This window comes from Ixodes scapularis, unplaced genomic scaffold, assembly GCF_016920785.2.
Source record: "Ixodes scapularis isolate PalLabHiFi unplaced genomic scaffold, ASM1692078v2 PGA_scaffold12__126_contigs__length_90152505, whole genome shotgun sequence".
In the NCBI taxonomy this organism is placed as follows: domain Eukaryota; kingdom Metazoa; phylum Arthropoda; class Arachnida; order Ixodida; family Ixodidae; genus Ixodes; species Ixodes scapularis.
The window spans coordinates 70,623,189-70,766,041 of record NW_024609838.1 but is presented as its reverse complement, the minus strand read 5'-3'; the positions used below and the strand labels follow the sequence as shown (position 1 = coordinate 70,766,041).

At 47.0% G+C, this 142,853-nt stretch overlaps 6 protein-coding genes across 6 annotated transcripts; 4 read left to right on the top strand and 2 right to left on the bottom strand.

The window, feature by feature from the left end:
• Nucleotides 1-13,185: 13,185 nt before the first annotated feature.
• Nucleotides 13,186-19,577, top strand: LOC120840380. Its single transcript, XM_040210877.1, has 4 exons — nt 13,186-13,298; nt 13,331-13,608; nt 16,180-16,373; nt 19,378-19,577. Exons 2-4 carry the CDS (start codon nt 13,400-13,402, stop codon nt 19,575-19,577), a joined length of 603 nt encoding a protein of 200 aa, XP_040066811.1. The 5' UTR covers nt 13,186-13,298; nt 13,331-13,399.
• A 2,431-nt stretch (nt 19,578-22,008) lies between these two features.
• Nucleotides 22,009-47,226, top strand: LOC115312693. The gene is made up of 7 exons (XM_040210876.2): nt 22,009-22,067; nt 25,762-25,803; nt 28,325-28,381; nt 40,037-40,099; nt 41,602-41,792; nt 43,884-44,049; nt 47,029-47,226. Exons 3-7 carry the CDS (start codon nt 28,348-28,350, stop codon nt 47,160-47,162), a joined length of 588 nt encoding a protein of 195 aa, XP_040066810.1. The 5' UTR covers nt 22,009-22,067; nt 25,762-25,803; nt 28,325-28,347; the 3' UTR covers nt 47,163-47,226.
• Nucleotides 47,227-53,579: 6,353 nt separating this feature from the next.
• LOC8041824 (cell cycle checkpoint protein RAD17) lies at nt 53,580-88,863 on the bottom strand. Its single transcript, XM_029971581.3, has 17 exons — nt 88,653-88,863; nt 88,429-88,584; nt 85,684-85,761; nt 84,313-84,430; nt 81,217-81,341; nt 77,591-77,643; nt 74,202-74,321; nt 71,234-71,297; nt 71,053-71,173; nt 69,860-70,021; nt 67,843-67,928; nt 62,587-62,733; nt 60,110-60,241; nt 59,140-59,179; nt 55,617-55,697; nt 54,702-54,756; nt 53,580-53,947 (listed from the first exon to the last, which is right to left on the bottom strand). Exons 1-17 carry the CDS (start codon nt 88,656-88,658, stop codon nt 53,800-53,802), a joined length of 1,692 nt encoding a protein of 563 aa, XP_029827441.2. The 5' UTR covers nt 88,659-88,863; the 3' UTR covers nt 53,580-53,799.
• A 315-nt stretch (nt 88,864-89,178) lies between these two features.
• Nucleotides 89,179-94,271, top strand: LOC8041823 (protein SMIM7 homolog). The gene is made up of 5 exons (XM_002414995.5): nt 89,179-89,364; nt 92,052-92,093; nt 92,797-92,846; nt 92,907-92,997; nt 94,115-94,271. Exons 1-5 carry the CDS (start codon nt 89,339-89,341, stop codon nt 94,128-94,130), a joined length of 225 nt encoding a protein of 74 aa, XP_002415040.3. The 5' UTR covers nt 89,179-89,338; the 3' UTR covers nt 94,131-94,271.
• Nucleotides 94,272-96,083: 1,812 nt separating this feature from the next.
• LOC8041820 (uncharacterized oxidoreductase ZK1290.5) lies at nt 96,084-125,484 on the bottom strand. The gene is made up of 8 exons (XM_040210884.2): nt 125,161-125,484; nt 119,624-119,748; nt 112,905-113,028; nt 111,267-111,368; nt 107,698-107,861; nt 105,522-105,632; nt 102,040-102,099; nt 96,084-99,659 (listed from the first exon to the last, which is right to left on the bottom strand). The coding sequence occupies exons 1-8, from the start codon at nt 125,279-125,281 to the stop codon at nt 99,480-99,482; spliced, it is 987 nt and encodes a 328-aa protein (XP_040066818.1). The 5' UTR covers nt 125,282-125,484; the 3' UTR covers nt 96,084-99,479.
• Nucleotides 125,485-125,592: 108 nt separating this feature from the next.
• Nucleotides 125,593-137,073, top strand: LOC8041818 (protein adenylyltransferase Fic). Its single transcript, XM_029971573.3, has 4 exons — nt 125,593-126,590; nt 130,942-131,162; nt 134,562-134,972; nt 135,905-137,073. The coding sequence occupies exons 1-4, from the start codon at nt 126,170-126,172 to the stop codon at nt 136,343-136,345; spliced, it is 1,494 nt and encodes a 497-aa protein (XP_029827433.1). The 5' UTR covers nt 125,593-126,169; the 3' UTR covers nt 136,346-137,073.
• The last annotated feature ends 5,780 nt before the right edge of the window (nt 137,074-142,853 follow it).

Below are 142,853 nucleotides of genomic sequence, written 5' to 3'. Positions count from 1 at the left end.
AGATGGCCGACCGGCGGCCTCAATCGCGCAATGGGCTCGAAGCGGGGAAGCGCGATCCAGCAATTGTCATAGAGATCAGTGATCACGCTCAGAGCCGTATATGTAAGAGTTTGGTCAATGGGAGGTCCGGGCAGAGCCAGGGCGTGCGTCTGACTCTGAAAGAGGGCTGGGCATGCTCGCTTGACCAACCAGAAGCCGAAAAGAATCCCCTAGCGGTGGTATCGAGAGACAGTTCTGATCAAAGGTCTATGTTCATAAATGGTTTTAATAAGCGTGTAAGAGTGAAATGGAGTAACTCTTTGTGGTTGAAAATAAGGTTCACGTGTTGTTTTGATCATGATCATGCAGAATGATGTAAGAAACGAATGCGCCGCTCAACTCTGTTTTGCTCGGACAGAGTGTGACCCGCTCGGACGGCAGATTCCCGGCCCTCGGCGCTTGGCGTACGGATTATGTCGATCGTTCCGCTAGCTACACTCCTCCGCCATCATTTTGGATGAGCGTGATTGAAACATCACGTGTACCATATTTTCAGTCATCGAGAGTTACTCCAATGCAGTTATCAGGTTTGTTTCTCGCGACCACCGACAGGGTAATATTTCCGGCTTCTGGTGACCCACCAGAAGCCGGACATTCGAATTTCTGAAGACGCCCTGGAACACGCCCAGCCCGCTTTCAGCCAATGGCGCCTCCTCATTTGTCTCCTATACTTTCCAACGAATGGCCAAACTCTCTACATATACGGCTCTGATCACGCTCATCCAAAATGATGGTGGAAGAGTGCGACTTGCGTCTCTGTACGGCTCTGTGTCAGAGAAGTGGTAGTAACAGAAGTAAGAACAGTACTATTGTTGTTTATTAATGGCTACAATAGTATTCAGTATTCAGCTGCTGACAACGTTACTGAAACACTCAGTTGGGAAACTCCCATAAAGACAGCTTTGAAAAAGTGGCCCCAATCTGTCTCCGAGCACCGAGCTAATGACAAACACAACGCCACCATTTCTCCCGCAGCGGCCAATCGAGGAACTGTACGTGACTTCTATTTTGGCTTTAAAGGAAGTGTGCAACGATTTTAACGTTGAAAGAATTGGCATTTTCTGCTTTTGATATTGTTCACTGTGTCACAAATAGCAGAAAACACACCTCCTTTCATCAAAATGTTGCGATTCCGCCGCGTAATAGCGAGGCAAATCTTAGAATATTTCCCGACCTGCAGCCACGAGCGGCGGCCATGAGAAACAAGTGGCGTGACGTCACTTGGGTAGTTGCAAAAAAGATAGCAAGTTGTGCGAATACCTGCTCGATAAAAGGTAACTTTTCTATAAATCCTTGTCGTTCCAACATATACATATAAATGCGTCAAAACCCTGGTATCATCGACAAAACTTTTAATATACGGAGTTTTAGTGGCGCCATCTATCCTAGGTCCACAAAACCGCGAATAGCGGCCAGAAGCCGGAGGGGGAGGGGGACAGCGCCGGACGGGCAAGGACGGGTATGGCCGGACCCGGATGAGACTTTCCTCCTTTCATCGTATATTTCGCGGAGCGCCCGCCAGCACGTGGTCACGCGGTCGCGAGCGGATGAGTTCTCGCTACTCGCTGATGGCTCTAAAGAGAGAACTTTTCCGGAACCCCGCGCCTACTCAAGTGACGTCACTGCGCACGTGACCCGGAAGACGATGTACGAGTTGAGACGCGGCAAAAACCTGGATCTTTTTCATTTTTTTTAAATAAAAACTAGGGTATCCAGGCGAAATCTGTTTTTTGTAGCTCACTGCAGAAGTGTCAGGCATCAACTTCCACAATTATTTAAGCAAAGCCCTGAAATTGTTGCACAGCTCCTTTAAAGGGATACTACAACGAAATTTCGGCGCTCATGTTTTGGTCTATATGTGTTCAAAAAAGCAGCATCACATCGAACATACCGATATCTTGTTAAAAAAATCACGAAAAGGAATTTTAAAACGAATTAAACGATCAACAAAGAGCACCTGGTGGATGTCGCTAACGCCTCGCTTGTAATGCCCGTCTAGGAACATTGACAGCTGGTGACGGAGGTTGTCTCGTCTCCGGCCACGACGAGAGAAGAGGGGCAGGAGGAACTCCCCTCTTCCCGAGAATGTCTTTTGTGTGTCGCAGAAGTCGCTATTGTCCCACTACAAGATTACAAAGGATTAACCCGTCACTCAAAATTCGTACAAAAGCAGCCGCTTCGGTGGCTGGAACGACTAGGCCATCCTCTCGACGTCAGCCTCGCCGTAGCTTTGCTCGTCTTGAGACGGCCTACGTCACGATTGCATTGGATGTCACGTGGTCTCCGCTGGGCCTTCTCCGAGCGCTTGCCACAGTACACCAACTCATGTTTACAAACAAACCGGAGCGCCCCTAGCGGACGCCACCGGCGCCGCGCATGCGCGATGGGGGTGTGGGCAAGAAGCTCGCCGTCGCCCATAAACAAACCATTGAAATGCGATGTTGGCGGCGTCGGTGTGAGTCCCCCTGCTCTTTTTTGCGTTCGAATTGTTGATTCTACGTCTTCCTGGCGATGTCTGACTACTTGAGCGGCGTCAGCGAAATTACCGAGGCTCGTTACACCGCGAAACTTCACGTGAATAATGTGACATGCCGCGATTCATTCCGCGTGGATGCCGCAGAATGTACGCTAAAGCCTGATTCGCATGATGAGATTTCGCTCGCAATTTTCAGTCGCGACGCCGCTCGGGCTGCAAAAGCGTGAACCGTAGCTGAGTTGGTTGACGTCGATACTGAAAATCGCAAGCAGAATCGGACCAAGTCAATTAGGCATAGCAAGTCAGTGATGGTAACAATGATCAACATTTCCTTGTATCTACTGTTTACATCGAGCCTGCTTACCAACCTTCAAACTTTAATCTTTTGGGGCCTGCACTTACTTCTTATAGCAAGTACCGGGCCAAGATTCGGTCTACGGGCCGGCGTCGTCTAGAGCAGACGACAGTTCGAACGATCAGGCGGCCGTTTGAACTTGAAGACGCACTGAACGTAGTCCGCAGGTGGTCCGCACAACTTGATGGTTTTTTGCGTTCGTGTTGGAATAAAACAAATAAATCCGATGACCACAAGTATCCGTGAATTCAACCCAAAGTGCTTCCCACCCAAGCAATCGTTGTCCGACGGCGTCTGGCTTTCCCTTTTCACGGCACATATCCAGATTCTCGGACGAACCGAGCACGTGAAAACTGACCTTCTAACCTTTCTCGACTCTCTTGGTACGGCCCAAGTCCCGGCGTTTTGACGAGAAGGCTGGTTTTTGTCTGGTTCCTTTCAAAACAACGCAGGAATACACGTCTGGCATGGGGACTTCTGCCCACAGCCCCAGACCGGAAGTGCGACCGATGCGCCACCACCGCGCCGTGACGTCACAGAGTTCAGTTGGTGTATAACGAAAAATACAGCCACCAGGCTCAAAACACAAACGAGCGATTGTCATTTACGGATATTGTGGATCATATTCAACCTATTTTCGAACACGACGGGAATATTTCATATTTCGTTGAAGTATCCCTTTAATACAGATACAGGGTTTAAAGAAAAGTTTATTGACACTGTAAACTGCAAGACGTAAATCACACCGGTATACAATAGGAACATGTACGCTACAAAGATCCAGGGACGGAGGTAACGAAAAAACATAACTTAGCGAACCAAATATGGCCGCTGTTTACATCTCATCAGCACACACGAGGAGGGTTCTCTCCTTTACCTAAGAAATGTCAGTGTAAAGGGCCATACGCACATTCGCGTTTGAACGCGTTTGAGTGCGTTGCGGAGTCCTTGCGGCCAGGCGCGGTCGCTTGCAGAGCGACGCGCGCCTTCCCGCAACGCTCGGTAGCGCGACGCAAGCGAGTAGAGACTCGCTCAACTTTCCGAAGCGTTGCGGTGCGTTCGGGTGCGTTCGACCAATCAGAAGTCGAAAGAGGAGAGGGGATGACGTGTTCGCTCGCCCCACCCGGCCGACTCGGCGAGACGTATCCGGTTCGCCGTTCGCAGTGCTTGCTTTTTCGTTTTGGGGAGCGGTGGGGACTATTTTCCAAGGCTGCGATGGTTCAAGCCTGACAAAACGTCGGGGAAGCCGGCGAGATTGTCCCAAGATCGAACACGGACGCCGTCGCCGTGCGCCGCCATGTTGCCTTGGATTTCGCTTACTATTGGTGAGCCACTAGCGACGATAGCGCGTTCTTATTGGCTCTTGACTGCGGTTGACTGCGTGTCAACGCAACTGTGCGTACAAGCTTGGCGCAAGCGGTCTTCGCAACGCAACGCGTCCGCTTGCCGCTACGGAACGCACCGCGCTCAAACGCGAATGTGCGTATGGGCCTTGAGCCAGGCGTAGCGTTCGGCTGGCTAACGTTATGTCCCCCCCCCCACCCCACCCCCCCCCTTTCACCCCACCCCACGCCTCTCACACCTGTGCGAGAGGCGCGAAAAGCAAGTGGATGTGACCACCGACCAGCCGGACGTAGAGGCAAGACCATCGCCTGAGGAACTCTTCCTCGCCCAACCAAAAGAGCTCGGAGTCTAGGTGGCGGAGCAAGGTACCCCGCAGTCGAGAGAGGACTGGCCACATTGCACGAGATCGTCGTTGCTGGCCAACCGCCGCACAACGATTCTGCCAGAGGACCAGTTGGCCGACTGCCAACAGGAGCAGGGCGAAGCCCCCGCGGGGGCACCTACCGCCTGACACAAAGTTCCAGATGCCGATACCCCGGAAGCCATGGTGCACCAAACGCCAAAATGAGCGCGCAACGGGACAATCAAAGAAAACATGGGTGTTTGTTTCTACCTGTCCACAGTTGGGGCACTTAGGGTCGGGAACAATGCCCCAGCGGTGGAGTCGTTGTCTTGTTGGAAGGACACCCCAGCCCCGACGCCACTCAAAATCCTCCACAGGTCCGGGAAGGCGGCGAGAAACCAATCAGGTCCACGGAAAGGCGTTCGCCCGATCCCTCTGCTCACGAGTGATCCGGGTCAGGGCCGTACCCAGAAAAAAATTTCGGGGGGGGGGGGGGGGGGGGGGGGGTTTTGGGGACAACGGCGGCCATTTTGAAAGTGTCTATTGTCCTATTTTCGCCTATGAATCATGTGCATCGGTGGCATATAATGGAGAGTTACAGCAAACCGGAGAACCGGTCCCGGTTTAGTACCCGGTAGCCGACCGGCGCCACTGCGCGTGCGCGGAAGTGGAGATTAAAATCGGCTGGCTGCCAGTGCACCGACCAGGGCCGTACCCAGAAAAAAATTTCGGGGGGGGTCAGAACCCCCTAACCCCCCCCCCCCCCCCCCCCCCCTGGTTACGGCCCTGATCCGGGTCACGCAGAGCTCTTCGACGACGCGAGCCGGTGGCACTTCGCGCACTTCGAGGTCTGGTAACGCCCGCCTCAACTCTTCTTGGCAAGCCACCACCGCTTGGTAAAACGGTGGCGTTGCTCCTGCGCTCGGGTAAAGGTTGCCCAACGCGCGAGGAACAAGCACTCGGCGCGAGGGCCCTAGAAAATAAAGAGCCAGGGACCGTGCCGGGTGATCCGTGTCATCTAACACCCCTAGAACAGTGCGGAGGGAGAGCAGGCGGCACACCGTGCTGACGCAGGGCATGCCCCTTCCGCCCAGTGACGTGGGAAGGCGGAGCACCGACCTTGTCACTAGCTCAGTGCCCTTGTTCCAGTAAAACCGGAAGAGACATGAGGTGATGCGGCTAGCGAATTGAGAAGGGGGAAGTGCAATGTGGGCAACATAGAAAAGTCGCCCACAAAAAACAGCTCTTACTAGGTAAGCTCTGTCGCGGAGGGAGAGCGTAAAGCGCGAAACACATGTACGACGAAACCGTCCGATCCGACGTCCGACCGCGCAATACGACGGTCGGAGGCGAGGGTTTTCAACGCTCTCCGATGCTACGAAAACCCTCGCCTCCGACCGTCGTATGGCGCGGTCGGACGTCGGATCGGACGGTTTCGTCGTACATGTGTTTCGCGCTTAAAGGTCCCTGCAACAGCCACCTGACGTTCAACGGCGGATGCTACAACCTCCCACGTGCGGGGTGCCACTCCACGAGAGTCAAAAAACACGCCGAGAACTCGGAGCTCGTTCACAATCTGGATATCCGCAGGTAGAGCGGGAGGGGAGCCTCCAAACTCCAAAGCCTGGCTCTTGGTAGTGTTTAAACAAAGCCCCAGAGAGTGCGCCATACTCCAAGAACAGCTGTCCAGCAGCCTCAAAACTGTCAGAGTTGCGGACAAACAAACTGACGTCGTCTGCGTAGGCGCTAACCACGACTGAGTCCCGGCCGGGCAGCGGAAAGCCACAAATCCGGGAGCAGGATGCAAGACGTCGGAGAAGCGGATCAAGACTAAGAACGTAGAGTACAGAGGCCGGATTCCCAAAGCGAACTTACGACGAAAAAAATGCGTACGACAAATTTGAGAGAAAATCCGTACTCTCGAAACGAAATTGTCGTAACTTTTGCGCAGGTTACGACAGAATCCTACGACAGCTCCGAAGCTGTCTTACGCACTTTCTACGATCAAATTAACATGGCCGACTACGTCGCTCAGTTGCTCGGTCGCGACGACCAACGAACATTTATTTTTCTACCTGCTCTTCTTGCGCGTCCCGACCTCAAGCAGCAAGAAAAAAATGAAGGAGTACTAGAAACCGACCACGACGAACATGAATCCTGGATCCACAGACACCCGGAAGAGGCAACAAAGGCGACGATCCCACCGACCAAGCGAGCTCGGCAGAATATATAGGCCTAGCAGGCACTCCGACCCGTTCCGGCGCAGCATTGCTCAGACGGTCCTTGGCCAAGACCGTCTGCCCACGACCGGCTGGCTTGCTGAATGGAATATGCCCGCGCGACCCTTGTGGACCCTCCCCGTATGAATAGTTTGATAGCTGAACTAAATTTCAGAGGTCAACCTATTCCCCTTATCATCTCGATCACCTTGTTTTCCGAGGCAGCGGTGACGAACGCTGTCGTCGAGAAGGGACTCCTCGATTCTATCTCCTTGTTTTTGTGTGATATAGAGCTCAAATAAACGCCGTATGGATTACCTTCGCAACACAGTATGTACACTTTGTTATTAGTATGCCATTTTTAACTGTCGAGCTATATCAGTTTGTGATAGCTACGCGATGCCGGTCCAACCTTTCTTTGCCGAGTGTCACGTCAGTATCGAGTTGCAATCGTAGAAGATCGGTCCCGAAGCGCTTACCGAAACGCAGTCTGAATCTAGCACTTCGATCAAACGCACGCGTCCGCTCCGAGTGTGAATAGGTGCGTATTTGCGTGACTCTTGCTGACACTCTCGTAGTTCAAACGTATCTTTTTTAACGTCGGCTCACTCCTGCATTTCCGAGGCCGCGAGAAACGCCGCGGCCGTTTGTTTCCTTCTACGTCGCTTTGCAAACGACTGGCACGGGGCTTTTACCAACGATGACAGTTGTGTTGACTTCGTAGCGATCGAGTTTGTAGCAGTCAACGAAGCGTTTAAATCGTTTTAGCGTCGATATACCACTGCACGGACACGAACCCCAGACAAGCGGCGGTGGAAAGGTTGCCCGTGTTTATGAGAATCAGCTTGAACACTAAACATTTACACACAGACAGGACTGGACATACACAGAGCTGTCCATCAACGAGTGGCTAGCCTGTGTTTGTTATTAAAAATTCACGTGCTCCGAACTATGCCTAGCTCTCTAATTGGTTGTTCATTTTGCCTAAGACGCCGTTGCCATAGCAACAGCACCGGAAGTCATCGTTTCTCCGTAAGAGGTCGTAACTTTCCTCCACTCACTTAAGAATGCGTTTGTGAATACCGTTCTCACCTCATCTTACGATGATCGTGACTTTACGAACTTCGTAGCTAAGTTGTCGTAGGTAAGAGGTTTTTTTACGAATCTGGCCTCAGGATGCCACCTCCACGTCCACGGCGGACGCGCCGCGTTCAACTGCCGAAGTTAAAATGCACCTAGGTCGGGACGCGCTACCTGAAAGGCCCGCTGAGGCATGGTTGTATGAAAACAATATTAATTGTTCCGCAAAACCTTGCGAACTAAAGATTTTAAAAACATAACGCGCCCCTCTTTTTGTACTAAACTCCAATAAATTTCATACAAAAAGAGTCTTTTCCGTTTGTTTTTTACGCAAAAACAGGCTTCCAAAAAGCTCAAGGTGAGCACAGTACAGACAAACGATAAAGAGTGGCGCTGTTGTCGCATTTAGCTCGGTCTCGGTGGACGCCAGCGGCCCAGGTTTGGACGGCGAGTTTCCCAACTGAGTGTTTTATACCCTAGTTACACGGGCGCTCTCAACTGCCATTGAGTTCAATCACAGTTATACCCCTGTTACACGGGCACACTTAACCGCGGTTAACTCAGCTTTAACTGCGGTTACGTGGCAGCACAGATGCCGCACTATACGCTCGGACAGCTATTTCAAAAGAAGTGAAGAGAGCGCGTGCACTGCTTTGATGGGTGCTCAAGATGCTCAAGCGCACGTTCGCCCATAGCTCTGACTGCATCGCCGCAGAATGTTGTCGGCAAGTATTGTGCGCTAATTGTGGTTTAGCGTAACTGCAGTTAAGTGTGCCCGTGTAACAGGCGTATTATCGGCCCCAACTGTGATTGAACTGAACTGAACTGGTGCTACACGGCTCTCTAGAACCCAGTTGAAGCTAAAACTAAGTACAGGGGGAACAGCGCACTCGCAGAACAGTCATTCAAATCAACATACACACAAAAGAAAGAAACACTTACTCAGCGCTGTTTTTGTTCTTTTGTGTGTATGTTGATTTGAATGACAGTTCTGCGGGTGCGCTGTTCCCCCTGTACATCATGAGCAACCAACTCGCCCGAACCTCTGTGTTAACAAGCTAAAACGAAACTAGTTATTGTGCCTCGTCATCAGTCTAATTGTTAAAGTAATCTATTCGGAGAAACATATTTTATTTACTATAAGTATATTGTACATCATGTTCAATACCTTGTTGCTTTTTAGCGGCGTTTACATCAGTACCAAAGCAAATGCAAGGCTAAGTTGCGCATATTTTAGGCTAGGTAGAGCCAGCTACAACCCGCTACGATGGGTGCGCTCATTACTATCTGTCCATTCACACAGCTGGCCCCGCCGCCATCTTCGCTCGTTTGGTGGCTTGCCGGATAGCCGGGATCGTTTTAACGACGAAAGTAATCCCTGGAGAAGGGAAACAAGAGGGACAAAGGACAAACATAAATCTCCAAACACAGCTAGGTGACTGGTGAGCGACCGAAAAAAAATCTGCCTGGTCCGGGTATCGAACCCGGGACCTCTCCATTACAGGTGGAGCGCTCTACCAACTGAGCTAACCAGGGGTGCTATGTTGCGCTTTTTGGACTCCCAGGAGACTAGGGAGAGGGAAGTGACGTCAACGACACAGCAAGCGCAGATTGGGTGTTGATTTCGTTTTCTTCTGTCAACATCCAATATGTGTTTGCTCTAGTCGTTGACGTCACTTCCCTCTTCCAAGTCTCCTGGGAGTCCAAAAAGCGCAACATAGCACCCCAGGGGCAACGTTACTAAAACACTCAGTTGGGAAACTCGCCGTCGAAACCTGGGCCGCTGTCGTCCATCGAGACCGAGCTAAATGCGACAACAGCTCCACTCTTTTTCGTTTGTCTGTACTATGGTCACCTCGAGCTTTTTGAAAGCCTGTTTTTGCGTAAAAACAAACGGAAAATACTTTTTTTGTATGAAATTTATTGGAGTTTAGTACCAAACGATGGGCGCGTGATGTTTTTATCATCTTTAGTTCGCAAGGTTTTGCGGAACAATTAGTATTGTTTTCATACAACCATGCCTCACCGGGCCTTTCAGGTAGCGCGTCCCGCCCTAGGTGCATTTTACCTTCGGTAGTTAAAGGGGTAGTGAAACGAAATTTTAGCGCCGATCTTGTTGCATAAATATGGGCTAGGGACAGGCACCACCTCGGAAATATAAATATTGCGCTGTAAAACACAGGAGAACTAATTTTAAACATAATTAAACGATTTCAAATTCTCATCTGGTGGATGGGGGGAAGTTCTCGTGACATCACTTGTGCCAAAATAGCAGCGCCGTTCTGCGGCAATACGGCGTGCCGGCAGAATTCGCCTAGGCCTGAACGCGTTCGCAAAGCCTTGGCGGAGAAAGCCAAAGCGTAGTTGGCCACAGTGAGCTCGTTCTCGTTGCGGCTCTTTGCACGACACGGCCCGAGCATGCTTCTGGCACGGCCGGTATTAGTTGCTGCGAGTCGCGAGCTGCAAGCCGACGTTAAAAAGGATATGTTTGAACTACGAGGGTGTCCGGAAGAGCCACGCAAATGCCAAATACCTGTTCACACTCGGAGCGGACACGCGCGTTTGATCGAAGTGCTGGATTCGCTCTGTTAGACCGCGTTTCGGTAAGCGCTTCTGGACCGATCTTTTACGATTGCAACTCGATACTGACATGACACTCGGCAAAGAAAGGTTAGACCGACATCGCGTAGCTCCCACGAACTGCTATAGCTCGACACTGACGTAGCGTCGAGTCAGAATAAAAATGGCATACTAATAACAGAGTGTACATACCGAGTTGCCAAGGTAATCCGTATGGCGTTTATTTGAGCTCTATATCACACAAAACAAGGAGATAGAATCAATGAGAGTCCCTTTTCGACGACAGCGTTCGTCACCGCTGTCTCGGAAAACAAGGAGATCGAGATGACAAGGGGAAAATATTGACCTCTGAAATTTAGTTCAGGGATCAAACTACTCATCCGGTAAGGGTCCACAAGGGTCGCGCGGGCATATTCCATTCAGCAGGCCAGCCGGTCATGGACAGACGGTCTTGGCCAAGAACCGCCGGAGCAACGGTGCGCCGAGTCGATGTTGCTGCTAGGCCTACTATATTCTGCCGAGCTCGCTCGGTCGGCAGAATCGTGGCTGTTGTAGCTCTTCTCGTGTGTTTGTGGATCCTGCGTTCTTGATCGTGGTCTGTTTTAAGTACTCCTTCCTTTTTTCTTGCTGGTTGAAGTCGGGACGCACGAGAAGAGCACGAAGAAAAATAAATGTCCGTTGGTGGCCGATACCAGGTAACTGAGCGACGCTGTCGGCCTTGTTGATTTGATCGTAAAAAGTGCGTAAGACAGCTTCGGAGCTGTCGTAGGATTCTGTCGTAACCTGCGCAAAGGTTACGACAATTTCGTTTCGAGAGCACGGGTTTTGTCTCAAATTTGTCGTACGCACTTTTTTCGTCGTGAATTCGCTTTGAGAATCCGGCCTCAGAGCTGGTTTTGTCAGTGCTGCCGTGGTTGCCGACTTGCCGTGGTTCCGTTGGTTCCGTGGTGCAGCGTGCGTGCAGCCCTTGCACATCTCAAACGGCCACGTTGTCACAGGTCGTAAATCGTCGACGCGCCACCAAGTGGCAACGCTCGTAACCACAACATTCACGCCGTAGCCTTTCCCGACCGGCACAAGTGACGTCACGAATGCGCCCAATATCCCAAGACGCATCGCGCTCTCCGATGGCCGATTTTTGAGCGCGCGCCCAATCGGGCCCATCAGGGTGAAAAATATAGCCATCCGTTCAAAATACAAACGCGCGATTATGATTTATGAATATCATTGATCATATTGAACCTATTTCTGACCATAATAGGTGTATTTCAAGTTTCGCTTCAGTATCCCTTTAAAGGGGCGGTGCAATGATATTCAATGGGAATGGTCTTCACTTTACACAAGCTTACTGGCACTAGTGGGACTCAAGGATGTTCGCACGCAACGCCACTGACCAAGAAACTCCTTTGTTGCGCTGTAAGTTCGAGGACAAAACCGAGTGTTTTCATTCATCTCTCCTTCGAAAAACCTGATGACGTAGCTGGGCGGTAGCAGTACCGCCCAGTGACGATATTTGAATACGGCTCATAGATTGGACCCGAGCATGGCGTGGACACTCGATTTGGATTCGTGATAATCGATAGCTCGAGAAACATTCGGGTAGTGTCCTGTGTCCAATCGCTGCAATGACGACAACAGCCGAACCATAACAATGTCTTGAACTCAGCGCGTGTCCTGTGCCTTGCCAACTGCAGCGCATGGCTGTGATCAACATTGGCGGCATATAATCGGCTCCAGATCACGGGGCCGCTTGTTATGGCTTCGAGTTGAGGGGTGAACTCTGCTCGTTTTTCTTTATTTTTTCTGCGACTTCAATTGCGTGTGGTGAAAACGAACGGGTATTTCACAGATCATTAACGTCAGGGATTCGTTCTAAGCGGTATTTGCGCAAAATAAAAATATCAGTGCATCGCCCCTTTAAACGCGGCGCGTCCGCCGGGTGGCACCTACCGCTGCACATGTACGACGAAACCGTCCGATCCGACGTCCGACCGCGCAATACGACGGTCGGAGGCGAGGGTTCTCAACGCTCTCCGATGGTACGAAAACCCTCTCCCCCCAAGGTCATTCCGGCAGTCCGCACGTCGGATCGGACGGTTTCGTCGTACATGTGTTTCGCACTTTAAGCCAAAATACAAGTCACGTGCAGTTCTTCGAGTGGCCGCTGCGGGAGAAATGGTGGCGTTGTGTTCGTCATTAGCTCGCTGTTCGGAGACAGATTGGGGCCACTTTTTCAAAGCTGTCTCTATGGGAGTTTCCCAACTGAGTGGTTTAGTAACGTTGCCCAGGGGTTAGACGTCAGTAGAGCAAACGGGTTTTATCAGCTGCCACCAGTCTAACACCAACAAGGGTGAAGCTTGCAATTTAAGGTTATAATTATAATGCAATTAAATGCAAAGGTGCAAGCGAGCTGGACAAGAATGACGAAAGTAATATCTGGAGAAGGGGAACAAGACGGACAAAGGACAAACATAAATCTCCAAACACAGCTAGGTGACTGGTGAGCGACCGAAAAAATCTGCCTGGTCCTGTCATTAGCTCAACTGTCATTAGCGGCTCGATGACAGTTGGCGCCGCCGTGTAACTCAAAGGCAGTTGAAAGCGCCCGTGTAACTAGGGTATTAGTCACGTTGGCTGCTGAGAACCCTTTTGGATCAGGGTAATCGATCCCGAGGAGGCGTCGCAGCATAACCGGCACACGACCAACTCTATAATGGGTTGGTCGTGAACCGGCATAACCTCCGAGATCCCGAAGCGCGCGCGGACGCAGGCGCTCCTTCGGGAGCGCGTTGGCCAGGTGGCGCAACCTACCCACTTTTCGCGAACGAGAGATTTGTTTATCTATCCTTCCGTGCTTCCTATCTTCGCTATCTTCGCCACCATATCTTCGCTATCTTCCCTGTCTTTCCCGCTTCCTTTCTCTCTTCCTCCCGGATATCCCGGGTGCCCCCGGCAGGCCCGGTATGGCCAGTATCTGGCACCGGGCTTTCCCGTTTTCAGCGTGGTTCCGTGTGGTAGGCTGCTTCTGGGTTCTCGCATATTTCGGCATTCAACCGAAACGTCTTCGACATCCAGTTCGGATTGCCGCCTTCCAGACAACGCAGCGCATCGTCGTACTTGCCATTTCGATGGCCCATCCGTTGCCCCATCAGATACCCAATGATGCCAAGCCGTAAGGAACCACCTGTTTGTTCGTTTTTACGAAGAGAGAAGAACCGCGTTGTTCTGTTAACTCCGATAACCATACCCGATAATTCGCCAGCGCCTGTGCGCGAGCATCGTCTTGTTATCGGGTATCGTTATCGGAATGCGAAGTGAAGTGGATATTTTGCCGACAACCGGCATCAGTGCTTGGAAATTCAACTCCGCTAAAACTTTCTAGGCACTCACTGAGGTTTCCAAAGAGAGGGAAAATGTGTGTCCACATATTTAATCGACGGTAAGCGCACGCGCTGGCCATCGAGCAATAGTATCGCCAAAGCTTTCCTCGTCCGGTTTGCTGGGCAAAAGAAAGCAGGAGTCTGGGGTGCACCAGTGCACGACCAACTCTGTTCACCAGTGTTGAACGTTTGAGTTCTGAGATTTGCTTTTGCTAGTGGAGTTGTCGTCTTCCGTGGTAACACCCGCTTAGTTTTTACAGCGCGCCCAGTGAGCGTCACACACACCACTTTTAGGGCCCGCGTATTTGTTACCTCTTTCACTAGCATTTCAGACGGACATTAATTTAATCATCTAATAATATCAGCAAATCAGCGCAACTCTGGCGTATTCTACGGCCCGCCGGTGGCCCCAGTCCCGCTGTCCCCCATTGCAACCACGGAAAGGGAGTCCCATACCATTTAGTTCAGCGACATTTCGTCCACAACATTTGTTGGTTGTTTTTTTCAGTGATAATTGTAAAAAAGAAATGTGTAAATATCGCCAAATGCAATTTATGCAAAGGTGCAAGCGAGCTGGGTGAGAATGGCAATAATGATCCCTGGAGAAGGGGAACAAAGATACAAAGAACTAACACAAATCTCCAAACACAGCTAGGTGCTCTACTGACATGTAATTCCTGGTTAGCTCAGTTGGTAGAGTGCTGCATTGGAAATGGAGTGGTCCCTGGATCGATACCAGGACCAGGCAGATTTTTTCACTCGCGCACCTGTCACCAAGCTGTGTTTGGAGATTTGTGTTTGTCCTTTGTTCCCCTTCTCCAGGGATTATTATCGTCAGATATTGTTGATCATCTTCAAGACTTTAACCCATTCCTTTCCGTATCACTTTAAAGACCCAACCACATGGACGTGTTTTTTCCGTTCTTTATCGGGGTCCGCGTCTATCCGCATCAACACACTCCTGACAAGAGATAACAGTGAAGTAAAAGTGCTAGCATGCCTCTTGAGGAGTGCACCTACTTGTACCCTGGTTACACACACCCAAAAGCAGTTGTAACATTGGGGCATTTTGGAATAACATACACAATTTTAGTGCACGTTAAGGGGAAGCCTCTTGTCCCAGTGCCAGCATTCTGCTCGAGGCATGCCGTATTCGAGGGAGTGAAGTCAAAAACTGTTTTTGACTCTCACACTTGTTTTTCTTCAGGCCGATTTGGGAAACCGGCAAAATGCTCTGGAGAGGAACATGCAAACACTTTGAGCTGCAAATGCTATCTACAAAGGCCATACTATATCCACTCCCACACCGTGCCAAGGAGGTGCCACCTCCTTGGCACATGCACGTGTTCCAAAGCTAGATAGCGATGGACTGTAGACACCAATGGTCAAAGCATGCAGGTTCAGTTTGACAGAGTTAACTCTATGACCTGGTCATGCCAACCGGAGCGATGAAGCGATGCACGTGACAGCTCTTTGCAGAGAAAGGGCACGGCGACAAAATGTTGTCATTTCTCTCACTCCAACATTCTGATTGGCTTGCCAGGGTACCTTGCCAGGTTAATTTGGCAAGTGTGAGTTCTGTATCTTGACATAGTTTAGGTGCAGCCTCATTTTTGCCTAGTATTATATAATTTCTTTTAAACAAGGTTTCCACTCAAATGTGGGAATGTAGCATGACCGTTGGCTAAACATGTTAGCGTACCATACCACAGACCATGTCAAACAGAAGCTTGTATTGTAGAGCCGAGTGTTCTGGGACTCAATTTCTGGCATTGCCCGTTTCGACCTTTATGAATGTGCATTATACCGGTGTGCAGTCGCATATTATTTTGTGATGCATGCTAAAGAATGAGCAGGCATACTCCACTGGCCACATATGTCATATACAGCATGAACCGCTATCGCCTTATAAGTACAAACCAATGTAATGCAGTCTAAAGGCCCTAACCACGCACTTGCGCTTGACTCCGACCAACTGAGGCCGGTTTTTAAGCATTTTGTGACTGCTTACGACTGGCTGCATTGCTGTGCGTCTGGTCATAAGCCGTCCTAAGACGCTTAAAAGGCAATCTTGTCTCAGTCGGTCAGAGTCAAGCGCAAGTGTGTGAATGGGCCTTAAGCACTCGTGTCTAAATTTTTTTGGGGGGGGAACAAAACAAACAGTTTAATTGTTAAGCACAGGTTCCAAAGGGAGGCAGGGTCAGTGGACATAGACCATAATGAAAGACACTTAGAAGGAAACAATTTATAGTATAAATTTTTTTTTAAATGATAAAAAAGATGGCAGAACAGATTGGCTATGTTTGGTTCCACCTTACTATTTTTATAGACGGCCGACTAACTGTTGCATTGTTGTCCCTTAGGTACCACATCGTCCACTTTTCAGATGACAGTACATTTGTCGTACCGGAATGGTGGCTTGACAGATCTGGACCAAATTTAGTAGCCTTTTGGCCACCCTACAGCACGAAGGAACAACTAGTGCAAGTGGTGCAGCGTAGGGACAAAATCACTCAAGACTGGTCTGTACATCCTGCACGCATTTTGCATTCATGTGGTAAGTTATATTTTTAAAACAACAAGCCGGGTACAAACTGATAATGGTTAAACAAAAAAAGTTGGAGTGCTGCCAAGCTAGTGTAAGTTGAACATGATGTTAAACCTGAGACTGGGGGTCAGAAAACGTGAAGGAAGACAGAAAAAGAACAGCCAGCGTCAATAACGATTGAATGCAGGAGCAGCTGCATGCAACACTAAAGTGCCACTTTTTCCTTCCTTATTCAAGGTTAAGTGATTCACTATAATTGATCCAATGAATATATATTTGCCTTCTTATGCTGAAGGAAAAGTTACAAATCTGAAGATGGCAAACCTGAAGACATTGATAAGTTGTGTGTACTTTTGTGCAGAAAAGCAAAGGCGGGAGGGACCTTTCACCTGCCACTTAGAAGTAGTTAAGATTGTCAGGCGTCAACTAAAAGTGGCCAGATACTATGACTAGTGTAAAATGTAAGCCGTAACTTTTTTGGAGCAGGGAGGACAGGAAGCATGCTTTTAATGTAGTACAGTGCTTCCGAAATATATATACCCAGCGACCCACCAAAATATTGTGTTGTGACCCCCCCCTTCCTCTTTCCCTCCCTCCCTCCCTCTCCTTCCAGCTTTTTGCATTGCCAAGGATTTTCGGTTTCAGGTCATGAAATACACGGAATTGGCGCTGCATGATAGAATGAATTGAATGGGTCAGAAACATTCTAAAAAATTCAGGCCAGCAGGAATGATTGGTGCTATAATTACTAAAGTGAGCCTTTTTTTGTTTGACCACTGTGTCTCGGAACGAATGTGGCATTTAGACATAGCATCTCTCAGTTCCGGCTCGAGGTTGAGCTGTGCCCTGTACTTCATTTTAATTGACGACATTAAGAAAAGACAAGTTTGCATATTTTTTTTTTAAGTTCTTCAGCTTTTTGCAGCTCCTTGCTGAATCTGTTGCGACCCAGAGTTTGAGAAACACTGATGTTGTATATACTTACATTTTTGGAAAAGTAGGTACACACCAAAACACCTGTGTGTACAAAACAAAAGGCTAATCATTTTCTTTTTCAAAACAAACCGTGTGTCTTGTGGCCATATTTGTTGTTTATTATTTGTGAATTTCACCTTGATTTGTTATTTGGACGACTCGCATGATGCTAGATTTTTAGAGAACAAAGGCGTCCATACTAACGAGATATCACTGTGCTGCTATATGAAGAAATATAGTAGCCCCAGGCTGTTATGTTTTTTTTTTTCAAGTTTCTACTTAGCAATAAGAATAACTTCTCACGGCACTCCTGAAATATGCCAGTAGAGTTTTTTTTTCTCTAGTATTTCCAGTCTACTTCCTTTCGGCAAGCGGAATAGAAAGGGCTCGAGGTACACCTAGGCACTTCTTATTAGTTATGAACGCGAAAGCATGCATGTCATTCTTCCGCTCCTTTATTTCGTCTGTAGCGTATTTGCATCGATGGTAGAGCGCGTGCTTACCTCGCCACTCTGACCTTGGACGGTTCGTGTTACCGGCGCGCTGACGGCACGGACACGCAGTGCCATGGGGTGGCAGTTGTTGAAACTGACGTGCAGCAGCCAATGTGAGCCTCGTTCCTTGAAACTATGACGCGTGCCAGTCAATGGGACCGAAACCGAAATCCATCAGCTTCACTTTGCTACTTTGGGATCGGGGAAACTAGGTACCGTTTGGCTAGGCTTTTCGCGTGGTTTCAAAGCTGGGAGCCGGCTTCACTTGGAAAAAGGAGTTAAGGTGCCGTTTGGCGCGGCTTCAAAGCTGATGACATCGGCTCGCTCAATGGGACAGTTAATGCTTTCGCATTAAAAGTTGTGATCGGGCCAATGGGCGAGAACAGTCAACCGCATCTCAATGCTGTACTAGGCTCACATCGCAACTGGGCAAGGGTTAGATCATGGATGTTGTGAAACAACTTCCTCAGACTCTAATATTGCCTGCGACCCATATCCTTCATTGTTTTGAACACAATGCATTAGTCAACTAGCAATCGTTTTCACGTTTGACATTTTCTTTTACCTTTTTAACACAGTTTTCAATATTTGAGGGTGTATTTTGCTGAATCAATCACAGATGAGAATAGTCAAATACTGATTATTCCTAATTCATGTTATAACCACAAGGAAATATATGTGGCTTTGTCCGGTGGTGTGGCCGATACCGCCTCTAATCCTATTGACCGAATTCTCTCTATACATGGCTCTCAAAATATAGGGTGTTTGTGAGAAATCCGAACCCGGCTTTTCGCACCGCAAAAATAAACTAGATATTGCGAAGAGCTCAAACTCCGTCACAATGCAGCCCCAGCTGTCCGACCAAGATGCTAAAGTTTCAGCACCCGTTACCTTATTCAAAAGTTATAAGTGATTTTTTGAAATATTCAATAGGAAAATGGGGCCCATTTTCACTCGAAAAGTTCATGGCGCCATGGAGCTCCATGTATTCGAGAGCTCCGTCGGCCGCCATTTTCCCATTGAAATTTTCAGAAGATTGCTTATAACTTTTGAATAAGATAGTGGTTGGTGCTGAAGCTTTGGCATCTTGCTCGAATGGCTCGGGCTACGTTTTGACGGAGTTGGAGCCCCCGCAATGTTGTTTATTCTTGCGGTGTGAAAAGCCGGGCTCGGATTTTTGCAAACACCCGGCAGTATCATGGCTGAGTCACTTCAAATGAAATGAGTTGGATCCTTTTTAAACAGTCTAGGGGCTGGTTTTTTTGGTGTGGTGTGCTCAATAGCAGCAAAGCACAAAACTGAACGCACATCGCTGCATCCAGTTATGGGCTCTATATATATATCGGCAGCTCCATAGCGCGGCGGCCGTTGGAACTTTCACACCTTGCAAACTATGTCTGGCAAGGCGCGCAGACACATAAGCCGCCACGGCTGCTAGCTAGCAAATGATCAAACAATTTTAGGTAAGAAAACTGGCTGAAGGAGACACAGACTTACATATTAGTTTGTACCGCATAAAAGTGTTATGTTTTTCTTTCTAACAGCTACTTTGCAGCAAGCTCTGGACGGAATAGATGAGGAAGAGGACACATCTAGCTTGGAGTCAGATAGCCCTCAGCAGCCTGTGCGAAAGCGCTCCAAGCCCAGGAGACTGTTCGATCATGGGGAGAACAGGAGACTGTTCGATCACGGGGAGGACAGGCCTCCTGCTGAGCCACAACAGAGTGCCTGCTTCCGTAGGTAGATTGTTGTCATGAACTTTAGTTCTTGATAGATAGGTCATGAACTTTTGTTCTTTTATTTGAGTGATAGTGGTTTATTACAGTGATAGATTGCCATCATGCCACAGTTCTGTTTTGTCCACAGATGGTTCCTTGCCTGAGTGATGCTAGAAATATACTAACTGCAGCAAAATAATATAGAACTTGATGAAGTAAAACATATGAATTCCGAAGTATGAAACAAAAGAAGGCCATCAAGGTGCAACCAGGTTTTCTCAAAAAAAATTGCAGTTAACCTTATGGTACAAGTAAAATAACTGGCAAAGCATTATTGGGTACCCAACATCCACATCTTGTGCGTAATAAAATGTTACACACAATAAAAATTACACACATCTCGTTTGTAATAAAAAGCGGGAACATGTGGCCCTGAACAGTGCTTGGACTGCACGAGCGTGCGTGCCTGACAGGGACGCTGAAAGCCTGGAGCTCTCTCTTGTAGCTTCCGCTACGCTCACGCTTAAAGTGAAACGGGGTATAGAATATATTTTCAAGAATCAACAGTGCAGATAAGCATTTTTTATATTTGTCATTTTCAAGTGCAACTCTTGGCAGATTGAATGGCTGTGTGGGGAACATGTTATACAGTCGCCGACTGATTTTTCGGTCTTCAAAGAAACCGAAAAAACATCCAAGTAATAGAGTAGCCCAAAAAATTAGCAGATTACAAAACTCCCCTTTATTACGTCTAAGCGGCTTAAAAAAGTCGTAAATAGTGCCTTGCCTCAGGTTACACCTCCGTTTGCATTCGGCAACTTTCTATTAGCTTGAGAATCACTGCCTTCTTTTTTAGCGTTACGGTCGAGTACCTTCTGCGCTTCTTAGTGACGCATCGCGGCGGTGGAAGAACAGATGGGGCAATGACGTCCAAGCCAGTGTAGTCCGAAAACATGATTCGACGAGACTGAGATGAGAGGTGCAAGTCCACGACTGCAATGGTAAATGAACTTCTTAAAAGGGATGCTTGGGCGAGTTGGGTATTCATCACGTAGGAAACACCCGAGGGTAACATGTGTGATAGACATAGCCATTTGGTAGGTACAGAGGACAACAAAATGAGCTATAATCAATTTTAATACTGGTAAAAGAAAAAGGAAGAAGACGAAAATGCAAACTGAGTTGTAAGTTAGCGCGACGCGAGTGATCTTTTTTCCGGTGTGCATATACTTTCAGTGTGAGTGAATTTAATTTTGCGCCATTTCCTACATGGCAAATGAACGAAGCAAGATGGTAACAGTGATGGTGATGATGACGCACAGCTAGAGGGAGAAAAATAAGCTGTACAGCCTCACCTAGCAGTAGTACTTAGCAGTACTCAAGTAGCACTGTCAAACCAAGCCAATCCACGTGCAGCCAACGTAGTGTCCAAAATGGCCGCCTCTCGGTTTTGTTTCCCGCTGATCGCTCGCAACGATTTTGTTGGAAAAGTCGACTTTTCTGACTGCAAGCTGTCTGGAAACATTGGTCGTGAATATGCACAATGTCTATCAGTTATGTCACGGTTCCTGCTTTAGGTTCGAAATATCAAACAAGTCCGAAGTATCGGCATCCAAAATGTCTGTCGGCGACTGTAAACTGACTCCCAGAAGCAAAATAAACATTATTCATAGTGTACACTATATCACACAAAATAGTCACAAACCTTCCCTCATGAAAATGCATGTTGACTACTGACAGTTATTAACCCATAAATGGACAGAAGACATTTGGTATAATGCTAGTGTGACCTTCAGTAGCTCAGATCATGTTTTGTTGGATGAAAGAAATATTGTAGAGATTGGCCATGTGTGCTGATGGCAGATCTCTAAAATATTCTTTTCGCAAAGTGGGAACTTACATGAAAAGCAAACTTGTCTGTTTTTTTCTGGGAACTGGCATGCATGGTGCTACTAGGTTGATCTCTGACTCTATGATGGCTCCTAAACTTTGTTTTAGCATTTCTTGGCGGAGGTCTAATACTGTGACCACCGTGATCCAATTTAATGTGTGGAGCAAAGCATGTGCTCCGACAGTACATGATCATGTGCCTTTCTCCAACATTCTGATTGGCTTGCTGGCGCCATATCCATTGCCATTTTGCTAAGTTATGCTGAAATGGGCTATATAGTTGTCTGTCACTTGCGAATCAACTCCATTTCTGAGATAAATTTCCTGTAACATTCTTGTGTGCTTAACCTCAGGTTCTAGTTCTGCCAGCCTTCCCTACATCAAGTCATTTCTCATTTAGATTGTTATTTTTAACTCTGAAGGTAAACTGTGCAGCTTGCTAACATGATCCTTTTTCCTTCAACAAGCAATCAGGAAGGAAGCAAATTATCTGAAAAATGGACTTCTCATTCTGGTGCTCAACTTGATACAGTCTGCTGAAACTGACATTTTTTTACTAGAGCAAGACTCGCCTCATGATGAGGAACCTGCTGTGTTTCACAACCTCGAAGTCGCAAGTCGTAGAGGTGAGGAAAAACTTTAGACATGCAATCATGTTAGGTGCCTATACTACACTTTTCTTTTGTTACATTACTTGATTCTAGAAGTTTCTGTTAGAAGGTCTTTAAAGGGCATTACAGTTTCTCAGTTATGGATGCCCTCGTTTAAACATCTTGACACCATCATCTAATGTTTTATTTTACAAACATTAATTCTGGGGGAATTCAGTGTTCATTTAAGACAAGGGTTCTCAAACTTTTAAATCTTGCAGCAGACGTGTGAGACGCCAAAAGAGCCAAGTCTGCGAGTGCATGCAAGGGGACGGTTGAGTTGCATTGGCTTCAGGGCTTGTAATGTCACCAGCCCCTCGAATGCGGCGGGCTTCCCAAATGGGGTGGATCCGAGGGTCCTGCGAATAAATCAGTGTATTCGCGTAAATAATGCGTCATTTATGAAGCAAATTTACTACATATTTAGTAACATTTAGTGGGTACTAGAAGTATAATTATCTCATATTTTATTTTTGGGGTGTCCTAACCCCTTTAAATAGAGCATAGACTTGCTTAACTCGCTCACTTACAAAAGCCCACTCCGAATGATGTCACATCGCTGATTTCATGACTCGTAGGCGGCTGCAGGTCGAGAGATAATGTGTTTCTTGCTTTGCGATTACGCAGCAGAATACAAGTATTTGGTAAGGTGGCACGTTTTCTCTCACTTATACTGAGGTCAACAATAAAAAACATACAAGCTGCGAATTCTTTCAGCATAAAAATTGTTGCACTGCCCCTTTAATTTTTGCTTGCCTCGGGGCTTATGTTGAAGAAAACAAGGCTCAGATATGTGATTCTGCAACCTAACTAGGGCAATGCATGTGAACCAGATACTTGTAAAACATCTGGCTACTACTGTCAGGACCGGTTATCACGAAGTCGGTTATAACGAAATAGCGGCTACAGCAAAGCGATCATGGTTTCCCATTCCCCTTTGCACTTTGTTGACGGAAGTCGGTTATAATGAAATAGCGGATATAGCGAAGTGATTTCCGATTTCCGTTGACTTCGTTATAATTGGTTTTAAGAGTAATAAAAAAAACAGATAAAAGATGTGACTGCAAAAGAAAAAAAGCAGCCTTGCAAACAGTCTAACAGGTGATGTGTTCCAGGTTAATACAAAATACGGCTGCAGATTAAGATCTCCTGTGAAGCTTGTGTTTTTCTTATTCATGGAAGCTTCGATTCAGGGTTTTTCAGTTATCCCTTATATCGATAAAACCATTGCAGGGGTTGTTTTTCGCTGTTTTTCAGCATATACTAGAAACACTAAACCTCAGTTACCATGAAAGCAGATTTCCTAATGTGCATGATGAGGGTGAACAGCTTAGAGAATGTGGACGAAGAAGATGCCCAAACATAACAGAACACTGCTGTACTTACAACTGAAATTTAAGTATCCAACGAAATTTGAAATATTCCCGTCGTGTTCAAAAATAGGTTGAATATGATCCACAATATCCGTAAATGACAATCGCACGTTTGTATTTTGAGCGCTGTAGTTTTCGTTATAAACGGCCCCCTCTGGCAAGCGCTCAGAGAAGGCCCAGCGGAGACCACGTGACATCCAATGCAATCGTGACGTAGGTCGTCTTGGGACGAGCAAAGCTACGGCGAGGCTGACGTCGAGAGGATGGCCTAGTCGTTCCAGCCACCGAAGCGGCTGCTTTTGTACGAATTTTGAGTGACGGGTTAATCTTCTGTAATCTTGTAGGGGGACAATAGCGACTTCTGCGACACACAAAAGGCATTCTCAAGAAGAGGGGAGTCCCTCCTTCCCCTCTTCTCTTGTCGTGGCCGGAGGCGAGACAACCTCCGTCACTAGCCCTCAGGGTTCCTAGACAGGCATTACGAGCGAGGCGTTAGCGACATCCACCAGGTGCTCTTTGCTAATCGTTTAATTCGTTTTAAAATTCCTTTTCATAACTTTTTAACAAGATATGGGTGTGTTCGATCTGATACTGCTCCTTTGAACACATATAGACCAAAAAATGAGCGCCGAAATTTCGTTGTAGTATCCCTTTAAGAGCTCAGAAGGCACAAAGAAAACAGATGTGTTAGTTTATCATATTAAAAAAAACAAAAACATACAAGCTCGCACCGAGATAAATGCACTAAACTCTGTTTCAACTTACGTTGAACTGTGATGGACCCTACGAGCCGCCGGAGCGAATCCTTAGCTACGAGAGTATCACGGGACATACATGCGGAGAGGGAAGTCTCATGCAAAGGAAAAAGCACACCAACTGCGGCCCCCAGTTAATAGGAATGCTCCCTTAATCTGTCATTTAGACGCCCCCCTGTCTGGCCTGCATAACAGTTGCATGATAAGGGGATTTTGCAAACAGCACACAACACACTCGTCTCAAAGGTATTTCTTCGTGCCTTGGTACACTTTGCATACAAATGCTTTTCAGCACCGCAGAAGCTTTTAGTGTATGCCTGATTTTGGCTAGGTCACTATTCTCGAAGCACAGACGGAAAAGCTACAAGAGAAATTATTGAGGTAATCTTTGCTGCAAGCCTGGAGGAGGTGTGTGTCAGTGAACCCTTTTTAGCGCAATCAGAGAAGGAAGTTGCGTTCCTGTGGTCAGGAATGAATGGTGTCGTGTAATGTGTTTATCTCGGTGATCACACGGTTCCTGGTTGGTGAGTTTGTATGTTTTTTATCTGATCAACTAACATGTTTGCTTTCTTCGTGCCTTTTTGGCTTTTAAAGGAACACTGACGGGGTATTTATGCTCGCCAAAGTTTTTATTTGAGCATGACCTATAAGAGCGCAACTACCCAAAGCACAAATTGCGGCTCGAAAATTTTTTTTTTTTTTTTCCCAATACAGTTGGTTAAGAATTGGCCAGTTTCAATCACACTCACTCTCGTTTCCATGGTCATGTGGCGTTCAAATTCATAGGTCATCTAAGGCAGACATTCAATATTACAAATAGAAAGGAAAAGGAACCCCATTTTTGTAGCATTCAAAAAGCTTCAAATATGTTGATTGAATAAAAAAATAAAGCTCGCAAATCACAGGAAGTACGTCATTCTCAGTATGGTGACGTACCATGGGCTGGACGACGTGATAATGGTGCACGACGAACCAACGTTGCTACGGACGTGGGGCTGCTACTTCGGAACTGTAGTTCATGGTACCGGCCAATCAATGTTTAAGTGCAAAACAATTGCAGGAACAACGTTTCACGCAAGTTTGACCTCATCGTTGTCTGCTTCAGAAGCTGGAGAAGAAGAGGAAAGAAATGTGACTGGGTGTAGCCACGTGACTTCCGGCCATGAGCTTCCATGCTCGTGTTTCAGTATCGGTTTCAAGCAGTTGAGGTTTCTGGCTCAATTAGATATATATTTGGCAACCAAAGTTTGGTTGGGTAGTGTCCTGACACCATATTAAATTGCCTGGCAAAAAACAAAACATTATTTTGGGGGGTGTCAGTGTCCCTTTAACCTCCCGTTGAAAGTACAGCAGTGTCCTGTCGTGTTTGTGTCTCTTTTTCGTATGCATTCTCTAAGCTGTTCATCGCCATCATGTGCCACATTTACCAGCTCGTCCAATTCGCTATCTCAGTACATTCTGTAGTATATTTTTGTCAGGCCCGTGAGTGACTTTTAGTTGCGATAATTGCCGTCTTTGTACTAATGTTCCATTTATTTTTAGTGGTGCCAGTGGAAGCGGTTGGTGCAGCTGCTCTGCCAAATGGTTAGTTCAACTGTTTCAGATATTCTAAAGTTCCGAAAGAACGCCCACCCAAAATGAAGAGATAAATGGTGAAAAATATGGGGTGGGCTATCTTTGAGGACGCCACAGCAAAGCCTTATCAAAAATTAATAATAAACACCCTGGCACCGGCTACAAACCACGTGACGCGGGAACTGATCGCGGAGACCACAGATTCGCGTTTCACGATGCGGTAAACACGTGGGAATTCGCTAAAAACCCCTATGTCACGGGAAAGGATACCGCAGGTTGCTAACGCAGCAGATTCGCATTTCACGGTGCAACATACACGCGGGAACAACTCTCGTGTTACGGAAGTCGATATCGCGCGCGCACATCGCGGACAAAAGCGCGGGAACCCGCTATGAACTCGCTTGTCAGACGGGAGTTCATTTGCGCTGCTGATGCGATTCCCGTCAAACATCGCGTGACGTCCGACGGGATTCGGGGCTGGGCGATGTTTTGGAACTTTACGGTAGATTGATCAGTTTTACTGACATAGCCCCTTCACTTTCCACTTGTGCTTGTCAAAATTTGTCAAAACAAGATCTATGGCTATTTGTGGAGAACTTTTCATTTACGTGTTTTATGTACACTCATTCTGTTCACAGTGACGTTTCATGGCGACTCATTTAGTGCACTGGAGATCATCTACGCAATCATCGGTTGACCTATTTTTTAAGTTTTGAAAATCTTAAGTGTTTGGAGGGGGGGAGGGGTCAACTTATAATTGGAATTAAGGCATCCTATCGCCGACGAAGACTAGATAGTCGTGATATTGGGGACACCTTTGTCTGCTACGGGTTTTGCCAGCTACTGCAAAACCCTTAATGTTAGGGAGCCCTTACAGGGCAACTCCGTTTCATTTTCCATTTTGTGAAAGCAATGCAGTCCTCTTCAGTATCGCCTAGGAAGACCACATGTCAAATATTACGACGCAGTTCTGTCTAAATGTTTCTTAAACGGACCGGCAAACTTTGCAACTCACCAGGTTGCCAAAATCGGCTGACTCGAGCGGGCGAAACCAACAGCGCAAGTCAAGGCTACGACGTGGGTGCAGTCAACATTGAGCTAAACGTCATTGCCCCCTTTTGCTTGTTTTTACTTCTCTGGGCAAGCGTAGCGGATGACGTCAGCAACGTTTCCTCTGGCCGCCTTGCTGTGGTCTCATCACTGTTTCGTCCATACTACGGACACCACGTGCGCAGACTTATGCCACAGTTGTGCTGACATCGTCGAATTTCGTAGACTCCAAAACGTGGCGAAGAGTGCGGTGCAGACCTATCCAGTGACTTTAGTGCAGACGACACTTGCGCCTGGCACACGCCCGCCCCAATCCCTCCCGTCGTTGCGTAGCATCTCGTACCACGTGGTGGCCATGTTCTTGGCGGTCCGCGGCCAATGTTGCCGGACAAAGCCGAAGTTTCGGTTTCGATTTTTGCTTGTGCTTAAAATTAAATTTAAAAATATGTATCCCATTTTTCGTGAAGCAAACGACGTAGTGTCTTTTACTACGGCTTTTTGATGTGAAATCACTCATAATCCCGAAATTTTCGTAATTGGGCGGAGTTGCCCTTTAATTTTCGTGAATTAAAAAATTCGCAAAATTTAAGGGCACACGAAAATTTTGGTTTTTAACAGTTTTAATGCAGGTGTCTGGAATTTGCGAAATTTAGTGGCTGCAATTAGGTATGTCCTCTTTGACTGATTCGCAGTAAATGGGGGCCGCGAAAATGAAGGGTTTACACTATATGTCTGTGCCATTCTGCCACCTGTTTACAAGTTCTTTTTCTTTTTAAATCTGCAAATGGATATCGCAATTTGCACATGGGCACGGAACGCACAGATGCATAGTTACAAATGGCATGTTATGGCCGCACGGAGAGGATGTGGTAACTATTGATGCAAGAGTCACGCTGGAACGGCTGGAAGAGCCTCTCACTGTTGTTCCTTGCATAGCTCTGCTCCACTGAGGAACCGTCATCAGGATGCCAGCGGCCAAGGCATTGTGCATGGAAACAACTTGTCGACGAAACGTCGATGGATGTGTCGATGAAACCAACTGTAGATGAAACGTCACAAAGTCAACGTAACTACCTGTCAATGAAACATTGTTTGATGAACTGATTGCCACTGACCAAAACTACATGTGTTCCTGTGAGAGAAAGAATGCTTCAAAGTTGTTTTTAGGGACATTTTCAAGAAAATTACATTTAAGGGGCATTGCCATCTGGTCGATAGTACTATAAATGTATGTACCTTAGTCAGAATCTGAATGCATATGAAAATATTCTAGTGATGGCACAATCAAGTTCTTTGTTCTATGAGTGGTCAGTATGGCCTCTGTTACCTTTGTGCTCTAAATCCTGCCAATGTTTTTGGTGTCTACACCAAAATTCAATGTTGTAGACCTCATTGAACCCAGAATAGTGAAATGAGGACTCTATAGTCAGTTTTACGTAATGCATTTGTTTTTTATCTCATGGCAATTTCTAATCAACAGGTGCAGCACCACATCTCAGTGCCATGGAGCAGGACGTCTGTGCTTGTGGTGCATCAGGTAGGTCAATAGACGTGCTTTAAAATTGTAATGTGTAAGAATGGTGCCTCTAATTAAAAGTAATTGTGTCATCTTTTCAGGAGACTCTGGCAAATTCTGAATATTAGTACTGCTTCATTGTTGAGTCTCAACCCAATTTCATATATTGATCTTAATTTCTTTTTGGAACACCTTGTGCAGACTAATTGTTTCTTTGCCGCAGATTGCTTGTGTCATCAAAAAATAAAATCTAGAATAAATAATGGCTTGTGAAAGATTTAAACAATGTTGATGGCAGTTTGGGTATCATTAAACAAAAGAAATGAAAGGAAAATTTCTCGCGTCATTCCTTATTTGTGTTATTTGTTAAGCCATCAGTGTTTTTGGAACAATTATTTTTCTGCTCAGTCATCGACTTTAGAAGTTGAGAATACCTATTTCTGCTGCCGTAGTTTTCCGACTGCCGTTGCCATTTGCTTGGCAAAAGCTACAGTGGAACCTCGATTGTGTGCCCTGGGCTTATGCGACATCCCGCATCGTATGACGCTGTGGCGCAGTCCCCGGCAAAATCCCCATAGAAACAATGCGTCGGAAGTTTGGATTTCAAGACGCGCGTAACGCGGATTCCGCGTTGTAATTGTGCTTGTGGCTGTATTTCTGCTCTTTCCTCCCTTCCCGGGGATTTCGCATTTCCTCTCTTCGTTTAATCTCCTTCGTCGGCGGTTTTGCTTTTGGTTGTTTTCTCCCTTTTGCCACCTTTCAATCGCTCCTTCATCGCTGTTTTATTTTTCTCTTCTTTCTTTTTTTTTTGGACATTGTGCTCCCATGCTGCGAGAAAAAGGCAGCAGGTTTCTGTTTGTGGTTTCAATGATGGAAGTCATGTGCCATTTGTGCTTAACTGCGCCACAAACGAAAGTCTGCTTAACAGGGATGGAAACGCTGTGCCATTTGTGCCGAATTGCACCATGAACGAAAGTCTGCTACATCTGGCTCCAAAGTTTAATTTTTGCTAAGAATTGCGCCACACCTGCACCGATATGGGCAAAGCAAAAATAAAAATTATTATTGGTCGACTCTAATATTCAGAAAAGTAGGAGGAAAGGGAAATGGTACAAATATGTATACAATTATGTATAATTTGTTTATCTTAGGTCAGAGTACAGTCAAAGGCAAGAAAACATACTAAAAGCGCAAGTCACGGGATACTTGCTGCACTTGATTTGTTTAGTCTATGAAAGACCACGCACAGGAAGATGGACGAATGCCATGATGTCACGCTTTGACGCTGGTTGGTCCCATTAACTCGTAGCAGCGGTTGCACTTCAAGTTAAGGTAAAACAAAGTATTGAAATTGGTCGTCAACAGCACTGGTTGGTTGATGCGTTGGCAGATGGATCACTGACATCGTCTAAATTTCCAGACGATGTCAGTGATGTGAGGAGCTAAAAGTGGCGAGAAAGCATTGCCAAATTCTAAGATGGCGGCTATTGTTGTAAGACAGAACCAGGGTCTTGTATTCCTGATGAGATCACTTAATTATTGTGTCTGTCCCATGCCTCTGTACCATCTTTCACCAGCGAGTGCGTGTCGAGCTTCACCGCTTTGCACCGGAGTGCTAAATGCAGCGGCGGAAATCGGTGGGCGCCTGGGTTAGCACGATAGCGTGAGTAATTAAGCTCAGTATTGCCGCGCGCGCAGCTGGCCAAGTAGGCAGTGCGCGCGTGGCCTAACGGTTATCGCGCTTGCTTTCCAAGCTGAAAGCCAGGGTTCGATTCCTGGCCGCGGAGGCACATTTCTTGTTGACTCTGTAAAGTAATGTTCTGGTAAATTCAAGAACCGTGTTGCTTGTTCGAGGTCGGAATGTTCTACACGCCGAACCTTCCACGCCGATTATTCCAGAAGCCCACACGTGTACATAAGGGGCTCCGCATGGCGATCTGCAGTCGGTCTCGCCCAAGCGCTCGATCCTGCGGTTTCGCCGACTTCGACGCCCGCGACGCTTTGTTATTATCTTTTGTACTCTTTTATTTTTGGCACAAGTTCGCCACATTAAACGTTTATTTCTTCCTGTTCATCTATTGTTTTTGGTCACCACCCGTGACATATTGGTGGAGGTGCTGGGTAACGCATGCCCGTGCAGCGTTCCCCTCCGAGGGTTCGCAGTGCAAGTCCGACGCCAAGCCCACGAAGAACCGACGAAGGCACTACCGAGATCCGGTTCAGTCGTCGCACCCAAGGCCTACACCCGGAATTTGGACTTCTGCCGCCCAGGACCAAGCAGCCAACGAAGCCGACGATGGCCAACCAGTCGCCGACCCCCGCCGCTCCCCGTACGCCGACTCCCTTCCACGGCGAGATCCATGAGGGTGTCGAAGACTGGATCAACCACTACGAGCGTGTGGCGCGGCACAACGGATGGACTGCGGAGCAGTGCCTCCAGAACCTCTACTTTTCGCTGGAGGGTACTGCGAGGCATTGGTTCGAGAATCACGAGGCTTCGCTTACGTCGTGGGACATCTGTGTGGCCGAGTTGCAGCGGACGTTCGCCACCCTACACCGACGGGAGAAGGCAGAAGATCTCCTCCGAATTCGGACGCAGGGCTCCGACGAAAGCGTCACAAGCTTCGTAGAAGATGTCCTCCACCTGAGCGCCCGTGCCGACCCACGAGCCACAGACGACAAGAAGCTGCGGGTCCTCATGCGCGGGGTGAGAGACGACATCTTTGGAGGCCTCGTGCGCAACCCGCCGGGCACCGTCGAAGCCTTCGTCACCGAGGCGACAAATATCGAGCGCGCCCTCCAAGCGCGCGCTTCCCACTACCAGAGACATCCAAGTGTTGCTGCAACCGCGCTGCTTGGCGGCGAGAACGCTCCTGGTACGGACATCCGCGAAATTATCCGGGAGGTCGTCCGGGAGGAACTCCGCCAGTTGCTGCCAGCCGCAAGTCGTCCAGCGACACTCTCCATTGCCGAGGCTGTGCGCGAGGAAGTACAACGGGCGCTCCAACCAGAGGTTCCCGTCACCACGGTGGCACCGGAGGAACCGACGTTGAGCTACGCTGCCATAGCCCGACGACCGCCGCAAGCTCCCCGCCAAGCCGCGGCGCCACCCCGAAGAGACGCCCCAACGCCGCAGTATCCCCGACGACAAGAAGATCAGGCGCACGTTCACCCAGACCGACCTGCGCCGAGGAAGACAGACGTCTGGAGGACGGCCGACCGACGCCCGCTGTGTTACCACTGCGGGGAAGCTGACCATGTGTACCGCCGATGCCCATACCGACGACTCGGGCTGCGCGGATTTCACCCAAGCGACCCGCGCCCCAGGTATGGTGAACGCCCTAGGGAGATCGACGAGTACTTGCGACGACCCCAGTCCCCCGAGCCTGCGTCCCGCCGAGAGTTCCGATCGCCTTCACCACGACGTCCAGCTTCGCCGATGCACCGACCCCGACGTGAAAGCCTGTCGCCCCTCGCTCCACGCCGGGGAAACTAGGCGCGGCAACCCCTGGAGGTGGAGTTGCCGAAGACGACCGACGCCAAGATCCTCCACGAACGTCGGAGGGCCCCCACTCGAACGCTACCGGAGACCGAAACGACGCTCCTGAAACGGTGTCCAACAACCTAAACGTCATCATCGACGGCCACGACGCATCGGCACTCGTGGACACCGGAGCAGACTACTCAGTCTTGAGTGGGAGGCTTTCCCGCCGCCTTCGAAAAGTCACGACGCCGTGGGATGGACCTCAAATACGAACCGCCGGAGGGCACCTCATCACACCAGTCGGGAGGTGCACTGCTCGCGTCGAGATCCACGGTGAGACGTGCCCTGTGAAGTTCGTCGTTCTGCAAGACTGTTCGAGGGACATTATCCTCGGAATGGACTTTCTCTGCGAGTATGGCGCCGTCATCGACCTCGCTGCAAACCAGTTGACGCTTCGAAAGCCCGTCGTGCCGCCGGTGGAGATCAACATGACGTCAACCGCGATCCGTGTTATCACCGACCATGTGAACCTACCGCCGCGGTCGAGTGTTTTCGTCACCGTTATAACCGACGCAGCCATGCACGGTGAAGCTCTTCTGGAAGGCAGCGTCCAACTGCTCCTCGAAAAAGGAATTGGTGTCGCAAGAGGCGTGACGGCTCTCCAAGAAAGACGTACAACTGTTCTTGTGACGAACTTTCGAGAGGAGCCGCAGCACCTAACGAAGGGTACCACCGTGGGCCACATCGAGGAGCTTCAGGCGCCAGCCGTGGTCACTGCAATATCCGAGGAAACCTCGTCGCCCCAGCAGAAGAGTATGACGCCGCCGCCGCTAGACGTCGACCCCGAGCTCCCAGCTCCGAAGCGCCGGCAACTGGTTGACCTCCTCGCCGAATACAATGACTGTTTAGCCACGACATCGAAAGTTCGCCAAACACCAATGGCAAAACATTGCATTATTACTGACGACGACGCACTCCCTGTCCACCAGTCGCCGTATCGAGTCTCCTTAAAGGAAAGGAAAGTGATTCAAGATCAAGTCCAGGAGATGCTCGACGACGACATCATTCAACCCTCAAGAAGTCCATGGGCGTCCCCAGTCGTCCTTGTAAAGAAGAAGGATGGGACCCTGCGGTTCTGCGTGGACTATCGTCGACTGAACGCTGTGACAAAGAAGGACGTCTATCCGCTCCCCCGCATCGACGATACGTTAGACCGACTGCGCCACTCCCAATATTTTTCGTCGATGAACCTGAAGAGTGGTTACTGGCAGATTGAAGTCGACGAACGTGACCGGGAGAAAACTGCCTTCGTCACTCCCGACGGACTGTACGAATTCAAAGTGATGCCGTTCGGACTTTGTACAGCACCAGCCACCTTTCAGCGCGTCATGGACACTGTGCTGGCAGGTCTGAAATGGCAGACCTGCCTCGTCTACCTGGACGATGTCGTGGTATTCTCACGAGATTTCGACGAACACCTCAGACGACTTCGAGCCGTGCTTCAAGCCATCAAGACCGCCGGCCTGTCACTCAAGCCAACAAAGCGTCGGTTCGCCTATGGGGAACTAAAGTTCCTCGGCCACGTCGTGAACAACAAAGGTGTTCTACCTGACCCCGAGAAAACCCGCGCCGTAGCTGCATTTGCGCCGCCGTCTGACAAAAAGGCAGTAAGAAGATTTCTCGGACTCTGTGCCTATTACAGGCGCTTTGTTCGAGACTTCCTCAAACTATCCGCACCGCTGACACACCTTACAAAGGACGCCGTAAAGTTCGAGTGGACAGAAGAACACCAAAGGTCATTCGACGAGCTCAAACGAAGACTCCAGACGCCCCCGATTCTTGGCCATTTCGACCAGTTTGCTGAAACCGAGATCCACACCGACGCCAGTAACACCGGACTGGGTGCGGTACTAGTCCAAGTGCAGGGCGGTGCAGAGCGAGTTATCGCATACGCAAGTCGGACGCTGTCTAACGCGGAGACGAACTATTCAACGACTGAAAAGGAGTGCCTTGCTGTCGTCTGGGCAATAACAAAGTTTCGCCCATATTTGTATGGAAGTCCTTTTCGCGTGGTCACAGACCACCACTCGCTCTGCTGGCTGGCGAATCTGAAAGACCCCTCCGGACGCCTCGCTCGGTGGAGCCTACGACTGCAGGAGTTCGACATGACCGTGGTGTACAAGTCCGGCCGGAAGCACAATGATGCCGACTGCCTGTCGAGGGCCCCAGTCGAGGCCGGTCCTTCCTGCACCAAAGAGGACGACGATGAGTGTTTCCTCGGCGCTCTGGATGTCAACGACATGGCAGCACTCCAGCGAGACGACCCTGAGCTGCGAGCACTCATCGAGCACCTAGAGGGACAAGGAAGCGCCGTTCCGCGCGGTTTTGTACGAACACTGCCAACCTTCTCCATCCGACAAGGTGTGCTCTACAAGGAGAACTTTAGCGACAACAGCACGGCGTGGCTGTTGGTGGTCCCTTCCAGTCTTCAAGAAGAAATTTTTCAAGCCTGCCACGATGACCCGACGGCGGGACACCTTGGTTACAGCAGGACTCTTGCCAGGATACGCGAAAAGTACTACTGGCCCAAGCTTGCGAAGACTGTGCACCACTACACCCGATCTTGCCACGAGTGTCAACGACGGAAGAAGCCACCGACGAGACCGGCAGGACTTCTTCAGCCTATTGCGCCGCCATCCAGCAAATCGGTATGGATTTACTCGGACCTTTCCCACCGTCGACGCAAGGCAACCGATGGATCATCGTCGCAACGGATTATCTCGCGCGGTACGCCGAGACCAAAGCCCTTCCATCAGGAACGGCTGTTGAAGTCGCGAAGTTTTTCATCGAGTCCATCGTCCTCCGGCACGGCGCTCCCGAAGTACTGATCTCAGACCGTGGATCATCATTCATGGCCCAGCTGACGCAGGAAGTCCTTCGTCTCAGCCACACCAGCCATCGTCGCACCACGGCATACCACCCGCAGACCAACGGGCTAACGGAGAGACTCAACAAGACCATCGCCGACATGATCTCCATGTACGTCGACGTGGAGCACAAGACATGGGACGAGGTGTTGCCGTACGTCACATTTGCCTATAACACGGCCGTACAACAGACCACCGGAGTGACACCCTTTCAACTGGTGCATGGGCGCAAGGTAACGACGATGCTGGACGCTATGTTACCCCACGAACCGGCTGTCGACGGAAGCGACGACGCCCAGGTGGTTGCCCAACGGGCAGAAGAAGTCCGCCAGCTCGCCAGACACCGTATTCAAGCCCAACAACGTGTCGACACTGGCCGCTACAACCTTCGTCGTCGGGACGTCCACTTCCAGCCCGGAGACAGGGTGTGGGTGTGGACACCGATCCGCCGCCGTGGTCTCAGCGAGAAACTCCTGAAGCGCTACTTTGGACCCTACAAAGTGCTTCGTCGACTCGGGGATCTGAACTACGAGGTGATGCCCGACGGAACACGGACTTCCTCACGCTGCCCTCCACGACCGGAAGTCGTCCACGTCGTGCGACTGAAGCCGTACTACGCTCGATAGGACTGTGGACCCTAGGTGTTCCAAATGACTCTTTAGTTTACCGTCCTTTTTTGCTTTGTTTTGTTTTTGGGTTGCATCGGGACGATGCACTTTTTTAAAGGAGGGAGTAATGCCGCGCGCGCAGCTGGCCAAGTAGGCAGCACGTGCGTGGCCTAACGGTTATCGCGCTTGCTTTCCAAGCTGAAAGCCAGGGTTCGATTCCTGGATGCGGAGGCACATTTTTTGTTGACTCTGTAAAGTAATGTTCTGGTAAATTCAAGAACCGTGTTGCTTGTTCGAGGTCGGAATGTTCTACACGCCGAACCTTCCACGCCGATTATTCCAGAAGCCCACACGTGTACATAAGGGGCTCCGCGTGGCGATCTGCAGTCAGTCTCGCCCAAGCGCTCGATCCTGCGGTTTCGCCGACTTCGACGCCCGCGACGCTTTGTTATTATCTTTTGTACTCTTTTATTTTTGGCACAAGTTCGCCACATTAAACGTTGATTTCTTCCTGTTCATCTATTGTTTTTGGTCACCACCCGTGACAGTATTATTCCAGGTTTTTTTTGTTTTTTTTTTGCGTTGCTGATAGGTTGATCTCAAATTAGAAACATTCCGCCAAGAAAAAAAAAGAAATGCAAATCAATAATTGAATAAATGGTAGTCAAGGTTGTTCCCATGCAGCTGTCGATCGAAAGAACAGCAAACTTTCGCTTCAGTCTGGTTTCGACGCTGCTAAGGAGCGGCGTTACTTGCACAAGTGTAGGTTTTCATGATATTTGGGGTGGTTCTTTTGGCAGTTCATAATATTAAAGTCTTGAGCTTGGTAGGCTCATAAAACTTGGGGAGACATTTTTCTCGATAGATGAGCTGGTTTTTGCAGGCGTTTTACAGGACTTATATACGTATACAGGCTAAAAAAACTACCGGCTGTAAAAGTGCGAGGGGAGAACAGCCTTCTCCCAACTGAAATGTTCCGCAACCATTAATTTTTTATCTATTTTTTAGTACTCATTGTAAATGAAACCTTTTCTGAACTAGATTGTTTCTAAAAAGAATGCTTTGTTTCTTTCGTGCCCTATCTATTCGTATCACAAAAAATGTAATGTACCGGTTTAAAAAAAAAAATTTTTGTTCATACCTTTTTTAATGCATCTATCTTCCTTAGTGTAATACATTGACATTTGAGAAGCTTGCAGATTTGAGAAGAATCAAATCTGGGTACTATTGTTAGTACGTCGAGATCGTTGGGAAACTGATGATTAGTCGTCATAATTCGTTCCTTCTTGCTTCAAGGGAAGGATCCAAGTTTTTGAAACTGTACTCTTGGCAATGACATGATGGCTCGTTGTCCCTGGTAGATTCGGTGCGGATGAGGCGTAGATGAATTCATACATTCCAGACCTTGTGCCGAATGGCTTTCATTTTTTAACGCCTGAAAAAAATATTTTAAAGGGCAGAACCTTCGGAGAGCGTTCTGGACATCAAGCCGATCGGCGTCCATTGCTTGTTTGGGGGGTCATCAATGATTTTTCAGTGTCATTACTGATCTCTTTAATACTTTCAGCCACAGTGTTTGTCGAAAAGCTTATTTTCTCAAAGGACTTCTTCATGGTTGGACATACAGCGTCAAAAACTTCTAGGAGGCACTTTTTGATGAACAAGCCTTCGCTGAACGGTTTTGAGTATGTGGCAATAAGCTCGGAGACAATGAAGCTCGCTCTTACTGTTTTTGTCGCTTGTCAGGCCGGCTTTCTGAAACAGGTCTTGCTGCTTTCCCAGCAACGTCTTAAGTTGAAAAATCGTGTCCTCACGGATTTTTCCAGCAAGCGTATCATACTTCTTGCCATGGCATGAACCGAAATGTCCTCGGACGTTATGCTCCTTAGCCACAGAAATGGCCTGCTGGCAAATCAAACACGACACTTTGTCCCGCGATTCTGTAAAGAAGTAGGCGAGTTCCCACCGCTCTTGAATGAGTCGCTTCTCGTCTTAAATTTTGCACTTCGTAGATGGCTTCACCAACAACATAGCAACATCCACCAGAGAGCTTCGTTGTTTACATCAGAGCTGTTGTAGCAAAACTATAGCAATACTGAAAGACATCGCAACAGGACATGACACCAGCGCCAATATGTGGAAATGTCGGGCAGACCGAAGAAGATCCGGAAGTATCTCCAAACTAGTGTTTCGAGAGTATCTGAATTATAACTCTTTGGTTGCAGTGACGTCGCTATGTCCTGTTTGCACATTGTGTGACTGTGACTTCCATAGAGTTTCCCTCAGACCAGAAAAGGGGAACAAAGCCTCAAACATGACTTTTGTTCCCCCCTGTGACCTTGTCTTATCTCTTTTTCTAAATTTGATACAAGGATTCGAAGATTGATACACTTGAGGAAAGAGAAAAGGGGATGCGGAAGGGGGGGGGGGGGGGGGCACAGACTGGAACTTAAGGAGTGGGCCGCTGACAAGAGCTATGTGGGCCGCATGCAGTCACGTGTTTGAGACCTCTGCTGTAGACCTTTGCAAAAATTTCCTTCTGTGTGCTGCCATCTTTATCTGCCGGGCTGCAGAACGCCTTCTGAGCATGTGCCGTTGCTCTGTTGCGCGGTATATCAACTGCTATTCATATGTCCACAGCTCAGTGATTCAGCATTTTTTGCCCGAGTGATCAGTGATGGAAAGATCTATACGCAGCCAACACACACATGCTACACTGCAAAAGGTAACACATATGGTCCAGTATCAAAGATGAACTCATTTAGCGATGCGATGTGCTAACAGATGATGGCATCTGCTCCGAAAGTATCAGTGACTGCTCCAAACCAATGTTTTGCCTGCTATGACGCCTGCTACAAAATGTCAACTGCCGCTTCTATCACTGGCTTCATCTTGCGCCAAAATGTTTTTTTTGCTAAGAATTGTGCCACACATGTGCCAAAATGGGTTTAGGTTCTTGGAGCCAAAGAATTCCTAAAACTTAATTCTTTTGAAAATGGCGATGTTGATCTCTACAGCTATTGTTCTTCTGAATCTGCCAGGTTTCTAATTCTGTGGATGGATATCTGAGTTATAAATCAATTTATAGTGTCTATGCGGGCTGAATGCGCATTGAAGTTGACTCTAAAATGCCGTTTTCATAAAACACAATTTTTGGACTAGTTGAAAGTTTGCTGGAGGGATATCTCAGCATCTACAGCAGTCAGAAATATAACCTTTCTTGAAATGTGTAGCTAAATGTGTGAAGCATACAATGTTGGGAGCCGATTTTTTAATATGGGTCTATCCAATTTTTCAATTGATATTTTGTTTTATTATTTGTTAGCCGCACATTGTGTACCGAGCCTCAATCTGTGGTAGAATCACTAATAATGGGTTAATCTTAAGAGTACTCACAACATTGTATTCTCTGATATTCAAAATCAAAAGTCAAATTTGGGGGTTTGACGTGTCAAACCAATGACGGGCATGGGGCATGCCCCTAGTGGAGGGCTGAGGATTAATTTGGACCACCTGAGATCCCCAGGTGGTCCAACCAGGGGGTCCAGGTGGTTTTGACTTGCAATCGAAAGCTCAATTACACGGCGCCTTCTTTGCAATAAGCCTCTGTCAGATTGCGGGTACCTCGGACGGGATTGGAACCCGCCACATGGGTCTCTAAACTTCGTAGTATCCATATGTTGAAAGAGGATATTTTGTTGAGCAGTCTTTTTCCCCTATTGTTCCTCCAAACAAAGGCAGACAAGTTTTAATTATCTTGAGGACAATTCTACTGACTGAAAAAATGACCAAGTATTTGAAATCAGCACAAAAAGTTGAACAAGCTTGTGCAGTTTCATTTGGTCATAAAAAAGGAAAGAAAAAACTCCAAGACCGGCGTTTTCCCTTAATCAAAGCGACAAAAACAAAATAGCTTATTCGTCAATTCTAACATTTAAAGTAGAAGAAAAGCAAAATGATACAAATATGTACTTCACACCGCCAGCGTATAGTTGTATTCGTGACAAAGCGCAGCCGACGCAGAGATAAGAGGCATCATCACGATCGCAACAGTGCCGACAGTGAAAACCACCTCAGACGCCAACTGCTGCATTGCCATTCACGACGCAGTGTCACTCGATGAGATGAAGTCGCCAAAAAAAGAACTATGCAATGTCGTGACAGTTCGGACGAAGGGGGAGGTGTCACAAGTGCCAAGCTGCGTGTGCCGATATTCACAAAATGTCACATTTCAAAAACATTTGACGGTCTGCATAAGCCCTTGATGGCGTTGCTCACTAACTTCTAGAGGTTGCAGCCCTCAAAAGGAAATTACTGGTCACTTTTCTAAAAGTTAGGTAAGCTGAAAATAAAGCGTTATCACCTCGTTTACCGCACCACGCTTCAAGTTTTATTTATTTGAGGGCTTTATTCTTCTAGCCCGCCGACTATTAGCTTCGGTGTAATCTAAGAAGTTCCACATGTTTTTATCCTGCATGGCCAAGCTTTGAAGTCATAATAATAGTTTTTTCAGGAAAGTCAAATTATGGGATTCATGGACTTTATGATGCTTTTGCGCAGTCCCCTGAAAGTCATATAATTGGGGTTTTACTGTATTATGGATCTATTCATGTTATCAGAGGGATTTATCCTATATAACTCCAAAATAATTTTGCAGGTGCTTCAAGTATGAAGTCACTCATGAAGGAGATGTGGCAAGATTTGACTGATCGCCAAGATGGTGAGAAAACCTATACCCTATAAACACTTCAACACAGTTCTGATCCCCAAAGTGAAAGCTGTTGCATCTTTTTATTGGTCATAGAACATCTAAATGGAAACAGCAAGAATTTACCAAAGATTTTCTGCTAACATTGTCCGATCATGTTTCACTTCACTCGTTTGCTCTGTATGATACTGTCGAGACCGGTTATAACGAAGTTGGTTATAACAAGATAGCGGATGTAGCAAAGGGATCATAATTTCCCATTCCCCTTTTGCACTTTGTTATAACCGAAGTCGGTTATAATAAAATAGCGGATATAGCGAAGTGATTTCCGATTCCCGTTGACTACGTTATAACCGGTTTTGATTTTATAAGCTACAGTAAAACCTCGTTATAACAAAGTTGAAGGAGCGGTCATAATTATTTCGTTATAACCATTAGTTTGTTATAGCCAATGTCCATTTCTTCCCACTATTAGCAAGCAAGGGGAATTATGATTGCTTTGTTATATCCCTTAGTTTGTTATATCCCGTTTTGTTATAACGAGGTTTTACTGTATATGAGGTGCAATATCCTTTTACAGCTCTATTCTTGCACTAATCAGGGAGTGCATTGCATGTGTGCAAATTGGGGTGCTGGGAGGTTTTCATAACTGAGGCGAAAAGGTGTTCCGTAAAAAACTGAGCATGCACCCATGCTGCAGTAAGCATGCACCACCTACTTTTGAAACACTTGAAATACATGCAGGTGAAGGACATAGCAGCCACCCTAGCAAACTTCTGAGCCCATTAAGCTAACCGATGTGCTCTTCCACGTCAGTTGGTTCTCTGAGAAGACTACAATGCAGTAAAATTTTATCTGTGTCGTTGCAAAATGGTAAAGCTTCGTGCGAGGGTGGCAGCACGAAGCAGGCTTAATGAGAGCGGCACTGCTGCTTTAACAATTAAGGGTTCTGCCAGACCCCTGTGCTCCTCCTCTACCATTTCGTCACATCAAAGTGCTGCCCTACCAGATGCCCCGTGCCCCTTCTGCTTTTGTGCTCTCGGACCTAACGTGTGCCTGTCCTCACTTTTTCGTGGTTATCTCATATGCTTGTTTCTGAGGTGCTTGCTTGGGATTCTATGGTAGTGTTACTGTGCCTCCTGAGATTGTTCAAAAATACAAGTGTTCTAACACAATTTCTTTTTCTTCCGGTGATATAATTTCAGAAGCAACCAAAGCAAGATTTTATTTTCTGATTCAGTTAGAAGCTCTTTCTAAAGTAGTGCCCAAGCTGATATAAAATTTTAATTGTTCTCACAAACTGTGCTTTATGTTACAATATTTCACATTAATAGATAGGTGATACATTGGGTGACAGATGATACATAGATGCAGTGGTGCCGCGAGGGTCAGCGGCACCCAGGGCGGTGGCCCGCCGCTACCCCCCCCCCCCTCTTGTGACGCCACTGCGTAGATGATGCATTCTTGTGATTTTTGTTGCTCTCCAGGTGGGTAAAAAGAAATGTGTGTTTCAGCTTTCTTTGAGCGGGTCCTCAGCAACCAGGCGAACCTGCTGGCGCGAGTGAATGCACTCAGGGATCAAGCGGCTCAAGGTGTTCTCGTTCCTGTGCTGCCGGACGATTGCCCTACCCTGCCTGCCAGCAGTCCCGCAGAGATGAAAGCGCTCAACACATACCTTAAGAAGAAAGAGAAGCTCGATCAAATGGTATTTGTAATCAAATAGTTAAATCTGTACGTCTAGCAATTTAGCAACACATTCATCGGGGTTCTGCTGCACAGGGTGCATTTTTAAAGGATCTGTCTTTGCCAATGCATCACCGACTGATTTTTCGAACTCGGAGGGACCCCGAAATGGTCCGAATATTCGAGCGGTCCAAAAATTTGATTTCAGCCAAAATATCAAAGTTCCACGCATATTCCGCTGCATATTGGCCACTTTCCACTTGCTCGATGTCGATTTTAAGTTCTCGTGCAACTTCCGCTTTATATTGTTCACTTTTTACTCAATTGTTGATCTGTTTGATCACGTGCTGCGCTTTGTTGGCACCTTCGTTGGCACACACAGTGACGTTGAAGTTGGCACCATATGGCACCATTTGTAGACAAGGTTTAGTCCACCAAGCTTGCTTCAATACTAAGCCTATCGGCAAAAAACCTTAGCGCTCAAAGACCTCAAGAACGGCAGCTGGCCGCTCTTCTCGCAGTCACACTCGAAAAACACGGAGCACGAGAAGAACTGGAAGAGCCATAAGAATGGGCAGACGACCCTACTATAGCCTCAACCCAGCTTGTTTATTGCGTAGGACGTGGTATCGAGGCTACGGGGCAAAATCAAAACCAAAATGGCGATGACTAAGCTCGCGGCGGCTTTTTTGTGGCTGTAAACTGAGGAAATCATGCAAATTATGTTCAAAATATTGAACAATAAGCTTAATGACGTCTGAAATTTCAGTCAATGTTATACATTAACTTTGTGGGGTGAGTGACGGTTTGGCGAAAATGTCCAAATAATCGGACGTGTCTGAAAAATCGGTCGGCGACCGTATTTCTAAACATTGGTGTATCTCGATAATTTGCCTAGTGCAAGCAGTACAGCCAGCTATCCTAGATATATTAGAACATTGTTGAAAGGAAAGAGGTAACAACAACACAGAGCGCTCTGTGTTGTCGTTACCTCTTTCACTTTGTCCCTGTCCTTCGGCACTTCTATCCAGTCATGAACCAACTAGCCGAACTGAACATTTTGTTAGAACATTGTCTCATGACTAAGTCACATTTCTGTGAAATTAAACAACTATTATGCAATTCAACTGTGTTGGACATAATAAAATGAGGAATCGATTTTGGCACTGGGAAAGAACAGCGGAATATGCAGTTGAACACTATTTCTACACCTGTCTGAATTTTCTTGAGTGCTACTCAAGCAGCTTGCAACTTTCACACCACCCTGATAGAGGAGCCTTGTTCAAATAGTAAGGGTTAACTCAATGATGTCTGACAATCAGAACTATCTATTACTTTGTACTTTGGCATTTCCTTTGATATTTGTGTCTGAACAAACCGAAATCTGCCTTTGCAAAGCATGTGTGACTTGGGGTAAAGAAAATGGTTTCTGCTGGGCCATAGTTCTTGAATTTTTCAACACATACAGTGGAACACTGATTATACGACTTTTAGGGGACTGTGCAAAAGCGTTGTATGATTCATATAATCCAGGAAACAATATTTACGACTTTGGGGCTCGGCCCCGTGTGACAAAATTATGTGTAACTTCTATAATTACTTCGAGGCTAATAACCTGCTAGGTCAAGAGGGAAAAAAGCCTATAAAGAGATAAAAAGAAAAAAAAGTGGTGCAGTAAAGGCACTGATAAAATTGTATTTTCGCTTTACATCTTTTAGAAGATTAATTGGCAATTCCCTTTCGTGGGCCGCAACATTCAGAAGCAAGTCAGCAATGCCGTCTGGGGCATATGCAAACCCCCGAATGCCATGAAACATGACATTTCCGCGTATGTTGGCACACGCAGCGTAGCGCCTGCAACATTGCCGTCTTCGTCCGAAGTATGGGCATGGGGCAGTTCCCCTTTTGACGACTTCGACGACAACCCTTGGTGGAGTGCTCTATAGAGCCTCAGAGATATTCAGCAACTTGTACTTGATGATTTTATAGAAATTGTTAATTTGATTAGAGAGCAAGTGTGCTCTGTTTCATGGCAGAAAGTCTAGCCCAACTATACCTAATAATGTTGCAATGAACATGTAATCATACTTGCAAATCGTTTTTACTTCACCAGGCGACCTATTTCCGCCAAAATGGTGGCAAGGACCACAAGGCTGCAGCCAGGGCCGTTCTTGGCCTGCTCATCAGCAATTCTGTGGCAAAGTGCTGTAGCTGGGCAGGGTCCCACGGTGCCAAGGAGGCCTTACTTGATTATAGGAACATCCTGGAACTTGTGCTTGGTAAGTTCCACCAATATTTTGAATATGGAAAGCTTATTTTCCTTGCAGCTTCTCAAAGGGCATATCAAATGTCCACTTCCCTTATTTAAAAAAGTTAAAAAATATGTGAAAGACACCTTGGTCATGGTGGGCGGCCGCTATCTCTGTGGCCAGTGGACAACATGGGCTTAGCACAAGTGAAGTGGCAACGCAGGAACTATGGTGGAAACTGATAGCAAAGATGAATTTCCAGATCTGCTCTTTTTGCTCCAACTCAGAGGTCATTGCAACTTGTCCATTTTTTGCATTTTTCTTCCCTTGCATAATAACATACTTTAAATTTGGCTCAGCGAGCCTAGATTAAGCTGCCAAGCAACCAGGCCTGGCCAGGCCAAGCCAAACCCCACGCGAATTGCAGCTGCAAGTGCAGTGATGTGATTGCTGCGCCAATTGTGCCAAACTGCGCCAAGGGGCGAACCCTGCTACATCCTGCTACATTTTGCCAAAATATGGGTGAACTGCGCCAAGCCTGCGCCAAAAGATCAATTTTGGTCGTCTTTCAAAACCGAAACTAAACTGAGTACCGTAACTTAGCATGCATGAGCTAGGTAGCGCAAGCGGCCGGCCAACAATAAGCACCCTGTATCAATCGTCCATCCGGTCTTGCATAGTTTTTCCCGCCACCTCTCGTTTCACGCGCTCGTCGTTCATGTGTCTCTCCTACACCGTGGTCTCGTCTTGCGTCTTTATAAAAACAATTTCAACGATAGACGTGGGCGTGTGTTGACGCTTCAGTGCTTCAGTCGTTGTACAAAGCGCTCCAAGTACATTTTTGACCCTGACTTGCGATGTATTGTTTTGACCTGACTCGCTCAGGTTCTTTTTCTCTATGTGTTTAGCTTGTACCTCGCCTGCCGGCCTGGCAAGCACTTGCCGCTGGACTTTTTTTTGTCGTATGCTGGACAATTACATTTTGCATACAATTTTGGGAACCAGTTGGCGACGGAGCGGAGTGGCATGGTGTCTGTTTCGATCGAACAGCCATCTCCGCTCACGCGACGAAGCACGTGCAAATGCAAGCCTGCCGAAGTTGCCCTCATGTGCATGCGAACATGACTGCACGACAGAGGCACCAGCCGGGACACTTGCAACCCATTGCTTTACGTTTGCTTACTTTTGACGAAGGTCTGGCACGTCGGGAACCAGTTAAACGGTGGCAAGCGGTTTTTCGGAATCGCTCGGCAACGGCCACAGCACTGTTCACTTGTGAGATGTCTCAATGTCTCATTGGAGACATTGAAAGTGGGAATTCATTACTAGTCAAAGGCAAAGCGAGGCTTGCAGCAGCCTTGTACTAAAAAGTTTCGAAAAGAAAAAAGAAAAGCACCTTCGTCTTGTGTACAATTTCGCATTGGACTACAGTAGTTACGTGTTTCATCAGTCGGAGACTGCTTCCATTTATTATATTATATAACTACGGTAGTCAACCTACTAGCTTATTTCCTAATAGACCAGCTTATTTACTAATAACGTGGTCATTTTCAATTAAATTTTAATATGTGCAGATTGGTTCTTATTTATCAATAACGGTACATATATATGTATAATTTAACTGAAGCATTGCAAAATGTGTCATGTCATTGGCATTTCAGTTACATGTTGAGACACCCAGGTGGTTGAACTTGACCATAATTTGTTTATTGCGGCGAGTGAAGTGCCCTTTCTTCGTCCAGCACTTAAAACAAATATTTTTATTTTTCTAAGAATATCTGCTCCAAAAACCACTTTTGCTGCTCCGAAACACTGTTCTGGCTGCTCCAAAAGCCACTTTTGCTGCTCCAAAACATCGTTTTGGCTGCTCCAAAAGGTGCTCCAAAATGGCTTAGGCCAATCACATCACTGCAAGTGGGAAGTTGCGGAAGCGATCAAAAGTGCAGCCGCATGGCACGCACAGCCAACGCGCACAGCCAGCGTGCGGTTTGGCACAAGGCTGCCAAATTGCACGCTGTCCTTTATTCTGAAATCCTTTCCATTTTCCTGGGGAAACGCAGAAAGGGGTGAGGGGGGAGGTCTCTTTACAAGGGATCCGCGAGCCGCACCGTGACCAGCAAAGAGCCGCATGCGGCCCGCGAGCCGCGGTTTGGCCACCCCTGATCTAGAGGAAAAGGTCCCATGCATTGTGGCTGCTTAGGAAAGGCGGGGCATAAATGCAGACATTGATAGTTCCAGTTGGCCCAGATCGCCTGTGACGCCGTAATAAATGCAAAAAAGCAGTAGAACATAACTTGCAAGGTATGCACCTAGTGCCTTGCCAGCTTTGCCTTGTAAGAAAACAAGTACCAGTGTCATGCATTGTATAAAAACATCAAAGCTGACATGCGATTAGTCAACTCTAACTTGTTGCAGCGAAATGAACATGCCTGACCTATCGTCTGCTATCTTTCTCATTCTTTCCTTCTGGACCACCGATGACAGCGCCTACTGTTTGTAGCACAGTGGTGAGTTGGGCTAGCTGGTTTTGCATTTTAAAAGGGTAAAACAGTGCAAAAAGACGCGGACAGGGAAGATGTACACACACGGTCTGCTTCCGCCTTTACCCCTGAGGCTAGCTTGGCAAAGCTTGGCCGCAGAACCTGATGCTTGCTAGATGGCACTACAGTATTCAGAATGGCGCTACCCACGATAAAACAGTCTATAGAGTAGGTCGTAAGCTTGACATGAGAAACCTGAGAAGTATGAGACATTATTTATAGCTTTCCAACATTCGAGCGACTGTCATACTTCAAACAGCAAATGTGACCTGCAAAACAAATAGCAAAAGCTATTTGCTAATTATTCTAAGTAGGGAAATATTGCACACCTCTATTTATTCCTAGATGCTATATCGCCATTTGTGTCCTTAATATCCTTCAACCCTGAGACTGCTTATAAATAAAGTATTTATTTGATAGTATGTTTCCATATCTGGGTCATGCAGTCATGTTATGTTTCTCTTTTCAGCTGCACTGAAGCCCAAGTTCAACATGGCTGACCGCTCAACTGTTGCTGCTGTCGCCAAGAGGTGGCTTTCTTCATCAGGCGACCGTGACGGAGGACGCACAAACCGTCGACGCCCTAGCAAGTCAAGAGACTAGGGATAAGGAATGACTGGAAGAATAAAGGTTGCAAATTATCATTGAAGTCCTCGCTGCACCAAAATAACTGTCAGTGGCTATGATTCACGGCTGTCCTTATTGACCTCACTCTGACCTCATTAGAGCAGCCCTACTCTGGCCAGAAATTAGTGGCTTGACAGCAGCCGAAAGTGAATGGCCTGACTCTGGCCACATTTGAATGGCTTGACTGCGGCCAACCTGAACGGCTTGGCTCTGACCACATTTGAATGGCCTCATTCTGGCCACAATAAAAAGGCCCGTCACTGACCGCAATTGAACGGCCTGAATACGGCCGAAGCTGAATGGCCTGGCTCTGGCTAAAATTGAATGGCCTGATGCGCTTTCTCGCAACTGAAGTTTTTATTGAAAATAGACACAGAAGTAAACAACAGCCTTCCACACCATCATGGCCGATTCAGCATGTATCCAGATAACAGATCTCTTTGCTATGTAGAAGGACCGACGTGTGGCTTACACATTGCCCAGTCCCTTCTTTTTGATCATGTAGGCCTCTAAAATTTCCCTAGTCATCTGGTCTACCTCCTTCCAGCAATCATGACGTGATGGAAGTCGGTCTGGCACCCACAATCTGCACAATGAGGCGGAAAGTGCCCCCCAGCTGTCGATCGCCAAGACCGAGCATGCTCGCACAAGCTTTAATTTATACATCGGCCCGATGATCGGTTACCGAAGATGGCCTCGCCAAGGTCCAAGTTAAGCAGCCCTATTTCCGCAAAAGTTTAGCCAAATGCATTTATTTGGCCATACAAAACAATGAAATGGACGTCCTGCAATCGACTTTCCACCAGCCCGAGTAAGGCTGGTCAACGGACACTACACGGCCATCCATAAGCTGAATGCAAGTTCACTGAACGGCTGTAGTCGTACAAGGACAGATTTAGAGCATTGCCCATTCGGTTACCGAAGACTGGCCATACAAAACTGACTGCCAATCGATCAGTGGTCAAAGATTGGCCATCCACCTATGCGTTGCTTGGGAACCTTTGTCGTGAAGACGTTCACTTCCAGCCCGGAGATAGGGTGTGGGTGTGGACACCCATCCGTCGCCGCGGCCTCGGCGACAAACTATTAAAACTGTAGTTTGCAGCACCTCGGGTCGTGGTCAGCGTTGTGATGATGCTTGCATTCCGTGGGTCAGCACTTCGTAGTTGAGCTCCTCGAGGCGACAAAGTACCACTTCATCGCCTTGGCGAACTTGTGCCAGAATTCGCCAAGGTACTTTGTCACCTCGGAGAGCTCAACTACGAAGTGGTGCCCAACAGAATGTAAGTGTCATCATGACGCCGACCACGACCTGAGGTGGTTCACATCATTTGACTCAAGCCATTCTACACTCAATAGGACGGAGGTCTATTTATGATTCAGATGACCCTGCAGTTTACTGATTGCTGGTTTAACTTTGTGTTAATTTACTTAAGGTTGCATCGAGGCGTTGCACTTTTAAAGGGGGAAATAATGCCGCGTGAATGACGGAGAAGAAATGCTCTTCCGTGCATCAGATGTTTCGTGCTTATTCTTACCCTGAGTTCAAAAGGAGGCCTGAATGAGCTTGCCTAGTCAGTCTCGCCCTAGCTAACTCCCAAACATTCTAGGTTGAATCTTCGAGATGAGTTTAGAAAATAAGGAGCCGAGCGCAATATATCAAATTTATTCACCGATTAATTCCCGTGACAGCCAGCTGTCACGCCGACACATTATGGGACGTTTCGGCGTAACTGCACGGTTCATTATGGGAAACGTCCCATAATGCAACGCGCGGGTCTCACTCGCGACCCGTGCGTTGCACTATGGGACGTTTCCCGTAATGACGTCTCATAATGCCAAGCGTGGGTCACTCGTGACCCGCGCATGACAGCAAGCGCGTCACACGCGTGTCATGTCACTTGCATGCGCATAACGTCACACGTGACATCACGTGTGATGTCACAAGTGACGTCATGAAGGTCACCAGTGACCCGCGCATTGCATTATGGGACATTCCCCATAATAATGTCACACGCGACACCACGAAAGACACGACCTTCGCGAGTGACATCACAAAGGTCACGAGGGACGTGCACTCGCTGTCCTGATGTGTCATCTCGGGGTAGCACGCTCAAGACTAATGTCGAGGAAATCAAAAACGCCGAGCAGTCTTCGACAGAGCCTACAGCAAGTAGAATGACATCAAGAGTATTACGTGCTTCTTCAAAGTATTGACTCTAATGCTGTCTCGTTCTACCGCCTTGCTCCTACTTTCCTGCTTCCTGGCACCAGCAGAACTTAGACAGAGTGGAGCTTCCAGATGTGAGAACTATATTTTCTTTCTCTGGGCAAGCGGTGAGCAAGAATACCATAATATATGTATATACCTATAAATATATATTTCTCAGGTTGTTTAGCATGGTATATCGCAAAATCGAAAAACCTCAAGGAGGAGGAGGAAGAGGAAAGGAGGGGGGGGCAGGGGAGGAGAGGGTATGCATGAGGAAGAAAGGCATACCCTCCCCCCTCCTCCTCAAAAGCTGCGCTCTAATTCTGCGTTATAGGAAATTGTAAACGTTTCTTTTTTTTTTTTTTTTCCGGCCCTCAGAGGCAACATTGGATCCCCAATTCAGCCTCTTAGCCGTAAAGTTTAGAGGCCCCTGGCAAAAACAAATATGACATTGACCCTTTTTTTTTTTTGTGCTGTGTTACACAAACTTTTGGCGATAGCAATTTTGCCCGTGTTTCGTAAAATAACCTGTAAATTCTTTTTTGGTATGTGGCTACATATGACCCACCATGTGGTAAACAGTTAAAGAATAACTCCGGTCAAAAGTTAAACCAAAATAAATGACTGCTATCGCTTTACCGAGACTAACTACGTGCACTGTTTAAACTATTACACCAGTGGGAAACCGCGATCCACTCTAGAACAGTTATTAAAAACACGACCACTAGCTTCTCGGCGGCCATTCAAAGGGATGGCTGTTTGTCAAGCAACCTTGTGCCCCAATGTCATGTTCGTACTCGAGGAGGTTACCTTGAGGCGCCAAAGGTGGTATTCACTGGCGACCATAGTTTAGTCCGTACCTGCTCAGCACGAGCGTACGATTAGCTTCTCCAAGGCGTCTGCAACGTACATTGCATGCCACCACGATTGTTGTTCTTTTCAGAAGATAAGTGGGGGCTCGTTCTGAACCTGCGCTCGTGGCAAACCCGCTTTTCAACCGTCAACTTTATGAATGAGTATTAATATATGCTACAGATGTTTGATATAGGAAGCGAAGCAGTAAAACAGCCGTAGCATCTTGCCTGACTGGTCGGGACGGCTCCTGAGACTAGGCCAGTCGCACGTTTTGCGGTACCTCTGTACGTACAAACTTTGCGTCACACGATGGCCGCGCCGCTGATTACAAGCTTTGCCATCATGCTCGTGCTGGTAGTTTCGGTTTCGACGTAAACCCCCGAAACAAAACTTCAAGATCAAGATGTCTACAAAACTACACAATGAATAGAAAAAAAATATTAAAGAATTACACCTTCACTAAAACAGTTGTAACCCTAAAATTGAGAAAATGTACCGGAGTTACCCAACTACTGAGTTCCTCTCTAACCCACGTAACTAGGGGTGTCGCAAACTTTTGTCGAACCAGATTTTTTGGTTGAACTTTCGAGGTTCGATCGGGTCGAACCGGTTCGACGAACCTTCGAACTTTTCACCAGATTCGACCGGTTCGACTTTGTGGACAGTGTGGCCAGACCTTGATGCAAGCATGTCTAGGTTTGGAGAATTTGTTTTTATGCAAAGGTTTATTTTATTTTGTGAACAGCTGCAATTAAAAGAAACTTAATTCTAATCACTGAAGAAGTTAATAACTTAATTTTTAGTACTGTATTGACTGAAATCGCCAATCAGCGCTGCACTTCATTCATCTCTTAGCCATTACCATCCAATCCGAAGCCAACTGGCCAGCCTGTCGCGCATGCGCACACGAGTCGAACCTCAATACAAGGTTCGACGAACTTTCCACTAAAAGTTCGAAAAAGTCGAACCTGGTCGAACTCGAACCGCGGTCGGTTCGCGACACCCCTACATGTAACTAACTTGCAGCATGTTGATGTGTTGATTGTATTTTATTGCAAAAGCGCTAACTGTCCCATGGAGCAAGCCGACGTCATCAGCTTTGAAGCCGCGCCAAATGGCACCTTAAATCCTTCTCCAAGTGAAGCCAGCTCCCAGCTATGAAACCAAAACCATGTGAAAAGCCTAGACAATGGCACCTAGTTTCCCCGATCCCAAAGGAGCCGTGTAAAGCTGATGGATTTCGGCTTTGGTCCAATTGGCTGGAACGTGTCGACGAACCTCCCATTGGCCGCTGCGCATCAGTTTCAACGACTGCCACCCCACGGAGCTGTGTGTCCGTCATCGCACCCGTAACACGAAATGTCCAATGTCAGAGTGGCAAGGAAAGGGCGCACTCTGATGTCGACGCAAATACGGTGCAGACGAAATAAGGGAGCAGAAGAATGATGTGTATACTTTCGCATTTTCAACTCGTAACAAGTGCTTTGGTGTACCTCGAGCCTTCCTTGTGGCGTATGCATATACAACAAAAAATAAATTATTATTACGATTAGGTCCTCCCTTCCTGAAAATAAGCCCAGACACCCAAGGTGTTCTATGCGTGGACGGTTCCAGGGTGGCTGTCTGAGCCTCCCAGCCTCCAGGATGTGCAGAAGACACACCAAGTTGGCTGGAGCACAGTTCCGATGTTCCGAAATAAATGTGACAAGCTGAAAGCTTGCACCTGTGTGTCTTCGTTTCTGTTTCTGCATATTCCACACTTTCATTCCTTCAACACCACCAGTAGTTGCTCGAACGTTTGGACACATGTGTAACCAGCAGGGTTCACTACTTTTTGTACCACAGGAGAGGAGCGTCCCTCCAAATAGCCCTTTTGCCTCCCTCCCAATTTTTCCCACAGACTTGAATGCAAACCGGACATGAATCCTTTGCAAGAGTGGGCCTAAAATAAAAAAAATTACTTTGTTTTTTTTAGCCCAACAACTGCGATACATATATAGCAAGTAAAGTAAAAAGCTGGGTTTACTACCCTACTAGTAATACTTTATCTCAGCTTTATATCTACCGTATTTCCATCCTTTCACAGACTTTTAATCTTTCAATCTGTTTTTCTGCCTGTATTTCAAATGTAACATTTATTTATTGTGCTGCATGTATATATATATATACATTGTAAGCATTATCTTTGTTGATTTTCTTTCCCCGTCTTAAGCATCGTTGGGACTTTTTTTTTATTTTTGTGCTTGAGCTTCTGTTTATATCTCGAATTGTTTTATATTTTTGTCCCCCTTTCATGAATGCTCTGCATGAGCCTATGAGTGATTATGAATACATAAATACATATATAAATAAATTAATGAACAATAGATGCAATGTTTCTTTTCTGCCTTCATACTTGTGCGCTGTTTTTCTCATTGCGGGATACATAGGCCAGAGTGAGTTTAAACAAAACGTAACTACCGTAAAATCCCCTAAGGGTGTCAACCCAGAACGAAGAGATATATTGCCACGCGCGTCGGCGAGCAAGTGCGCGCGCGCGTGGCCGAGTGGTTACCGCGCTTGACTTTTGCGCGGTAGGTGTAGGTTCGATTCCAGTCAGCGGACTGTCCTTTTATTTATTCTTTCAATTTGGCTTTCCCGTAAGTTCGAGAGCATTCTCGTCTGATCTAGTTCCGAATATTCTATGCACCGAAAGTTCTACGCCGAACGATCCAGAAACCCACGAGGGTACATAAGAGGCTCCGCAAGGCGAGCAGAGTCAGTCTCGCCCCAGCGTTCGACTCTGCTGTTACGCCAACTACGACGCCCGCGACGCTCTGTTATTATTTTTTGTACCCTTTCATTTTTGGCACAAGTTCGCCACATTAAACGTTTATTTCTTCCTGTTTATTTATTGTTCTTTTGGTCACCACCCGTGAATATGGTGAAAAACATGAAGTGGGTAGTGGCCGATGCTTGGGGATGAGACAGCAAAACTATAAAAAATTAATGATGAACAGAAGGGCACCCGCTACAAACCACGTGACACATTAACTGATACCGTAGGTCGCGGACACGGCTAATTCGCATTTCACAATGCGATAAACATGCGGGAATACGCCACAGACTCCTGTGTCACAGGAAAGGATACCGCACACTGCTTATGCAACAGATTCGTGTTTCACGGTGTGATGAACACACGGAAACCGGCTACAAACTTGCATGCCACTGGAACCGATATCGCGCGCGCAGATCGTGGACAAAAACACGGGATCCTGCTGCAAACTCACTTGTCACACGTACCGGCACCGCAGATCGTGCGGTTGATGCGATCCCTGTTGGACATTCGCGTGGTATGTCACAGGAACCGGGGGTGGGCGATGTTTCAGAATTTTTATGTTACTGATATTTAGCCAGGAAAACAAGATGAGCGATTTTTTGGGGGAGGGCACCCTCACGGGATTTCATGGTAAGCATTTATTTTTGCATTACCCAGTTTATCAGTGGAAACGACTAGTCCAGTTCATTGGCGGTTCGTCCACGCTTGTATTTTACGACAACAAAAATTCAATCGTCAAACTCTTCGATGACCATTTCATCGTCTTTGTCGTCTGGGAATTCGGGGAGCTCTTCCATGCTGCTTCCGCTGAAATCTACAGAGTTTTCGGCTCGCTCGTCTATCCAGTCCCGTTCTGCGAGCATTTCGTTCTTTTTCCTGTAAGAAACGTCATAAAACAGACGTGCTATTATTAGAAAAAGATGCGAGAATTGTGGTTCGAATAGAATATTGCGACATAATTCATAGCCTTCATAGTGCAATGAATAGCAAAGGCAACCGGTTCTCATAACAGCACTGAAAATAGAGACGACTCTGCGCTATTCAATTTGAATCACTACTTGCATGCCCCTAATTTTTAGCATGCGTCGCCAAACAGCTTCGAGTTACACGGAGATGACATGGCATAAATGCAGACAACTGATAACAAAGTTCAGTTGTGAGAAATGGGTGCTTTTGCAGGAGATGCACTTTAATTTGGGGCCGGTAAGTTGCATTAATGCAAGACACTCGGTGGCCACAAACAATGAATGTTGTCCAGTGCAATGACACTCCTGAAGTCCCAGACTTCTATAGCCAAGTCCCGATTATTCTTCCAAACTAATTTGGAGAAAGTAGGTCCAGAAGCTTGATAATTGTAATGACAGTGTGTCACTGTAGATGCTGACTGCCTGCAAATCCCAAAAGAATGAGACTAACTTGGAGTCCTCATGGTGCTTCGCTATTTGTTGGAACTACCTGCACACCAAAAGGTTCTGTCCGGGTACTCAAGGCATGTGTGCTCGACAGAACTTGCAATAAGGTAATCTGTAACTCGCAACGTTTTCTCACTATCATGATGCTTTTCCCAAATTTCCTGACAATTTCTCAGTTTCTAAAGGTTGATCAAAACTAGAAAGGTAGCCCAACTTACCGATTTGTGGCCCCAACGTCCAGAATCCCAATTTCGTCTACCATGGCCCTCATACCTGCAGATAACATGGTGCTTGTTCGTGGAGCTTGGTCAAAACTAGCAGTGGAAGAGGTCTCCTAGCATTTGAGATCGAGTCGATCTGAAAGCTGTTTCATGTCACTCAAACTTTCTAACCTGCTGAGTCAACTGGTACAACCAATCAGGAGTGTTTATTTATTTATATGTTTGTTCACCTTCAAGGTCATTAACATTAAAGAGGGAAATAGAATATACAATAAAGAAAACATAGAGACGAAACAAGCACATAATTATGGTTCCCAGAAAACATAAAGTAAGAAAGAGCATTTCTCAAAGTAGCTATAGGTCATGAATGGTAGCAATTTGTTGGTGGGGTCTGATTGACTTAGCTTCGGGCTTCCCAATCTACCGCATCTACCACAGGTTCAAGAAACCTCGACACTTGTCTGGAAACTGGAAGGCTCAAATATAGTTTTAAATGCGTGATGTACAAACAAAGGCATTATCTGAGATGAAGCTTTCATGTCCGAACACAATGCAAAACCTATAGGAATGTTCATTGTGCGACACAGTTAGCACAAACCCCGCATCGACACTTTCCTACATTTTACTCAGACAGAGATGCCACCAATTGTTAGTACTGCTTAAGCTACTGTTTTGAATGAGGACTTGTTGCCAAATCAGTAGGTTTTATGGCAGTTGTTTATTTGTAAGAGAAAAACAGGAGATACCGGCAGTCTCTACCTTTTGCGTTTTTATGTACAAAGTTCCAATTTGTTGAACTCGGACCTTGAAGAGTTTGCAATGTTCACGCCGGTAGCATTGGAACCAATCAAACCTGGAACCTTCGAAAAGCGTGCGACTTTCCGATTGCCCAAACGCAAAGCTCAGACTCACTTGGGCTCAGGTCTCCCGCACGAAGCAGAGCGAGGAAAGGAATCAGATCCAGCTGCAACTCCGAGCCCGTGCTATGGCAGCCTGCGCAAATCACGATAATGATAATGATGGTGATTAAGATTAATGGTAAAAAAAGCGAGACTGATCATGCTGCGCCCAAGCCTATGTCAAAAGCACGGTGTCAGTTTGCAAATTCGGGCCGCATGAATTTATGCGCAGTCTGGGCCAGGTGGATCGAACCCACTCGAGGTATTGGTTGGTTACACCGGCAAGTTGGCACCTCGTTAATTCGACATCGGCTTCTTTCAAATCCCGCACAATATCGCAAACTTGCGCGGCCTTGTAATTCCTCGTGGAAGCATGACCAAATACAAGCGGTCGCTGCACTCCAACCAGCCTATTTCACCAATTTGGTCATTTCGATTGAGCTTGGCATCCAAATTCGGCACTAACAAAATCAAACACAAAAAACCTCCATTTCTCCATATCCAGAAATCCACTGGTGTCCATAGTTTGCATGTACAGTAAACTCTCACTTGAGCAAACGTCGGTTTAACGAATATTTCAGAATACCAAACTTTTAAAAAATCCCCGGCAGTTTTCCCATACATTCTATGGAAAAATGTTTCAGTTAAACAAATTAATAAATTTCGGAATAGCGAAGATTTCAGCTCAACGAACTTGATTGGTGGACCCAGGATTATTTTTGCAATCAGTTCAACAAAGTTTTGTGCTCTGCAATCAGTTCAACAAAGTTTTGTGCTCTGCAGTGATGGCGTAGCCAATTCCCGCTGCCCCGCCGCCACCGCCTCTGCAGCGGCGGCGTATCATCGCTGGCGTTTACAGCACCGCCGAGGCAAAGCGGTGGTGCGGTAGACGAAAACGAACCACGTGGTGCGTCTGTTTTTTCTTTGTCATCGGTTACGTTCGGCCACCTTAGTCTTGAGTAACAACGGCATGACGGCAGTTCGGCGCCCACTTTCGTAATGAGTACGACGAAACAGAAACGTCTCTATCAAACAAGCTTAAAATCCTTCGGCATCTGGACAACGGTCAAAGGCAAGTTGACGTTGTGGAGGACTATGGGATTCCATCAAAAATGTTGTCAACGATAGTGAAGCAAAAGTCAAAGCTTGAAGAATCTGCGTTCAATCCCAACAGGAAACAACTCTGCACGGGATAGTTCGAGCCAGTGGAGGATGACATTGCGGTATGGCTTCGTCCCAGCAACAAGCTGTGCCAGAGGAAGTGCAAAAAGACAGAGACTCTCTGGACAGCTTTGTTACTTCATGCGCTTTAAAAGCAACAATGCAAATGAAAATTACGGATTTTTTTCAAAATGAGAAAGGCAGCAACAAAACTGTTATGCACTTCATATACATGACTCCATAAATTGCATTTCACACTTTTGACTCGATGTATGTCGTGCCCTATGCTGCACTATTTTCTAGTGAATATATTCAGTTCAGTGAAGTTTCAGGGGAACTATTTCCATGGGTCCCTTGAAGTTCGCTCAACTAAGGTTTACTGTAGTTTGTAGTGACTGTTAACTTGAGCTTCCTGTTTTTATTATTTACTACTTATTTATTCGTTCCATACTGCAGATCATGAAGGTTCAGGCAGGACGGCCAGTCAAGATTGCTCGCAGATCAGGCACGGCAATGCGATAGCGTGACAGCAAAGACATTTCTCAAAGTCAAATATTCTAAATGCATAGCATTTACAGGGCCTTTCGCATTCCTCCTTTTGCGGGCACACCAAGGAGCCCACTGAAAGGCACAATGTGAGGGTTTGTTACTATAAGCTGTCGCAGCATCACATAATACTGTGAGGTCACGTGGCCTCGCAGTATTATGAGCGGTCGCCTGACATCAGTGTCACATGACGTGATGTCACAATGTCGTGCCATGGCGTTGCACAATGTCACGTAACCATGTGACGTGACGTCAGGTCTTGTCTCGTAACACTGACATCGTGGTGTCACATGATCTCATATCAAATGATGTGTCAGTGCCGTGCCATGGTGTCACTGATCTGACCATGTGACATCATGTGACATTACAGTATCGCATGACGTCACTGTGTCTTCCCAAAACAAATGTTAGAAGACATTTCTTCAAAATTTCAACGAGAAACTGGTTTGTTATTAGCGGGAGATTTGTTTACCTATGTATTTCCTAACTGAGAATTTCCAGAAATCACTCGTAACCTTTGAGCCAGCTACTGTTAAGTTCTTAAGCTCTGGCATCTTATTCCAACTGCTGCTGCTACATTCATTAGCAGTTTATGTATTTTCTGCGTACATAAAAATAAAGTTGCTGCAAAATACCGAGCATCCGCCCATTCCACATTAAAGGAGCTGTGAAACGATTTTAAAGTTAAAAGAATTTGCATCTTCTACTTTTGACATTGTTCATCTTGTCACAAAAGACAGAAAACACACCTCCTTTCTTCGAAATGTTGCAATTCTGCCGCGTAATCGCGAGGCAAAACTTAGAATATTCCCTGACCTGCAGCCGTGAGTGGCGGCCATGAGAAACACGCGGCATGATGTCAATCGGGGTCTTGTAGAAAGATAGCAAGTTGTGCGAATACCATCTCGACAAAAGGTAACTTATCTATAAATCTTGTCGTTCCAACATAAATATAAATGCGTCAAAACTCTGGTATCATCGACAAAGCTTTTATTACACGGAGTTTTAGTGGCGCCATCTATCCAAGGTCAACAAAACCGTCAGCCCTATCTGCTACCGCGAACAGCCGCCAGAAGCTGGAGGGGGAGGGGGACAGAGCCGAACGGGGATGGCCGGACCTGGATGAGACTTTCCTCCTTTCACCATATTTTTCGCGCTGCGCCCGCCAGCACGTGGTCACGCGGTCGCGAGCGGATGAGTTCTCGCTGCTCACTGATAGCTTTAAAGAAAGCTTCACCGGAACCCCGCGCGACCCCCATTGACGTCACAGCGCACGTGACTCGGAAGATGGTGAAGGAGTTGAGAGGTGCCGAATACCTCATTTTCTGTACATTTTTGAAATAAAAACTAGGACGTGCAGGCAAAAGCGTTTTTTTGTTTTTTGCTTCAGAAAGGTCGAGACACAAGCTCCCAAATTATTTAAGCACAGCACTGAAACTGTTGCACAGCTCCTTTAAACGACCACTCCTGAATTTTGTAACATTCCCAAAATACACAGAGGACATATCTTTACATATTGTTGACCCATTCTCCAGTTTTACATGATTATATCTTAATTTTGAGCGGGTGCTTGCTATGGATTTTACGATAGTATTTTGGACAGATTCCTTGCAGTGTGCAAATGCGGCATGCAAGCATCTTGGGCCACACAATCAAGCACTCAAAAGTATAGAGCGTCACATGACAAATGTTTTCCCGACGATCGTGGGACAAGGAGATAGCAGGTTTGAAGACAGTGCGGTATTTTCCAAAGGATAAAAGAAAACAGACACAAGGACACAAGGCAAAAGGGCATCTAGCAGAAAAGCTGCCCTTAGAAAGAGCCTTACCTCTGAAGGCATTCTTCACTTCAAAGAGTTTCTTCCTCACCTGTGCAAAGAGTGTAAACAAACATCATCCACAAGTTTCCAATCGATATTCAAATCAAAAAGCGCCATTCAAATCAAAAAGCGCCCTCCAAAAACACCACAGTGCAATCCACTTACAAAGATACCGGATATAAAGATGTACTGCTCATATCAGTTTCTAGAGTTTCAAAACTAGAAACAATCAGTTTCTAGCCCATATGCAACAATAATTGGCTATAACAATTGAATTTTAGGGTTTTTCTCATTATTGTTAGAAGTAGATTGCACTGTATTCCCTTTGCACTAGCTTCAAACAAAAGATCTACCATATTCGCGAAAGCCTACTAGACACCGAAACTTGGTGTGGCGAAATTTCAATGCAACAAAACGGGGGGAACTTTACCGACATTGCCACATCAACAAGTAAAAAAAGCCTAAACAAAACTTTTACACAAAAGAAAGATGTTAGTTTTCAGTTACGAGACTCATTTTGAGTTAGGAATGACTCCGTAACATGCTTATATATTTCGAGATGCCGATCTCAAAATAGAAGCATGAATAGAAGCATATGAACTTCGTTCTAAATGAGCTCCAGAAGCAGCCAATGCTATGAGCTAATGGGACCAACCAAACAGCATCCAAAACACAAAAACATTGTGTTTGTCACACTTCTGTATGTGCTCTTTTATTGCTGAACCAATCACGTGCATGAAAGGCCCAGTGACTTGCACAATTTTGATGCTGTTTAACTGACCCCCCATCAGCTCATACCATCCAAACTTAAAACAAAATGTAACTTTTTTCTTTTTTGAAGGGGGGAGTTATTTGTTTCACATAAATGTCGTATTCAGGCACATAAGGAATTTTTGGGACTTGAGTGCCCTCTGTTGGACACTTCAACAACTCGAGCGCCGGCTCTCGCGATGCATTGGATTGAGGGGGTGTTTCTGACCTGCGCGGCGGTGAGCCCCCACTGGGGCTTCTCGAGGGGCAGCCAGCCCCGGCCAGAGGGGGGCCTCCTCAGGTCCCACATGAGGCCCCGCGTGCACAGGGACACCGCAAACGGGACCATCCTGCCCTCCGCCTGCACCAGGGGGCAGCACAGGGGCCAGCTCAGCTCAGTGTGCCTATAAACTGCAGAGTGCTTCCAACAGCTCAAGTGGATAACAGACCACGTTTGCAATACGAGATGCGAGGCGGAGTCAAAAGCGTCGATCGTCTGCAATCGTCTCCGCATCCTTTTCCGCTTTCCTCCTCACCCCACGACAATGCAACACATGCGCGCAATCTGCGCGAGGGGCGTCTGCCGTTGAATTGCAAATGCTGGCTGTGGTTTGAGTTGCTCTTCTTATCTAGGCTCTCCAGTTCAGCTCAGTGTCGCTCATGAAGAGGGTTAAGAGCAACAAAGAAGAATATACAGTAAACTTTCGTTAATTCGACCTCGACGGGATCTTTAAATCTGGTGAAATTTATCCGAATGATTGAATTAAAAAAAGGACAGGAAAACATTTAAAATTAAAGTTCCTTTTATTGTCCAAAGTACTTTACGGATGGTCTGCTTTCGTCTGTGCTTAAAACTCGTGTCCAAAAGCATGCTCCGGACAGCAACATAACTAAACGTTACGTCGCCAAAAAATCGCCACTACAAAAAAAAAAATATATATATATAAATAAAAAAAAGAAAGCCTGACGAACCAATTTTGGCGTCGGGCAGCCAGACCGTTGGCAACAAAGAAAAATAACAAAAGAAAAAGGGAAAAGAGAACCCGCGCTTTAGGCATGCAAGATGGACCGCACACAAGCTACAGAAAAGCGCTTTGAAAGCGCGCGCTGAGATAGTTTTACGAGCCAACTTTGGCGCCAAGCAAGCAACACTTTGGCGCCAAGCAAGCAACCAGCAACAAAAAAAAAAAAAGAAAAAAGAAAAAGAATTTGCGTTTTTTGGCGTGCAAGATGGACCGTAGACGATGCCAAAGAAAAGCGCTTTGAAAGCGCGTGTTGTCTCCGCGCCCGCACGTGCTATGTTCTCCTTGCTACTCCACGCCAGATTGGTTTGGCTGGTTCGTGTCATTCGCTACGGTCCATCTCAACGGCGTAAAGGAGCAGGCGCATATCTGCACACGTTCGGCAGATCACCAACGTACATTCGCCGTACATTGGTGGTTTTTATGCCGTGGTGCCGTGCAACAAGAGCCTGCGCGCATTCGCCCGGGACGAATTATCTGATGCGGAGTCTTCCCAAGTTCGAACTATCAAACCTTTCCTCCTATTGAAAAGTATGGGCACTTGCCGGGACTTTTCAACACTATCGAACTAAACGAAAAGTCGAATTAGCCAAGGTCAAACTAACGAAAGTTTACTGTACTTGGAATGCCCAAACGGTGCCTGGAATAAGTCTCTAAGTGGCATGTTTTGCATCCTATACTGCCTGTGCATCAAAAGTTGCCTCGAAGTAACATCGAAAAATGCCACGGGAGCCAGCCTGGTGAAAATGACGAGCAAATTCCAGTGTCGCCGTTGTTGCGGCTTCCCAACTCGTCTCTGCAGAAGCTCCCATTAACTGCAGAGCAGACAAGGAGCCACAGCAGAACAGACGCCCGATACGTTCGCTCCCGCTGCTGCTCCGCCACCAGAACCGCGACGCTCGATGGTCCGACACTTGTGTGATGTCATCGGGCGGAAATCGAGAAACCCAAATTGAGAAGGTCGCAAACACGCCAGTCAGAGACGAGGCTCCAGGTACCGCAATGCGGGTACGCAGACTCAATCTGCCTCCAAACCCACGGACCGTTTGAGACACACATTTGTAGAGAAAGTGCCTACGACAGTTCTAGGGGGAGCTCTCTGTTGATGGAGGCTAGAGTAACTAAATGGCAGAGCCAGAGTATCGCCTTCCTTTTCCTTTTGCCGCCAACTCCTCGTTGGAAGAGAAGGGGTCACATACACCATATCTGACAACGGCACTCGCGGGGAAGCTGCCTTCCGGAGCGTCGGGGTTTAGGACGGGTAGTATGTTTCTCTTTGCGCTCGTGAAATGTAGATGTTGCCCTGAAGTCTGACAAACAGCAAGCTTCTTGAACCTTTGGACATTGTGCGTGCCACTTAGGTTTGCGTAACTGCATTATTTTCATAACGCGAGCACATTTTCGAGGCAGACACAAGCAAGTGGACGGCACGAAAACCACGACGGCCATTCCATGCATTCGTGCTTCCAGGAGATTAGGGAGATGCAGGACGGTGCATGCATTGTAAATTCATCGTGCCTGTCGCTCTGCCCGTCGCATCTCCCGCAAAAGCGAAGTTTGCTTCTCCCCCAAAACTTGAAGTAAAAAATTTTAGACCATTGCGATACCCTGCTTCGCGAGCGGAGCACATACAGTTGCTCTATTTGAGGCCAGCATCAGCATCCAACACAAATAGAAAACTCACGCTCCACTCAGAGAGAAAGAAGTCTGCCTGGCTGAACCAGTCCGTGCAGAGGGCAGCCGTGTGCACGTCCGCGTAGAAGCGTGCAGCATTGTGGTGCAGGAACAGGCTGAACATGTCCGCCGACACCTGCGTGCGCCCAAACACCTCCTGGTGCCGGGGAGGGGAAATGCTCGGCACTGATATGACAAACCCAACCGGAAGAAAAAATAAAAAAATATGTACCATATTTGATGGTACACAAGTTGTGGATCTTTTAGAAAATTTTCGTTTGCACGTCTGATACAACAGTGCCGCTTATATGTTTTTTTTTTCTAAGTATGGACCTTAACCATGCAAATCTGCCATGGGGGTCATATTTCTTTTTGATTCATTGACGAGAATGATGAAACTTGCACTTGCTTGCACATATATTTTGATCATACTACACACGTGCGGACTTTTCACTGCAGTTTCAGTGCGTCATCCGGAAAAATATATAGGTGCAACTTATATATCCACTTTTTCTGAAAACAGCCATTTTTTGGGGGTGTGACCTATAAGCCACGTTTACATTAATGCAAAATCAGCGCTTTGACTCGAATCGTCCTTTCAATTAAGCTGACGCCTAAACGTTTACATGGATGCGCATCAAGTCTTATGCATCAAGTCTTCTAGTTGAAGCTTCCTTCCCGCATCAGCCACAGCACGCGACCACGTTTTCCGGTGCTTCACACGCAGAGGCCCTTTAGACGCTTTCGATGAGCAAAAAGATTGTGCCCGCTGCCTTCGATGCTGCGCAAGAAGTTATGAGACAAAAGAAACATAAAAACCTAAGCGCTTTGGGCTCCGGGCAGGGCCACCGGTCCCTTCGGGAACAGAGGCGACGTGCATGCGCACGCCCTGGCGAGCAAGATTGTTTCCAACCGCTCTGAGGATGCCACTGCACCTCGCTTCGCCATGCCAACCACGACCACACTCCAAAGACGAAAGGCTCCGGCGCAGGCAGGAACGGCACCGAAGTAGGAGCTTGCTCGTTCTGCGGTACCACGTAGTACCATGCAGTGCCCGGAGCTCTCGGCGCCGTTCTTGCTTTCTCCGAAGCCTCTAGGGAGTCCCTTAGACGCGCAAGCCGTAAATCGCGAGACTCGAACGAGGGTTGCCCCCAAAGAGCAGCTCGGCTATATTCCGCTCACTTACGATAGCAATAAAAGCTAGCATTTCTCCTCAGGAGAAAGCTGCCGGCGACCACGTGATACCGCTCTCTGCCGCCGCCGCTGCCGAGGTTGGCTGCCGCCATGTCCTCGGTCATTCACTTGCTCCCGCAGCAAGCGCCCTCCCATAATCCTTCCCATTCCAGAATGCGATGTGACCTCCATTTACATCGGCCGAATGAATGCACATTCGCCACCTCGATCCACCTCCGTTTAGCAACTTGGATGGGATGCACTTTCCTAGTGCATTATGCCGTTTACGTGACCGCATTGAATGCAACAACTGGTTTTGATGCGACTAGCTCGCATTCATGTAAATGCGGCTGTATGCCAGAAAATATGGTTACTTAATCCTACGAATAACCAGGGAGACTTACGAGGGCTGTTTTTTTCCAACTTTTGATAAACTTGTTAAAAAAAAACAAGACTAATAAAAAACCTTCGAGTCTACACAAAATATAGACGCATACTTTAGCTACTGCTCTACATAATTATCGCAGAGATCTATACGGTTCTTAAGGCATGGCACGAGCTTTTGGCTACCCTCTCCAAGGAAGGTTGCCGCCTGGGTCCACAGTCGTTTCTTCGTGCGTCAACGAGACTCGCTCGCCGCGGAATGCATGAAATTGGACGTGAGGGCCGTGTTAACATCTGGCACCGACTCGGCTCGGCTCGTATAAAAAACCGGTGGTGCAAGGGTGTTCGGCAAAAACTCGGACCTAACTGTATGTTTCGTGCCCGAGAAATGGCGACCGCCAATGCCGCTTGACGGGGTTTTGAAAAGTATCTAGTGGAGGACTCAGGAGCAGCGACCCCGGAAGTGTATTTTACGTGGGGGGGCTAGCGGTTAAAATAAAGGGTGAAGTGTGTGTGTGTGGGGGGAGGGAAAGGGGGAGGGGGAATTAAAATTGAAAAAAAAAAACAGTTATTACTAAGATTTCACTGTTTATAGAAGGTTAATTATCATTTCGTATACCGTGTGTCCCTACATTAATCCAAAATTCTCGTCACAAAGCAGTGAAATGTTAACACACAATTATTTTTATATTTTTATACATTAAGAGAAATGCGACTTTCTTTAGAGCACATCACCACATTGCAATGCTTTTGGAAATTGAATCCAAAAGCCAGCCGTCTCGGTGGCTTTGAGGCAAAGCGCCGCCTACGGATCCCCGGGTGGCGGGTTCGGATTCCCGCAATCTGACGGAGGCTTATTGCAGACTGCAGAGAAGGTGCCCGAGCTTTTGGTTGCACGTCAAAAGATCCCCAGGTGGTCGAAATTAATCCTCAGTCCTCCGCTGGGGCGTGCCAGATGCCCGTCGTTGGTTTAAAATGCCACCAAAAGCGGTCAGGGGATCTGACATACTTTACCGGGAGTTCACGTACAATGTTTCGTTAGCCCCTTGAAGTGACCGCGCAAATTAGCGTGTTAACATAGCGTGCTACAATTTAGCAGAGTCCCTGATTTAGTACAGAGGTACCCAAAAATGGTGAATTCATTTTATTTTATTTTTTGAAGAATGAAAACATAAACCTTTTTAGTGAAAGAAAAGAAGCATTTTTCTATGGGTAAATTTCCGCAGAATCTCTTTTTCGTGAAACTATCAAATACTTTTTTGGGCAACTGAGGCGTTTATGACTGAAAAAATGGATGGAATAAAAATAAAATACAATAATACATAACATTGCCTTCATTTTGCAAAGAATTAACGCCACAGTGGCTTAAAATATTATTTGGTGTTTACACGCAAAATTTAAAAAAAAGTTTTTTTTTTGTTTACTTGAACTATTTCTATAAAATTTTACAGATTACTTCTACTATCTAACTACGTCTGTGTGCTAAATACCTTCGCCATCTATTGCAAAACTGTTTTATGCAGTTATTTCATAGGGCCAACGAAACATCATGAAATCCCTGGACTCCCTGCAATGCAGTTCACGCGACCTAAGATTTCACAACCCCTTCTTACTTTGCTACGCATGCGCATACACAAAATTAAAACAAAACCTACCAGATTTTCGTAAATTCTGGGTGACTCTTGGTACGATACGGTCCGCTGCTGTCTGGCCGATATTTTCGGATATTTCCGGTGGCTGCTCCCCCTGACAAACTGCCAATTTCTTGGGTCCCCGCAACCACGTATCAAGGAGCGTCCTTTCGGTCGCCATAATGATTAAAAATGTAAAACTTGACATATTGTTTTTTTTAGCCTTGCACTTGTTGAAAAAAAAACAAAAAACATCCTCTGATGTTCAGATGTCCAAAGAAACCGTCCGCGGATTTCAATGACAGATCTACAACCGCAGTTTCAGTGGAATGACAGGGCGAGGAGAAGGAAGGCTGGGGAAGAGGAAGCAGATGAGCTGCTAGAGACGAGGAAAAAAACATCCCTCTCGTTCCAGCACCTTCACTGGCGATGCCTTTTTTTTTTTTTTTTTTTTTGTTTTAGGGGCGAAGCTCCTTAGGGTCTAGCCTTGTCCGTCCGCCGTCCGTGCTCACATCGATCTTGTTGGTGCTCGTGCTCGTGAGCTCACGTGCTCGTGTAGGGCAAAAAAATATTAGTCGAGAGGATTCCAACCTGTGCAGGAAGACCTCGATGGATTTCGAGTCCATCGCCTTAACCACTCCGCCATGACTGCGGGACGAGTAGGGGGCTCTGAGATTTGGTAGTAACTCAAGAGCTGAGGATGTCATGGATGAAACGTTGCATGTAGCCGCTCAATGTCTATACAGGAGAGGGCGCTGCGGTCAAATGCGTATATAATCGCGTTAAACTTTGCATGCATTGGCTCAACGTTTATAGACGAGAGGGCGCTGCGGTCAAATGCTCAAATGCGTATATAACAACGTCCCATACACATTCGCGTTCTGACATGGATGTAAAGGAACGGAAAGCTTGGCATGCTGCGGCTCAGCGTCTACGCAGACAAGCACCACCAGAGCTTCGCCCCAATCAACATCATTCACCACGTGGAGATGCGGTAAATTTTTTTTCATTTCAGCATGTTTGCAGTTTTTATGGTCGTCTTTGAAAATAGTGTAAAACCGTCTGAGTGTATAGTAGTGTGCCCGCCTGAACATAGCAGGCTGGCTCGGCAAGAGCCAAATGGTGTTTCGGAAACCAGACACAAAAATACAGGCAAGAATGCCGTGATTATTTCATGTCTCCGACGACCACCGTGGTAGCAGGGCTTCAACACAGACTGCAGTGCGATGTCTCCCCTTACAACCTGTGTTGCTTGCTAAGGCCCAAACTCCCAAGGCAGGAGCCTTGGGAGTTTGGGAAACTTTTCCCCCTCAACTTGCTACATCTGTAGGCAGTCCCCCGTTCAAGAAGGGCTTTCTTCTCGCGCAGATCGTCTCCCCGCCCTGCGACCGGCTCTCCACACGGAAGCAATTACCCGACCTTCGTGGTTACTTAGACCCCCAAAACAACAACAAACACAACAACAAAAACGCAGTTGCAAAAAAAAAAATAGCTAGGAAAAGATTTTTGTACTTTTTTTTTCTTGGGCGTCGTTGCCCAAAATAGAAGCAAAACGAAGAAGCCGGCTGGCCGGCTGGACAAAAACAGTGCGCTGCGCGTTCCCCCGCATGGCCAACACGCGAGTGGAGTATGGGAGGGCCCCAGTACCCCCTGACTGTACTGCTATGCAGGCCGCAGGCGCCGGCTCTTTTTCTTCTTTTTTTTTCCTCCCTCCATTTTTTTTTTAAGCTGCCGCGTTGTCCGCGGTTTACTGACACTCTGCTTTACTTCATTTTTTTTTTCTAGAATTTCGTGGGCGAATGTCGTGTTGTGATTGAATGGGTAGCCACCCGTAACAAAAACAGAGCCACGTGCTTGCCCTTAGCCAAGTATGTGGCTTGGCGGAGCTGAGCAACAACAGGAACACGGAGGGGAGTGGGGAGGGGTGTGCAGCATTGTTGAGTATGCCTCGAGCCAAACGCACGGGGGCTCATCATACTGCCCAGCACCCCCTGGAAAATGTCAGCTGGTGCTCAAGCCCCCGTTGCCCCCCCCCGGTTCCGGGGTCCCTGCTCAGGAGAGGGGATAGAAGCACCCACCTCCGGAACTTCCGTGGCCGGAGGCTTCTCCAGGTGGGCCATGTGCTTGGGCAGGCGGTCAGAGTCTGCCATCCTGCTCGGATCGCCTGGCCACGGGGAAAGCGGTAACACCGAGGAATCGATCCAAAGTGTTTTCCAATGTACGAGTTGCTTATCTCTTTTGCAAAATTTACGACGCAGCGACTCGGATGCATTTTTTGCTATGGGTATGAACCTCAACTGCACAAATTCGCCGCAGGGTGTGTATTCCTCGTTCGATTCGTTGGTGAGAATATTGAAACGTTTTTCCATATATATTGCAATCACAATATACATATGCACGCTCATCCACCGTGAATGATGACCAGCGAAGAAATCGTCACGAGTCTCTCGGCTTCTCTAGCTTTAATCTGTTTTCCATTGCAACAACAGCCAATAACAAGCGAGGGTTGAAGCTACGAGACACGATGAGTTGCGAAGTAGCAAACGACCTACTCTGGGTGGTTGACAGTTTGCCCGATGTGTCTAAACAGGGTTGTGAACTACATCCACACAAAAAAGGCAAGTGACTCAGCCCCAACACAGAACGGTGCGATGACACATAAAATAAACAAAGAATTGAACTCATGAATGAATGGTACAGTCGACTTCCATTAATTCGATCTGCGGAATTGGGTCGAATTATCCGAAAATCGAATTAAAAGATGCGCGCGAAATTCTGAATATCCAGCGCTTTAGATCAGGTGGGCTAACATTCTTATAATGAGCCACCGCGTACCGCAGCACGGCGGTGGTAATGGCTGTGTACGTCCTTCGCACGTTTGGTACGGTGGCAGCGACCGGTGCCATTGCAACACCGTTGCGGAGCAGCGTTTGCTGCTCCGCAGCGGTCTTGCAAGGGTTGTTTTCTGTTGAGACCCGGCCATGTCCCGTGTCTCAGCATGTGCTTCAAAATTTGAAAACGGGCTTTTTTGCCGTTGGGTGCGGCCAATCACGCTTGTAACTTGCCCACCGCGTAATTCGGAAAAAAAGAGGCCCGTTTTTGTGCGTCACGCACGGCCAATTGTGCTTTTAATTCGCCCACCACCGGATTTCTCCAAGTCGAATTGACCAATATTTTATATTTTAAAATCGAAACAATGAGTTTTTTTTTTTTCTATAAACATGTATCAGCTCTTGCCAGGACCTTTGAACAGGGTGGAATTAAACGATAAGTCAAATTAACTGACGTAGAATTAAAGCGAGTCGACTGTATACAGCCACATTTGATTAATGTGGACCCCGCTAATATGGACACTGCCATGTAGACAACATTTTCGGGGAAAAACTGGGTAAATACACACATTTCTGTCTCGTTAGTACGAACAAATCACATTACGGCTGTTTTTTCTTTTGGGGGGGGGGGGGGGACGGATGTGTACATATTTATTAATTAATTTATTTATTTTATCCTCAGGGCCAGAGGCATTACAGAAAAAACGTTCAGCCTTTTCACTCTCGTGAAGAAGGAAGACCAGCGGAGCTGTAGTCGATACACTGTGTGCTTCTTTTTCGCCGTCGTCTGTTTTTCGCGCTGTTTCCTACGATGAATTCCCACCAATGCACCCAACTATCCATTCTTCTATTATAGCTGGAAAAATTGCCGCCATCTACGAGCGACGGCGGAAACCATACAGGTTGTGTGCTTGCCGCCGTCACTTATAGATGGCGGTAGCTGTCCAGGTAGGTTTGTGTCAACATACACGGACACGATCCTGGGGAATCTAGCCCTTAACAGCTCTGCTGTAAAAGTGGTGAGAGAACGGACAAAATAACCGTGGAAAATACGGAACAGTTGAACGAAGGGGAATGCACGGTTTGCAACACTTAACAAAAAACAGCACAATCGAGAATTGACATACCCTAAGTGATGCAGGTAGATGATTCCATAAATGACGCAAAAACTTCGCTGGAACAGCCAAATGGGATGCCTACTTCGTGACGGCGGCTCGAAAGCAATTACCGAAGCGTCACCGTATACACCAGTGTCGAGCCTCACGTTTGCAGTAGAGCATCTTGCCGAGCGAGTGGAAGAGCTGCAGAGAGCAGTCTCTGCTTCCCGCAGGGGCCGCCCCACCGGCCTCCCCTTGGGGCCCATCCCGGGGTTTGCGCCTCCTGCGGGGTTTCTTGGCTGCGGCTGGCTGCATGGGACCCGCTGGTCCTGCCGGCAGAATGGAGTGGGCCATTAGGGGAGACGAGGAGCTGCACCATCAAAAGTTACACAGTCGCAATGTGCCCACGTGCTCATTTGAGTTAGGTCACAAAGAAAGAAAACACGCACACTTCATCGTTCTTGCTTCTTCGTTCCTCGTTTAGGAGCATCGTACCAAAGACCGACGTGGTCATTTTGATAATTTTTTAAACTAGCTGACAAACAATACAGTCACAGCGGTAGCTGCGACATGTCACGGCGAAGTCGTTGGGCATTATTGTCGCCTTCACAAACCAGGGGGTCTTGACGACCGAAGTCTCGTGGCTTAATTCTCACAAGCATGCACCTCGTTGTTCTCCCTGAAATGAACGGCGAGACGCGTTGGCGCATCTTTCGGCGTCCCACAAGAAGTGCAACGCTAGCCCGCGGCGGCGCCAAGACGCACGTGTCTGCCGCTTTGCGTCGTACTCACATCGAGCTTCGGCGCGTTTGCCACTCGGGGCAGCTTGGGGATCCATTATTAATAATGAAATGAGCAGTCCTTGTCTTCTAAGTGGTATTGGATGAATGGATATGGCCGAACCCTTTTAATCATGCAGCGGCTTGTGCCACAATCAAAGTTAGTTTCAACAACTAACTTCGATTAAAATTGAAATTTTAATTTCAATTTTAATCGAAGTTTAATTTTAATCCGGCACTACACGAGACTCGTGTGCACGCGTGTGTTCCATGAATACACTATATAAGGAGAGTTGTCAAAGCTGCAGCGTAGCCCCGTGGTAACGCGCCACTTCGCATGCCACAGACCCGGGATTGAATCCCGAGAGCACCGCAACAACCGACGATCTCTTTCGAGCATTTGGCAATCTCGACGACAGACTACGCCCGACAACGACAAATGCAACCATAACAGTGACAGACACCGTTTCGAGAGGTGGCGGGAGCCCATAACAGGCTATCGTTGTAAAAATATCACTGTTACGGCCATTATTATTGTACTTGGAGCAGAGCTGGCGGCACAGTTTGGGACGCGGCCCCACCTTGTTCCGCCGAGCAGAAGAACTGCAGGGCGTTGATGGCGTTGCGTACGTCCCCGGCACTGGACGCCGCAATCTGCTCCAGGTCGTCGGGGGTGGGCAGGTGGCTGACCTTGTACCTGGCCTGCGATGCGAGAAGACGCACGTCCTACCGGTAACACAAACGTCTCCAAAGCCGGCTCACCGTCGCTTTGTCCACAACTGCGGCCAGCACCTTGGACATGGATGTCGGAGCCACCGGGTTGAAGCTGAAAGATTTCGTTGCATTTGGAACAACCAGGATCGCTAAGCAAGCTACACCATGAGTGTCCACACCCCACTCCTGACTGTCTCGCGGGTGTTGCCACTTTAATGCCTAAAGCAGAGTGCGCACAATCCGCCATCTTAGAAATAACTAGTTCCATCTGGCAGAAAACGAGGTTCGAGGATTTGCGAGACGAGACAATGCCCGCATCAAAAAGGAGAGAGGAGAAGCGTCTTCGAACGAACTTGGGGGTAAAAAACATGAGCCACAGTTGGAAAAGGGAACTTGGGGGAGCAGAATCTGGGCCACTGTGGCTCGATGGAGCCAGCAGGATCTAGCTTTCCCGGTCGAACAAGTGACTTCGCTCGCTCGAGCTTATGCTCAAGTATTTTCCTACTGGAACCTCTTGAAGTGGCAATTTTCAAAAGTGGTCCATCAGCGATAGTTAAGATTAGAAAATGCAATCTCCCGAGCTCTAGACGGGAGGTTAAGAAGCTCGGGCGACGTCGCTTTGCTCTGTAAACATTTCAGCACGACGAAAAGCGGCTCCACTAATTTCGGATATTTTACCACGGATAACCGGCAACAATGATTTGAAGCATTTAATGAGGCGGTTGCAAGAGTCATTACGCCGGGGTGTAGCCCATTCGGTGCCTCTAGGGAGAACCGCACAACCCAACAAACACCAAACGGATTGTATAACAGCAAAAAGTCTATCCGCATCGAAATTTGGCCGCTCGTGTATCAATGCGAGGGCGGTAGAAACACGGGGTACCCAACGGTAAGGTTTCCCGCATAAAACCCTTTAATTGGGTTGGTGGCAAAGCAACCATAGTCACAACATGAGAATGGAAGGGCACCTAGTACGAACACAGGCGTGCGCACACTGCCTTTCGTCGTGCTTTGCCTGCGCGTGCATTCTCCATGCTCACGAGACACCGAAGCGTTGTCAAAGGTGCGGAAGGCAGGAGAAATGAAACTGCTCCCTGCCACACTCTTCCCATCGGCGACTGAAACTGCCGACCCTTAGCGAGAAAAATGGTCACTTAAATTCAGTATTAGGAGCGAAGGAATTTAGTGTCAGGCACCCCTTTCGGTCATCCCATGGGAGGCTTTCTTCGAGCATAACCGTGGAGCCAGACAATTTTTCGGCGGCAAAACGATGGTGCCCAGAACGCACCTCAGACCGGTGTGTAAGGCGTCCTATTCTGCCCATGCGTCGAAAGTGGTTCCGAAGTGGCAACGAAGGACATTACAAAACTTGGCTCGTCTATCAGTCGGATGTTGCGACCCCGGCAGTTGGGCGTGAAAGTCGCGACCAAACGTTTGAGCAAATGCGAGTGTTGCCATTGTTGTGGCGTCCTAACTAGTGATGCACCGAATCTGCCGAACTTCCGATTCGGCAAAGTTTGGCAAATGCCAAACTTTTGAAGGAAAGTTCGGCAAAGATTCGACAAATGTCTGTGCACGCGCGAATGCAACAGCAAAAATTCGACAAATGTCAGCGCACGCGCAAGAATGCGACAGGGCCATGGATTGCAAATGGATGCCGTGCAGTCGTGCAGTTACCGTTGTACAGTGTAGTGCAACCAGCGGTTACGGCGAGGTGTGGAGTAGGCAACACGGTAACTGTGCGTTTGTGAGTGAGTGTGGTTCTCTTCTAAATTTTCTGCCTCAAGAACAGAAGACCGACCAGTTATTCACACAGTCCACTGCGCAAGCGACAAATGATACGGGACATTCTGGATGACGTGATTTTCATTTGACCTTTCCAGTGATGCAACGAGGTAGTTGAAACATTGACTGACAAATAGTTTAAAGCACTCCTCACAATTAAAACAATCCTGTTTTCGGCTTGCAAGTAGTGTGTGCCAAAACAAAATAGTATTGCTTTTTCAATTAGCATTATTTTGCGATTTTCCCCCCCATGTATCTGCATAAAACTAAAAACAACTATCATGCTCGATATTGCACATTCAACGTTCCTAACTCTCCCTATCTTACGAAACGTTTGTGTGTGTCCTAACACCAGAAACTGGCATTTTAAATGTTAAAAATGAGACGTTGCGAATATGGGACACACACTTTCATGCAAAGCTGACGTCAAGTAACTCAATTCCAAAAACATGCATATTTACAATAATATTGTTATCTCTTCTGGTGGAGGCTCAGCAACCATTAGATTTTTTTTTTGCGCAAAAAACGGTGATTCCCAGAGATAGCTAGAATGCAGTGTTATTTTCTTCCTTTTAAAAAAGTACACACTCTTGCAGAGAGATCAGTGGCTTGCAGTGATGATGCCTCAAAACCGAAACTCTCGTAGCGTGATTCATGACTGCACCCGCTACTGCCCAAGCTCGTTGTCACGCCACTTCTGCGAGCAGTCATTAAAATTGCCAGTAAAAACAAAAACAACATTGATACAATTATCTTGTAGAATATCGCCTCATTTAGTAATTAACTGTGTCAACATGCATTACATGTTGCATTTAAGAAACAAAACACATAAAACCTTTTTTCGGTGGAAAAAACTAAATATCAACGTTAAGTCTGGTAACAATGTATTTTTCACGAATCTTTGCTGAATCTTTTGAAAAGTCTGACAAAATTTCAGCTTTGCCGAATCTCAACATTCGGCGCCCAATTTTTGATTCGGCAAAAGTTAGGCCCATTACTAGTCCCAACCCCCGGCCGCCGAAGCTTCTGTGGGCCGTCGGGCAGAAATCGAGGGACAACTTTTTAGGATGTGGTAAACATGCCGGTCGGTGCCATGTTCCGGGCACCATGGCATAACTGGAGGCCGCCGCTGCCGTGTGCATTGAGTCGGAGCGAAGTGTCGAAACTGCCTCGATGAGGACCTCTGCTCCCGGCGCTTCGAAAGGCCGCCGAAAGGACTCGATGCACTCACGCAATCTTGGAGACGCCCAGCTCCGCGACGAGCTCCCTGGGAAAGAGGCGGTACTCGAGGTTGTCCGAAGACTCGCTGACCACGAACACCAGGGGCGTACGGCAGGTCCTCCAGTACCTCCTGGGATGGAGCCACGTGTGTGCTGTCTGTTTGGCTCAAGCGCAGATATTGTCACAGACAGAAAATGGTAAATGGAGTATGAACCCCGTTTCTCCGCATGGCAGCTGAATTTGTCGTCAACTCCTCCATAAACGCCCAGCAATATATCGTAATATCCCGAAACATCGCCCACCCCTACAGGTACCCCAACGTGGACTCCCCCCCAATCCACGAATATTCATCCTACTTGAATCTTGGGGTTGGAGGACGTCTGTAACAAAGTAAAACGAAGAATGGAAAGACGCTTCACTTTATTTACATATTTCCTCCTCGATTTCTGCGACACCAAAGTCAGAGTGCATGCGTGTGAAATGAAAACAATGGAGATAAAAAAATTAAACTTTGTTTTGCTTACAAAAATGTTTGCTCGGAAAAAAAAAAAAAGATTGGAACTATAACAGAAGCAGTACCTCATCTCGAGGTCAGCAAACTACTGCAGAGCGTAAACTACTGCAGCGTCCAAGTCCGTCTCCACAAAAATAGGGTCACCATGAATACCCAATCATTGTCCTAGAACGACACGACCACAGTTGATAAGGTTGTGCAATGTTCCAGACAAAGCCAATGGGTAAATAAAAATTTGCTGGAACACAGGCCACAGAAGTTTGTAGAGCGCCCCATTTCGAACTCCATGTTCGTGGTGCCGTCCACGCCACGCAGCAATGCCGCCCCAACCCGTGTCAATAGCACGCCGTGCACAGACGTACGCATGTATGCACCAAACAAGAAAGTTGCGCAGGAGTCTGGTTCTTGCGATTTACAAGGCGCCCGACTTGGCCCGACGCCAAAATATTTGCCAACGCGATCGCCGGGTTTCCCGCTTCCCCAGCATTGCTCTTCATCACTTCATTCGCCTGTTTACTCACTCGTTGCGCCCAATTGGTTTTTTATTTTCTTGTAGACTCATATTTCTTACTCCAATTATTTTTTAATCTATGGATGAGCAAATGGCTAGGGAACCTAACGAAGGGAACACAGCGGTTTTAGAAGCGTGCTTTCATGGAACGAGCATTTGCGCTGTATAGCCGATCGGCATTGTTTATCGCACGTGTGCAGGCAGTGAAACATTCTTTCGTTAGCATTTCTCGTATAAAACAACAAGACTAATCAGAGTTCTGAGTTTGATGTACCTCCTGTGCAGTCATGCTAGATACCCACAGAAAAGGGGGCGTTTTTTTTTTACTTTTTCTAAAAGTTTTGTGCTCACCCACCGAGACATGGCCCACCCCACTTTCTTTATGAATTTCAGACGGCAGGGTCTAGCAGCCAAAGAAGCGCGGGGCAAGTCGAGTCCCGAACATCTTATCATCGCTCCGCAGCCAATGGGGTTACAGCATCGGTAGAGTAGAATGCCGAAGAACTAGTCGCAGACCAAGAGGTGCGATCATGATAGGCCGTGCACTGCATTTTTTTAAGCTTTCGATAATCCTAGTCGACAGGCTTGAGAACGACCACAATGTCACCACTGCTCCTGCGACCAACCCAGGTTGAACCACCAGTGCCAAAAATAGTCGCTAAAACCAAAAAAAATGCAGATTTCGAAAATTGTTTGCTGGGCACTTTTTCTATTTTCGGCGAAACTCTCTCTTTTCAGGTGTTTGTCAGGTTTGTACTCTTACCTAGGGTGAAGCACTCTACAGGTCCCGAATCAATAGAATCAGAAAACTCATATGGCGGTCACGTGAAAGTTAAGTCAGTTGGTCGGTCACCGCGGATTGTCTTAACGCAGCAGGGTGCATAGTTGGGCGAGTCAGTGCACGATCGAAAGAACTAAAACAGAGCAAAAAAGGACACAAGGACAATTACAAGTCGAACAGTGCAGTGTGTTTGCTTTCACTTGTCTTTGTGTTGTTTTTACGCTGTTTTCTTTAATCTTGTTACAATGTTTTTGTTCTCTCCTGGCCAGAGCTGTACGCAAGTATTTGAAACTACACTGGTTGAATCTTGCGAAAGAAGCAAGAGCAATTTGCCTTCCTTGTGGTAGAAACACTTTGTTTGAGAACAATTAAATTTTAGATCGCACGAAGTGGAAGAGTAGCACGATGCAAAAAAAGCGAAAAGCTCCGGACGGTTACGTTAAAGAGTATACTCGGTCTTTGGCCCCGCTTCAATCTTGTTGCCTGTGGTTCGCAACTACTGTCACATTATGATAAGTGTGAAGCGTTACAAGGGTGTATAAAAAATGTTGATCGAATTCAAACTCCTAGTTTTTTTACGAGTTTTCACAGATAACTGCCGTTTTTGGCGTTCGTACGAAACAAGCCACCGAAATACACCGATTTTGTAAGAACGAACGAACACCAAGAAACATTTGTAGATTTTCCTGATAAATAACCCCTGGAAAACCTACGGCCAACCGTAACAACCCAAGAGATAGCCCCCCTAAAACAGAAAGCAAATCTCGTGAAAACAAGAAATTAGTCAACTTTCACGTGGGATAAAAAAAAGCTAAAGAATGCTATTTTTAGACTTTGTAACCCGCAAAACTTGTGATTGCAGGGAGGGGCGACAAACCAAAGACGACCGTCCTTCCCAGTTGGCAACGTTCGCTCATTCCCCCTCCGTGGCTCTAAGCAACGCCATTTCTGCCGAAGTCACCATTGGACGCAAGGCCTTGCGATTATACTAGAAGTGGGCTATCTTTCGGTGTTTTTGAAAAAATATCAAATCGTGCCAAAAATAGGGGGCGGGTTATCTTTTGGGGGCAAGGCATCTCTCGGGACAATACAGCAGTTATAATAACCGTACATATCTGAGAGGCCCCAGAAAGGTATGGCAAGAGCCTAGTTTTTTTAACCCGAATCTTGAGACATGTGCAGGGTGCAAATGAAAGATGCCTAAAAGCTGGTCTACAGACTTGCCACTGCTTACAACCAGGTGCCTCAAAACTTTGGGATCTCTTGCAACGGGAGCGCACTCTGGCGTCATCTCTCGAGTAGCTGTGGAATGCTCGTGGGAACCGCATGTTTCCTATTTCTTGAGCATCATGCTTTCTTTCTTGGCTCAAAAGACTTTTGGCAAGGTTAGAAACAACCCTTTTTCGTAGGTAGCGCATACATCTCTCAAATACCGCAAGATCTTCACTCTAGTCAAATGTGGTTGCAAGGTCACTTCATAGATGGTGCCAGCTTGTCGGCATGTTCTCTCGATGCAATAGATCTTTAAAACCCAGTCGTACGCAAACGCATGAACGGGCCTTAGGCCCCCAGAAGGTCACCAAGAGTCTCCACCTGAGCACCTGGTGGAAGGCGTCTGCGTCCCTCAGGAAGGCGTTGGGCAGGTCCTGCAACAGAGGACGCCACTCGGGTCAATTGCCCAGCTGGAGGGCTCTAGCTTCTGCCGTAGTCCGCAATGATGCGCGACGAAGTCTGCACGAGCAACTGTCGTTGTTACAACAAGAATTATAGATTGATTCAAGGACGCGAAAGCAACGGCAATTATATCATTCCCAGTAAAATATGCCAGCCAACGCGACCATAAATCGGTGCCGAGTGCAAGAGCACAGAGTGTGCACTTGTGCTACAGAGAACCGTAAGGAACTCCATCCTAGCGTGCCATGCAAGATGCCTGGCTCTATGAACAAGGAGCTGACTCGTGTAATTTTAAGCACAGGCTTGCCCAAGGCTGCCATAGTCAAGGTGAGGATGGCAGGCACGAGCTTCAGTTGTCCCACCTCTAGCTCAAGCTTCGTACCTTCAACAACGCCTCGGCGCCTCGTGCGCTTTGAGTGCGCACTATCGACCAAAACAGGGTGCAACGCATGGAGTGCGTGCCGGAGGCCGGCCGTTCGAAAGACACGTTCTGCCGTTCTCATTTTGTCAGTGGCTGTAGCCCTCGCTAGCGCTATCCAGAAAAACGGCTGCCACGGTTCAAACACAGCTGATGAGGTCGTGCACTCTTAACCCAATTCTCCATATTCCAAGGCCGAATGGTGCGGGCTTCTTCTCGAAAAGGCTCCCCAAAGGGATTGTGCGACTATTTGGATAGTAGATTCGAATAACGTGCTATTTGTATTTTTCGAAGTGTTTGTCGTAGCGAGCCAGCCCAGAGCCGTGTATACAGAGAGTTTGGTATGTGGGAGGCGCGGGCAGAGCCAGGGCGTGCACCAGACGCAGAAAATGGGCTCGGCATGCTCTCTCGGCCAACCAGCAGCCTAAAAGAATTCCCTAGCGGTGGTAGCGAGAAACTGTTATAATCAAAGGTATATGTTTGTATATAGTTTTAATAAGCACGTAAGAGTGAAGTGTAGTAACCCTTGCCGGTTGAAAATAGGGTGCATGTGATGTTTCGATCATGATCATGCAGAAAGATGTAAGAAACTAATGTGCCGCTCAACGCTGTTTCGCTCGCACAGTGTGACCACTAGGACGGTAGATTCCTGGCCCTCGGCGTACGGATTATGTCGATCGTTTCTCTAGTCGCACTCTTCCACCATGATTTTGGATGACCGTGATTGAAATATCACGTGCACCATATTTTCAGTCACCGAGAGTCACTTCAACGCACTTCTCAAGTTTGTTTCTCGCGACCACCGCCAGGGTATTATTTCCGGCTTCTGTTTGGCCACATTCGAATTTCTGAAGACGCCCTGGAACGTGCCCAGTCCGCTTTCGGCCAATGGCACCTCCTCATTTGTCTGCTATACTTCCCAACGAACGGCCAAAGTCTAAATATGCGGCTCTGGGCCAGCCCCGCTAAGCACGCTTCTTACCGAGCGTCGCTGCACTGCGGAGAAGCAAAACCCGCGGAGATCGATTCCACGAGTGTTGCCTCTCCTCAGTGCACCGGTGCTTGGTGAGGAGCACGCTTGGCGGGGGGGCTAACCTGCCGCAATGACCACTTTAAGAAATACAGATACAGCAGACGCGTGCTTAGAAGAAAAGCCCACTTTCAAAACAGGATGATGCACACATACACCCGGAAACTTTGCGAATGCTGATATCTCACTGCAGTAAAAATTTCAAAATTAAACTGCGGCTATTATGCGAGAGTATATTTTAGGTAGAGATGGCCTGACGACATGCTTTCATCATTTACGATTCTTTTTTTTCTTTTCTCAAATTCGAAGTTTAAGAAAGAATATCTGCGAAAAAAATTTATAAATCTGCTCAATTAGGCGTAGTAGTTTGACATCTCTATAGGTATAATTCAGCGTAAAATTTGCAGTTTAGTTGCCATCCCAATGTAGACATTGGCCTTTCAGAGGCCAGTCCAAAAAATACAGTTAGCTCGAAAATTAACTTTACGAGTTCAGCTGCAGTTTTTATTTAAAAATGGTGCAGTAGTGAAATGCTCGGAGAAAACATTCGATATTCGATTAGAGAATATTTGGCCCAAACCACAATTAACTTTGAATTCGCTTCGAAATTAACATCTACTATGTATTTACACATGCCTACTCCTAAAAATTAGAAAATAACGCAGTTTCATTCTATCCAAGCCGCAACGCACCAGAACACCCCGTGCACTGTCATTTGACGCTTAACTAGTTTCCCCCACACCGCCTCCACGAGGGTTTCACGAAGTAACCCAATGCATCGTGAAACCCTCACGGAACAGCTACAAAATTCTCACCTCCAGATGTCACTGACACGCATCAGTTTTTAAACGCAGCTCAAATTACACGATGAGATCTGCCAAGGTGTCCGTGGAATCTTCGGTTTGGGAGGAGCCCCAAATGCTCTCTCATAGCCAGAGCAACAACCCGTTGCGGTCACACGTTGAGCAACACCACGTAATTCACCACAAGTATGGCACCTGGAACACGTCTCCAGTCTTTGCGTTTTCCACCCGGCGACGTCAGAAAAGTGTCATGCTGCTGCCGGCTGCGATCCGGACGGCGCTGCAGTGGCGTCGGTGGATGCGATAGATGCCCGTTCTGCTACGGGTCGCGACGCGAGACGGTCGAAATAAACCAAAGCAGACGCGAGTCGGAATGACGCAACGACAGCGCCCCTCGCATTCGCTCAACTTCTTCGCTGTCATTAAGTTGGTATTTCGTTCTGTGTAAGTGTCTTGTGCTTTGCAAGTTTAAGTTTACAAAGTTTGTAACTTGTCGGGTTTGGTAACATGCAGGTTGGATTTCATCCGTAACTTTTTGGGACTCGAAACTGCTTTTTTGCCGGAAGCATGCCGGTGCGTCGTTCTGTGTAAGAGTAGGAACGCCGTTTCCATCCATTACAATGGCGTCCTGCCCACGAGCACACGTATGCTTCTGCGGGCCCGGGTGATTTCTGTACTCGTTTGTTGCACAATAAACGTGTGTTCCTGCCAGGGTACCGACAAGACATGGCTTCGCACGCCGTTCTCTGCGGCGCGAATCCGTCGCCGCTCTGGCACCACTCCTGATGCGTGGGAGGTATAGGGTGCCGAACAGAACCATCGAAGACACGTTCGAGGCATCATGGCTATGATGATTAGAATGTGTCTTTGACCAGTGCATTTGGTGTCCCGTACTGCCCGTCCATTGAAAGTGGTCCCAAAGTGGCAACAAGTGGCGCCGCACAAGCCGGCGTGTCCTGCCGTCGGATGTCGCAACACAGGTCATAGGTCGTAGGTCAACACAGGTCATAGGAGTACCAATGGACACCGTCGTCGCCGCACCCCAGCTCCCAATTGCCGTAGTTTCCGCGCTTACGTCGAGCTGGAAGCAACCAGCGGCAGAACGGGCGTCTGCCACTTCCACCTTCCAGGCTTTGCCACAACCTAGATGGAGGCGGGTGATTGCGCGACACTTCTATGATTCGTTCAGGCGGAAATTGAGGGATCACGGACGAGGACGCGACACACACACCGTCAGGGGACACGTTCCAGGAACCGCGGCTGCGGGGCCAAGCGTCCTTCGGGCGAGCCTCACCTCGACTAGGATGAGAGGGCAGCCGGAGCGGCCGGAGCGGTTTGGGACGAGAGGCCGGTAGCGGCTGCACTGGAACAGGAAGGCCTCGAAGGCCTCCACGGGCCCCTGCATCCTCGGGGCCCACTCTACGGTCACAAGGCAAAGTGCAAAGGCATTGGAGGTTTTAACGCAGAATGCATTTTATTGGCCGATTTCTACGGAGTTCTGTAACGTTTGGCTGTAACAGCCGACCGTAACGGCCAGCTGTAGCAGCAAGCTGTAACAACACCGAAAAGTGTTATGACCGTTGAGAACCATATAAAAAGACTTCAGTTCCCTGGCAAAATTCGGACTTGCCATCTCAAGATTGTGAAACAATTGTGCTTTGCTGATAGCAAACCAGGGTCCAGGGCCTGAGCGATCAAAAGCTTCTTGTGCATATGCTTGATCTTGGCTTTTTTTTTAATGCAGAATGTGTTTGATCAGTCAACTTCTATGAGAGGACCATAATAAACAACCGTTACAAAGAACTGTCATAAAGACTGTGATGTCACGTAACACCGTGACGTCATCATGACGTCGCACAAAATCGTAATGACGTCATCATGATGTTAACATGTTAACATGACATCACGCTGTCGTAAAGTTGTCATGACGTCACTATAACATTATTCGACGTCACATGACATTGTGTCATATCACAATCATGTGACCTCCTGACGTCACACGCATATCGCATGTGCCCAGCTCAATCACAACACATTTTGATACATACTGTGTTCCCCCATCTTTGTCAGCATGATCAAGTTAGTGTAATTTTCATTTTAGCAACATTAGGGCTCTCGAGTGAAAGCAGAAGTGGTAGAATCCTTACCCCTTTTCGTGAGCATGAGCTGCAACACCCAATCCGGCCTTTTTCTACACCTGTAGTCTCCACAACCTTTCATTATCTCTCAATTTGTCATAGAGTCTAAAGAATGGGACATAAGCTTCGCACTTTGTCGAACAGTTTGAAACAGAACTTTTTGAGAAACCTGCATTGTCTGCGATAGCACTTTCTTGAGATGCGGAGGAAGAAAAAAAAGCACATGAAAAGCATTTTAAGAAAATAAACTATTTGGTGCAACAGTAAACTTTTTGATCGAAGGAAGCATAACTACTATATTGTTTTTGAGTAAATTTAGTCTTAAATCGGCCGTGGAAAAAATTAGCATTAAAAAACATTTTGTATAAATCTGTATTGGTCAACTAAACTGGTGTGCATGATCCTGGACGATGCGGTGAACGAAAAGGTGACACATTTTTCTCTGCCGTCTAAGAAGGAATACAAATATTTGATTCCATTTATCGTCCCCCCCCCCCTACATCTAACATCTGAATGCTGGCTTGTATAAGCATTGTGCTTATAGGAGTCCATTTTCTGAATGTATTCAGGATGAATCTAACAGCCCCTTTTTGTGTGCCTTCCAGTTTTTTCAATCTTTCTGCCCTGTGAGGAAACCAAATGGTGCTAGCATACTCTAGCAAAGCTTCCCCAAAGACCCAGATGCAAACAGGATATGGTACCAAAGCTTCCCCCACCGCTTGGGGAATAACAGACGGCTCTTGAAACGGACACTGAATTCCCAAAAACACTTTTAACACCAAATATAACACCAAATAAACTTTCCACACCACCAAAAAAATATGATACTAAGTGCAATATATATGCTGCAAGACTCCTTCGAGTAATTCCAAAACATGCCTCTATTCCGGGGTCAACGTCTTGAAACAAAAGCATGACTTGGAAACGCTCCTAACTCGAAATAAGTCTGGTCGTGTAAATATTGCATTGAAAATTTTTTCCTCTGGAGAAAGCTGATTCTGTGACATACCCTTATTTTGTGACATCCTATCCAGGCAACTAAAAAAAGCGAAAGCCGCTTACAACTCCCTGTAACGCCGAATTAGAGCGCAGCTCTTGAGGAGGAGGAGGGAAGGGCACAGGGGGGTTGAACTAACCAGGGGGGGTCACGTGACCTTGGGGGTCACGTGACCCCCAATGCCGATGATGTCATCACTGACGTCACTGATGACGTCATCAGTGACGATGACGATGCGGGTACCGATGACGTCATTAGTGACGTCACTGGTGACTTCACCAGTGATGATGAGGATGACGATGCGAATGTCGGTGACGTCATCAGTGACGTCGCTGATGACGTCATCAGTGATGATGACGATGACGATGTGGATGCCGGTGACGACATCAGTGACGTCACTGATGACGTCATCAGTGATGATGACGATGCGGATGTCGGTAACGTCATCAGTGATGATGACGATGCGGATGCCGGTGACGTCATCAGTGATGATGACGATGACGATGTGGATGCCGGTGATGTCATCAGTGATGATGACGATGACGATGTGGATGCCGGTGACGTCATCAGTGATGATGACGATGACGATGTGGATGCCGGTGACGTCATCAGTGATGATGACGATGACGATGTGGATGCTGGTGACGTCATCAGTGATGATGACCTCATCAGTGATGATGACGATGTGGATGCCGGTGATGACATCAGTTACGTCACTGATGACGCCATCAGTGATGATGACGTCATCAGTGATGATGACGATGACGATGTGGATGCCGGTGACGTCATCAGTGACAATGACGTCATCGGGGGGTCACGCGACATCGGCGGGGGTCACGTGACCTCGGGGGTCACGTGACCTCGGGGAGGGGGTCACGTGACCTCAGGGGAGCCACGTGACCTCGGGGGGGGTCACGTGCCCCCCCACGAGGTCACGTGACCCCGGTGGGGGGCTCGCGCGGTGCATTATGGGACATTTCCCATGATGCACCGCGCGGTTACGCCGACGGCGACGGCGACGCCGCTCAAGCCGGAAACGGGCCCCTAAGAGCTGTGCTCTAAAAAATTTAGGGATGGGGGGGATGGGGGGTGTCTGGTCTTTTTTGAAAAATGAATCTGACAGCCTTTAACGCAAGTCTTTCCAGCTTGTCCAATCTATCTGCTGTGTGGGAAAACCAAATGGCGCCAGTGTACTCCAACAACGGTTCTTCAGCAAAGCGTTTAAAGCCCATTGCGTGACCTAGGGGTTCTGCACCTGTCTTGGCTGGACTGGCCCACTCGTGCAGGGTGAGGCCCAGCTGCCCCGCCAGGCAGAGCACCGTTGTGGTCTTGCCCGCCCCGGCAGGGCCGCAAAGCAGCAGCAGGGGGGCGCCCTGCGTCGTAACCAGGGAGCATGGGTGTGAACTCCATCCAATGTCGAAAGAGAAAAAAGACTGCGTGGGCTTCGACATTCCGTCAATCGCAACAAAGGCGCAGTTGGGAGCATACGACACCTAAAGCGGGTGCGCTGCTTTGCCTCGGCAGCTGGTTGGCGGCGCCATCAGTGACGGCGTCCACATTACGTCCTATGGTGAAACACTGCCTGCTCCGACTTTGTCCAATTCCCCACAGCATCTTGGCCCCACGTCTGTGCCCTCTCACGGCCGTGTTTCTTGATCTCACTCCGGAGTAAAGGCACAATCGCGTATCCTGCAGTTGTAGGTGGCAACGACGGAAACAGACCCTCATGTTTTTTCGTTTATCTGCAATATTATTTGCCTCTACGAAGCACTTGTACGATCGACAATCCGGAAATCACTGCAGGACGATATTCACCAGTGACAGTAATCAACAAAATTTACGCGAGAAGTAGTTCTCGCTCCTCTTATCATAAGATTGCTGTTCACTCAGTGGCGGATCGAGTAGACATACTGGGACTAAAATGACCGCAGGGGGGAATCTGTGCTCTCAATTTTCAGGTACAGTGTAAAAAAAGTTAGCGCCAACCATGACCTTGAACGTTTTGTATGGCACTCTAGTTGGGTAAACCGACATTGGTCAGAAACTAAGGTTGGCTGCTATGAAGGATGTCTATGCCAGTCTGGACGTGGTCCATGCAAAATGCTTCTGTTAGGAGCCGCACCATGGCACCACTAGATCTTGTCGCGTGCTTCCAATAGCGCTTGATGGCGTTTTTAAAGAACATCACTCGCTATTGGAATTAGCGGAGATGTTTCCACCATGGACGATTCTTGCTCGTGTTGGTTTCGCTGCATTACGTTGCAATGTCACGCGACAACATGGTGGAACGTAACATGACACAGTCACATGATGTGGTGGTTGTGTGACGTGCAGCTACACTGTTACGTGACGTCGCAATTTTCCCTTTCAATTTAGCGGAAAATTGTGAAATCGCACTGTTTCGGCACGCAACACCGCAATGTCACGTGAGAAACTCGGGAAAGGGCTACAACGAAACGACGAAGACCCGATAGGACATGTCAACGAAAGGTGGTGCGTAAGACCGGCAGTTGACTGGTTTAACATGCGCATAGCTTCCAGTGCCCTTTCAGCATAGCGGCGGGCAGGTTACGGCACTTGCAAAACGGAGCTATTACTTTGTTCATGCTTTAAGAAGGACTCTTACCTTAGCTCCTTCCCTGAGGTTTGACTGGAGCCAAGTTTCCACTTCCTGAACTTTCTTTCGGTTCACAGCAAGCTCGTCCTTTGGAGAAAAGAATCCACCAGCCATATCAAATGCACAGGCAGGCTTCTCAAAATGCACTCCCTCACTTTTCTTAACACTCGATGTACTGCCGAATGTCCTGCAGATTTTTTAGACAAATATTTCTGAAATTAAGCGCATGAAAGCATGAGCCAGGCACTGAAACCGAAACTTCCCACATAAAGCTTTGAGAATGAAATGTTGCAGTCAGATTGGACAAAGGTGACACTATAAGAGGCATTACAGTAAGAAAAAGGAGATTAGAAGATTGGTAGAAAAAATTTAGTTAAGTGTGAAATTACGTACAAAACTAATGGGTTACACGGTTTAACGGGGCAAGAAATTTCAGGTAAAAATTTTTAGAGGAGGAGACGAAAAGTTTTAGTGTAGGTGGTGAAAGCTATTACCTGATATGGAGGGTACAACCACTAGCATCCATCCATCTACACTCACTTTGACATTTTGTTTGATGTGGGTAACGCCATAGGGGATGTCGCTAACTTATGTCAAACCCCGAGGTTCGAATGGTTTGACCAACATTGGGTTTGATAAACTTTCAAACTTTTGGCGAACTTTGAAGAAATTCGACTTCGTGGACAGTGTTGCTCGACTTCTGCCCCCAAAATTAAGTATTTTTGGGAAAACATTATTTAACCAATAGCTCGTTTTAAATTTTGAAGCCTAATTATCAATGTTTATTCAATATAAAAGCCGACAGAAACTTTCCATGACATGGAATGACTTAGTTATAGCGAGTTCGTTTCACTGCACTCGTGCCCATGCCCAGGGTGGAGCAAGTTTGTTTCGGCCGGCACTCCTGAGTGGCTGCACTCTCCGAGATTGTTTCAATGCCGGCAGTCCACGTGTGCATGCACTTGCTGCACCGAGAGAATCGAGTGTGCGCATCGCTCAGGCGAGGTGCAAGAGCAGACAAAAGGGATTCGTCCGCAACTGGTCTGCTATGAAGTGCCATTCGCACGAAGCTGAATCGCAAAAACAGTGAATTTCGTGCTAGAAATCGTGTCCCATAAGAGGCAGGATCAAACGTGAGCTTGAATTGTGACTTTCTGCTATTTCATGAAGAAAGCAATTGACAACCCCTACGTTTGTAAGTTTTGAGTCGTTTTGCTGCCGTACACTTGCTGAAATCTACCGACGAATGAATGTTCGAGACAAACGCATCAGCGGACGCAAGAGCTCTCTCACGGGCGTACGGGTGAAAAGTTGTCACCAAAATACGGCCGATTGTGGACTCACGTACGGGCAAACGACATTTGTCGATAAACCTCTCCCAGCAGAACTTGCAATGCATCCAATTAGCAGCCGAGAAACTAAACACAGTGGTTTTAACCCAGGCTGAAAAAAATTCCAATGCTTAACATTTACCTACACCAGTTGTTTTGCACCCTTGATTTCTATTTGAGAAAGCTCTCCAATCTCACCGCTCTCATTAGAAATAAAAGCGGACCCAGCAGTATCCAACCAAGAATCGAAATTGAAGGTGCCGTGAAATGTATTGCTGGAGATTTCAATGGACTAGTTTGAAACTGAATCCTCTCTGTCATTCACGCTTAAAACTGATTAAGCGTCTGCATGATTAGTAGTAATGGCGGTTTCTCCGGTGTAAACAGTTATAAGAATTGAAAGATTGCTCGACTTTCGTTATTTCTTACAGTTGTTTTCTTGTCAGCTTGTGGTGGAAATATATGTCATTTGTAAATATTTCCACAGCAATTGAATTAAGTCATCGCAAATATAAACACAACCGCACTGTCTCACGTTCTCGCCTGTCATTTCGATACCGGGCTGCTAGTTTCGGTTTGAGGTCGGTACTCTTACCAGAACGTAGATGGCAACAGCATCAGTTTGCACTCGACAGGTTCGTTCAGGACCGATTTTTCGTGCGGTACCACGCGAATGCGACGCATTTTGGGAGAGAACTCGCAGAGTTCCAGTGTGTGTGAAACAGACTCAATATTAGTTTGTGAAATTGCAGCACCTCCCCTTCACCAGGCGTCGATTCTTGATCGGTATCCAAGCGTGCGAAGGCAGAGACGCAACACTTCGGCGTGCCAAGGCATGCCCTTTGATCATGCCGTGAGAATTGTGTTCGACAAGTTGTGTCCTCTTTTTGCGGTACTGCGCTTTCATCAAAATTTCTCAGTGTATCTCAAAAGCAACTGCGGCTGTTTAAAAAGTTTTTGGGAAACTTCTTTGGCGAATGACAGCGAACATGCCGAAAACGTGTCCTCCAGCAAGCTGCCACCCAGCCTCTGCAACGCTTCGCCCAACTAACTTCCTGGTGACCTAAAATGGTTGACGCGGAACTTTTGGTGGCCACAATCGCGCTGCAGCAAAGGCTGCAGTGACCTAGTGGAGAAGCGCGATCCAGCAAACTGCCATAGAGATCAGTGGTTGAAGTTAGCAGAGCAAATGATTGAGAGGAGGCGAGTGGACCCGCCTCCTCTCCAGCATTTGCTCTATTTAAGTGGAAAGAGTGAAGGGCTTTATGGAGAGGGGCCTGTCCCGCTTTTCTTAACCTGAAACAGAATAAAATGAAGAATTTGCTTTCGCCTCCTTCTCATACCTTGTATCGCAAATGCTGCCTATAAAAACAACGATCGAGCAGTTGTAAATACTCCCAAACCTAGGCATTCGATCACTCACTCTGTCCCTGGGCGCGAAGCTGCGTGCCCAGGAGCCGGCGTCGGGCGCTCGCGGACGGTCCTCCTCGGGGGGCCCCCGTTTCTTCTTCGCCGCCCTCACAGCACCGGGAGGCTCCAGAAAGAGGCCGTTTTCGGGCATCACCCATGCCGCCGCTGCCTGCGGGAACGGCAGCAACTCAGCAACACCCAGAATATGGTGTACCGCTCAAGGGGCGCTCGACTTACTTTCATCGCATCCCTGAACTCCTCGCCGTTTCTATCTGTTTGAGTCGACCCGCGCACTCCAAGCGGCTCTTTGGTGGTCCACCGGGAGACCGGAGCGAACAACGATGGCAATCAATTAACTTGAATTAGTAGTAAATCCGACCTGTCCAAACTCATATTACCGCGGGCAGCAGACACCCAATCTGAAAAATACAGTTGGATTGGATTGGATACCAATGGCTATTCTAGTCGCTAACCCAATGCACTTCTGCACTTTCTTTATCTGTTTATCTGGTTGATCTTGCGATTCACTTTGGCGAGTGGGTTGCCCCTGTGCATCACTTTACGAGCTCCTTGATCCATTACTTATGAAAGAAAAACATTTTATTTTCCTTGACCCATAGGGCAGAAAGGTTTCGTAACTTTTAGCACTAAAATATTAACAAAAAATACTCACCAGGTGACGCAAAATGCCGCCTAATTAAGAGAATTTAGTTATATTTATTTATCCACTTATGAACTAGCCTGACCATCTGGACGAAGCGTTGGATACTTGGAGTGCTTGGAGCAGCAGCACAGTCGCTCTGCACAGTCGCACAGTCTTGGATCGTCGTCGTTTCGTCTGTGTCGTGTTGGGACCTTTATCGTTGCTGTTTAACTGTACGAAAGCATTGTCCGTCTATAATTTATTGTGATCCGAGGCCAAAATGATATCCGACATTATATTGTTTGGGTAAGTCAGGACGTTATATCATTTTACTGCTTCGGGACGACGCACAAGACACGTACGAACGACGGGACGGTTAAACTGTCGTACGATATGCTTCGAAACAGAGCTATGTGGTATCAAGACCTTTTGTCGTTTTGTCTAACCCCCATGAGCTCCGTATGAACAGCTCCAAACAATCCATCCTGGGTGAAACTGTTGGGTACGGAAACAAAATTTACGCACGACGTGGTCACAGACCGACAAAGTTAGGAGCGTACGATCGAGTCTTTGCGACATATACCCGTGACATCCTCTCGGTCAGTTCAAGCCCTGCTGACAGCCAAAACTGAGGGTGAAGAAAAACGAAATAATATCTCGACACAGTTCTTTCGACGGAATCGCAGGTCTCAACAAGCGAGAAAGTAAACCAGCGACAAACATACTGCCGCCAACACAGCCAACTCACTTCAACGAATTAGGTTAGAGCATATCACAGTGCCCAGCTCACATATGCCGACGCAGCTTATTAGTAAGCTTCACAAGCTACCTCGTCGCAGCAGGCAGCCAAAGGGGAAAAACTGTCACAAAGAAGGTCACCGTGTTCATAGCCTTTCAGTAAAGCGGAGTGGAACTCGTCCACCTCTGTCTCTGAGGGACCATCACCAACAAGGATCACTCGAATGCAAGCCAGACAAATGGGAACACCAATGAAAGGTTCAAATGAGCAAGCACTGGTTCCACCCTCTTTACTTTTTCACCAAGTGAGCAGCAGATGAACAAAGCAGGTATTAAGCATGTGGAATTCCTGTGCATTCTTCCTCCCTTGTGGAATGCAAATTTACCTGCATAGCCACTGTCCAACTGCATGGCAGCGAGTGCAGCCTCTCGCGAGGTTCACGCTCTGCGGCGGGCATCGTGCAATCACCTTCATCTATTTTGTGTTACGTTGTCAAGGATGGTGTGGCTCCCATAGTACCGCACTGCTGCAAGAACGTGGCTTTGTCTTGAGTCTCGCTTGCATGCGTTTGCGCAACTAGCTTTGTTAGAGTTATGCTAGCCTTGACAACGTAGCACAAAACAATCAATGCCGAGTATAGGAAGCCATAGTCCTACCGACGGCGCATTCAAGTGCTTCACACACCAGTGCTGGGACAGTATATCTGTGAATAAGATGTGCTGAGATTGCTCGTGCCACTGCAAGGCGGCTTGTGTAGCAGTTGTCTGGAGTGCCATCACTCTAATGGCACGAGGCTGGCACAGCTCTGATGGCCGGGAGTGGGGAAAATGGAGAACAGTTACTTGAAACTATCCTTGTGGTGAATAAGGTGAACAGTTACCATACATGAAACCATTCTCTCGGTGAACTTAGTAAACTGTTACCTGAAACCATTCTCTTGGTAAACTCATTTCACTCTAAGTCAGCTCAGCATATGCCATTTTATCCATTCCCTTTTCACGGAAGCTCTGCTGAGCAAAAGGCAATGGGTTTTCTTGCTCAAAATGGGCAGACGGTACGTGCCCAGGAAATGGGACCGACAACAACTTGGAAGTGACGTTTCAATAGAGGGCAAAAAGAAAGACATGAGGAGCACTGTGATTGACAAGGAAAAGAAGCCGAACTTGGAGCTGGAGGATGAGGTTAAAGGGAAAGAGAAGACTGCAGTAAGAGTTAAAGAAAGAGCCTTGGTACTAAATGAACATAAGCTGAAGGACGAGACGACTCAACAAGTACCTACTAAAAAAAAGAAGATTCTGGGAAGGAAGAGAAAGAACTGGAGAAAAAAATGTTGCAGGTGGTGCAACTTTAAAGACGGTGCACTGATACCCAGTGGAAATCAGCTTGTCAAACGACGATTCATCGACAGTGCGTTTCGTTGAAAGGCATCTTGTGCTTGTTTCACTGATACACCTTACAACGTTTCGTCAAATGCGACCCTGCTACTTTTACAACTAACTTTTTGCATCTCCCCTGGCTTATGGGTGGAAAGAGCAAAGGGCCCTGAGCCTTAGGTAAACAAACATGCCTCAGTGAAGCATGAACTAGCCTTTAGTGGATTCCAAAATTGATTTTGCACTTAGTAAAAAAAAAAATGCTGTCAATGCAATGTTGCAGGAGCGTGTGTCTACATAATTGGTTTCCAAGAAATGCCAGTATACAGACAAAACGAGCGTCTCTGAAAATTTGCCCACGAGACGCATTCCACGAAACGTGTTTCACCGAAGCAATACTGCCCCATTAGTATAGTGCTCTCGACACAGTGCATTTTTTTAAGCATTATTTTGTTGCGTAAATTTGTGGATTTTATCTGCCAAACCGAAGGGCGCTTGGCACGCACTGTTAAAGTATCGAGAATTTCTGCAGACCACCTGGAAACCTTTCAACTTACAGGCAAATTCTCTCACCTGCACAGTACCTCCTCTGCAATAAGCCTCTGGCAAATTAGAGTTTCTTTAGTTCTTGTATGGTTTATCAAGGATTGTTAATTGGGGGTGGGGGGGAGGGGGAACAAAGTGGAAGTGTATGTCAGGTTAGTGTACTGTGTAGGAAATTCTTGGGAGATATTGGGCTTACCCTGGGGGTATGTTGAGGAGGGTCGGGGGTCGGTCTGTATAAATCCCTGGCGCATTGGTGTCAACCTCCAAGAATCGGACATTTGCATACCACAACGCTGAATAGTACTAATGTATCATTTATGATGTTTCCATTCTAGAACGCTGATGGTAAATGCCGGAGCTGTACTCAACTTCAAGCTGTAAGTGGCTCTTCTTGCAAAGCACTCATGCAGATTGTTTCCTTGAAAGGAACATTGAAGCGATTTCCAGTTAAGTTCACGACACATAACAAAGGCATTCCAGACAGAGTTCAGATCGGAACAGATGACTTGAAGTCCAATAAATAGACCCACCACTCTCCCCAGTTCTTGGCACGAGTTCTGACAGCGGTCATTTATGCTGATTCTGACGCGCAATATTTTGGGAGGAAATAGTTGACCCAAAATTGTGAGAAAGAAAGAGGGGCCACATAGAAAACAAATAGTAATTCATTTAAAAAAAAAAACATTAGTGTACCTTAAACCTATGGGTTAAGCAAGAAACAGATGATGTGCAGGGTGGTATGAGCTGCACCGGCTTAGTGTGACACAGACACGGTGTCGTGTGACGCAGCGTTGCACGACACCGCGGCGTCATTGTGTCCCATGGCACGACCACCAACACGTAACTTCAGAATGTCAAGTCTTGGCGTCGCGCGATGACCATCAAATGAACACTATCCGCCAAATTTAGCGGGATGTAGTAAACTTGCTAAATTTGGTGGGCGTGCGGCGTGGTTTTTTGATGCCGCATCACACTTTCTTTGGGCGTCTCAGCCCTTCAACTCGTTGAGCATCAAAACCTCGGGATTACCCTTTTAATTTGAAACATAGAAACTGATGCGTGCATTTGCGATCCTCTCAGGCAGAAGACTCCGAGCGAAAGTTTCGTCGAGAAGACGGAACCAACGGCGGGTAAGCCCTCCAGCAGATCCGAGGATCCCTCCAGGCCATACGGCTCGCATCTTTTCACAGGTGACAAAATCCGAGATTTCCTGGGAGCCATGCGTTACTTCCGGGCTTTCATCGGACTCTGGAACATCTTTATCATGTTCCTGATGCTCGTGTAAGTTTCACTTTGCCCAAGCGAGTACCATATTTTCTGATGTATGAGTCACATTTGTTTCCAAAATTTTTGTCAGTGCACTTTATACAACAGTGCTACTTTAATGCCTACAAGTATGAGCCTTAGCTAGAGATACTTGCCACCGTTTTCTCCGAGCCATCCCTTCTATATACGAAACTAAAGCTAGCTTTACACTTGCTTTCATCTCATGTCAAAGCGCAGCCGACGCTACAAGCTGATGGGGCCAGTCGAGCAGTGACAAAAACGAAACCTCGCAGCAGCCGTCACCTTTCTTTGCACGTGTTACGATCCGCTAGGCCAATCGGGCGCAGCGAACATACCGTCGCCTTCCACTTTTGGTACGATTGTGTCCTGATTCAAATATTCTTAGTCTTCGACTGCACTTTGACTCATGGTGAAACAAAGTATCGAGGCATTCAATACCCAAGAATCCACATTTTTAATATTGTGAAATGATTGCAAGGAACGTCTTTGTATCACTCCCTAAACCAAAACGATACTTGATGAAGTTTTTAACGACCAGCGCTTGCCATCGGAGTAGCTTGCAATGGGACACGTGTCAAAGGAGTTGCGAATATATAAAGGATTTCCTTCTTCTTCGTCCATGCACCTCTCTTTTGGAGCTTTGCATCATTCTCTTTGAAATGTCGTCACTCGCACAATTTGACCATGAAATGCCCTCCACGCCTACTACGTCATTCTACTCGATAATATGAAATAGTGTTAGTGCACCGCTTACCCCAGAAAGTCAGCCACAGCATCAAGCCACGGGAAGAGAGTTTCAGCAGCTTATTGGCGCCTTGCTGCCGACACTCTCTTTCGTGGTCTCGCTCGATAGGGTATGGCCAGCGTGAGCGAAGAAGGTAGGGTCCTCTTACGAAGCTATCGCTTTAAAATATAATAAGAGCAAACACATTGCTCGCTGCAGCATGACGTGAGACACTCAACGAAGCTGCACTGGTGGCCTCTATGGCGTGGTACCCCCCCTGCTTTGTACGCACTCAGAGTCAGTAAGCTCAGGGAGGCCTCAGCAGATTGCACTTTTATTCAAGTGTTTCTTTGTCTCACTGTTGTTGTTTTTTTCTTGTCTTCCCAGATTTTTTGGATCCTGATCTCCCGATGGCTTTTGTTCGTCGGTCTTGTAAATACACCAGTGTTTTTGGTATCCACCGAGACGAAGAGGTCGTCTAACCAGCGTGCAAGACTGAAGACTCGTGCGACGGTTGTGGCCAAAATAAACGAAGAATGCTTTATTTCTGCCAGTTTGAACCTTTACAACGGTGCAAAATTCCGGGGGATTCCATTTTACGAGATGTGCAACTAAGATTGCCGTTGTTTTTTATTTTTACTTAAAGTTCACTGTTTCTAAGCCCAGTGTGGTTTCTTCAGTTTACAGAGCATCCTTGCAGGTACAAGCATGGTCTGGGAAAATAATAAAAGCCAAGAAACTTAAGCATGCGTTGTGGCATGACTCAAGGTCAAAACTGAGCGTATCACGTTTTCGAGCACCGCAGATATTTGTTAGGAACATACTCTGGAAGCAAACCGCTGGTTTGCAAAGCAGTACAACATATCTTATGGGCACAAACACATGCGGCAGACTTGTGAGTATGGCTTACAGGGAGACATTTTCATCATTTCATCACAGGCACTTCAAACAATCACTATGGATAGATGCTGCACAATGACTCGTGGACCACATAAAGGGTAACATGTTTTAATGAAATCAAAATTTAAAAAAAAAGGAGTGCAATCTGTTAGTTTAATTCCATCTTCGCTAGGTGTTCTCGAGTTCGGCAGACATTAGCCGAGGGAATAATCGGCGTGGTAAGTTGGTTAATTAACTAAAATTTTAATTTTTTAATGACTGGTTTTATGGGTCATGTTGCGATTGCAGAAATGACGGTAATTACTATAAGTGGCCAGTTACTTGCAACATGACCCGTAAAACCAATCATGAAAAAGATATCAGATTTTATTAAATTAGCCAACTTACCACGAAAATTACTCGCTCAACTAATATCGACTGTGCTCGAGAAACGAACTGCAAAGATGGCATTCAGCTAACAGTTTGCACTCTTTAAAAATTCTGTTTTCATTAAAAAATATTAACCTGTATAATGACTAGACACCGACTGCCGATATCGCTTACTTGCAAATTGGAAAAGTAATTCTTGGAGTAAATCACTTCGTCCTTTTCCATGTACACTGGGTCGGCTAGATATTAGCTGCCACATATATACATAGATAAAACATTTCGGCTCGCTGCAAAAAAATGAAAAAAACAAGAAAACATGAATTTTATGGTGCTATCATTTTAGTGAGCCACTTGGCTTAGTTGTAAAATGTCGACTGTAATACGGTTGCACTCTTAACCGAAATCTAGATGTACATTCTACCAAAAAGGTGGTTAAATTTTTAATACGGCCGTTTTTTGCTAAAGACAAAAAGTGTGACATGGTGTTTCTACGCATTGTGTTGCAATTTTCTGTATACTCTGCCACACACAGAAGGCAGGCTTTTACAGTTTTTGTCAGTTGGCGTTAGGGTTTAGGCCAAACCAGAAGAACAGCCCTTTGGTTCTGTATTGGTATAGCAGATGTTTCTCAAGGTAAACCTAATTATAAAGAATTAATTTCTGTCTGCATTGGCAGCAAAACAGTGCCAGACAGCAATCGCCCGACTTTCCCACTATACGCGCGTGGACAACTTTCTGTTGCATTTCAGAAGTGAAGAATGCATGTGCACAGTTTTGATGGGCGCTCAAGCGCACGTGCACCATTAGCTTTGATTGCATAGGCACAGAATGTTGTCCTTGGGCATAGTGCCACAGTGTTTCGACGACTAGACATAAGTGTTTACACTTCGTAATGCCAGCAATCTTTTTCATTTCAGACTGGATTCTGGCAAGTCAGAATACCGATATCGCATGCACCCCACACTTTAACATCCTTATTACAAATCACAAGGAGCAACATTCACTCGGTCAAAAAAAGAACAAAAATAAGCTTTCCTACCAAAACTACAAAAAAATCCTGGTGACCTTTCTGACAGTTGCAGGATAAAAAAAAAAAAAGGGCTACATACTAAGAAATCCACAGTCTATCTTTTCGTAAACGTCAAGAGGGATAAAAAATGAAGTCTGGCAAAGACTAGCAGTCATAGCTAATTCAGGTACATTCCGAAATGAGTGACGAAAAAAGCATGCGCAATGACCATCAGTAAAGGAATTTGCAATCAGAGAAACCACAGACCAGTTTAATTTAAAGTCTTAAGAAGATTTCAGGCAAATGTTAACCGTTACGAGGAATGTAAGTCTAAGGAAGAAGTTTTGGAGCAACTGAAGGTTCTTTCTAGAAGACGAAATAGCGACTGCAACATGCCCACAGTGAATAACCAAAGCACTGTGCTAAGAGTTTCCACATATTGCATGGGGGGTACTTTTTGTAGCATAACTGGGTAGAATACAGATTCAGTGTCCTTGACAATAAATAGCAGATAATGGGTAAACACTGCCTCCACCAACAAAAAAAAAGTAGAGGATTGCTCATTTCTAAGTAGCGCTACAACAAAAAGAAATCACAGTGACGTCATTAGCATACGAAACAAAATGTGGTGGAGGCGATTGTTCAACGGGTCAACGACAGGTCACAAATGGCACGAAAATGGAAATCTACAGAGTTCTTGAATGCTACACACACAATAAATGACATCGACTGCTGGATGGCTGCAGCGATGTGTAACTTGCCAAGGTGCCTTTAGCTTGTGTGTACTCGAGGTAGGATTTCGAGTTTTCGGATAAAGCTGAAAACATACACCTGCCAGCAGAATTTCCAATCAATACAAATTATGTCAAGACCACAAAAAAAAAAAAAAGAACTGGGTTACTTGACATTGGCTTTGGTAAAGCGTCGGATCAGCAGTCCCGAGCTGAGGCCACCTCAGTCTACTTTCTAGCCTCGGTCGACTAACAGAAGGGGCTGACCTCCAGCGTTTGTTCAAAACAACGCTCACGAAAGAAGTCAATCTAATGGATATGCGATTGCACTATCCTCTGTTCCAGCTACTTAACTATGTGTGTCCCTTACCAAGAGGAAGTGGTGTTCTCATGGCGGTTTTTATATTGTTTCTGGAGAGCAATGGCTCTAAAATAGCATTTTCCCAGGAGGTATGTCTGCCATGCTTTTGGCATGGAAGATAGCTGTGATTCTGCCAGTGTGCACACAGTTGTGAAAGTGCCTTGCGTCTCGACAATTGCGGACCAATTGCAATGCTCTCTGCATTTTCCAAGATCTTTGAAAAATTTATTTTTTAAGCTTCTTTAGAGTTTGTAAAGCCTTTAGTTGGCTCCCGAGGGCAGGTTGATGCAGTTTATTTTGACTGGTAGAAGGCATTTGGCCTCGGAGACAAACCACAATCTACTGCTAATGAGTCTACCTCATCTAGGTCTTTGGGCTTTTGCAATTCCTTTGCCAGCTACCTCAGTAACTGCTTGAATATGGTGTCCTTTCCTTTTAAAATCCAGAGTGACACAAAAGTTGTGCCGGTGATTTTTAATCTTTTTGTCAATGACCTTGCATCTAGCGTCACCAGCCGAGAAATGCTCCAATTTCACGATGACACAAAACATTATCGCAGTATTTGCACGACTGCAAGCTGTGGCATTGCGACACTGATGCTATTCGCCTTTGGTAGTGTCGTGCAAATGTACGCCTTTAAATCCCTAAAAAACCAAGGTAATTTCTTTTCCGTACAAGGCTGCATGGATTCGATGGCTCCAACATATTAAGGTCTTCCTTTGTGACTTGTTTGATTTATGCCCGAATTTCGGTGCTCCCGTTTGTCAAGTTAGCCAAGATTCTCTATGTTTCCAAGATTCTCTATGTTTACTAGGCATAATGTCATATAATACTCAAAGCTCGCACATTTATTCCTGTGCATAGTGCTTCACCTATTTCGCTCGTAAAATTTACAGAGAATGGAATGTCCTTTGGCTGCATGGAATTCCCTAGGTGTAAGTCAAATGCTCAGCTTAGAATCTGTGCAACAATGTTCAGCCAATCACCATATCAGACTAAGAGTTGATTTTAATCGTGTGGCTAAAATTTTTCATATTGTGTTTTTCTGGGAACGATCAGCGTGCAATATGGTGTTCTCGTACGAGGTGCTCAGAACTGTTATTGACTCTCCCCTTCTAGCAAGTATGATTCTGTTCCATCTAACCTACAATCTGACACTCCATTGACTCTGATGGACCTTATGTGTGACAAGTTAAATAAAATTGACATCAATCTTTTCGCTGCTTTTAAAACGTTTACGAAAAGTGCTCCACTGATAAGCACCTGGTAGATAATGCTGTCGTTAGCTTTTCTCTTTCGTTTGTATTGTTACGCCAAGTGTGTTTACCCTTCAGCAGGCCTGCTAGCAGTTTAAAGGCAAAATCAAGCACGGATTGATGGGTTGAACAGTGGAAGCCATATCCAGCAGCTACAATAAAAATATCACTTTTTTGTGTATGTTTATGTGTCAACAATATTTCTTTTTTTATTTGTAAATTTGGAGAACTGGAAATATTTATAGCAAAAATAATCTTTGATAGGGGACGTTTTTGTTTTTAATTTTCAATATTTAACAGCAGTAAACTCGCACAAATGCCAAACTTGCTACGAAAAGTAAAGTCCAAAAAGACCCCCCTGGGTTTCCCCAAAAACAAAATCTAAACCTGGAGCCTTATCTCAATTGTTATCATTGAACATTTCTGCCATAAATGGAGTCTAAAGCAAAATACTCTTAGTTAGGGTACCTTCATGTACACTTTGCTTAAGGTGGTGACCAGTGGCGGATCCAGAAGGGAAGTGCAAATGCCCTGACCCCCCCCCCCCCCCCCCCCTTAAATTCAGCATGTGTAAAATTTTGGGGCGGGAAAAAGGGGAGGGGGAGGGACTTCTCAAATATCTGATACACTGGCCCACCCCCGTCTGGAAACACCATTTTGCTCTGAATGCTTTTTTTTTTTTTTTTTTTGCTTTGAAGTGCATCAAACAGCATCTCCTGGCACGAGCTTTTGGCATTGACTATGCTACGAGGACATTTTGTTTCCGGCTATTTCTTCGCATCTTCCCTGCGAGCACGTGCTGTCGGCATCGGGTACTACAAAGAATGTCAACACCCCAAATAGAAGGATGTTAAGTTATCCTAGTCTTAGCATTTCGTGGCAGCTACACAAACCTCCATTGCCGGTTAAGCCTATTTGAACTCTGTATGGCAGAATTGTTAGTTAATAAAATGCGACACCCTAAATGCTACACCGTAAAGGCGACTTTGTGGCAAGTTAGAGACCGCTGTCTGCGTAAGCATTCGTGCAACCGGTTCTACGACAGAAAAACGCTCGGAAGAGGGAGACATTTGAACTAGACCGAGATAACTAGAGCTCATGACGGACCGTCTAGGACGGTCCGTCATCAGCTGTAGTTACGGACACTGAGGCGCTGGTCGTGTGCATTGGGCAGCTGCAGCTTGTAGCCGTCCGGGAGGTCAGAGTCTATCTTCTGCTGAATGCCGCACCGCTGCACATACTTGAGGTCCCTGTGGAGCCTATTCAGGGATTCCATGTCTTCCGCAGAGAGCTTGAAGTCGAAAACCTGCGAAGAAAGAAATCCTTTCGTGAGCGAAAGATCCGGTGCATTGTTGCACTTCACCACTACAACAGCCACTAAGTAAGTCACACTTCAGAGTACCGACACGGCAGCCATCTTGGTGCCTAGGCGGGAAGACACGGATCTTTGGCGGCCAAAAAATTCCTAAAGCAGCATATTTTGGGAATAGGCGATTTTGTAAGTCTACTGCAATTTTTCTTCTGATCTGCCAAGTTCCGTGTTTGTGTTTGGAAGACGACGTGACAATGCCGCTTTCTCAAACACATAATATTTACTCTTTAAAAATTTGCTGGGCAGATAGAAATTTATATTTCTATTTGCCCAGCATTTAGGGCAGATACAAATATAATTTTTTTTGCAACATGTAGCTAAATGTGCAGAACATACAATGTTGAAAGCAGAATCTTCCACTATAGGTTCTATTGTTCTATTACTTGGTAGTCACACATTACAAACTGAACTTCAATGTGTTGTAAAAACACTAATAATTGTTCAATCTCAAAAGTAGTTCCAAAATTGTATTCTTTATACTTTGCAGTATATAGTCATGAGGTAAAACATAATTTTTTGTTCAGCAGTTCCTTCCCAATGTTCTTGCCAACAAAGGTGGCGAGTTTGAATTATCTCGAATACAAATCTGATCGACAAAATGAGCAGATATTTGATATCAACTAAAAAAACTAAACAAACTTGTGCAGTTTCCATTGGGATTCATCAAAATATAATTTAAAAAATTGCCAAAACAGTGTTTCAACAAAAAAAAAAACAAAAAAAAAACAGCTCATTAAGGCAAATTTCTTTTTCTTTTTTTTTTTTAATTTGTGTTTTTGAAGATTGACAGCTAGGCACTTATTATCTTGCCCTAAAGTATTTTCGTGAATGAAGTCTTTTATTTTAAAATATTGGATTGAAAACACAGTAAAATTATTTCAGAAGGAATTTTATTTACACACTTTGCTATTTTATGGAAGCCATATCTCGACTTGAACACATCCAACCTTCATCATTTTTTCTTTCCTGGTAGGAGTATGTGCAAAATATCCAATAAGAGAATAAAACATGCTAAATACGGCATCGGGGTTTTTATAGATGCATTTTATACTTCCCGCTATAAATAATGTTGAAAGGGAAAAATTCTAGTTCCATAAAAAAAACCTGTGAATCATACTAAAGCTTTCATATATACTACCTTGTTGAATCCCACAGACCTTTCAGTTTACTGTGAAATGTTCATTTTCTGATTTCAGTATATCAATTTGTCTTAATTCTTCTCATAATCAATATTAACAAACCTAATTACATCGAAACCAAGCACACATTTGTAGTCAGACTGTAAAGGTAGATAGGCTATGAAATTTCATTTGAATTAAATCACTATTTACATGAAAAAAAAAAAAACAAAAAAAAAAAGCTCTAGAAGCAGTGTTTCCCTTCAAAATCATGGTTGCGAGTTATTTAAAGCCTTATCCAGAAACGCTTTTCCGTCCTCCAGAAGCGTTAAAACTAACGCTTCTGGAGGCAAAAAAGCGTTAAAACTGTCCGCTACAGAGCAAGACGACATCGCCCTAGCTTCGTGACACCGTATCTAAAAGCTCGAGATATTGCATTTTCGAATCGCGTAGTTGAGCCCGCTCTGAACCAAGCACCAAGGTGGTGGCGCCCGCAAGAAAATCGGTAAGTGGTGAGCCGATACTCTAAACATAGCTTATCTAGCGGCGCTAATCGCAACCTGTCTACAGTAAAACCCGTTTAGAACAAAGCCACGTATAGCGAATTATTGTCGATATCGAACTCACGGAAAGTTTAAATAAAAATGCACGGAAAAAGTATGTTTTATAACGAACAACATATTGGCTATATCGAACTTTCTCACTCTGGGAAGGCTTCCAAAAATGCACAAACAATCGTCTTATAGCCTGTCCCTTTCCCCAAAAAGGAAGTAGGAAAGAAAAAGATTTCAAAAAGCTCAAGTTGCGAACAAAATTGAGCGAAGAGAAGTGATTCAGGAGGGGGAGAAAGCTAAAAAAATACACTTAACACGCACGCACAGAAAACAAAAACTTTTCACCCCAAAGCGTTTGCCCCCGAAGAAAAGAAATTCAGAAAGGGAGATAAGCTGAAGAAAAACATCTCTGCACGCATGCAAAAAAGAACTTTTTAGCGCGTTGTAACAAGGCGGAAGTGAAGAGATGAGAAAGAAAGAGAAGCTCTCGCCTTACAACGAACTCATCGAGGAAGTTTGTTGTAAATGTTTTTCGCTATATCGAACTACTTGCTATTTCGAACTAATCGTAGTGTTTCCTGCTGTTCGTTATAAACGGGTTTGACTGTAGAAGACGCGAGTCTATGTCGCTGTGTCACTTACTTGAGAGTTCTCCTTGACCCTGTACTTCTTGGTGGACTTTGGAATGGCAACAACGTTGTTCTGCAACAAAGAGATGAAGACTGAGCGGGCTCGTGCGTAAAGTGCACATCGCATCCTATCGACGTAGAAGAAAGGTCATCTAGAAAGCGAATCATCGCATAAACATCCCGTTCAAAGTCTATTTTGGAATGTCGGAGAGATCGCAATACTTGAATAGCCAGTCTGCTTCACACGCCAGCATTTCAGGTCACTAGGGCTCCGCGTTTTCGGTACACACCGTAAAGTTCCCAGAGAACACCTGGCCCCGAGAGATTGCCCATCCTGTTTTTCTGGCTAAATATCTTTAACATGAAAATTCCGAAACAACGTCCACCCCCCCATTCCCGTGGGACGTCATACGATGTCCGTCAGGAATCGCATTTGCCGCGAGGTCTGCTGTACCGTACGTCTGATAAGCAAATTCGTAGCGGGTTCCCGCGAGTAAATTGCATCGTGAAATGCCAACCTGCTCCGTCCGCGATTTGTGGTTTCCATTCCCGTGACACGAGAGTTTGTAGTGGATTCCCACGTTTTGGTCCGCGATCTGCGCGCGGTGTCGGCTCCCGTGACAGGCACATTTGTTGCGGGTTCCGCATGTTTATTGCACCATAAAACTTGAATCTGCTACGTCCGCGATTTGTGGTGTTTGTTCCCGTGAGATGAGAGTTCTCGGTGGACTTCCGCGGGTCCTTCGCATGGTAAAACGCGAATCTGCTACGTTCGCAACCTGCAGTATCCTTTCCCGTGACACAGGAGTTTGTAGCAAATTCCCGTGTGTATCGCATCGTGAAACGCGAATTTACGGTTTCCGCAATCTGGAGTATCAGTTCCCGTAACATGTGGTTTTTATCGAATGCCCTAGTGTTTATCATAAATTTTTTTTTATAAAGTTTTGCTGTGGCATTTCCAAAGATAGCCCACCCCATGTTTTTCACCATTTATGCTTTCATTTTGGGTGGGCGTCCTTTCGGAACTTACGGTACTCGTAAACCCCGAAAATTCACTCGCAGCTGGCATTATCAAAATCTGGGAAACCAAAAAAAAAAACTCTGAATTGAAAAGGCCTATGAATAATAAAGAAATTGTAGAGCCCTTCCACTTCACGTGAAGATGGAGGACCAGCGAAGCTGTTATTTTAAGACGTCCAGGACGACTTCTAGGACGACCTCAATGACGACACCGCAAGGACGCCGCCTAGAGGGGGACGTCTAGGACGACCTCCAGGATGACTTCTAGGACAACGCCTAGAAGACGACCTCGAAGACGACGTCTAGGATGGCCTCAAGGACGACTTCTAGGACGACCTCGAGGGCGACGCCTTGAGGACGGCCTCTCGGACAACTTCTAGGACGACCATGAGGACGACATCTAGGACGACCTCAAGGACAACTTTTAGGATGACCTCAAGGATGATGCCTATGACGACCTTCCGGACGACGTCTAGGACGACCTCGAGGATGACCTCTCAGACGACTTCTAGGTCAACCTCGAGGGCAATGCCTAGAAATGATAACAAGGGATCAGAGCCTCACTATCTAATAATGCTAAGGAAGTCTAACTCACACTTGTTGCCCTCTTTTTTATTTTTATTTATTCATACTTGCCACGACCAATGGGGAGTTTTCTGTCAACATCCGCGGACACATTTTTTCCCAGATCCTAGCGCATAACAGCTTCGCTGTAAAATGCCTCGCGGGAAGAAAGATTTATCCGCAGCTTTAGTTTACGCCGACACGAAACACAGCCCACACCGAACTGCTCGGAGGTTGCAAAAGTAGAAAGACAGTGCTTGCTGCACGTGGAAGGTTGCGCAATGACAGCCGACGGCAGCAATGCTACTAGAGCAAAGTAAGCTGGCAAGCTTCCTAAAGTGCCTGGCACCTTTTCGTGGTACATCCTCTTGGCAGTGCTCACTGTGCTATCAGTCAAGATAATATGGACAGAAGTGACAGAGCCAGAGAAACGTTGGATGCATATTGCCTGTGTTGGAAAATGATTCTATTGAGGTTCTTAAAGCGCGACAGCTTTATGGGTGACACTATGCAGGGATTTTGGCGTTGGCGTTCCTTGCTGTCTGTCGTCGCAGCGGGGATAGAAAAATCCTTCTTATCTACCCTCATGGGGCAAGGAGAGAGAAGCCGCGTGTTCCCATTGGTCGCGCATACTGTGGCCTCGCCGCGCGAAGAAAGAAGATTATGCGTCCCCCTCTCTGCTCATCACCGAATGTCACTCTTCCTAATGGTGTCACCGTGTCAAGGTCGTACTGCATCCCAGGAGCGAGTGTGGAGGGAACGATGAAAATAATCCCTGGAGAGTTTATGGAGGGAACGGCTGGCTTTTGCGGTCCCTGCGGGCAAATACAGTGATGTCTCGTTAATATGGTCACCTCCGTTCCCCCAAAAAACCGTCCACAATGTGAGTTGTCTATAACAACGCAACAAGAATATATGTATTTTCCCAGTTTGTCTCCGAAAATGGTTTCCATATAGCGTAGTATCCGGATTATTGCGGTCCATATAAACGAGACACGACTGTACCTTCCACGCGGCCAACCCGCAACGGATGGTGCCGACCGATTTCGTGCTTTGCCAATTCCACGATCTGTGCCGGAACTACATACCATTCATCGTAACTGGCGACTTCAACGTCGACCTTGGCGGCCGCAAGAACAAGTGGTCCCGCAGCCTCGTCGCGGCGGAATTGGACCTCTGAGTGGTGTCCAATGTCGGCGCACCGACTGTGCATGTCGGCATCACCAGCAACCTTGTACACTTACGAAGAACATTGACACGCGTGTCCAGTGTCTCGCCTTGCCCACTTACTTTACCGATCACGGAGCACTCCGTGATCCATGATGTACATTGCTGTCGTGGTTGGCATTGTGGATGCCACTAGTGACATCCACAATGCCAACCACAACAGCGATGTGCATTAACCACTTTGCAATTCTGTCCTCAGGTACGTGACGACAATTCCCTGCATTGCACTTTTACTTCTTCGCACATTGTGGGCGAAAGAGGGTGCCTTCTATGGTGAGAATAAAATTTGGGTAGAAGTTTGTCCACAAAAAGTGTCATTCGAAAACGGTCCTTCTCCGTCACCCGCGGAAGCGGTGCCGCTGGTGGCGCTACGGTCGGTGACAGGTCAAGAACGAAGTGGAAGCTCCTCCCACCCCTTTCCACTTCAGTGGAGCGAACGGTGGAGAGGAGGTTGCCTCCCCTTCAGTGTTCGCACTACTAAAGTAAAAAGAGGTGGGAGGAGCTTCCACTTCGTCCTTGACCTGTCACCGACTATAGGAACGGTTCCGCCCATACTGGCTAGCAGGCGGGCCACAATGAAGGACCATTTTCGAACAGCAGTTTTCTGTGGAGCTTGTCAATTGATAGATCTAAGAACACTAGGCGACAGGGCATGTCAGGCAGCGTCCACACAGGGTTGCCTACCTGGATGGACCAGCGCACCAGCACCTGTGCCGGAGTGCGCCCGCAGCTGTGGGCAACCCTGAGCACCTCCGGATCCCGGATCAGCTTCCCTTTACCCAGCGGGGAGTAGCCCTGTGGGAGAGACCTTGGCAGTCAGCAGGGACATCTATGACAAAGTCCAGCCAGACACTTGCGTAAAGACAGTCAAGGAAAGCAAATAAACCTGGCAGGACCCCTCCAACAAGTATTGTGCCTGAAATGTGTCTCCAACTAATGTGTTTAGCAAATCCTAAAGACCTTTGCAAAAAAGAGCTCTCTGGCCACCGCCATTTTGCGACTCGAGCGACCCCTATCGGCCAAAAATTTCTGCTACCCGCCTGAGCTGTGGAAACCCGGCCAGCACGACTCCCCACCTGCATTGTGCATTCGGAGTTCGCCGGCTTTCCTTGAAAGCTTTTACTTTATTTGCCTGTTCAGGATGCTTGCATGTTTTGTGTTATCTTCCACTGTGAAAACCAGGAAATACCTGGGCCAGGGCTCGTAGCCTGCTCGACCTTCACAAGAAACGAGCGAAGAGAACGAACGTCAAGCAGCCCGCAAAGCGGGCCGTTCGAGGTTCTGCGAGGATTATTTCCGTTGAGATAATCTCCGGAAAGCCTTCGCGGCTATGTTCCCGGTCCTGGCAAGAAGTAGCTGATAAGGTATGAGGTATGGGAACTAAATAGACACATTCGTTCATTTGCTTTAGTGCTGTGAAAAAAAGCATCACTCTTCAAAACGTACCCCAGGACAAGCCGGATTCCGTCCAATCGTCGTGAAGTAACTATCGTCGACACTGTATTTTGGATATGCTGTGTTACTTGAGAGCTTTCTCAAATCCTGTTCGGATAACGCGGCACCATGGGTACGTGCAATATGTTCGACTGATGAGACTCGTTGAATTTCATGTGAGCAGGGAATGCCAATGCAGTTTGGCTATCCTGTGGTGTGGCTAAATATTTGAGGCAGTTAGAACCTTAGTAGATTGACACGGCGGAGTGTATGGTGCCGTTAAAAAGATCAACATAGGGTGAAACAAACATTCTAGTTGAATTTGTTCTGTCGCGCACGGACTCGGCAAAAATGGCTTTCATTTGTTTGTTTTTTTTACCAAAAATAATGCAATGCTTTCTTAAAAACTCCGAGAAATTCTCTTCGCCATAAAACACAAAACAAAAAATAAGGCAAGGCAATCTTGCCGCCACCAGCGTCCGGAATTGTGCCTACGCAGGCTGCCACAGCCTACTGACGAGAAAACCCACAGCTCGCCGCAATCAGGAAACACTGACGTACACTCTCAAAACCAGGGACGTGCGCTGTAAATTGCTTCGTTCGAGACTGCAGCTGGAAAGGTCTAGTATATCGCCCAAGCATCGCAAGTGGTCCTTGAGTGGCAACAAATTAGGTCACAGAAGCCGGCATGTTTTGCTGTTGGATGTTGTGATCCTGGCTGTTGGTCTCCTAGTGAAAAAACCTGTACGACTTTTTACTGGTCTATACAGGTTCACACCGGTCACAGGTAAAATTGTACAGGTTTCTTGTACGTGAACACGAGTCCCCCGGTATTGAATACCGGCCGCCGACACGGGTTTACTGGTCGCCAGTAAAAGGAGTGTTGCTGCATGCTAGCATAGCACTTGTTGTGAACTCCAAAAGACGCATTGGCGGCGACTCTGGTACATCTCGCTGTTTGCCGCAGGAAAAACAGTGAGATGTATGCTTCTGAGAACGAAGCCAAGAGATTTTGCTGCCAAGAGACTTGGCCATCGAGACCTTATAGTGCGTGAACGTGACACCGATGCCCAACGACTTCTCTGTTATGTGTCGCAGCTATCGCCGTGACTACTGTGGATTTACACAGCACTATTCATTTTTTTTCCACCTCTGTGCCTCATCTAACCTGCTCTCTCTTTCACATATTAATCTAGATGTTCTCTTCCACATCTCTTCCACTGCACCTCCTATTATATAGCGCCACACTCTCTTCCTATCTCCATCGAGATGATGGAGATGGGAAAACAATGCCGGATTTCATGCGAAAGGGGCACTAATGGCTACCTCTGCAAAATGCTGGCTAGGGGGCGCAAGCCGCCACCCATTTGAAAGGGTTCAAGTGCGCGCATCCCTCCCTCCATCCGTTTCCAGCCCCGTCCCCCACCTGGAACTGTATCCCGTGCTGGTCGCAGAATGCCAGCAGGTCCTGGGGAAAGTGGTACGGGTGGCACTCCACCTGGTTGGCGTGGGGCACCACGCTGCACGACTCCAGCAGGGACTCCAGGTCAGCCACCTCGTAGTTGCTCACTCCAATGGCACGACAGAGGCCTGCGTGCAGAGCCCAGTCGGAAACACTTAGTCAATGCATAAATCCAATCCCATCCAAGATCTACTCCGTCTAGCTTACAAACAGGCAGGCTTTTGTCACACAGCCAACACAGTTTAATCTTATCCAGGATCATACTCTCTGTCTATAGTGTCACGGAGTAAGGCGAAGAGATGATAAATAATAAACTTTTAAAGAATGGTCTAATTGGCAAACTTGTGCCAAACAAAATAAAGAATAGGCGTCGAGACAGCAGAAAAGCGGGCGGCGATTTGGCGGCGAAACAGGAAGCAAGAGCGAGACTGACTAGACAAGGTCTCGCGCAGCTCCTTATCTAGTGTGTGTGACTATCTCGAAAATTTGACAAAGAAGCTTCGAGCGTTGCGCGCTTGGGGCGAGAATGAACGAGCACTTTCGAGAACAAAAAGCTAGGATGAAATAATAAAAGTTATGCCCCGAGTAAGAATAAACGCGAGTCTTCTAGAATTCTGTGACCGAGTGTTGCTTGTTCGGCCCGGCAAGCGGCAATAGTTACTGACAAGGTTAGAATGGCAAACAGGAGTTTGAACTGTCGCGCCTTCAGCGTGAGCTTCCCACCCTTGACAATGCTTCGGCGTCTCGTGAGTCTCGAGCATGCGTGCGTAGCCAAAGCATGGGGGAAGGCACGGAGCTCGTGCTAGAGGCGGGGCATTCTCACTTTATCAGTGAGTATAGCAATCTTACTGGACAATCTTGTTTTCCTTTGCATAAACGCATAATGATTTAAAACCAGTGCGGACTATGGCCTCTGCTTCGGCTAGCATGAAAAATGCCCTGCAAGCCACCCTCTGCCAGTCTCTTCGTGGTATTTCACCCTCTCGCTTTAGCATCGGACGCGTCTTACATACTAGCGTCGTTTGAAAGCTCCAAAGGTGCCAGACCACTCTAGTAATTCGTCGGTCGGCTTCTCGAGTGTGTTGAGCAAATGCACACGCCGTAACAATCTGCAAGCACAGTCCACTGCCTCCCACGACGGACCACCTCAGTTGCTGCGTGTTTCACAGAAGATATTGCTGGATGTTTTACCAGCACGTTTGTTGTGGTTGCAGTGCCCAGAAAAGTTGAGACCTTAAAAAGAACATCTATATTTTTTTTTTTTCAACAAATAGCGAGTAATTAAGAAAGGACAAATGTTCCCTGCTTCCCAAATGTAAAGAAGTCTATCCTGGGCACCAGTTGTTTAAAATAAAGTGAATGCCTAGTCCCTTTACAACAAATATTGGGAAGTCATAGATGGTGGCTTTTCCTGAATGCGAGCACCTCGACTCGGCGTCACAGTAATGAGCGTTTCACATGCAGCAGTTCTGCGGCCGAAATTGCTACTGCTAGCGGCGCCACGGCACAAATTGCGAGGTTTCATTTCACATGCGTCGTCCGAGAGCTCTGCAAGCGTTTTCTGGATGAATGGACGGATGTTAGCAGCTGTACCCTTTCTATCGAGCGGTAGCTTGCGCCACATAGCCGCTGCAATGCCCAACGTCGCTTGCAGCAAGCGGACGTGTGAAATGAATTTTAGCAGTCTCTAATAACAATCTGAATGCGTTAGATTTCAGTTTAGTTTTTAGTTTTACTTTATTAAAACAAAATATTGATTTTAAACGCAATAAAAAGAATTCAGTTTTATTTATTTATCTACTTTTGAAAGTTTGTTGTCGTGCAGGGTGAAACCTTGGTTGGAAAGACTCCAACAAATCTGGCCGCCCCCGAAGTTGAGGTATGCAAGGAAATGTGTGCCCACAAGGAGAAGAAACACGACGACAGTGAAACACGACAACGCAAGAAATTCTCAAGCACTAAAAAAGAGAGGAAGAAAGGGGAACTTGACCTTGCAAGCACAATTCCAAGGTCAGCAGTGTCAGGACAGTGGGGGCAGCAAGAGGCAATCGGCCCCAAACTAGGATATGCCCTAACATTTCAGACACTCCTCGCAAGATAGTATTTGGAGGAAGGGGAGAACAATCCCCTACCCCGTTTCCTGAACAGTCCTGATGTGACCACTCATCCCCAATTTCTCTAATAGTTCTGACGCGACTGCTGAAGCAAAACATTAGAAACCCACCAATGGAAATTAAAAAATAAAACAGCAAATCAGTCGCTTGCACACTTTCTCTGCATGTCGTCTGCTTGAAAAACGTGCAAGGGCCACCCTATGCACAAGCTTTCCCGTGAGGCTTCTCCTCCTGTCACGTGGTTCTCCGCCGCGCTACAGTGGCTTAAAGGGGGTAGTGTAACGATCGAAGCCGCATAAGCGGCACAGCGTTGGAAGACGGCCGCAGGTGGCGTTGGCGCTTGCAGCACCGTTATTTCGGCTATGGCTCCGGCTTAGCCGCTTGGTCAGCTTGACTCCGGCCAGCTCCGGCCGATTCGCAGCTGTCGACTACACTGTCGTCTGCTAGTTTCACATTTTTATTCACCTTCAAACAAAAATCATGTCGTGGAAGTTCACTGGAAACAAATAATTGTTCTTGAGGTTTTTATACTAGTTATGAAGCGTGTTAGGGTGCCGCTATCTGCCGCCGATGAAGGCACCCTAACGGTGCTACGGATCGAAGCGCCACCTACACCGTCTTCCAAGGAGCGGCCGTTCCCGATGCATGGTGGAGGCTATGCGGTAACTACACTACCCCCTTGAAGCCGCTGCAGCCGCGCCGTGAACCGCCAGCACAGATGCTGCCGCTCTGCCGTTGCAAAAGATTTCCAACCTTCTGGAACCACGCTGCTCTGCCGCTGACCAAAGCATTGCGGCGGCGTAAATCACGCTGCTTTAGGAGGACACTCGCTGCATGTGAAACACGCATTAGCATCAAGGTCTGCTGTGCCCTATCTCGAAGCTTACCCTGTCCGAGTGAAACAAAGCGAACCGTTCAAACAAATATGCCTCCCCAAATATAGCCGAAACTATGGTGCCTGCAACGTGCCTTCAAACAGCGGGTTTATGTCCTATCTCGCCCATACACCAAATTTTGTCCCGAAGTGGCAACAAACAACGTCACGGAAAACGGCGTGATGTGCCAAACATTCCCATCCCAGCGCTGGTGCTGGAAGCCCCGGCAAAAAGTATGAGCGAACGCAAGTGTAGCTGTCGTTGCGGTGCTCCAACTCCCAGCTGCCAAAGCTTCCATGAATTGTAAACAAACACCTCCACCACTGCAACACCGCCGAAATTGCAACCGGTGACAACGTGGCACTTCCGTGATGTCATCGGGCAGAAACAGACGGACCACTTTTAAGGACGCGGTTATACACACCAGTCGGTGATGTGTTTCGAGCACCATAACGGCACTAAATCTTGCCGAATGCCATGGTGCCGACAGATCACCGCCGCACACTGGCAGCGAAAAGGGGAATTGGGGGGGGGGGGGGCGTACCTTCGTCGTACAAAAGCTCGAGCTGGCGCCAAGTGGTGTCCAGCACCTTCTGGCGGTCGGGGCACGACGATGGACACTCCGGCCAATGCATCATGAACATGTCTGCAGGAAGGATGAGAGAAAGGGACCCGCATTGAAGCTTCCCTTGCAATGCCAAAGCATCCGGAACCTCAGTAAGCCACGAGGCTCACCAACAGAAAGTCGTCGATCGGGGACAAAACACTAGAAACGGTGTGTGCAGAGCGCGAATGGTTTGCATTGGCGTGCTCGTCGGCCATCTGTTGTTGACGACTACAGTCGCTGCCAGAATGAGAACGGCGGGGAGCGTCTTTCCAACTCCCGGTTTTCCAGCATGCGCTCCGTGACCTCCGCCGTGCTTTGGCTGCTTGGCGAGGGCATGGATGCGTCTCACGAATGCTAGCTCGTAAATATTTTCAACGTTTGGGCTCATTCAAAATGCACGGATGTCTCTGTTCTTTTTTTTTTCTTAATGGAGACATCGAAGGAAGAGGCAATGTTTCTCTTTTTCAAAATCATCAGTTGGCTTCATCTTCTTTTCCCGATGTGCACATGACAGAAACCGAGACAACTGCCCAGTCTCTCCAGATATTATGATGCAATACACAAGTCACCTTAGGGTTTCTTGTGTCTAGTGAAAGGGCAGCAACTTACGGCGAGCTAAGTACGAAAAGGAATTTTGTTCACAAATTGGAACTTACAAACTCTTTATACTTGAGGCAAAACATTCCAAAACCGTGAATGCTAAAAAACACGAGGAGCTCGACGAAAGCTCCTCATCGCGTGGAAACGGCGCAAATTAAGACGGTGCAACCGAATGACTAGGCTTCTGTATTTAGGGAGCTTATTCTGAGGAAAATTCAGAGGACATTTTTTAACTTCTTTCCCAGGAGTTCCATGCCATCCAGAGTTTTGTTTGCATTAAAGCAAAGGTTAGATTTTTATACATTTTAGTTTGCAAGCTTGTGCACAGATTTCGGAGCATAGATTTTAGAAGCACGTAGGTTGTTTATATTCAAATTTGAAAATAAAAGCGCAGCACTATTAGTCGTCCACGTCGTGTTGGGGGGGATGCTCGCACATACAATGGAAGAGTGCGTGGAAAGTAAGGAGAAGAGAACAGGCGTGGGGTACGGAGGAAACGGGAAGATGCGAAATCGCGGTGTCAAAGCTGGTGTGCAACCGTAAGAAACGCAAACTTCGTGCATACAACTCCCACTGGAGCACTAGCTTTGACAGGGCCTTCCAGAGATGCTACGCACGACAATGTTTGCGCCACTGAAGCATAAAATGCATACCAAGTTCATTCGCACGTCAACATGAAACAACACTCAGTATATTTTGCGTTACCACTGCCTTTTTTTTTTTTCTTAAATTTTTGTTTCCAGAATTATTATTAAGACAAATATACTCCTTTAGTAAATTGCCAGTGGAAATCTCTGGAACCAAAAGCAAAACTTGAGCCAAATGTCAGAGAGAGAGAACAAGTGACGATCCAATTGAAATTGGTACCAGTTACCGCAATTGGCAGTAAGAAAGTTGCTGCAGCTTAAGAACACAATAGGAAGCCGTGAACGTCACTTCAGAGAGCTTTCAGAAGACTCCGGACAGGGAACGCACCCAGGTAGTCCACCCCAAGCCTCTGCAGGGAACCCTCAAAGGCCTGGCGCGTCGTCAGGCTTCCGTAGTCACGGGGCCACAACTTGGTAATCAGGAAAAGGTCTTCGCGCGCGACGCCAGATTCCTGGGAAGCAGAAGAGTGCCAGCCACACTTGTCACCCCAGCGACGGGCCTTGGACAACTCTCCTCGGAACCGTGCAAGAGGTCCTTCAGCGATGCCCCGTTAAAGGAGCAACGATTTTAGTACTGACAGAATTTACAGCTTACACTTTTTATATTGTTTATCTTGGCACAAGCGACACTAAACGTGCCACCTTCCCCCAAAATATTGCGATTCTCCTGCTTAATCACAAAAGGCATCAGTGGTTCTCATCTGCCCCTCAATCTGCCTCCAAGAGTGTTGTCCCACATGTGGGTTGTATTCTTTGCTGCAGCCATGGCCAGTGGCTACATTACCACAGGCACCGGCCTCACCGTGTTCTGAAAGGTTTCCACGAAGTTCATGATAGGGATGCCGCGAACCACCCTAGGTTCGATTTCAAAAGATTTCGATATTTTCGAACCGAACTGATGTTCAAATTCGAAAGGTTTCGAAATTTTCGACCGTGCGGAGATTCGAATTATAAAAATTCGCAACTTTCAAAAATTGTGGAGTTTCGAATTCGAATTCACGGTTTCTAAAAGTTTGGGTTCGATTATTTCGAATATTTTTTACTTGAGGTTCGAAAAAATCGAAGATTTCGAACTTTCCTAACTCGAAATTCGAGAGATTCGAATGTTTGGAATTCCTTTTGATCTGAAATTCGAAAAATTCGAACGTTTTGAATTTTTATAGACATGAAGGTTGATAAATTCGAAGATTTCGTATTTCTTTCTACATAAAGTTAGAAAAGTTCGAAGGTTTCGATTCTCTTTTAGCGCTAAATACGAAAAAAGAAACTTAGGTTTCGAATTTCTTTAAAGTCCAAGTGTTTAAAGTTTGAAGTCCGGTTTTCATGCTCCGCCACAGTTTCAGTCTCAAATAACGTTTTCACGCCTCACTGGTTTTCACGAAATCAGGTTTAGAAATGTTTGGGTGTGATATTCAGATTGCGCGAAGTTGGTCAGGCAATTAAAGGGCAACTCCGCTTCATTTTTGATATTTAGAAAACTATGTAGCCCTCTTCAGTATCGTATAGGAAGACCCCATGTCAAATATTACGATCTAATTCCGTCTATATATTTAACAAACTGGCCAGCAAACCTTCAAGTGAGCCAAGTCGCCGAAATCTGCCAACTCTAGCGTGCGACGCGAGGCGCAATCGTCAGCGCAGTCAAAGCGACGGAGTTGGAGCGGCAAACGTTGAGCCACTACGTCAGAGGCATGTGTACGTCCTTCTCACGTTTTGTTTGTTTTTACTTCTCAAAGCGAAATGAACGAAGACGTCATGAGTTTTTCCTCCCGGTGTTGGCTGACCGGGCGTTCACGTGGTCACCGCAACGCGGATGCGCTAGTTTGCGCTGTTCTGCGCGCTTATCGGTCTGTTTCTCCGCTCCCTTTCTCTTTCGTATTCTCCCCTTCCCCCTCTCGCCCGGGCCGTCACCGTCCACGCCACGCGAAGCGACCTGCGCGCGTCGCGTGTCCTGTCCCTCGCCCCCCTCCCGAACGTCACAAGACCACGTGGTTCGACGTGAAGTGCACATGACTCTGACCACACGAGACCAATGTTGCCTGACGCAACCGAAGTTTCGGTTTCGGTATCAGCTGGTGTTTAAATTAGGATTACACAAATAATATTCCACATTTCGCGAATCCGAAGACGTAGAGTTGTTTAGTGGTGCTTTGTGAAATGGAATCACATGTAAGCCTAAATTTTTCGGAATTGAGCGGAGTTGCCCTTTAAATGAGACGACGAGTGTCCCGGATGTTCTGGATTATTTGCCAGTGCAGAGTGACGTGTGCAGATCAGTAATTGTGGCCGCCAGCCTGGGAGGGGGGGGGGGGTGTTTAACGTGCATCACGCAGTAGTGATCACACGAACGCACTGTTTAATGATACTCATCCATTTCGAAACGGCCAGGGGCAGGCAGGTGGTTGAGGGTCACTTGAGGCTCAGAAAAACCTTGAAGCGATCTGGCAAACTGCCTCCCCACCCCCTTGCACACAGGTAGTAATCCGCTCGAACGCCGCCCGAGTGACGCTGGCATATAGTAAGTTTAGTTTGTACATGATGCAAAATCCTGAGACTGGGAATGAAATCTGAAAGAAAAAGTGTATGAAGACAGAAAAAAGGGGACAGGACAACGTCTCAAACTCAACTCAGCTGAAAACTCAGCTCAGGAATAACGTCTCAAACTCAACTCAACTGAGTTTGAGACTTTGTCCTGTCCCCTTTTTTCTTTCTTCTTACACTATTTCTTTCGAATTTTATTCCCAGTCTCGGGATTTTGCATCATGATCAACATACACCAGCTCGCCTGTAGCTTGACAATTCTTTAGTTTGTAATTGTTTTGGAGGTTTATTTTCGGAGACGGAAGAAATGCCGAGCAAAAAGCGCAGAAGCCAACACCACTTGAGGTCGAGGAGCGTTCTACCATACCAGCAGCGTCGGAAGAGGAAAAATGGGGGGAAGGGGGGGGGACCCCAGCCTCTCTCTCTTTCTCTCTACCCCCCCCCCCCGCCCAGATATTTCGGGCTGTTAAAGGGAACAATACGGGGAAAGAGGGCATGGTCGAGCTTATTTTAATCTGAAATTATTTATGCATATGTATAGCTACTGTCACTCTTCACTGCATAAAAGATAGCGTAGATGGTCATTGTTAGAAACTCGTTGTCAGAAGGCACTACTCATCACATGCTTGGTGGTTCGGAAGTTCAACGCTATGTCTTTTCGACCTAAATAACTGTGCCATTGGTAAAAAATAATAAATAAATAAACAACAATAAATGCCAAAAATAAAAAGCTGGAGAAAAAAAAATATCAAGAATCCGCCGGAAGTGTGGTATTCTTACATATTCAGAGACCCAGAACTACGAAACAATTTTATCCTACCAAAATGTGTACAGGCTAAAAAAAAAACACGTCTCAAAAAAGTGAAGTAAAAAAAAAAATAAATTTTTTTTTTTTTTTGACGTGTCGAATTTGAGCAATATTAGAAATCTTTTTCCCTGAGTTAATTTATTCCTCAACGTGAAATGAACAATATATACATTAATTTGTATTCTGCAGATAGTAATGATATGCACTGTCTGTGGTGTTAATTTAAATGCAATACCTCAAACCATTTCGACGAAAAAAATTACCAAGTTTTGGGCATAATTGCTCGTAGATACAAATTTGGATGATTCTTCGAAACTCGTCTTGAACGACAATAATCATATCTTAAGACGACACATACCTAGGTTATACATTGATCATTTTTAAAAAGTTTAACATCTCTACCATAAATATCTTTGGCTATAGCGCGCTTCAAATATGGCACAGACGACAATTGTCAGAAACCCGTCGTCTTTCCTCGCTCCTTCGGGAATCTATTTCTTTAAAGCCAAGCATGCCAGGTGATTGAAATAAACGGCATTGTCTTTCGCAAAGAGTGCGACACCACATGTAAAAATGCGAGAAAAAAAAATTACGAATGTACCTCACTGCTTAAATCCAAATGAAACCGCCCGCCCGTATTTCGAAGTTCGACGAACTTCGAACTTTTACCCTAAAAATTCGAAGTCGTCGAACTTTTGACTTTTCAGGAATCAAAAGTTCTACAATTTTCGAATTATTTAGATTAATAAGTTCGAAAGTTCGAAAATTATTGAATTTCTTAGGGTAGAAAGGTCGAAAGATCGAAAAGCTTCAAACTTTTTAGTGCAAGAAATACGAAAGTTCGAAAATCATCGAATTTTTTAGTCTATCAAGTTCGAAAGTTCGACAAGCATCGAATTTCGCAGCGTAATAAGTTCGAAATTTCGAAAAGCGTCAAACTTCTTAGTTTAACAAGTTCGGTAATTCGACTTGCGACGAATTTCTCGATATGGAAAGTTCGAACATTCGAAATCTTTCGAACCTTTCGAACCTCTTGATTCGATTATCGAAACTTAGATTCGAAAAAAGTCCGCGGCATTTCTAGTGCATGGTCATCTTCTTGATACTTAGATTGCAATTACGCTAATGATAGGCAGCGAACCAATAAAAAAAATGTAGAGCCCTTCCACTTCCCATGAGTATGAAGGACCTGCAAAGCTGTTATCTTTATGACATCTAGAGCCGCCTTTACATGAATACGACTTCAGCGCATCGACTCCAATCGTCATCCAAAGGAAGCCGACGCGGCAAGGTTTACATGAATACGCACCAAGCCCTACGCGAAGGTGGCGCCACGCCGTGTCAAAGCTCAAAGTTAAAGCTGCATTTCCGGCACCAGTCGCACCACGTGACCACGTTTTCCTGTGCATTGCACGTGCAGTGCGTGAAGGCCTTTCGACGCTTTCAGTGAGCATAAACTAAGGACCGTGCCCGCTGTCTTCGATGCTGTGCAAGGAGTTATGAGACGGAAGAAACATCAAAACCCAAATGTCTTGGGCTCCGTGTCATGCCGCTGGGCCACTCTGGATGAGAGGCGACGTGCTAGCGCACGGTTCAGCAAGCGAGATTGTTTCCTACCGCTCTGCAGACGCCATTGCACTTCGCCTCGCCATACCTTGCCAACCGCAGCCGGACCCCGAGGCCAAAAGGCTCTGGCACAGCTAGAAATTGCACCGAGGTAGGAGCTGCTCGTTCTGCGCTACCGTGCAGTGCTCGGAGCTCTCGGCTCTTGTTTGTTCATGGGCACGATACTGGGGAAACTAGAGCTTAACAGCTCTGCTGTAAAAGTATGAGAACACCTAAGCACTTCTTATTGGTTGTGAATGCAAAAGCATGGATGTCATTCTTCTGCTCCCTTAGTTCGTCTGCGGCGTACTGGCGTGGACGGCCACGTTTCGCTACTGCCGAGGTTGCGGCCGCCGACGATGTAGATGCCTCAGGCGCCGCCATGTTCCTCAGGCGCCGCCATGTTCCTCAGGCGCCAAGAGGAGCAGGGCCAACTTGCTAGAAACAGCGTTTCAGCTGACACTGGGGGAAAAGCACTGCCAAAGACAGCGCACGAGCTGAGCGGGACTCTTGCCGCGTCTCAAGACGCTCGCGCGCCCCAGCCTCTGCAGTGCTTTCTCTCACCGAGTCTCAGCTGAGATGCTGTTCTAGCAAGTCGGCCCAGAAGCGGCCGAAAACCCCCCCTCCCCCCTCGGGCAACGCCTGACACAAGAGCAGCGACCGAGAGCATGCTCTCGTGAAGCGGCAGCGTGCAGCCAAGCACTCGCTCTTGTGAAGCGGTCACCAATGGCTATCTAGAAGCCGTTTTGCTCAGCCAATAAGAAAATGGACATTTCTTTCTTGTTTTTTTTTTTTTTTTTTTTCGTGGTTACAGATGCTGTTGGCTTTGCTCCATGGGATAGTTAATGCTTTTGCATTAATAAATTGACTGGTTGATCAATCGACTGTCACTTAGTCTGGGGAGCTACAATGAGTGCAGAGACAAATAAATTATTTCTGATGCAGAAAAAGGAAACCAGCCTGGTGGCTAATGCGCTCTATTGCACGCACACTTGGCTGCTCTTTCATAAACGTAACTACAAAAATAAAATAATATTGCAATCATAAACCTGCCATAATATATACGGCATGTCTAACTAATATTTGCTAATCACCCATTGCGACAAATTGCTAAACTAAGTGGAAAACATTTTTCATATGGGGTGCACAATGCCAGGTCCTCGACTAAACTACGAGCTGCTGACATTCTGGCACGCATTGCCCTCATCATTACATTTTTTTTTTTAAATAAGCGACACATTTCTACTGAACTTAAAAACAGAAAGGTGTTGTACAAAATTTTCTAAGTATATTTTTTCTTTTCATGTATGGCTTATTATTTTTTGTTTCAAATAATTTTATTATCTTCCCGTCTACTCATTTCCTAAATGTAGGATGCAGTTGGACATGTCAAGCTGCCATCTTGCAGCTCTTTCTCCCGTCCCCAGACCCATACTGTTCGCTGTAGGCGTGAACAAAAAAACTGAAATTGAATTTACCACATTTTCTGGATTATAGTCTGTGGACTATACCTGTTTAAGAGTTAAAATTTTAGGAAATGTGGACCATCTACATGGTATGGACTATACGAGGATTTTTGTTTTAAAGACCGCTTATTATGACGAGACGTGACAAATGTCATTAAACCGATTCTGTTCATTATGATTTCTTTATATACCAGCTCGTTTGTGCATTCGTAAAGTCAAAACTTTTCTAGGTACGCCACGCATAAAAGATGTTACCGTAAAATACCAGGCAAGCGCCCATTCAAACTTTGGAGATAAGCGCAAAAAAATGGGGGATGGGCGCTTGTTCGGTCATCAATTTTACATATTAAGGTACTATGCATATTTTCTCAGATCTCACAAATTCGGTAATGGGCGCTTAATGTGGAATTGGCAGATGCTCGGTATTCTATGGTACATGGAGAGTACGAACCAGGTGCTGACTATGCACCAGGGGCAGGCTATCGAAAAAAAAATGTTTTTTTTTTTTTTTTTTCCGAAATTTGCTTCTGCAAACTATACACCGACTGCAGACTATAGTTCGGAAAATGCGCCAATTGTGCACAGAGTGGCTTGTACCCCGACCACAGCAGGGAGGAGCGAGCGTACCCTGATGGCCTGGCGCAGAAACTCCTCGCAGCCATAGCGCTTTGCCGTGTCGATGAGGCGGTAGCCGCACTCCTGCAAGGCGTACACCACGGTAGAGTGGCTGTAGCCACCGCTATGCGAGGTGCCTGCAGAAAGAGAAAGGGCAGACAGAGGTCAGAGGAGCTGCAGAGTTTCCTTCACACAGCTCGAGCTGCTTGGCCGAGTTTATTCATTTATATGGCAACACTACTTCAGTCACTGACAAGATGAGAACGTTGTCTCTTTGGAACGCCCGGCCTCCAGCACGCGCTCCACGTCTTCCGCCATTCTTTGGCTGGGTCCGTACGCTCAATGGTGCACGAGACGGCAAAGCATTGTGAAAGATCGGAAGCTCGCACTGGAGGCGGGACGACTGAAGCTCCTCCCTTCTGTTCTTATTCCATCAGCACCTATTCGCAACTCCAGCCTGTTGCTTGCCCTCTCGCAGACGAACGAAGAAAGGAGCTGGGACGGCGGCAGAGACATTGGGAGGGATTGCTGGCCTTTGGGATGCTGTGACCACCTAATTCTGATCGGCACATTTGAGCATCATGCAGTTTTAACAAAAAAAAGCGAGTGCATTAAAATAGGAATTAGTTTGTTCCACTTTGCGGCTTTTAAAAAATCAACACGGTTATTTTCTTAACGCAGGCCCACATCTCCGTCACCTGTGATATGCTCCTGCCCTGACCACTTCGAATTTGTAGCCAAATAAATTAATTTTAGCACACTAACCAGCATCAGCGAGCAGGCGCACGGGAAGTCCTGGAGAAATAAACACGTGCTAAGAGGCAACCAGTTGGTGCAGGAAACTGTCAAGAGATTCGGAATTGGTGATATTGGGAGATGAGCTATTCTAATCCAGTAGGGTTTGAGGAAAAAAAAAATTAATTTTTAGAGCAATCGACGGAATAGTACAAGTTCTAGTGGAGAAGCTAAACAAGTTGTCAATGTTAATACGAAGGTCACTTGTGATGATTCGATAGAGGGTTTTCAATCTACCACTTGTTGCATGGTGCGTAAGAGGAGCACGACCTGTTCGCTTTATTAATGATGACGGCAAGTCATGCAAGTTACTTGACATAAAGCAAGCTAGAACTCCTGTCAGAAGTTGTTTTCTTTTTCTCCATGTAGTGCCGCTAAAATAGCTTTGTCATTGCTGGGTTCACTTGCTGGGAGCGATTGAAAATTGACTCAACAGCAGAGCCAACTCGGAGCTCGAGACTGTATTGAATGATGCCGCGGCCCTGCCAGTCCCCACACGCACATTAGCAAAGAATGTTTGCACTTGTGTAGGTTGTTTAGGCTGGAGACTGGTTAATAACCTCAATGTGTGATCAAGGCTTTGGATGTATTTCCAGCGGCGTAGACTTTCCATTCTCCCGAAGGGGGGGGGGGTGCTCCGCAATATTTTTTCACCAGAACTGGAGATTGAAGCTAACGAAAGCACGCTGGGATCCCATTTCCCATGTATTTTGTCAATAAAGGCAACGTGGACATTATTTTGTTTACATGCCACCACTATAGAAGCTCGTTAAATGGCACGTAAACAGCGTCTCGGTAAGGATCATGGCCCAGGCCCAGGGCTCTACCCCCCCCGGATCTCACCAGGGGGGGCACGAGCCCCAATGCTTCCCCGAAGTCTACACCTATGTAAATTTCAATAGCAATATGTTAACAAAAAAAAATTTAAACATTTCAACCCTCATATCTAGTTGGCATGCTGCTAGTGCTTGCAACGTCACAATCTATGCACTCACTGCCAAATGTAGTTCTGTGATGCAAGAATAAAGTTTCGAAGGAGACCCTGACTATAATGCAATATCCATAGCGAGAGAGAGAGACTGATGGATATTTTAGATATTACGGCGGCATCTACGTTGACACAAAGACTCAACATGTCATATGGACTGCAGCTACGATCGCTTTGCGCGGACCAGGTGCATGGTGTTTATCCTTCAATATAATCTGCCAAAGACCCTAGGGACTGAACGTCCAATTAGCCTATTAAGTGACAATGTTTCAGTTCATGGTGACATGGGCAAGCCCCAAGATAGCCGAAGTACAAACCCTGTACTTTTTAGGCACCGAACACATATATATATACGGAAAAAGAATTTATATGGGCTTACGACATAAAACTACTATTCTGCCAGAAGCACCCAATGCCAGCTTATCTTTGCCTCCCCTTAGTCCTGTAGCAAAGGGCAGTAGTAAAAGAATGCAATCCCCTCAGCCTACGACTGCATGGGTGTGCTCCTGAGGCTCACTTAAGATGCGGCACTTTTACCAGCAATTTTGGAGTTGCTGGCGAGTTGTTTTCTAGATTTCAGCGCTGCAGCATGCAGGGGTCCTGATCGAAACAGGCAAGCAATTCAAACAACTGCAAGATGCCCGAAGAAGCAGCAGTTTATCACGGATGCAATATTTTCACGTGAACCCCACGGTGGCAATGATAATTGAAGCTGGGGTTTAACTTTGTTCCGGCTTGCAATGAATCATTTTCATGGCTGAGTGGTTGCAGGAAGATTTTACGGAATGCGTAACAAGTCTGTGCAAAAATAGTGCAAGAAAATTACAATCATAGTGACAATGATGACGAAACATAACAAATTGAGTTGCTGTGAGCAAGTGCAAGAAGCCCATATTGTGTTGCAATGTCAAGACATTGGGAAAAGTTGCTCCATCCGTCCGTCTGAAGCACGCCTTATCTTTCGCCAGAAAACCTCCCACAAGTCTGACTCTCCAATCTCCCTCGATAAGCTTTCTTTGAGGCGCAAGCAGCAAGGGGCTGTTTGCAGCTCCAGAAAATAACAGGGAAAACATGGGAGCTGAAAGGCACTCAATTGGGGACAGTCCCAATCTGGTGACAGGTGTTTTCAGCCAACTCAGAAAGAGGTTTGTGTACAGCCAGAAAGTGATGTCTGATTCACAAGGCATTGCATGCCCCACAAAGGAGGGTGCCGGTAGGCACTACAAGAAAAGGTCAAGTGCGAACTATGAAGAATGGAAAATGAAGGGCCGACAAAGCAGGCCAGTATTAAGGTAGCTGTCGCAAAGAAAGCAAAGTGTGCGTCTGGGTGGATCCAGTGGACCTGCATCGAGTTCTATGGAAAGAACATGACAGTAATGAAGGACATTGCAGCTCGAATTGTGAGAGGAAAAGTGTTTTCCTTGAAGATTTGCCATATAGAGATTGATGAGAAGAGTTATGAGTTGTGCACCACGAGTGCTCCGTACGAAAGGTAGAGGTTTAAAGGGGTGCTCCGGCCGTATTTTGAGCTACCTAAACAAATTGCATTTTCTGACTACCCGGACTTCAGTCGCCATGGTATGCTATTTATTTTCTCGAAATTCAAAATTGCAACTGAGAAAACCGTAAGTGAATATGATGCCGAAGCCAGCATTCAAATCCTCGCGCGCTCTAGAGACTTTCAGGTCATGCATGTAGTCGGTAGAGACTTTCAGGTCGTGCGTGTAGTCTTAAACAGAGTATGTCGAGTGTTTTTTGCGTGCTTAATTCTCAATGAATCAGTTACAAACATTCTTTTCCCACCATCAAACGTCTTGTAATCAGTTGGGAACAGGGCTTACTGCTCACTTTGTACCATTTCTGTCGTCACACTTCAATGTTGCCAGTAGGGGCTCCCGGTTTGAGAAACACTATGAAAACGAAATTCGAACATTCAATAACTTCGCAAATTTTTTTTTTTCTTTCCACACAATACTTGGGGAACTCGTAGAGCCATGTCTATCGGTGTGTTGAGCCGATTTTGAGAAAAATGAGCGACCATGCAAAAAATCGCCGGAGTACCCCTTAAGCAAATGCCCTTCGAAATAAGCACAGCCTCCCGCCTCCCCTTCCCTTCCCCTTCCCCCTTCTTCCCCCCCCCCCCCCCCCCCCCCCAAAAAAATGCTTCAGTGCATCATGAATCAAACAGCAGTCGTGACGGAAGATATATTAGCGTGGGGAGAAGCCCCAGAAGAACACAATGGAAATCTTTGGCACTCGCTCCAATGCTGCTGAGAGGTCAATCTATCACTTAACTCCCCAAAATATTATATTTTGCAATTGCAGCATCATGTCAGTCTGCCCGGCCACCACTGGCAGATCCCTTGATTTGGGACATGGCAGAATGGGATTAACCTGTTTCCCATAATAGTTGACAGTGGTGGGCTCGTGCATGGCAGTGTCAACTGCAGGCAATTGTTAGGGGCTCGTAATTGAAATCTGCTCCTTTGATCTCACGACAAGATGAATAAGGACACAGACAAGCTCTAAGTGAGCTGCTGGAAATGAAGGCTGTCCGCTATACAGTCACTGACAAAACAAGCGCAGAAAGTCTTTTTCTGTGCTTCTTGCTCTTTCTGCACGCTCGAAGGTCATGAGACATCAAACTGTTATTGAAGAAAGGATATCTCACACTAGACATGAGGGATATCCTTTCTTCATGCTGTACACCACTGAAAGAGTCCCCTTTCGGTGAGTAGCGCAACAGTTTCAGACGATCGAATACCTTGCAATTACCGAGTGACCATGGTACGTGCCGAAAATGGACCATCCCTCAAACTCAGAAGCCGCAATGATGAAACCTCAAAATATGCTCATTACACGAATACATGAGAGAACAAAACATTGCGGACGGGGACAGAAACAGCTCTCCATGAAAAGAAGCCCCGCTTCCGTCCCCAATGTTTTATTTTTTTTTTTCATGCATTCGTATTTATTCATCAACACGTGCATTTTCAATTTTGGCTCCTTACACTTCTTCATAGTCAGAAATGGAGTGGGTACCCTGGTACTAAATTATTCATATATTTATCTTTGTCCTCAGGGCCCGGAGACATTACAAAGGGGGGTGGAATTACAACCCGTATTATAACCTGTACACCCGAGAAAAAAAAGAAGGTATATGTTGAAAGTGAAAACGCAGACATCTTTAAATGAATTGTATCGATAGTCTGTTGCAGGTTTAGCAACTAGAACAAGCTCTTTCCGCAAACCCCTTCAGTTCCACTTCACGAGAGCGACCGCTGCGGAGGCGAGCCCCTCTCGCCTCCTCTCCAGCCTTCGCTCTCCTAAAGTGGGAAGTGGGAAGGGCTTTCCAGCTTGTCCTGGTTTCTAGCTTGCTAAATAGGTCCTATGGATACATTGCTTGGAAACTCCAAGAGCTTCATAACCTGCCCCTTCACCTCACGGTTGCGTGGTGCTGCCTACGGCTAAACCTTCGCAAAAACTGCCACCGCTCCAGCGTGGAAACGACCTGACTTGTGCACTCAGCATCCGGATCACCTCCTGACACCGCACCTCGGCGCACTACACTTATTTTTAGCCCCAGCGTGGACATAAACACGTACGGTGCGCCGTTACGAGCCGCGGATTCGCGGGCCCAAACCGTGTCTTCAGACCGCCAAAGCCATCGGGTTGATCTCGGGGTAAACTTAAAAAAGCGAGAGCCGGCAGTCATACTTTGCCGGCGCGATCGAACAGTGCTCATTTCGGGCTGTGCATCGCTCACCCAGCCCCAAGATCGGCATCCGCACGCCGTTCCGGAGCTCGACGCACTCGGGGGGCATTGAATGGACCGGACGGCCGGCCGAGACGGCCGCTGGAACGGGCTGCCCTGCTGCGAGTCGCATCTGCTGAGACGATTCCACCGCTGCAGCGATTACGCACTGTGTGCGCGCTCAATCTTCGTAATCTGCTTGCCAGTGTACGACTAGCGCCGAGAGCCCCGTTCCATTTTAGTTCTTGTTTAAAGGCTCAGCTACTCAGCTGGAAGATTTTGGACAGAGTCGGTTCTCTCCAGTAGCTCTCGCAGATGATGCGAGAGATTATATTCAATAGACGTTAATTAAATAAAGTCGTTTGAAGGGGCGTTAGCATACGCCATCTATCTAATTTGTTTCGTACTTGCAAAGAATTCGCCACGCAGTGGTGGTCACGTGGCTTATGTGACGTAACAGATAAAAACTAATTCAGCGTAATAAATACTTGCAATAATGACAAAGCCAAAAAATTTGCAGGATAGGGGCTTATTAGTAGAATAATTTAAATTTAATACATTTTACAGTGGCGTCACACAGCGGAGTGACCGCAAGCCCGCAAGCATCTGGACCACTGTGATCTGGACGATCGTGAATCGACCGAAGTGATCGAGCTCGTTTGCGCCCTTACATTTTGTTCAGTGTCCTGTGTCATCTCTTCGACACACCATGGCGAGTCCTTTTCGATTACAGAATCTACCAAACACTTTGGTAAGAAGGCCGTGAGTGATTCCCATTCAAACCTTCCATCGGATCTACGAAGACTGTGAGGTCGTCGACGAGTCGCCAAGTTCGACGGCGTGTCCGATCACCGAGACGTCATCGGCGACGTCGTGAGTGCGTGCCACGTCGTGCCAGCCGGTGCCCCGCGAGTCTATTATTGCCGAGTCGTTCGCTCCACGTCTCCACTGCTCGGGCCCGGTGCGCGTCGACGTGCGTGCGTGCGTGCGTGCGGTGGTGTTCCGCCATGTGGGCCACTTGATGGCTGAGAGCGCGCTGATGTGGTTGTTCGTCCAGTTCGAAGGCATGGTGTCCTTCTGCAGCCAGCACTGGATCATGTCGAGCGTGCTGCAGGACCCTCGCTCCACCAAGTATGTGGCCAGTTTCAGCGCCGCCTTCTTGCTCGTCGGCGTGCTCGTGCTCCTGGTCAATGTGGCCCTGGTGTGGACGCCATCGCTGTGGCACCTCAAGCAGCGGGGCACCTCCGCCAGCCCGCAGCAGTTGGTGCCTACGCACCTCGAGCTCACCCCGTACCTGGGTAGGACACAACTGGCCGCGGGTGCCCGCCGCCTGCCAAACTTCCTGCCAGACAGCGGGGACCTCGAGGTGACCGAGGAAGGCGTCGCGGACGTCTTCGTACATCTGCCCAAGCGCCGGAAGGTGCCCGACAACGACGTCAACGGTACGCCGAAACCCCTCGCGTCGCCCGGCCAATACATGCTTTGCACTGACGTCACATCATCCATTTCTCACCACCACGAGAGAGACGGAAAAAGGGGGGGGGGGGGGGGGGGGGGGGGGGGGAGGAGGAGGAGGAGGAGGAGAGGAGAAGGGAAGGGGACTGCTGCTTTTGTACAAATTTTGAGTGACGGGTTAATCTTCTAGAGGGAAGTAGCGACGTTTGGGCACGTCGGGGACATAAAAGAGAGTGCCGGTGAGGGGGGAGTTCCTCCTTCCCCTCTTCTCTGGTGGTGGCTGGAGAGCTGCTGGTATGATGTCGGGTGCAAAGCACGTATACCACCTAGAAGGCAAGGCCTGATGCCTTTACCCACCAAACGTCATCACCGCATGAAGCATAAATGAAAACTTGATCAGACCACACCGATCGCTCACGCCAAGTGGCAGAGAAAACGCATATGCACGTCACCTTCTCTAGACCCTCGTTAACGAGGCGACATTGTAACTCCTATTCACTAAAGATATTGACAGGACTAGAATACCAGGGAGGTCCTTCAGTTGTCCTGCCTCCAGCGCAAGCTTCCTAGCTTCGGTAACATTTCGGCGTCACGTGGGCCTCCAGTGTACACGCGCAGCCAATGCACCACTGAAGGCAACGAGCTTCTGCTGGAGGCAACCGAAAGAGATGCCCTGCTGCTCTCACCCTGCGACTGCATACGTTTGTTCACAGAAAGCTTGATCCATGATTTTGAATCAGGTTACATTTTAGTGGATTTTAGCAAGTGACGATATGCATTGTAGTGAAAGATGTTGTGGTACGGCGAGCAGGTGGAATGTGTATCGTGTGCAAGTGCAGCGATTGCACAACTGCGCATGGACACTGAGAGGATAAGAACGGCAGGGGGGCCTTTCAATTGTCTCACCTCAAGCAAGAACTTTCCATCCTCACTGACACTTTGGCGTGCTTCGAGCATGCACGCAGAGCCAGAGCAGGACGGAGGGTGGCATGCACATGCCAGAGGCTGGCCATCTGAAAGAGATGCCATGCACTTTTTGTCCTGTCGGTGACTGAGCAGTCTAGCCCTGATACGAGAATGAGCAGAAGGGTTGTAGTTGGGCTGTCTTCACCGGTTAACTTCACCCCATCTGGTATTATTCACCATTTATCTCTTCACCGTGGTTGAGCACTCAATTAATTTATTTATTTATTCATTTTCTCTTAAAGGTGCACTAAAGACATTTCTGTGATTGTCTGTTCTTGGTGATAACTCATTCTATGGGATCTTGGCATCCCAGGAATCGAAAAATTATGCTCGTGCGACGTCTATTTTCATACTAAAAATGTGATAGAAGTTTGTGCCACGCCCCTTTCTGAGTGGAAAAATCTGGAGCACAGAATTCAGCAGAGGCGCCGGCGACGTGACGTGGGGCACGCATCAGCCAATCGCAAGCCGCCTGTCTGAGAAAGGCAGCTTGTGACTGGCTGACGCGCGCCCGTCGTCACGCCACCGGCGCCCCCTCCGGATTATGTTCTCCAGATTTTTCTGCTCAGAAAGGGGCGTGGCACGAATTTTATAAGATTTTTTAGTAGGGAAATAGACGTCGCACAAGCATAATTTTTGGATTTCTAGGGTGCTTGACCCCCATACGATAAGCTATCCCCAAGAGCTGATGATCTCAGAAACGTCTTTAGCGTACCTTTAAAGGGATGGTGAACCGAAATTTGGATTTAAAAAAAAACAGTGCTGGAGATATAGGCGGGACGCTACAATCCCTACAACACTACTAGTAAGGCGATATCTCAAATGGACGGCCGTATTTTTGGAAAAGGAAGTCGAGATTGAACCAGGCCGACGAGGCGCGTGACCGTCAAGATACCTAGTTTCCTCCTCTCTTTGCTTCGCTCCCTCAAGGCCGCGAGGCGGGGAAGACGCGAGGCCATTCCCTCTTCTTCTCGGAGGAACATGACTCTCGTCAACATTCCTGCCAAATGCGCCTCTTTTTTTAAAAAAAAATATGGTCATCCGTTCGAGATATCGCTGTATGAGTGATGTTTTGGTGTTTGTAGCATCCCGTTGCACCCTTTTGCCACGTGTTTTGGGGAATCCAGATTTCGGTTCAGCATTTAAAGGCCCTCGGGAGTGCATTCCATAAGAGAGAGGGAAGGGGGGGGGGGGGGGGGTGCTGCATGGTGTGGCTATACAATCTAGACAACGCTGTTGAGGTGAGTAAAAATATGCATACTGTCATATCTCGAGAGATGCCCCACCTAAAAAAACAAAAGGTAACCGCCCCTATTTTTGGCTTCAGCTGCTATATTTCTTTAAACACCGAAAGATAGCCCACTTCTAGTGATTGTAGTGTTGGAATCAACGATAACCTTGGCGTAAATGCGACTAGTTAACTATGGCGGAATACAAGCAAACATTGCTGACTGGGAAGTATAGTCATCTTTACTTCATTGTCTCTCGCCGTGATAACAAGTTTGGCAGGTACGCATGACCTAAAAATCACTTTTTTTTTCTTCCGTTTTTTTTTTTTTTTTTCGCACATTGAGCTATCTCAGGATATTACGGTAGTAAAATGCTACGTAACGACACTCGGACAAAGAGAGTAGCTAGGAAGACATTAGAATACAGTATACGCATTAGTTAGATTTCACCTTCTGATTTAAAGAAAATAAGCTGTTAGTGCTGAGCGTAAGGCATCGGAGTTTTCAAGCAGAACGTTGAAGTGGGGCAGGTCATTCCAGTCTACAGTGGTGTGGGAAAAGAATGAGTGGTTAAATGCATTAGTGCTACCAGATAAACGGGCGCCGTGTTCGAGAATTGCTGAGTCAAGCAGATGACCTGAGGGGAGGATGTAGAGTGCATTGCAAAGTGTAGGATGACAGTAGTAGATTTTATGCAAAACTGAAAGGCAAGCAGTTTTGCGGTGATTTTGCAATGATGGAAGATTTAGCTGGCTTTTTGGCAGAGACGCTGGAGGTGCGGTCGTAGCCAGATGAAATTGATCTTGTAGCCCGGTTCTGAACTAATTCGAGGTTGTTAATAAGCTAGATCCGCATACTCAAGTTTAGACCTTACATAAGCTTCATATGCCAATTTCTTTAGATGAGATGGAGCAGATTTTAGGTTTCATCTAATGTATCCAAGAGTTTGGGGGTCTTTGACTGTGGTAGTTCTATGTGGTTACATCAGTTAATTTACTAATGTCACACCAAGGTATTTATATGAATCTGCTACTTCAATCAGATCATCTAATGAGTACGGAAAAAAGTATGTTGAGCGTTTAGGAGTAAAGCTAATAAATTTACCTTTTAATTTACTGTAAACATCTTAGTTTTCGCGAAAACCTAATTTTCCCGAATTTCACGAATCGAAAATTAGGTCCTGCAAACAACTATGGTAAAATGGAAACACATTGGAATCTATATTGAGATCCCACCGTGTCGCGAAAATACGATCCGCAAAATTTTCTAAAATTTCAGCTTTGACCTAAATCGCGAAATATTGAGCCCGCAAAAAATAAGTCATTTACAGTATTTCTGTTTTTACTGTGTTAAGATTGCTTTGTAATATATGATATATGTAATATATGACCATGTTCTCCGAATTATAGTCTGGGAACCATAGATGTCTGAAAGTTGAAATTTTGCTGGATGTGAACTATCTACAGGCTTTTTTCTAAATTGTTCACTGTGACAAGACGTGAAGGACTTTATGAACAACGGTGTATAGTAATGTTGATTTATGTATGATACAAGCTTCTTTGTGAGCTAATACAGCAGGTATTTGTGAAGCTGTGTTGTGTATGATAATTTTTACATTTAGACCACACACAAGCTGTCTAAGCAAAAAAATATTTTTTTACCCCAAATTTGATTTTGCGGTCATGCACTGAGTGCACACTATAGTCCGAAAAATGCAGTAACAATTTACGGTAAAGTACAGTCGTCTGCAAAGAGCCATACGCTAGAAGGTAAAGAAACTAGAAGGTCGTTTATAAACATTTTTAAAAACAAAGGTCCAAGCACCAATCCCTAGGGAACTCCTAAAGTCACTAGTTTAGTGTTTGACACATGGTTGTTAATGGCTGTGAATTGCAAGCGAGAAGAAAGAAATTCACAAACCCATGACATAGTGAGTGGATCAGGGTTAAGGCACGAAAGTTTGGTGATGAGATAATGACGAGGTACTCGATTTTCAAGGATGGTGGGTGGAGAAGTTTGCTGCGACTGGTTTTAAAGCTGTGCTTTTCTTTCTTCAAAATATAACCATCCGTTCCAAATCGACGTGCTTAGTAGATATCCCTAGTTGTCGTGCATCGTCACGAGCGCCGTTCCTTGCCCGCAGAGGCCGAGGCCCTGACGTCGCTGCGGGCTGCCCGCCACATGACCCAGCTGGGCAAGCTGGAGAAGGCGCTGAAGCTGTTCCAGCACGCCCTCATGCTGGACCCCAGCCACGCCGACATCCTCACCGAGTACGGGGAGTTCCTCGAGAACCACCAGCAGGACTTCATCAAGGCCGACCACATGTACACCAGGGCCTTGGTCTCGAGGCCAGACCACTCACAGGCACGGAGATCGCTTGTCACTTCACTCGTCTGTCTCTGGAGCCATTCGGCCTAGGCAAAAAAGGACCCCTATTGGCGACGTGCATGACCAGAAACGTTGGCTGCAGTCGGTCTTTTACAATTGGCCGCACGACTGGCATAAGAGCATTGTCAGACTTTGACGGCGTTGGTTACCTTTTTTTGGGGTAACGTAATTTTTCACCTTGGCCTCTTGGGTGAGAATCATTTTACACTACAAAAAAATACGATGTTTTAGTGCTTGTAAAATGAACTTTATCATCAAACTGTTCGGGGAAAACATTTGAAAGTGATGAATCTTAAGTTGTACAACGAGGGGAGATGCTTCAGGATCTCGGTCTACATTCGCATACGGCATCCAGCTTTGAGAAATGGCAATGTGAGCACTCTCCTCGTCACACTTTCACAAAATCGTCGCAGTCCTTTTCTGAAGATTCATCACAAACTTTCAGAACCCTCTCAGTGTTGTCTTCTCCCCTTCAGTGTACTTGAATCACTAGCAACCTTTTCGTAGGAAGCAAACAAAGAAAAAACTGCCACGATAAATAGCGCATGAATGGGCTTGCAAAAGAAGAAAGTTTAAGAAAGGCAAAAAAGCACAATGACTCATGCCATCTGGCGTAAAGCTACTAAAAAATTAAAGCCACTATGCTGATCCGACGACAGCTGGTGCAAGTCAAAATCGTTGGGATGTGCAGACGAGAAATAAGATCGGGAGCGAGCGCCGACACCCAACCGCGACGAAAACATTTCTTTGTCGGGCGACGTCCAACGCGTGACTTCGAGGGGTTAAGGATGCGACGGCTCATAGCTTCCTCCACACTTTTCACCCGCGCCGTCGAACTCGTCGTCGCCACCGACAATAGATGGCCGGGACCGCAACTTGTGAAGTCATGGGGAGTCAAATCCCGGTCGTGATGGCGCAGATGAAAGCCGTAAGAGGGTGCCACCGCGACGTCCCGGCACCAATAATCACTAACAGGTGAAGGAACTCGGGGCGTGGCTTACTATGTTCGCTTACGTTTCTTGCTTCGTGGTTCGTTCTTGGGAGACCTTACCGGCAAAATGCCGTGACGCAATTGGCTGCGGAGTGGTAATAAGGTGCTCGGGACTTGCAGCGCCCTGCATTTCTTAAATTGTCAGTGACTATAATTGCCCCTGCGAGGGTTATACTCCGTTTCACCTTGCGACGCACCGCAACGGATGCTGCGATTCACCGGAGCCCATCCGCAGCTCAGAGACCAGCTTTCCGGTATGACGAAGCCACACGCGGAAAGCAAAGTCTCGATTGGCCGAGATGGCTCGTAATATCCGTCGCAGTCGGTACATTCTAGGGTGAAAGGATGCATAGTAAGGGTACTGAATCCAATAAATTACTGCAGTTCGAAAATAAAAAAAAAAGTGCAGAGGACAAGGATAGATTCTTTTTTCCATTAAATGTTGTTTCTAACTGCAAGAGAGTGGTCGTTTATTCTTGTCTTTGTTTTTATTCTTCAAAACTTGAGTATAGTAGCAAGGGCTGTCAGACCCCAGTAGGTATACACCTCTGGCTCAGCGGCTTCGTGATTGCGTAAGAAATGGCGAAGGCACGCGTGCACACAGCCAGCATTGTACGACGGACACGTTTTTTGTGCAGGCCTCGGAAGATGAGCACAGAGATGGACACCAAGAAAGGGACACTTTAACCATATCCCCCTCCCCCATGTCTTTTTAGGTTTGTGCTTTCAAGTTTCCTGAGCGTCGTACACCAACTAGCCCAACAGCAAGTCTCGTTAAACTATGTTTCTACTACAAGGGGCCTTCAAGGCACTTGTCTGTGACACCCTCTTCGTGGCCATCTCTGTTTGCTCTTATAAGTTTTAGAGCGCAGCCCTTATAGCCCCTGTCATCCAGGCTAATTTAGTGCACTTCAACCGAGTGCACTTCAGCTTACTGAATGTCACTTCAAGTGTTTTGGTGCCACACGGGAAAAATTAGTGTCACTCACAAATGATGGCAATAATGATGGGTAAAGTACTATTAGACACGTAAAATGTTGAAGGCAAAAATGTCTTAGCAACATTTTGTTTATTTAATAAAGATATGTTACAAAACAATGTTACATTAATGAACAAACTTTATGCCGAGCAAATGATTCTGATCGATCATTGCGAGCCAAGATAAAGGAGAAGTCCCAATCTTGGCGTTCCGCTTCGTCCCACGGAGGTATACGAGGAGGCCCTGACATTGCCTTATTAGATCATGATTATTGTGATGTCTCAAACAGCTACATGCTGAAACAAATAAATGTAGGCTCTGTCCTCCTGTGCTAACCAAGATAGCATTGTACTGATTGACCTTGTTGTCGTCTTTTTTCGATTCACAGCAGCGCAAATCTTGATACAGATCAGCCTAAACTGTAAGGCTAAGTTCACCCCACTATTTTTCTTGCAATGACACTCCTTTCTTTCCTCTCTTTCAGTAATTTCTGATTCTTTTTAGGATAATATTTACGCTACATAGTATTTTGTTTTTGTGCTGTTGCGTTTTACTGTTGAAAAACTGCTATCGAGGGCATGCACTCGATCCAGTGAAGCGAGTTCGTCAAACTCACTTGAAGCCAAGTGTGTTCTTCAGAGAGAAGCCATTTGCCACACAACAGAAATGACACTAAAGGTGAAGTGCACTTGGTTGAAGTGCACTAAATTAGCCCGTCTAACATGGGTATTAGGCGCACGTTCCCGCATATAGCGGTGTCGGCGTAACCGGGCCTCTCGCTCCGCTGGAATTAGTGGGAGAGTTGACATCACGTGACCTCAACACCAATTCAGTTTCCCTGCTAAATGTAGCGGGAAAAATGGCGTCACACGACTTTATGTCATGTAACCTATACACAAACTCAGTTTCCCCCGCTAGATTTAGCGGGAAAATTGACGTCAAGTTTTCTCGCCACCAATTCAGTTTCCTAGCTAAATTTAGCGGGGAAAATGATGTCACATGACTCCATGTCACGTGACCAAATTCAGCTTCTCCGCTAAATTTAACAGAAAAATTGACGTCATGTTACATGATGTTACTAGACCCATACGCAAATTCAGTTTCCTCGCTAAATTTAGCGGGAAAATGTGGGGCAAGCCTCTCGCTGCCCCCATATAGGGCCCCCACTGTACTCTCCTCCTCTCTTGCCTACCCCCTCGGCGTAACCACCACTCCCAAACAGGGCATCCCACCGCCCCCCGTACTTTCCTCCTCCTCTCTTGCCTACACTTTCTTTGCCACAATATATCAGAAAATCAAAATACCTCAAGAGCTGTGCCCCGATTTCACATTAGAGAAGTGTATTCGTCAGTAATTTATTTTTTTACCGTCATGCAACAACTTTTGCTAATGTGCCACCGTGCAGGCCTTGGTGAACCGTCAGCGCACCCTGCCCGTGGTGGAGAAGCTGGACGAGAAACAGCTGACGCGCATCGACAAGAAGCGGCTGTTCCTGGTGCAGATCCCCGAGGGGGACCCCTCGCTGAAGCGCATGAAGAAGGAGGCCTACTTCCAGCACATCCACCACACCGTGGCCATCGAGGGCAACACCATGAGCCTCGCCGAGACGCGCACGGTCGTCGAGACCCGCACGGCCGTGCCCGGAAAGAGCATTCTGGAGCACAACGAGATCCTGGGCCTGGACCTGGCCCTGCGCTTCGTCAACAACAGCCTGGTCAACAAGGCCCTGCTCAGCGTGGCCGACGTGCTGGCCATGCACCGGCGCATCCTGGGGCACGTCAACCCTGTCGAGGCCGGCACCTTCAGACGCTCCCAGGTGCGCCCACGGGTCGACCCCATTTGTCATCCCGACCAAATTTTGCCGGAACGCTTTTCTCCGAAACCGTATTTTCCAGACTGTGGTTCGCACCTGGTGTATACTGTGAACAGCTCAATTTTTGCGATATCCTATTCTTTGGCAAATTATGCAGCTTGCAAAATATTGTGCGAAATAATTTGTGCAAATAAATTACTCTATGACAACGAATACAAAGCATGCCACTTGCAAGAGTGAACATTTGTGCCTGCGGAATATTCCCCGAACCTACTCTGGCGAAAAGAGTAACTTGCAGTAGTCCGCAAATGCGAATTTGGATGGAAAAAGAGAGTTTTTTCTTAAATAGTTCACACCCGATATATAGTCTGCATGTAAATATTCTCTTTCAAAACACTTCTTTGTTCAGCTTTATGCAGTGCGCAATTCCAGTTTTCTCCTGCAACATAATCTAGAAAATAACTAGGTACAGACTTACAGGCGATGTTTTGCTGATTCTTTGTGCACATTAAGGCATCGCCAGCAATATCGGCCCATCGGGACCACCGACTGGGACTGCCAATGTCCGCCTTTACGCACCGCCGTTCCGAAGCAACCCGAATGCATGAACCTTTCCCTCTAGATTATTCTTTTTGCTTCTTGATGCTGGTTGTCCTACAAAGAAAAATAGACCAAACCATGTGTGCCGAGTGAGTTGGGTGAATTAACCTCTGTTTTAGAACTTCAAAGTTGTTTACGTGCATTTAGGTTTCTGTTTACCCTTGTCCCTGTAATCGTCCAATGCCCCCCTTTCCTTCTCCTCTCCTTTTCCCTGGTAGAAAGAGTCCTCCATCACTTCTGCCAATCCAGATGGTGTCCCCGAAACGTCGGTGGTTCAGAACCACTGCTTTAGAATATTGATTGGTTCAACTTCCGAAATCCCCGTTCGCACCCAGGTATTTGTCGGGGAGCACACACCTCCGCCGGCCTCCCTGGTGCCGGACCTGATGGAGGACCTGGTGGACTGGCTCAACTCAGAAGAGGCGCTGCGGCTGCACCCGGTCAAGTACGCCGCCCTGGCCCACTACAAGCTGGTGTTTGTGCACCCATTTGTGGACGGCAACGGCCGCACGGCCCGGCTGCTGATGAACCTGCTGCTCATGCGGGTGGGCTACCCGCCGGTCATCGTGCGCAAGCAGGACCGGGCCCTCTACTACGAGTACCTCCAGCTGGGCAACGAGGGGGACGTGCGTCCCTTCGTGCGCTTCATCGCAGAATGCACAGAGCGCACCCTGGACGTCTACCTGTACGCCACCGAATACGCCAAGCACCAGAGGGCGCTGACCAGCCAGGACAGCTCAGACCTCACGTCCTCCCCCTCCTTCGTCGGCGTCTGACCCCGCCCCCGGTGCTAAAATGCCTGCAATAGGTCTGACTGGTGTGCTTACCACATCCTAAAGAGTGGTGTGCTTACCACATTCTAAAGAGTGGCATGCTTACCACATCCTAAAGAGTGGTGTGCTTACCAGATTCTAAAGAGTGGTCCCTCGATTTACACTCGATGGCATCATAGAAGTGTCACATCGTCGCCGGCCACAGTCCTGGCGCCGTCGCAGCAGGGGCGGTAGATGTAGCAAACGCCCATTCCACTGCCGGTTGCTTTGCAGCTTGACAGTTTACGGAACCTCGGGCAGCCGGGAGTTTAGACGCCGCGACAGTGACACTAGCGACACTCGCGTTTGCTCGAACTTTGTGCCAGGACTTCTACGTCCAACGGCCGGGATTTCAGACGCGACGTGCTGGGTTTTGCGACGCCGTTCGTTGCCACTTCAAAACCTCTTTCGACGCGTGGGCGGTATGGGATGCCAAACAGGCCAGTCGGGGAGGCGTCCCACGCACAATAATCTAAGTCACTGCGCCCGTGTGCATTATTTATTGTTTTGACGCGAGGCAGAAACGGTCCTCGGGTCGACCGCGCGGCTCGTTGTTTTCCTATTTCCTTTCCGCGTGTACCCACGCTTTTTGGGACTCTGTTTGCATGCGGCTGATTTTAATGGCTCGAGAAAGCACTGTATAGGGAATGTTGTTGAGTAGTTTGGTCCACAATAAAGGATGTTACACATTACGTTGCGGCGCTCGTGGCCAGAAGCTCCGGACGCGCCTCGATGGAGTAGCCACGGAGCATGGCGAGGATTGCCCGGCACCCTCGAAACCTTCCTTTCGCAGGTGTGGGGAAAGGGCAGCGGCTCCACCTGTCGGGAATTGCAACTTCCCCGACCTTGAAGCCGCGATCATACTGCCGTGAACCCACCCCCTCCTGCTTTCACGCCGATTCGCGGCAACAGTCTGCGGCGGCTCATTACAAAAATGTTGACCCACCCAACCAACCCGCACACGCCGCTTCGTGGCAGCACTCTCATGCAGCTTATTACAGAAGAAAACTAAACTAAGGTGTCGATGAAACAATCTGTTGATGAAACATCGCTCGACAGACTGATTGCCACCGGTCCGCAGGTTATTCTTTCATCACATCTGCAGCGAGCACGATGTTCTTTGTATATGGCGCAAGCAGTGGGACTGCGGTTTTACGGTGTGCGCTGGCTGCTGTCTGCATGGTTGACACAAAACTGCAGTGCAAGGTCGGGTTTGCGATGCAAGAGTAACTTAATTTTGTTAAATGTGAGCGTTTTGAGAGCTTTCCGTTATCTCTTTATGTCGGGTAGGTACAAGCATGCATTCTTATTAGAAAGATCATCCATGAACGACGCAGCCTACTATTCTATTCCTCGATTATCGTGGGTGCCACCATTTCAGTGCTTGGTGCAGAGCGGGTGAAATCGGCGATCGTAGCAATTCGCAAATGCGACTTCTCGAGCTTTATGCGCGGTTTTGGGAAGCTCGGGCAACATTGTTTTGCTCCGTCGCGCTGTTTTATTCTAGAGGATGAAAAAGTGTTTCTGGCGACTTTGGATGAAGCTTTAGGTGACTCGCAACGATGGTTATATGTGCTGAGGTGGCTGAAGTGTAGCTTACTTATAGCGTCTCTAATGCCAGCTGTGGCTGACACCCCCCCCCCCCCCTCCCAAGTCTCCAGAGTTGAGAGCCAGAACATGGTGCAGGTATCTCAACCCAACATTACAAGATTCTTAGAGGCACATCTCGTGGGAGGGTCGTATCCCTGGTTTCACCTGAACATTGACCGTAAAGAGATTCCGCAAGGGCCTAGCCGCCCCAGCTAAAAACTGTTACAATGCTACGACGTTAGGATATTCTACGAGACGTCTGGCGAGGGTGTCGGCATTGCCAGAGCACGCGTGGGTCTTTGGGACTGACCACCGGCTAACGTGTGATGCAGATCTCTTCTTCATTTAGTCCTAAACAGCTTGCCTAAGCCAGCCTCCCGACATAATGCTACAGCAGCGTACCAAAAGGGAGCCAATTTGCAGCTGGACTATGGAATTAATCTTAGCTGGATCCAGCTGGGACCAGCTCCATAATTCAGCTGCAGGTGGCCCGAATTTCACCTGGGACATGTCCGAACCGCACGGTTGTCTGAGCGGGGCGGCCCTACGAGACGTTTGGCCAAGCAGGGACCGAGAATGCGATGCCCCAGAAGTTTGGCTCTTCGATGCTCCACCGTGTTCTTTCCCGAGGGCTCATTTTAGGACCCCGACAGCTATAGTCCATTGCAATTCAAGAAGGTAGGGCAAGGGAAAGGAAAGCCAGGGAGGAGAAAGCAGATGGAATGCTGGAGATGGAGGGGGACACCTCCTCCTCTCTCTAGCGTTACGCCTGCTTCCTCCTCCCCGGCCTTCCTTTCCCTCGCCCTACGTTCTTGAGTTGCAAAAGACTATTGGCGACTCCAGCGAAACAAACGCCGCATAGTGGCAACGCCGAGAAGTTCAGGAATGGAGGTCGGTTTGACTCTGTCATCTGCTATCGCTGCTTGGTTTCCGTAGGCAGCATAGAAACAAAATTGTTTCCAGTAATTATTTTTATGCTTCCGCCGTGTCATTCCTACGCGCCAACCATACTTTTTTCACCTTATATCCGAGTCGGACGATGTTATGAGCCGAAGGGCCAATCAAAGTGCAAAAAGCGCAACATGATGGCGTGCTCTCTGCGCTTGATAAGACTAGCCAGCGGAGGAGCACGCAGAGAGAGACGGCGAATACCGGTTAGTCCTATCAACTGCAGAGAGCACGCCATGACGTGCCTCTTTTGCTGTTTGTTTGGCCCTTCAGCTCATAACATCGGCCGTGCTCAGACCTAAGCTGAAACAAAGTATAGAAGGTTTCTGTCGTCAAAAAATCACTTTGCTTTCGTATGTAACACCGATTTTATGCTGTAGTGAAAGAAATTTATGGTGGTCCGCGTGCTGAACAACCAAAACAACCTCCTTTTGTCCGCCTTTTGGCCTGACCGGCGCGCCCCCTATAGTTTGCTGGAGTCGCGGATACACCAATTTTACCTGGAAGACGAGGCACGACGTCGTCATTAGTGGGTCTCCAAGCGGCAAACTCGCCGATGCTCGACGCTAGTCGCCGCAAAACCGCGAGCTAGCATCATGCTTGTTGCGAGACGCTACAAGTTGCGGTGGCGGCAACGCCGACGCGAGTTAGGTGGCACTGCGGGGATCCAGTAGTGACGACGTTTGGGGTGAAAGGGACGGGCCTTAGTTTTCTAGATGGTATCGGTTAGACTCGCAGGTAGCCACGGGAGCCAGAACTGGGAGCTCTGAAAAAGGTTGCATTGCGGAGACAGGCTGCATGACATGCCACCCTCCTGGTTTGCAATGCCATATTATTTACAGTGAAGAAAGCAGAGCATGACACCATATACAAGAATTGTGCATGCCTTTCTGCTAGTGCGACGGTTTAATGGGAATTGGAAATCATTTCTCTTCCTAAAGATGATTGAATGCAATATATTTCCACCCACACACAAAACAAATTTGCATACATGGCTCATTTTTTCAGAAGATTGTAGAATACCCTGCAATTACTCTACAGTTGAATGTGTTATTGTTGCAGGAAAGCAGTGGCATTTGAACAAAACTACGGCCGGGCCTGGTTATATCGCACTCGGGTATTTCGAATTATTGTTTATATCAAACAGTCCAAACATATCCCCTTGAAAATCACATGTAATAGTACAGGAGCGTTCTCTTTTTGTATCAAACTCTCATGGCGGGGACACTCGAATAGTGAACGAAACCCGGTTGCCCGTTGCTTTTCTCGCAATCTGATTGCGCCGGTAGTGAGCTCGTCGCTTGCCTTGCGCGGCTGGCAGACCGCCAAGCCAGCTTACGCATTAGAAGACACGCAATACGCGCACTCGTGTTAGGAGAGAAGGGAGTGCCCGCTGTCGGGACGGTAGCCTGTGCCCTCTTCCCGAACACTGCTGATGCTGCGCGACTCCCTAACCCCAAAATAAAATAAGCAAAAAAAAAAAAGTGTTCGCCATGTCGAGTGTGTTGACAACAACGGTTGTGCAATCGCACTTTGAACGCCTTATCTTAACCTTTTTCTTTTGCCGGTATTGCTTTGCCCCCCCCCCCCCCCCCCCTTTTCTTTTTGCCTTCTTTTTGCTGCTTTGTTTCCCTTTTTCTTTTGCCAATATTGCTTTGCCCGTTTTTTTTTTTTCGCTGCCTGACATTTAGTGAGTTTTCTGTTGCTTGCTTAATTTTTTTTATGATTATTTTTATGCGTCTCGCTTTTCCGTTTTTCTTTATTTTTTTAATTTGATTTTCCTGTTTTGTTGCTTATGCCGTGTGGAGGTCCTGGCCAGGTGCGCATGCAAGCGCGGCGGTGTTTGCGGTCTGCGCCAACTACTCTGCTGTAATTAGCAACTCTTAAATACTCTATTTGATCAGTTCCGGTTTTTCGCGACCTTCGGTATTAGCAGAGACGCCATGAAATTTCAACTCGAGCTTAATTTAACATATTTTTGTATATCAAATTATTGATATATCAAACCATTTTACGATCCTCTTTGAATTCTAAACATCCGGGTTCGACTGTACCATTATTCTTTTTTATACTAATTAACCGTAATATCTCGAGTCATCGCCCACCCCACTTTGTAGGCGAATATCGATCTTCAAAAAAAAGCTCGAGGTACACCTAAGCATTCTTTATGAGTTGTGAACGCGAAAGCATGCAAGCCGCTCGTCCGCTCCCTTTTTCGTTGCCGGTTGGCACGTGTGCTCCCCTGGTGACCTTGGACGCTCCGCGCTGATGGACACGCAGCGCCATGGGTGAACGGTCCTGGAAACTGACAAGCGCAGCGGCCAATGGGAGCCGCGTCGACATGCGCCAGCCAACGGAACTGAAGGAAACTATCTTCCGTTATCGTGCTGCAGAATGATGACGTCAGCTCGCTCCATGAGACCCCAGTTAATGCTTTCGCATTAAAAAACACCGAGCAACTGCCCACACCAATACGTACTCTGCGACCCGCAAACATTCATTCTACCCGAATGACGCGACCGTGAACTTCGCAGTTGGACAACGTCCATGACAAAGTAAAACCAAGAAGGGAAAGACACTTTTCTTTGAATATGCAATTCCTCCACGATTTCCGCAACCCAAAGTCGGAGTAGGTACATGCGTGCAAAAGAAAAATGATGGAGATACAAAATGACACTTCGTTTTGCTTACATAAAAGATTGTTTGAAGAAAAAAAAAAAAAAAAGTCTGAAAGATAGCACACGCAGTACATAAACCATTCAGGGATCGAAAGGTCAGCAAACGCCCCGTATCCTGGAATGTAACCGCGGAGTGTGAAGTCAAAGTCAGTCTCCATTAAAGTGGTCACCACGAACCTGCTCCTTCTCCCGGAACGTCGTGACCATGGATGGTAAGGTGGTGCAATGTTTAAAGGCCCGTTCGTACACTTGCAACCGAGTAGAACAGACTGAGACAAAACCGGTTTTCAAGCCTCTCGCAATGGCTTAGGACCGGATGCACTGCTGCAGAGCTGGGCCCAAGCTGCTGCAAGAGGCTTAAAAACTGGTCTTGTCTCAGCCGGTCCTACTCTGTTGCAAGCGTGTGAACGGGCCTTCGGACAAATACATTGGGTGAAGAAAGGTTTGCTGCAGTGCCGCACACAGACATTTGTAGAACGTCTCATTCCGAGTTCCGTGTTCGTGGTGCTGTCCACGCCACGCAGCAATGCAGCACGTATTCACCAAACAAGAAAGTTGAGCAATAGAATCCTCACTGCAATTGACAAGGCGCCCGACTTGGCCAGACGCAAAAGTATTTGCCAACGTGATCGCCGGTTTCCCCGCTTCACCATTATCCCTTTTGGTCGTTTCTTTTGTCCGGTTGCGCACTCGCTCATTGCACCTGGTTTGTTTTTAAATTTTCTTGTTCTTTTCTTTTCACTAACGAGAACGTAGCAGTGTTGGAAACATGCTTTCACAGAACAAACGTTGACGTATGCAAGCAATGGACTTTGCAATAGTAAAACATTCTTTCACGAGTATTTTTTGCATAAAACAATGAAACTAATTTGAGTTTAACGTATCCCTTCTGCTGCCGCGCTAGATACATATAAAAAAAATGGGCGTTTATTTTGCTTTTTCTGAACTTTTTGTGCTTACCCACCAAGACATGGCCCACCTCCTCTTTTTTTTATGAATTTCAGGTGGCAAGGGGTTGGGCAATGACTCGGGATATTACAATTCTTTCGTCCGGTTGCGCACTCGCTCATTGCACCTGGTTTGTTTTTAAATTTTCTTGTTCTTTTCTTTTCACTAACGAGAACGTAGCAGTGTTGGAAACATGCTTTCACAGAACAAACGTTGACGTATGCAAGCAATGAACTTTGCAATAGTAAAACATTCTTTCACGAGTATTTTTTGCATAAAACAATGAAACTAATTTGAGTTTAACGTAT

Bases quoted from the DNA above. Each gene is read 5' to 3' on its own strand.
- LOC120840380 (XM_040210877.1), top strand. From the start codon at position 13,400: ATGGCCAGTATCTGGCACCGGGCTTTCCCGTTTTCAGCGTGGTTCCGT. The intron at 13,609-16,179 runs GTAAGGAACCAC...GTTGTCCCTTAG, and splicing joins ATACCCAATGATGCCAAGCC to GTACCACATCGTCCACTTTT. The intron at 16,374-19,377 runs GTAAGTTATATT...TCTTTCTAACAG, and splicing joins ACGCATTTTGCATTCATGTG to CTACTTTGCAGCAAGCTCTG.
- LOC115312693 (XM_040210876.2), top strand. From the start codon at position 28,348: ATGGAGCAGGACGTCTGTGCTTGTGGTGCATCAG. The intron at 41,793-43,883 runs GTATTTGTAATC...TTACTTCACCAG, and splicing joins AAGAGAAGCTCGATCAAATG to GCGACCTATTTCCGCCAAAA. The intron at 44,050-47,028 runs GTAAGTTCCACC...TTCTCTTTTCAG, and splicing joins CATCCTGGAACTTGTGCTTG to CTGCACTGAAGCCCAAGTTC.
- LOC8041824 (XM_029971581.3), bottom strand. The intron at 85,762-88,428 runs GTGAGTGATCGA...TTTTCTCCAAAG, and splicing joins GCTTCGCGCCCAGGGACAGA to GACGAGCTTGCTGTGAACCG. The intron at 67,929-69,859 runs GTGAGGCTCGAC...CCCCGTGGCCAG, and splicing joins CAAGATGCTCTACTGCAAAC to GCGATCCGAGCAGGATGGCA.
- LOC8041823 (XM_002414995.5), top strand. From the start codon at position 89,339: ATGATATCCGACATTATATTGTTTGG. The intron at 89,365-92,051 runs GTAAGTCAGGAC...TTTCCATTCTAG, and splicing joins TCCGACATTATATTGTTTGG to AACGCTGATGGTAAATGCCG. The intron at 92,094-92,796 runs GTAAGTGGCTCT...CGATCCTCTCAG, and splicing joins GCTGTACTCAACTTCAAGCT to GCAGAAGACTCCGAGCGAAA.
- LOC8041820 (XM_040210884.2), bottom strand. From the start codon at position 125,281: ATGCGACTCGCAGCAGGGCAGCCCGTTCCAGCGGCCGTCTCGGCCGGC. The intron at 107,862-111,266 runs GTACGCCCCCCC...CTCTGCACGCAG, and splicing joins CGAGCTTTTGTACGACGAAG to GCCTCTGTCGTGCCATTGGA. The intron at 102,100-105,521 runs GTAGGCAACCCT...TCTTTGTTGCAG, and splicing joins TGGTGCGCTGGTCCATCCAG to AACAACGTTGTTGCCATTCC.
- LOC8041818 (XM_029971573.3), top strand. From the start codon at position 126,170: ATGGCTGAGAGCGCGCTGATGTGGTTGTTCGTCCAGTTCGAAGGCATG. The intron at 131,163-134,561 runs GCACGGAGATCG...GCCACCGTGCAG, and splicing joins CGAGGCCAGACCACTCACAG to GCCTTGGTGAACCGTCAGCG. The intron at 134,973-135,904 runs GTGCGCCCACGG...GTTCGCACCCAG, and splicing joins GCACCTTCAGACGCTCCCAG to GTATTTGTCGGGGAGCACAC.